The sequence below is a fragment of the Martes martes genome, assembly GCF_963455335.1.
Source record: "Martes martes genome assembly, chromosome: 10".
Taxonomy (NCBI): domain Eukaryota; kingdom Metazoa; phylum Chordata; class Mammalia; order Carnivora; family Mustelidae; genus Martes; species Martes martes.
In genome coordinates this window covers 621,577-744,010 of record NC_137898.1, presented here as the reverse complement: position 1 = coordinate 744,010, position 122,434 = coordinate 621,577, and the positions used below count along the sequence as shown (strand labels likewise).

The window sequence follows — 122,434 nt, the reverse complement described above, 5'->3', positions numbered from 1 at the left end:
GGGGCCCCCAGCAGGGCTGACGAGGTCACCTCAGTCTGAGGGGGTCTCAGACTGGGGGGGGTCTCTCAACCCCGGTGCCACCCTGAGTGGGAGCCACGAAATCCCAGCTCCCTGGCTGGCCAGGCCCGGCGGGGCCACATGGTAACCTTCTCCCAGTGTCTGGCTCAGCCTCACCCGCTGTCCCCCTCTGACCCGCGCTGCAGGCGTCTCATTCTCTGGCTCCAGCAACAACGCTGGGCACCCTCCCCGCACGCCTGAGTGTGTCTGAGAGTGGCCCATGGGTGGACCCGGCTGGGAGGTGCGGGAAGCCCCCATAGCTTCGCTACGGGGCGCACAGCCGGGCCCCCCGCATTTGTCTTCCCGGGAGTCGTTCACATCAGCGCAGTCACTGGGGCCCCTGCAAACCTTCTTCAAACTTCCACACCTCCCACCTGGCGGTCACCCCCCTGCTCGGCAGAGGGCCCCTCCGGCCAGCGTCTGGGCCACTGCCGTGCGTCTGGGGGCCCGGGGTCTGCTGGCGGCTGGCCTCTTCGGTGCACCCCCCGGGAGCCGGCCCTGCTTCCTGGCCTCGGAGCTCCCGCCGACGGGCCTGGCGCGCTGCCCGCTCACGTCCGCAGATCTCCGGGCCTCCCTCAGGCCGAGCCCTCGGGCCCCCACAGCTTCCCTGGGCCTTCCCTGAGAGCTCGGGCTCTCGATCCATGCCCCACCTGGCGCTCGGCCACGCCCAGGCCCCTGCCGTGCTGCCCCGGCCCCCCGACTCGGCAGGCACCCCGCGGCCTTCAGGGCCCGCCAGCCCCCCGCCCCTGCCTGTGTGAGCCTCGGACTCGGGACCCGAACGTGAGCCGTTCGGGGCTTCGGGTTTGCCGTCTCTCCCTCCCCGCCCCACCCCGGAAGGAGAGCCTCCCGCGGCAGGGGCCTTGCGGGGGGCCCACCGCGGCACACAGTAGGCGCTCCGGGCCGCCCGGCGCCGCCCCTCCCCATGCGCCGCGCTCCGGGCCGAGGCCGGTGGGGGCCGCCGGCACAGCTCTTGAGACATCCCGGATGCGGCCCCGGCCCTGTTTGCTCAGCGGGTTTCTCCCTTCACACTTGACGGAGCCGAGGACAGAGATAAAGGGAGGAAGGGAACGGGCTGCCTGGAAGTGGCCGCCTCCTGGAGCTCGGGGAGGCTCCGCCAGGGACCGTGCCAGGAAGCCCGTGCGCCCTGGGTCCGCCCCTGTCCTCGCTCAGCCCACAGACCCGGGCCGTGCAGAGCCCAAGGCGCACTGACCCAGCCCTCAAGGGTTTTGGAGGTGCTGAGCCCACCCCTCCCTGCATCCCTGCATCCTGGCAGCAAGGACAAGGCCGAGGCACCAAGACTCAGGCCCTCACTGGGAGTGGCCGGGCGAGCCGCTTCGCCTCGGGCACCGTGGAGGGTGCGGGAGGACTGGGGCGCAACCCTGGGGGCACAGGCTTGGCTGGCTCGGAGCCCACCCTGGACCGCCCGGGGATGGGGACTTTGACACCTGCTGCCTCCTGTCTTCCCCGGACGGGGGTGTGGCCACAACCGCAGGGACCCTGGCAGCCCTGGTCGACACCCCAGGGGCTTGTGCTCCCCAGAGCTAAGGGCCCAGTGGTGTGACTACTGGACTAGCCTGACCGTCCAGGCTGGTGACCCCAGTGGGGAGGGTGGCCCAGGCAGGGAAGGACCCCAGGTGACGCGTGCGTAACAGGCCCCTCCCTCCTGGGCTTTGGGACGGCGAGGTCTCCTTCCTCCCCCCAGCATGCTCAGGGTGTTTCCAGCAAGACTTGGGGGATCAGCCCGGTCCAAGAGAAACAGGTGGCGAGTGCATCACGGCCCCGGGGGCCCCCAGCTTGTCCTTTGACCCACGTCCCTGAGCACCTCCACCCCGTGCGGGGCACTTGGGCTGTGAAGAGGAGCCCTTGACCTCCCACTGGAGGGGACAGGTCACCCTGGGGTGGGGTGAGGCTGTGGAGGGGGGCTGGACCCTGGAGCCATCCCCACTGTGAGACGGACCTCTCCTCCCCCCCCCCGCCCTCCGGACATGTAGAGCGCCTCCCACAGGACACCCCTGCCCCGGGTGGGGGCCACGAGCCCCCCAACCTCTTCACCCAGGTCCCTTTCCTCCCCCTTGTCCTCTGTCCCTGCTTCCTTCCTTCTAGCAAATTCTGAGCCCCAGGGTGGAACGGCAACTTGGACGAGGAGAACTTAGGTCCTGCCCCAAGGAGCTCAGGACACGCGACCGTTCGCGGCCACAAGGGGAGCTTTGGAGGGACCAAGAGGGTGATGGTTCTGGGCGGCGGGAGGGGGGACCGACACTCCCTGCCATCCGTCCAGATCCCCTTTACTCTTTCCAGAAAGACTCTCCACTAGGAACTCCTCGGGCCCTGGTGCCCGCCCACCCCTCTCTGTGTCCGGATCCGGCGGCCCCGGGGACCAGAGGAGGGGCATCACACAGTGCCTACCTCTTGGGTCTGGTCACCCACTCAGCACCGTGTGCACGAGGCGTGGCAGCAGGGGTCAGAAGACCCCCCTTTCTTGGGCTCAGGAGGACGGCACTGTGCGAGCACACCAGATCCCGTGTCCTGTATCACCTGCTGATGGACGTGCGGCTGCTTCTGGCTGTTGGCTGCTGTGAGCCCAGGAACACGACCGTGCACGGATCCGCCTGGGTCCCTGCTTACAGGGTCGTTGGGGACGGACCCAGGAGTGGCCTCGCTGAATCGTGTCCTAATTCCGTGCTTCACTTTCTAGGGGATGGCCAAAGTAGTCTCCACAACAACACTACTGTTCCCACCAGCAGTGAACAAAGGGCGGGCTGGGGAGAGGACGGCTCTCCCCCGGCTGGAGACTGCTGGCCTGCTGCCAAGCTGACGAGGCCCGGGGGCTCTGCAGGGGCCCCTTCCCGACGCCCCTGCCCCGTCCACACAGACTCCACCTTCATGACCTGGTCACCCCCAGAGCCCCCGCCTGCGACACCATCGCTGCGGGCGAGGACTTCAACATGTGGATTTCGGGAGATCATATTCAGACCACAGGGAGCTTGAACAGTTTCTTCGTGAAGTTTCCAGAGTTTTCCACATGTAGGACCGTGTCGTCTATGCCTCTTTCCGGTCCAGGCCCCAGTACCTTATGTTTCGTTTTGCGGCCGGATAGCTGCGGCCCGTGTTTCCGGCGCTCTGCGGGATGGCGGTGCTGGGCGCGGGCGTCTCGCTCGCGTCTCAGCGGGAACGCTCTCATCTGTCACCGCCGGGAGCGACATCGGGGGTGGGCTCGTCATACTCCCCTTTACGATGACGGTTTCCCTCTCGTTCTGGTTTGTTGAGTGTTTTTTCATGAAAGGGCGAGGAGTTCCGGCAAATTCCATTTCTGCTTCCACTGAGATGGTCAGGTGCCCCCGTCTGTGAACGGGGGGGACGGACCCGTGCGTGCGGGGCCGCTCCTGCGCTCCGGGGGTGCGCCCGCTGGGTCATGGTGAATCGTGTCGCGCTTCTGAATTGGTTTGCTGGCACTTTGTTGAGCACTCGCACACCCGTGTTCATGGCGGGCACGGGTCTGTGTGTGGCTTCGGTGTCGGGGACGCGCTGGCCTCACAGAGCCAGGCGGGAGCGGGTCTGTCCTCCGCGGTGTTCCGGAGGAGTTTGGGAAGAAGCAGTTCAGTCCCGTGAGCAGGTTTTGTTTCTTCCAGTTGTCAAGCCTGGCAGGACGGTCTGCAGGACCCGCCAGGACCCCCCGCACCACGCGCACGGCCGCCCCGCCAGGACCCCCCGCACCACGCGCACTGCCGCCCCGCCAGGACCCCCCCGCACCAGGTTCGCCTGTGCACTGCGCTCGCCGTGCCGTCTCCGGGGAAACCGCTGTGGGCTGTGCCGTTCTCTGCGGCTGCCGGTGTCTGCCGCCTCTTCCCTGCTCGGGCCGTGGCGAGCGCCTTCCTGCCCCAAGCGCGGGGCTCCGTTCCCGCGTCCCTTGCTGCTGCCCTGGGGGCTGCGGCGTGGCTGTCGCTGGAGACCCTCCCTCCTGTCGGTGCTCCCAGCCGTGCCGTGGCCCCTCACCACCCGCCCCGCCGGGCCTCGTAGGGCTGGGTGTGTGGGGCTCCATTGTTTGCACTGACTTTAAGCGTTCCTAAATCTCTCCTTCCCCCGTTGTTGGTTGAGACCGTGCTGTTCCTGGCGCCTGGGGGCTCAGTCGGTGAAGCCACTGCCTTCGGCTCGGGGCATGATCCCAGAGTCCCAGGATCGAGTCCCACATCGGGCTCCCTGCTTCGTGGGGAGTCTGCCTCGCCCTCTGACCTCTCCCCTCTCACGCTCTCTCTCGCTGTCTCTCTCTCAAATAAATAAATAAAATCTTAAAAAAAAAAAAGGGCTGTGTTGTTCCGGGGTGCCTGGGGGGCTTAGCGGGTGAAGCGTCTCCCTTTGGCTCGGGTCGTGCGTGATCCCAGGGTCCTGGGGTTGAGCCCGTGTTAGGGGTCCCTGCGGGGGGGGGGGGTCTGCTTCTCCCTCTCCCTCTGCGCGCTCTCTCTGTAGCTCTCACTCTCCCTCAAACAAAATCTTTTTAAAAAATACTGTATTGTTTAATTTTCACATATCTGTGAATTTCACACTTTTTCTTCTTTTTTAAAAATATATATTTATTTTAGAGAGTGAGAGCGGGAGCAAGGAGAGGCGCGGAGGGAGAACGAGCATCTCAGGGGTTCCCCGCTGAGCCTGGAGCCAGGACCCGGAGATCGTGCCTCGGCCGGGACCGACAGCCGGACGCACAGCCGCTGTGCCCCCCACCCCGGTGTCCCCACACTCTCCCTCCTGCGACTGACCTGCCGCTGCATCATGGTTTTAGTATTTGTGAGTGTATTCAAACCTGTTTTGGGGCCGAACACGTAGTTTCTCGGAGAACGCCGCACGCGCGCTTCAGGAGCTCGGGCGGTTGTTGGGGGCGCTCGTGGGCCCGCAGGCGGGACGGGCGGACCCTCTGTTTCCTCCTGAGCCTTTGGCCGGCTCGTCCCGCCCGTCGCTGGGCACGTGGGACGGCAGCCTGCGCCTCCGCTGTCCTGGGCGCGTCCTGGCTGTGTCCGTGCGGCCGGGGCGTGTGTTTGCAGGTCTGGGAGCTGAGTCTTTGTCGGGACGTAGCCCCCTCCTCTGTCTCTCCTAACCGTCTGGCGTTGGAGGTCCACCTCGTGCGGCAGACGCGGCCGCCTCGCCTCTCCTGGTCACTGTTTGCAGGGGACGCCTTTTCCTAAGCTTTCGACCTGAGCAACCCTAGTTCTAGCGCGAGCGTCTTGCAGACGGCGTAGACTCCGGGGGTGTTTCTTGAATCAGTCCTGACCATCTCTGACTGCTAAGGACAGACCGGCCCTGCCGGGTGACTGTCTGTCTGTCTCCCGCGTCTTCTGGCTCTTGTTCTCCGTTCCCTCTGTCACTGCCGCCCTCCGTGCTTGTTCGTTTCTGTAGTGACGAGTTTTTATTCCCTTCTCATTCCCGTCTGTGTCTGTTGTGCAGGCCTCTCCGTGTGCCGGCCGTGGGGTCACCGAACACCCCAGACTTCCACCGCCTGCTGCGACCCGGGCCGCCGACTCCCGCTGTCCACGCCCCCGCGCGGCCCCGCCCTCCCTGTGTTGGGACACGTCGCACCTGCTGTGGGGGGGAGTGCCCAGCAGCACAGATGTGTGGTTGTTTGGGGCGTCTGTGTTTTAAGTCCCGTACGAAATTGCGAGCAGAGGACAAACCGAAGTCACAGTAAGATTGACTTCTGTATTTGCCCCCGCGCTCAGCCTCACCTCGGGCCTTCCCTTCCGTGTACGGCGTTGGCGGACAGTCTGGTGTCCTTCCTTCCAGCCCGAGGGGCTCCTCTCAGTCCCTTGTAGGGGACGGCTTGTCATAAATCACTCCCCCAGCTTCTGTTTATGGGGAAATGGCTTAATGACCCCCTCGTTTGTGAAGGAGAGCCCTGCCGGGTGGCGAATCCGTGGCCGGCGTGGCTTCTTGCAAGACGTCGAACCCGATGGTCCACGGCCGTCTGTCTTCGGAGATCTCTGCCCCCAAGTCAGCGGACGGTGTCACTGGGGAGAACTTGCAGGGCACCAGACGCCCGTCTTGAGGCACCTTCAGGACCCGGGACCCAGGGCGTCTGCCACAGCCTGACTACGACGTGTCGGTGTCGATGTCTCTGCGTTTGTCGTCCCGGGAGTTTCCTGGGCTTCTTGAAGTTTCTGCTTCGATTTCTCCAAATGCCTCCGCCCCTTTCTCGTCTCTTCTGGGGCCGTGTCATGGGTGTGTCGGCCCCTCCGTGGCGTCCCGCCTGCTCCCTCATTCCTTTCTTCGAGGAAAGTCCCCACTTCGGTTGTGGCACGTTCCAGCTCTAGAACTCCCGTTCGGTTTTCCTCGTGCTCGTTTCCGTCTGTCTGCTGGCATTCCCGTCCTGTGCACGCGTCCATGTCCTCGTTGCCTTCGGTGCCGTCCAGGCTTTGCTCTGGCCCTCAGGACGCTCCCAACTGAGGCGCTGCAACGTCCTCATCGACCGACTCTGACACCTCAACCTCCTCGGAGGTGACGTCTGTCAGCTTATTTCATTCCTTTTAATAAGCGTGTTTCTTGTTTCTTTGTGAGCCTTGCGGTTTTTGTTGAGAACTGGGGATCTGGCCGTTATGCGTGGCAGCTCTGGACGTTAGATTCCCCCTTCTCCGGCATTTGCTGGTTTTTTCTTTTCTTGTCCTCCTTCCTTCTGTTGTTGTCGAAGACTGAAGCGTCCCCTCGTTTCGAGACTTTCCCAGTCGATGCTGACAACGACTCTCCCTTGCCTGGTGCGATCACTAAAGTCTCTGTTCCTTTAGCTCATGTCTGGCTAATGCTGGGCAGAGTGTCCTCGACTCTCCAGGAGCTCCAGGAGCTCCCCAGTCTTGCAGGCTGGCCAGGAGGAGACCGCTGGGACGGTCCTTCAGCACTCGGGTAGGGTTGCTCTGAGCCTGGGGCCCTGCCTGAGCTCGGTCGTGGCTTTCCAAATCCCCAAGTGCATGTACCTGCTTTCAGATGTCATAATTCCTCAGACGGCCCTACCTCAACCCATGTAGGCCATAGGGGGACGACTGTGGGTCCCCACCTGTGACTGCTCGCTCCAGGGGTCTGTGGGTCTGAAGTCCCCCAGCAGCTTGTGTGAGCAGCGCCTGCTGCTTCTGCCACCTGAGTGCCAAGGTAAGACCGAGGGGAGCTCCTTGCGTCAGCCTCTGGGGACCCACCAGGCAGCTTAGAGCAGATGAGCACAGTGGTCTGCAGACCTGACCGTCTCTGCTCCTTCTGGTTTTGCGGGGAGGAAGGCGACCCGGGCTGCCAATCCAAAGACACGGCCACCACTGCCCTGGGCGTGGGGGTGGGAGCAAGGACGAGAGCAGTTGCCGCAGGAGTTCCCGACCATCCGGAAGACGGCCTTTCCTTGTGTGGACAATAGCTTGGTTTCTGTAAACCTCTGACTGGGTTAGAGCTCCCGCGAGTTGGCTCAGACCACTTGTCCTTGTTTTTTTCAGTTTCTGTGGGGAACAAACATGCAGAGCTTCCCACTCCACTAATTTCCTGATTGGTTTATATTTTTAAGAAGATTTGTACTGAAAATAGAAGTTCGTGAGCCTGTTCTGCTATCAAAGAATACGTGAAAAATAAATAAATGGGAAAGAAGCGCGAGCTTCTCCTGCGGAAGACAGCCAACCGGGAAGAGTGGAAGGGGCCCGCAGGGCATGGGTCATGGCGACAGCCTGAGGGCGAGGCCCCTACAGGGTCCCCAGATGGTTCCCACAGTCCCTGCTCGGCTCCGAGCAGAGACGGTTGGTTCCCAGTGGGGAGACCTGGCAGACACACCCAGGGTGACGTGGGCGGACATCCGTCCCAGCAGTGAGTCCAGTCGACATCGGGAGCCTCCGGGTGCGATGCACAGAGAGACACAAGCGTGCCCTGTGGCATTTTTCCAGCCTAAGGTGAGGAGCTGCACACAGACCCAGACTTGGGGTGCTGCACCCCCTGACCAGCCTGCACCCTTTGAAAAGGTCAAGGGACCCAGCGAAAGGCTGAGGACAGATCCCAGACTAAAGGAGAAGAGGGCGCTCATGGGGCCTGGGGCCCTGGAACCCATCCCGGGCTGGGGAATGTGCGGCTCTGGCCGTCACGATCGGGTCAGGACGACTGAGGACCGTGGTTTACAGGGTCGTGGCCAACTCCGCCGAGCGTGACCCCTGCCCTGTTTCTAGGGGACACACACCCACCTACGTTGGGGTGAGGGGCCTCTTCAACCCGCGTGGGTACAGAGGGCGGGCAGGCGCACCCACACACGTGAAAGCGTGCGGCAGGACCAAGGGAGCGAGCAGCCGACACCCGTGTGTCGGGATAGAGGGCAGACAGGAGCTCTTCATACCATCTCTGCGATTTACCCATAAACCTGAAACCACACCAGAATGAAAGGTTCTCTGGAAAGCTCCATTCTGGCTGCCGTCTGAGGAACGGACTTGAGGGAGGCCGGCGCGCATCGAGCAGCAGCGGGGAGGAGGCGAGCCCTGGAGCGGAGGAGGAAATGGGGAGGGGCCAGCCCATCTCTGGGGCAGAGCCAGCCCACGGAGGCAGCCGGGGGGGCACACGGGGGGGGGGGTCCTGGGTGTCTAGGGGCCCGCCCTGCGGCAGGTCCTCCAGCAGGCGCACCAGGGCCACCTCCTCCCCGCTCCCCGCTCCTTCCCCCAAGCCCTGGTGAAGCCCTGGGAGAAGCAGCACCCCCAGGCAGGGTCTTGGGAAGTCTCGGAGCCCGGTCGGTGGGGCAGGCGTGGCCCAGCATGGGCAGGGCCGGTGAGGACAGAGGAGAAGTTCAGAGGCAAACCACCGAGCCGGGTTTGCGGAGGATTACCACGGCAGAGGGCGAGCAAACAGCAGGAGGGCAGCAGCGTCCTGGCGGAAGGCGGGGATGACCCGAGTGTCAGTCGGCAAACAGACCCTCCCTTCCCTCCAGGAACCCCAGTGTTGACTCAGCGCCCACAAGATTGGCCGAGGGGCCCACTTCCCCCACTACGTGCGGAGAGAGACGTCAGTCCCGGTGGCTGGGGCACCGGGACATCCACACCCAGGCCCGCCTGCCGACTGCCCCCTCTGGCCCACTCCACTAGCCCCGGGGCCCCAGTAGTGACCAGTGACCCGGAGAAGGGACTGAAGGACACACCCACGTCCTGCACGCCAGCCTTGTCCTGGCTCAGGCCCCACAGCTGGGGAGGCCACGCGGCACAGCACCGTCCCTCCATGGGGCCCGCTCCTCTCGGCAGACGCAGGGCCCGCCGTGCTCTCCGGCCGCCCCGACTTCGCCCTCTCGTGTTTTCTCGGGGAGGCTGTCCGGGGTCCCCCGTGCCTGGATATCTCCTCACTTGGGCTCTGTCAGGGCCCTGCCACGTCCCAAAGTCAGGGATGTGGCCAACGCACTTGGTAAGTAGGTGTGGTGTGCGTGCAGCTGACACGCCAGGGGTGGGAGTGTCCACACTGCCCCTGGGGGGACACGAGGGGGACACGAGATTACATCCCGGGCTTGGGTCATGAGGCCACAGGCTGGAGCTGGAGCTGCCCCAGGCCAGCGGTCGGTGACCTTAACTCGGAACTGCTAACCCAGCTCAGGGGGTGGTGGTCTGGGTGGTCAGGAAGGGCCCCTGGAGGCCCACAGGGCAAGCCAGACTTGTGTGCATGGGGGCGGTGAGGGTCAGAGCCAGGCCCCTGTGTCCAGCTACGGTGTCTCTGCAGGAGGGGCTCTGCTTCTCCTGGGGCTCTGGTGCCCTCACCTGTTCCCATGTCGCATACCCGGACGGACAGTGACGCCCACACCCACATGCCCACAGATGAGCGGCTCAGCGTCCCCGATGCCCAGAGCTAGAGGTGTGGACACTGCCCAGGGACAGCTGTCTGCAGTGACCATGGGCGGGGAGACAGAGTCCCCGTGGGAGCTCAGTCGGCTTCGTGAGCCAGGCAAGTTCCCCCTACAATGGATGAGGTCCAGGGCGTCCGACCGGGCTCCGGGGCAGGTCCTGACCCACCAGGGGGTGCGTGCCCCCCACCCGGGGCTGCTCTCCACAGGCCTCAGCTTCTTGTTGGTTTCCACAAAGCGCCGACTGGCCCTCTTGTGGACCCGTGGAAGCTTAGGAGCCACCGGCTGAGGACAAAGCAAGGCCGCGCGGGACAGCAGGACACTGCTCTGGGGCTATTTCGGGATGCGCCTCCCCAATCCCTCCACCAAGAAGCCCCAGGCCCCGGCTTCTTGCACAGACCAGGTTAGACAGCCTCCTGGGCCCGGGCCAATGACTGTGGGGGTGGAGCGCCAGAAGGACCCCTCCCCTGGGGACAGGCTGCCCTAGGGTTCCTGGCTCTGTGCTCAGCTAGGGTGCTCCTGGGGCTGCTTCTCCTGGGAGCAGGAAGGGCTGGGACCGAGGCAGGCAGGGAGTTTCTGCGTCCCCCTGCTCCGACGGAGCCCCTCAAGTGGGCTGCATGTGCCGACAGGCTGGTTCCCCCCTCCTCCCCCACTAAGGGAACCCGATCAGCTCTGCCATTGCACGGGGGATGGGCGGCTGTGCTCACAGGAGGACCAAGTGACCCTGAGCTTGGCGGGGACACCTATGGAGTGGGACGTGGGGCACGTGTCCCCGAGCCCTACCGGGGGCCGCCCAAGCTGTTTGCCTTGCAGGAGGGGTGGATCGTCCTCCGGCTGCATCGGCTCCAGCCTGTCCTGGAAACCCTTCCAGGAGCCCCCTGCCAGCCCCGCGAGGCAGCCCCTGCCCCGGCCCTGAGACCCTGGGGCGGGCACTGGGCAGGCCGGCGTCCCAGGCCCAAAACAGGGCTCTTGGGAACCCAAGTCATCAGTGTGTTTTCCCAAGCTGTCGGGCACATCTGGTGTGTACACTCCCGGCCAGGGGGCTCTCCCCACGTCCACGCCTTCCCCTCCGGGGTCCTCAGTCTGGAAGTACGGTCAGGAGGCCCACCCTCTCCTCCCCTCCCCTCCCCGCTATCCCCTGCAGCGTGGTCCCGGCGGCGTGGCCATGTGGAGCTCCTGCCTCCCAGCACCTCCTTCCCACTGTCCATGGGCTGGCCTCTCACCTCTACTCCGACCCTCCTCACTCCCCCATGCCCTGAGCCCCGCCTCCCAGCTGGTCTCCCGCTCCTTCCGTCACCCCCGCGGTCCACCCTCAGCCGGCAGCGGGGTCTGAAGGACGCGGCGGGGCTGGACCAGCTCTGCCCGGACCCCCAGGGCTCCCTCACTTAAGCCCCCCAGGACTACAGCCTGGTCCTCCCTGACCCTCGAGCCCCACTCGGCCACCTGGTCGCCTTTCTCCCGGCCCACCGTGGCCACAACTGGCACCTGCACAGGCGGGGACCCCTGCCCCTGCCCGCAGGCCCCGGTACGGCCCCAGCCTCACGCTCCCGTTCCCGCCTTGCTCCCCTGTGACCTTCTCCCAAACACTCTGTGTGCCCTGCTCGCCACGGCCCAGCCCAGCCAGGCCCGGGAAGAGGATGGTCTCCCTCAGGTGCCCCCCCGCCAGCGGGAGGCTGCCGTGCTCCGGCGTGCACCCCTGGCTGTGACCTCCCTGTGCTTTGTCACGTGCCGGACCTTTGAGGGCCTCTGACTCAATGCGTTTGCCAGCTTCCTCCCCGGACCTCACCGGGGCGGCTCTGCCCAGGGCTCCTCGGGGCAGCTGACTCAGGCACACACTCCCTTCCCTCCTTCTTCTGGTCCTGCTCCGTGTTCCACGTGTCCCCTGTGCAAGGCACGGCCATCCCCCCGCCCCCGGGACGGTCGTTCACGGCGCGGCTCCGACACTGCGGATGTTCCCAGAGGGGCCGAGGGTCCTGGGTCCAGCCGCCAAGCCAGGCTCTTGTCGCTTCTGGGGCTAGTGCCGCCTCCACTGGGGCTTCTCCTGCAGGTGGACGCTCATCTGCCCGTTCCTGCCCGCAGAGAGTGTCACTGGGCTGATGGGTGCCCAGGTCTTGACCAGGGCAGTACCCATATGTCCAACGTCCAGCAGGAACTGCGCCTGCCCACCGCCCTCCTGCTTCACCCCAAGCCCAGATTCTGTCCCCAGAATCATCCTTCTTCGGTCTCTTCCCAAAGCTTCAGTGGCCGCCCAGAGGCCCCTGTGTCCCCCACCTGGGCCCCCTGGTCTCTCTGCGAAGCCAACTCACCATCCAGGACCCAGGTCTGTGGCCAAAGCAGACGGAGTGGCGGCCCCCACACACCCTGGACCAGGCCAGCCTCAGGGCCTTGGGGTGCTGACTTTGGGGCACACATGGTCACAGGCTCCCCAGCATCCTGGGTCCTTCTCTGGGAGCCCCTGGCCTCCCTTGTTCTGGGCAGAAGCTGCCTACCCCATCTGGACCCCCCATGCACGAGGGTGGGAACCCCCCCCAACCCCGTCCCAGGCAGAGCCATGAGCATCTCGTGCGGCCTCGGAGGCTCTCCGGGCCGGACTCCACCAAGGCCGCGGGAGGTGGGGTCTCAAGCTGCCGGGGCAGCCCAGGCCCACAGGGGCCTCTGCTGGTCACTCAGCGCTACCCCGGAAGGGACAATTCATCCCCCACACCCGCCCGGGGTCCAAGAGGGGTGGTAGCCGCAGGCTGTGGCCTGGGGAGCCTCGCCTGTAGGAAGGGCCTCCTGGTGGCCTTGGGGCCACACCCCGCTTGTAGCTCTTTCCAGAAACAGCTTGCATAACCTGGCCAGGGGCTGCTGTGGCTGGACTGGCGGGCAGGGACTGCTATCTGGTTACCTCCTGCCACCAGCCCCAGATCCAGGCCGGGGCGGTGCTCTCCCAGGGAGTGGGGGATTAGTCACCGCACCCTGCGCCCCGAGGAAGAGGCAGTTCCCTCTGACACCCGAGCCGCTCAGGGGGTCAGCGGCGCTGACGGGGGTGCCGCCCACAGCCGCGGGGCCGGCTGGTCCGTGGAACAGCGGCTCCCAGAGCCAGAGGCCTGCGAACGTGCTGTGCCCAAGGAGGGCATCCCGGGGGTCAACAGCCTGCTCCCTGTCCCTGTGGGGCCGTGGCCCTCCACCTCAAACTCAAGCGGTCTCCTGAGCCCAAGGGGTCACGGGGTCCCGGCCGAGGGAGACCCTCCGCCCCCAGCTGGTCACTGACAGGAGGGGTCAAGCTCCAAGGTCGGTCCCCCTTGCCGTGTGCCTGGACCAGGGGCAAGAGCGGCACCATCCAGGCGGGTCCCCTGTGGAAACTGTAAAAGGTGGTCCCCAACCCCCCCCCCCGGGGCTGCTCTGGCCAGGTCTTTGGACCAAGGCGAGCCCCGTCCACACTCCCGGGGCATCTGCGGGGCTGGGTCAGGCCTTTGGTCTGCATGTTGCCAGGGGGGTGGTCTGGAAGCTCCCCTGGGGCCGCCAAGGAAGGGGTCAAGGAACCTGGAGGTTCTCAGGGCAGAGCTGGGGTCACAGGAAGGACATGGGAGGGGCAGGGGCTTGGCTGCCGGTGGCCTTTGTGCACGCACACACATGCACACACACACACACACCAAACCCAGCATCTGTGTGATGAGGGGTGAAAGACGGAGCCCTCTTCTAGAAGGTTCCTTCACCATGCAAAGCCTACTGGTGTCCACTGTGGCCAGCGGGGGGTAGGCAGGGCCACACAGGACTTCCTCCCTCCCTCTACTCCCTGAATGGACGGGTGTCGTCCCCCAGCCGCTGGAGGCAGCAGGCGCCCCTGGATGGACCTCCCCAGTGTGTCCAGGTTGGGGCCGGCCGAGGGTGTGGTGTGAGCCCCTGGCACCCAGCCTGTCCCCGCCCCGTTCCTGGGTTTTACAGATAAGCTTAAAAACCACACGGAGTCCACAAGTTGCAAAATGCTCCAAGTGTATTTACGAACCCAGACGGCCATTTCCTGAGGCCCAGGGCCAAGGGAGGGGCAAGGCTGCGCCTCCTGGTGGCGGACGGCCCGGCCCAACAAGTCCAAGTGACCATCCCTGATAGGACCCCTACGTGATGCACAAGTCCTGGGAACGCAGGCTGGACCCACGTCCAGAGTGGCCTGAGGGCTGGTCGGGGCCACCGCCAGCTGGACCCCAGAGAGGGGCAAGGTGGGCGGGCAGGGCATCATGGCCTCGGGTCCCCTGGGCCAGGGCTCAGGTCCCTGGAGCCAAAGCCGTAGGGGACAGGACGCCCTTATCGGTGTATCCCGGAGGGGGGTGGCCGGGAGCCCCGAGGACGGGCGCTGGTCAGTCCACTAGGGGGGCCTGTGGCCCTGGAGCCCCTCCTCCAGCCCGTGCCCCCCATCTCCTGGCTCTGCTCCTCGTCGCTCTGCACAGGCCCCGAGTCCGCCCCGGGGTCCAGGGCGCCATGGGAGCCGCAGCGCTGCCGCACGCAGCCACACTCCTCCACCTGGGGGTAGCTGAAGGCCCGGTGGGAGCCGTCGGCGCAGTGCAGGGTCACGTTTCGCAGGGCGACGCGCAGCTCCTGGCAGCACTCGCAGCTGTGGCGCAGCGCGTTGGCCTCCAGGGAGTAGCTGTGGGCGGGTGGCCGTGTCAGACCCCAAGCCCCCACCCCATGTCGCCACCACCCACCCTCGAGGCTCTCTGGCCGGCGTGTGACAGCCGTGCACGCTCCCCCGTGCCGTGCCCAGGTGTGAACACTCCGCAGCTAACCAGGCCGCCGGCGCACCACGGCAGACCCTGCCACGCCGCCGGCAGGGCCCTCGAGTCTGTGGTCTCGGAACAGCCTGCTTCCCGCCAGGGCGAGGCCGTGGCCTCCGAACCCCTGGGACCCAGCCCCTCAGCCCAGCCCCGAGCCCGTCGCTGCTCCCAGCTCTCCCTCCCCCGCCCTTCACCGCCATCCCCTGTGCCCCTGTGACCCCCGCGGGCCGGGGGAGGGGCTCACGTACACAGAGACGCTGTCCCCGCAGCTCCCACGGCAGAAGGCGAGGCGCACGGGCCGGGGAGACCTACAGCCCTGCTGGTGGAGGACTCGGCGCTCATGGAACAGGGCGCAGGCCGACCCTGGGGGTGACACAAAAGGCCGGGCAGAGGCTCAGGCCTGGCCAGGGCCCCTGGGCCCCCCGGGCCCCCTAGGCAGGCAGGATGGGCCACCCCCCGTGGACGCGCCCACTCACTGTTCTGGGGCTTGGGTGGAGGACAGGACAGACAGCAGCCGTCCTCGCTCAGCCTGGCCTGGTCCTGTGCCGACAAAAGGGCTTCCTTGAGGGCCAGCTGTCGGCCCAAGAGTGGGGGAATGGACAGGAGGGGACGGTGCCCCACAGAGGTGAGGGGCACCCCTGCGGCCACTGCACAGGGCCAACCGCGGCTCCCCACCCCCACCCCCGGGTGACCCTGGCCGTGGCCTCCCGTGACAGTGGGCCAGGCGGGGCCGCGGGTTCCCGGAGCTCACCGCAGGACAGCTAAGCGGGGGACACGCCTTCTTCCTGGTCACCACCACAAGCCCATCCTGGTGCTTCTCACACTCGTGGGTCACACAGGGGTTCCTGGGGTCTGGCCAGGACTGGCCCGGCTGCAAGGAGGGGCCGGCCGGCAAGGTGAGAGGGCAGGGGAGCTCTGTGTGTCGGCCTCTCCGCCCATGGGCCTCCAGGGTCCTCCCGGTCTCTGCCGGGCACCTGCCTTGCGATGATGGCTCCCCAGGGGCCCCCGTGTGCCAGGGGCGGCTGGTTCTGCACTCCCGCCCCTGGGGCCACTGTGTACCTGGCGGCTCCTCCTCCCGGGCAGGGGTGGAACGTGGCCCCGCCCTCGCTTCCCCAGAGCTCCTGGGCGGGGCAGGGTGGCTTCGACCCCACCCCAGGACTCAGTCCGTGGCCCCGGGCCCCCCCGCTGGGCCCCCCAGCCAGGCCCGGCAGCTGCAACTCACGTAGAGGAGACGGGGGGAGTTGTCAGTGGCGTTGAGGACGCAGGCTTGCTGCACGCACCCGCCGCAGCACCGTCCGCTCTGTTCCCGGTACTCGAAGCCCTGCGGGCACAGGCAGGCGTGTGGCCTGAGCACCCCCAAACCAGCGGTCCAGGCGGCAGTGCGGGGCGGCCACCACAGCCACTCACCTCGGGACAGCGGGTGTTGCAGATCTGAGTCTCACAGCTGACCACCGCCGTGCCTGAATGGGGGCTGCCGGGCGCCTCGCACCGGCACGTCTCACACAGGCTGGAGGAGACCACGGAGCCGGGCTGGGGAGAGTCGGGCGGCCGGGGCCGGTGAGCTTCTGGAACGTACCCCTCTGGGCCTGGCCCCCGCTAGGCAACCCGGGCCCTCCAGGTGCCCCTAAGTGCCACCTCCTGGTGGGGGGCGGGGCCCCCCGGATCCTGCACCTCTGAGACCAGGGTGCCCGGGAAGTCGCAGGCTTGGGAAGGCCCAGCCAGGGGCACTGATGCTGGGGGCCCTCATCACATTCGGGAGGGCAGGGAGGGAGGCTGGCCTTGCCCACCCTGCTGATGCGGAGGAGCGCCCAAGCCAGCGGCCGACCTGGGACCTCAGCTACGCTGGGCTGTGGGCTGCGGTCCCCGGAGGGCTCACGGTGCTGGAGGTGTCCCCGGGCGGGCAGGGGGCCGGGCACGGCCTGCAGGCCCCACCTCGGGGAGAAGCTGGCAGGGCCGGGGACAGGGAGGGCTCCGCTTCCCGAATGCCACGGGGTCCTGACCTCCACATCCCTCTCACCTGGTACAAGGTGCCGTTGACACTGCAGACGCTCCAGCCTGTGCAGGGGGGAGCGCACAGGCTCACAGACCCACCCTCGCCCCTGCCGCCCGGCCTACCACGCCCCAGCCCCCAGAGCAGTGGTGGCCACATGCGTCACCAGAGTGGACTGGCCCCGGGGCCCCGGGCAGTGATGCCCCGGCCACGTCCCCCAGCCACAGAGAACCCCCAGTGAGGTTGCCCCGCCCCCACAGCGCCCGGCCCACCAGGAGGTCGCTGACACTCACTGCAGTTCTGGCGGGGGCAGCAGGCTCCCTCCTCGTAGGTCAGGATGGGATGGGAGCCCTCGGGACAGGCCACGGGCTTGGGGCAGTAGCTGGTGTCACAGGCTGCGGCGGACGGGAAGGCAGCACTCAGGGGCCTGCCTCCTGCTCTGCACGCACCCACCCCCAGCCCGGTGCTGTACCCAGGGGTCTCCAGCGGGGCCCACCTCCCGGCGGGTAGGCTCTCCAAGGGGCACGGGCCACTCTGGGCCAGCCTGGGCAGAGGAGCCCCCGTCCTCCTGGCATAGCCACCCTCCCCAGAGCATGTCTGTTGGGGGGTCACCGGCAGAGGTCTTGGTGGGGGGCGGAAGGGTGTGGTCCCCCTTGGTTGTGCCCCCCCAACCCCGTGCCCCCCGGGCACTCAGCCGAGGGCCTGGGGGCATCAGCTCGGGCTCACCGCAGTTGTACTGGGGACAGCACTGGTCGGCCTGGGGGGCTGCAGGCACAGGTACCAAGCCTGGCGCGGGGCAGGCTGGGGGCAGGGGGCAGGGCTGCGGCTGGCAGCTCAGGGTCCGCGTGCCGTTCTCACAGGTGCACCGCCGGCATCCCACGCTGACGGTGTGGCCGGGCTGCGGGACGAGGCATGCGTAAGCCCAGGGCTGCAGGGCTGGCCCCTGGCCTGTCCGGGCACAGCAGCAGCCAGACCACAGGGGTGCGGGATCCCCCAGCTGAGGGCCAGAGGGGGACCCTGGGGGAACTGGGGGGACCGGGGGAGGGGGTTTCAGGGTCGGGAGATGGGGTGGGCGGGTACCAGGTGGGCGACCACCTCCAGCTCCCTGTGTCTGAGAGGAGCAGGAAGGGACCCCAGTGGAGGTAGGAGCAGGACCACCCCAGGGGCGGGCACTCCCCGTCCAGACACCCCCACATCCAGCTAGAGCCCCCTTTGTGCTCCTCCTCTGAGGCGCTGGCACAAAGAGGATGCCCTGCCCCCACGCCGGCTGGCCACACTCACCTCCACAGGCTCCCCGTGGGGCCCCAGGCACCCTGAAGGAAAAGAGAGAGGTCACAGGTAGGCGGCGGCAGCCCCCAGCCTTTCTGGGACTGGACTCATAGTGCGGGCCCAGGCAGTCCCAGGCCAGGGCCGAAAGCCCCAGCATCTGGCTGGGAAGCCCAGATCCGAGGGGGCAGCTGGTGCTGGTGCACCTGCCGGCCCCAGCCCCACCCGTGGCAACATACCGCGGCAATCAGTGGGCACGCAGACTTCGGAGCTCGTGCTGAAAAGCATCAAGCCCTCTGGACAAAAGCAGCCTTCCGTGATGGGGCCGGCGTCCTGTAAGGCCCTGTGGGGACAGCAGAGGGGCTGGTCTGTCCTGTGCCCTCCAGGCTAGGAGAAGGCCAGCCTGGGGGCCCCAGGATAGGTCCAGGAGGGAGAGACTGGTGCATACATGAGGCTGGCGTTGTCCCTCCCGTAGCAGTAGGAGAGCTTGGACGGGCCACACGGCTGGTACACCTTGTCGTCAGGGCAGGCGAACGCTGTGCGTGGGGAGAGGCCATGGTTGAGGCCAAGGGCACCTGCTCAGAGCAAACTCCCAGGCCCTGCTCTGGCCCTATCCCCAGGCACCTGCTGAGGGCCTGACACTGGCTGGGGGCTCTGCAGCCTGGAAGTTGGCCCCTCGGCCCCACCCACAGCCCCGCACTCCAGGCCCCGGGCGCCCCGGTCGGGGTGCTCCTCCCTTCTCTCCTGGAGCTGAGTACACGCGGCCCTGCGGCCAATCCACCCCTCCGCCTCCCTCCCCCACCTCTCCCCTCCCCTCCCCTCCCTCCCCCTCTAGGAAGCCCTGCAGCTGGTGGTCCGCCCGCCGTGTCTGTGCCCTGGCCGCACGCTCGCCGGGACCGGGTGGGAACTCACGGCACGTGCGGTTGGTGTGGCTTCTCCAGTCGATGCACACGCCGCGAGAGGCGCAGAGGGACGCGTACAGCTCCAGGCCAGAGCACACCACGTCGGAGGTGGTCACGTGGCAGTGGTCGAAGACGCAGCCTTGGTAGAACGTCAGCGGGGGGATCACCGCGTGGCACGGCTCGAAGACCCTACAGCCAGCAGCACAGGGTTGGGGGGCAGCTCGGGCTCTGCCCGTGGCCTGCGTGCCCCGAGCAGGACCACCCCAGCACGTGGGCCCAGACCCACAGCCAGCCAGAAGGAGCCGACCCACTCAGCCACCCCGGCACCCAGGGTCCCAGCAGTGAGCCGCGGCTCTCGGCCACCCTCCTGCTCCGACCTCCTGCTGCCCCGGGAGCCGCCACAGGCCCACGCTTCCTGCCCACCCCGAGGGTGAGGTTGGGGGGCTGCCCTCCCCGGGCCCTCCCCAAATCTCACTTGCTCAGAATCAGCTGGCAGATGGACGACGAGGAGCACGGTGTGGGGGAGGGCGAAGGCCTGGCTGCAGTGGGCGTCGGGGAGGGCCCGTGGCACGACGGCTGGTGCGGTGTCGTCACCTTCCAGTGGCCAGCCATGTCAGAGCAGGAGGCCGCCACCGCCCCCCCAGGCAGGCGACACTCATCCTTCCTGTCATTGGTGCAGGTGCCTAGGGTTGGGGGGGCGGGCATCGGGCCATCAGGGGACAGCCGAGCACAGGCACCCGTGGGCTGGGGGTCGCTGAACTGGGAGTGGGGCCCCGATGCTCAGGGCAGCGTGCAGGGGGTCGGCTGTGGGACCTGCCCCTAGGCGCTTCCCTGCTCCCCCCAAGAAGCCAAACTGTTCCCCCGCAGGGTGCACGGGTGGGAGCCCCAGGTGTGTGGCTGGGCCCCGCTGCTGCGTGCACCGTGTGCTCTCCGTGTAGCTGCAAAGCAGACGCGGCTGCACGCTCGGGGCCACTCAGGCAGCCTCCACCCTGGCCAAGAGGGCGGTCCCCAGGGGTGTCCCCCAGCGCGACCCCTCCTCACACGGACACCCTCAGCCGCATGCGGAGCCCGGTGGGGCCGGGACTCACCGCACTGCCCCTCCGTGTTGTTAGCAAACTTGCTGAAAGGGACCTCCACCGAGAAGATGAGCCCGGAGAACATGACCTGGACGCCAAGTTCAGGGATGGTCACGTACATCTTGATGCCGATTTGCGACACGCTCATGCCATCTTTCTGGAAGCCAGGCCTGACCACTCTGTCGTTGAAGATGATCTAGACAGGGTGGAGGACGTGGCGGAATGAGGCGTGCCCCCAAGCTGGCCCGGTCCGCAGGGCGCGGCCCCGGGGTCCCCTACCTCATTGGTCATCACCCCGAGGACGGGCTTGCGGGTCAGCACGACGCGGTCTTCCCGGTACTCGACGATGATGGACTGCGGGCAGGACACCCCATTCTCCGCCCCACAAAAGTAGTTGTCGACCAGCACGCGGAAGTGGCCGTACACGGGCACAACCTGCCGCACCAGCACGTACGTGCAGCTGTCCAGAAACGTGTAGTAGGTGCCGTCGAAGGTGATGTAGTGGGGGTCGCCCCAGCCGCTGCACACACCTGTGGGCGCACAGCGGCCTTACGTGGGGCTCTGTCCACTGGGGGCTCCGTGAGCCCCGAGCACCGGGGCCAGGTCCCCTTGGCCTCCTCCCACCTGACACGGCCACGGGGCCCTGGGGTTCGGGCAGGATTCCACTCGGTGCCCTGGTGGAGGCCTGGGGCCTTCTGTTCCCTGCCTCGCTGTCAGGAAGTCCTTCCCAGGGTCTCACCCGTGTCCGCCCCACCCACTCCGCTGCAGGCCCGCCCACCCCGCCCGCCGGCTGGCTCCCTGCTCACACTGGCACTGATAGCGTGGGCAGCAGCCGTCCTGGTCTGCCACCTGCACAGGTGGGAAGCCGTTGGCGCAGGTCGGGGGCTGCACCCGTGGGCACGGCCGCCGATGCACGGTGATGACCCCGTGGCCCTCACAGGTGGCCTGAGAGCAGTTGGGCATGGGCCAGGTCTCGCCTTTCTATGGAGGAAGGACAGTGCTCAGCCTTGGACCCAGGGGGGAGCAGGAGTCACAGGAAGTCAGGATGGGACCCGCCATCCCCACCCCTGCCCCCCCCGTTCCTCCCACAGGCCCCCACCCCCTGTGGAGCTCAGACACAACCCCGCACCCCACCACAGGCTGCCAAGCCCCATTTGGAGCCAGCGGCCAGGCGTCCCATCACCGGCTGCTTACACACACTCCTGGCTCCCCGGGCGGCGCCCACTTTGGGCAGCCCTGTAGGACCACCACTGGCTGCTTCCCAATAGCCAGCTGGCTTCAGCCTACCCGCAGCTAACTTTCCACCCACGGCCCATTTGGAAAGGCGCCAGGGGTCCCTGCACTAGCCTCTGAGAAGGGCAGACAGGGAGTTACCATTCTTGGGGGGACTGCATTCGGGCACCCCTGCGTAGTGACGGGCACAGGGGCCGAAGGGGAGGAACCAGGCTGGGAGGTGGTCGGGGCAGGAGGTGGCACGCTGCTGGGACAGGACTGGTCCGTCTGCCTGACCACGTGGCAGTCCAGACTGCACGTGGCGTAATAGCAGTGGCCAGCGAGGTCAGTCTGTTGGTAAATGATGGATCCTGCGAGAGAAAGGGTCAGGCGGGGGTGAGCGGAGCCATCCTGCTGGGAGAGCCACAACCCAGAGACACACTTCCACGCTCAGCGTCCACCCCAGGGGCAGACAAGGTATGAGGCCTTTCTATCCAGAAGTAAACAGAAGAAATACTCAAAGATAGCTAGGTCAAACCTGGAGACGATGGTGGCCAAGTCACAGTGACAAGCAACCCCTCCCCTCTCCCATAACAATGGCATCTTCATAGACCAGACATCAGCGGACAAGGTAGCACACACACACCACACCACAGGCACGAGTCACATACCTGCGGGATACAGCTTGCCAGACACGCTGCAGAAGCACGTCGTGCTGGCTGGAGCCGTGGAGCTCGGCCATGGCACAGTGGACATCACGGATGTATGCTCTGGAGGGGCTGAGCTCGGCATCAGCGAAGTGTGACCGCAGTGCTCTGGGGGCTCACAGCACAACACCCGGACCTCATAGTTGAGGCACATCCCGACATTGCCGCCCTGGTCCCGGTTCCGGCACACCAGGCCCTTGCTGAGGTCGCACTGCACCACCTGGCCCAGCTTCTCGATGCTGACCTCGGGGTGGCTCTCGGCCCGGCACTCCAGCCGCGAGATGTACTCGGGCCGGCGGCAGATTTTCTCTCCCCTTCTCATGATGTTGCTGAAGCTTTCCTCGTCTCCTCCGTGGGGTCCCGGGGACGGGAAGTCCACGTCAAACCACTTGGTCCACGTGCACTGTGGCTGGCAGCTGACAGTCACACGAGGGGAGTGGGTTGCTTCAGGTGTGAGGACGGGGGTGGTGGTGGCTGTAGGAGCAGACGTTGTGCCGGTTGGTGGCACGGAAGTTGGGCTGGTTGCTGGCACCGTGGTTGAGCTGGTTGGTGGCATCGAGGTTGGGCTGGTTGCTGGCACCGTGGTTGAGCTAGTCTCTGGCACCGAGGTTGGGCTGGTTGTTGGTACAGACGTTGAGCTGGTAGGTGGCACAGTGGTTGAGCTGGTCTCTGGCACCGAGGTTGAGCTGGTCTCTGGCACCGAGGTTGGGCTGGTTGTTGGCACAGACGTTGAGCTGGTAGGTGGCACAGACGTTGAGGTGGTCTCTGGCACTGAAGTTGGGCTGGTTGTTGGCACAGACATTGAGCTGGTCTCTGGCACCGAGGTTGGGCTGGTTGTTGGCACAGACGTTGAGCTGGTAGATGGCACTGAGGTTCGACTGGTTGCTGGCACCGTGGTTGAGCTGGTTAGTGGCACCGAGGTTGGGCTGGTTGCTGGCACCGTGGTTGAGCTGGTCTCTGGCACCGAGGTTGGGCTGGTTGTTGGCACAGACGTTGAGGTGGTCTCTGGCACCGAGGTTGGGCTGGTTGTTGGCACAGACGTTGAGCTGGTCTCTGGCACCGAGGTTGGGCTGGTTGTTGGCACAGACGTTGAGCTGGTAGATGGCACTGAGGTTCGACTGGTTGCTGGCACCGTGGTTGAGCTGGTAGGTGGCACAGTGGTTGGGCTGGTCTCTGGCACTGTGGTTGAGCTGGTTTCTGGCACCGAGGTTGGGCTGGTTGTTGGCACAGACGTTGAGCTGATAGGTGGCACAGTGGTTGAGCTGGTCTCTGGCACTGAGGTTGGGCTGGTTGTTGGCACAGACATTGAGCTGGTTTCTGACACAGGTCTTGGGCTGGTTGTTCGCACCGTGGTTGAGCTGGTTGGTGGCACTGAGGTTGAGCTGGCTGGTGGCACCGAGGTCGGCCTGGTTGTTGGCACAGAGATTGAGCTGGTTTCTGGCACCGAGGTTGGACTGGTTGTTCGCACCGTGGTTGAACTCGTTTCTGGCACCGAGGTTGGGCTGGTTGTTGGCACAGTGGTTGAGTGGGAAGTCACCAGGTGGACGGTGGTCTCCGTTAGGCTGGTGGGGCTCATACTTGGGGTGTGAGGGACGGTGACAGTTTTGTGCGTCGTGCAGTGCTCTGGGGGCTCACAGCACAACACCCGGACCTCATAGTTGAGGCACATCCCGACATTGCCGCCCTGGTCCCGGTTCCGGCACACCAGGCCCTTGCTGAGGTCACACTGCACCACCTGGCCCAGCTTCTCGATGCTGACCTCGGGGTGGCTCTCGGCCCGGCACTCCAGCCGCGAGATGTACTCGGGCCGGCGGCAGATTTTCTCTCCCCTTCTCATGATGTTGCTGAAGCTTTCCTCGTCTCCTCCGTGGGGTCCCGGGGACGGGAAGTCCACGTCAAACCACTTGGTCCACGTGCACTGTGGCTGGCAGCTGACAGTCACACGAGGGGAGTGGGTTGCTTCAGGTGTGAGGACGGGGGTGGTGGTGGCTGTAGGAGCAGACGTTGTGCCGGTTGGTGGCACGGAGGTTGAGCTGGTCTCTGGCACCGAGGTTGGGCTGGTTGTTGGCACAGACGTTGAGCTGGTAGGTGGCACAATGGTTGAGCTGGTCTCTGGCACCGAGGTTGAGCTGGTCTCTGGCACCGAGGTTGGGCTGGTTGTTGGCACAGACGTTGAGGTGGTCTCTGGCACTGAAGTTGGGCTGGTTGTTGGCACAGACGTTGAGCTGGTCTCTGGCACCGAGGTTGGGCTGGTTGTTGGCACAGACGTTGAGCTGGTAGGTGGCACAGTGGTTGAGCTGGTCTCTGGCACCGAGGTTGGGCTGGTTGTTGGCACAGACGTTGAGGTGGTCTCTGGCACTGAAGTTGGGCTGGTTGTTGGCACAGACGTTGAGCTGGTCTCTGGCACCGAGGTTGGGCTGGTTGTTGGCACAGATGTTGAGCTGGTTGATGGCACTGAGGTTCGACTGGTTGCTGGCACCGTGGTTGAGCTGGTAGGTGGCACAGTGGTTGGGCTGGTCTCTGGCACTGTGGTTGAGCTGGTCTCTGGCACCATGGTTGAGCTGGTCTCTGGCACCGAGGTTGGGCTGGTTGTTGGCACAGACGTTGAGCTGGTTTCTGACACAGGTCTTGGGCTGGTTGTTTGCACCGTGGTTGAGCTGGTTGGTGGCACTGAGGTCGGCCTGGTTGTTGGCACAGAGGTTGAGCTGGTTTCTGGCACCGAGGTTGGACTGGTTGTTCGCACCGTGGTTGAACTCGTTTCTGGCACCGAGGTTGGGCTGGTTGTTGGCACAGTGGTTGAGTGGGAAGTCACCAGGTGGACGGTGGTCTCCGTTAGGCTGGTGGGGCTCATACTTGGGGTGTGAGGGACGGTGACAGTTTTGTGCGTCGTGCAGTGCTCTGGGGGCTCACAGCACAACACCCGGACCTCATAGTTGAGGCACATCCCGACATTGCCGCCCTGGTCCCGGTTCCGGCACACCAGGCCCTTGCTGAGGTCGCACTGCACCACCTGGCCCAGCTTCTCGATGCTGACCTCGGGGTGGCTCTCGGCCCGGCACTCCAGCCGCGAGATGTACTCGGGCCGGCGGCAGATTTTCTCTCCCCTTCTCATGATGTTGCTGAAGCTTTCCTCATCTCCTCCGTGGGGTCCCGGGGACGGGAAGTCCACGTCAAACCACTTGGTCCACGTGCACTGTGGCTGGCAGCTGACAGTCACACGAGGGGAGCGGGTTGCTTCAGCTGTGAGGACAGGGGTGGTGCTGGCTGTGGGAGCAGACGTTGTGCCGGTTGGTGGCACGGAAGTTGGGCTGGTTGCTGGCACCGTGGTTGAGCTGGTTGGTGACATCGAGGTTTGGCTGGTTGCTGGCACCGTGGTTGAGCTAGTCTCTGGCACCGAGGTTGGGCTGGTTGTTGGCACAGACGTTGAGGTGGTCTCTGGCACCGAGGTTGGGCTGGTTGTTGGCACAGACGTTGAGCTGGTAGATGGCACTGAGGTTCGACTGGTTGCTGGCACCGTGGTTGAGCTGGTAGGTGGCACAGTGGTTGGGCTGGTCTCTGGCACCGTGGTTGAGCTGGTCTCTGGCACCGAGGTTGGGCTGGTTGTTGGCACAGAGGTTGAGCTGGTTTCTGACACAGGTCTTGGGCTGGTTGTTCGCACCATGGTTGAGCTGGTTGGTGGCACTGAGGTCGGCCTGGTTGTTGGCACCGAGGTTGAGCTGGTTTCTGGCACCGAGGTTGGACTGGTTGTTGGCACCGAGGTTGAGCTGGTTTCTGATACTGAGGTTGGGCTGGTTGTTCGCACCGTGGTTGAACTCGTTTCTGGCACCGAGGTTGGGCTGGTTGTTGGCACAGTGGTTGAGTGGGAAGTCACCAGGTGGACGGTGGTCTCCGTTAGGCTGGTGGGGCTCATACTTGGGGTGTGAGGGACGGTGACAGTTTCGTGCGTCGTGCAGTGCTCTGGGGGCTCACAGCACAACACCCGGACCTCATAGTTGAGGCACATCCCGACATTGCCGCCCTGGTCCCGGTTCCGGCACACCAGGCCCTTGCTGAGGTCGCACTGCACCACCTGGCCCAGCTTCTCGATGCTGACCTCGGGGTGGCTCTCGGCCCGGCACTCCAGCCGCGAGATGTACTCGGGCCGGCGGCAGATTTTCTCTCCCCTTCTCATGATGTTGCTGAAGCTTTCCTCGTCTCCTCCGTGGGGTCCCGGGGACGGGAAGTCCACGTCAAACCACTTGGTCCACGTGCACTGTGGCTGGCAGCTGACAGTCACACGAGGGGAGTGGGTTGCTTCAGGTGTGAGGACGGGGGTGGTGGTGGCTGTAGGAGCAGACGTTGTGCCGGTTGGTGGCACGGAGGTTGAGCTGGTCTCTGGCACCGAGGTTGGGCTGGTTGTTGGCACAGACGTTGAGCTGGTAGGTGGCACAATGGTTGAGCTGGTCTCTGGCACCGAGGTTGAGCTGGTCTCTGGCACCGAGGTTGGGCTGGTTGTTGGCACAGACGTTGAGGTGGTCTCTGGCACTGAAGTTGGGCTGGTTGTTGGCACAGACGTTGAGCTGGTCTCTGGCACCGAGGTTGGGCTGGTTGTTGGCACAGACGTTGAGCTGGTTGCTGGCACCGTGGTTGAGCTGGTTTCTGGCACCGAGGTTGGGCTGGTTGTTGGCACAGAGGTTGAGCTGGTTTCTGACACAGGTCTTGGGCTGGTTGTTTGCACCGTGGTTGAGCTGGTTGTTGGCACTGAGGTTGAGCTGGCTGGTGGCACTGAGGTTGGGCTGGTTGTTGGCACCGAGGTTGAGCTGGTTTCTGATACTGAGGTTGGGCTGGTTGTTCGCACCGTGGTTGAACTCGTTTCTGGCACCGAGGTTGGGCTGGTTGTTGGCACAGTGGTTGAGTGGGAAGTCACCAGGTGGACGGTGGTCTCCGTTAGGCTGGTGGGGCTCATACTTGGGGTGTGAGGGACGGTGACAGTTTCGTGCGTCGTGCAGTGCTCTGGGGGCTCACAGCACAACACCCGGACCTCATAGTTGAGGCACATCCCGACATTGCCGCCCTGGTCCCGGTTCCGGCACACCAGGCCCTTGCTGAGGTCGCACTGCACCACCTGGCCCAGCTTCTCGATGCTGACCTCGGGGTGGCTCTCGGCCCGGCACTCCAGCCGCGAGATGTACTCGGGCCGGCGGCAGATTTTCTCTCCCCTTCTCATGATGTTGCTGAAGCTTTCCTCGTCTCCTCCGTGGGGTCCCGGGGACGGGAAGTCCACGTCAAACCACTTGGTCCACGTGCACTGTGGCTGGCAGCTGACAGTCACACGAGGGGAGTGGGTTGCTTCAGGTGTGAGGACGGGGGTGGTGGTGGCTGTAGGAGCAGACGTTGTGCCGGTTGGTGGCACGGAGGTTGAGCTGGTCTCTGGCACCGAGGTTGGGCTGGTTGTTGGCACAGACGTTGAGCTGGTAGGTGGCACAATGGTTGAGCTGGTCTCTGGCACCGAGGTTGAGCTGGTCTCTGGCACCGAGGTTGGGCTGGTTGTTGGCACAGACGTTGAGGTGGTCTCTGGCACTGAAGTTGGGCTGGTTGTTGGCACAGACGTTGAGCTGGTCTCTGGCACCGAGGTTGGGCTGGTTGTTGGCACAGACGTTGAGCTGGTTGCTGGCACCGTGGTTGAGCTGGTTTCTGGCACCGAGGTTGGGCTGGTTGTTGGCACAGAGGTTGAGCTGGTTTCTGACACAGGTCTTGGGCTGGTTGTTTGCACCGTGGTTGAGCTGGTTGTTGGCACTGAGGTTGAGCTGGCTGGTGGCACTGAGGTTGGGCTGGTTGTTGGCACCGAGGTTGAGCTGGTTTCTGATACTGAGGTTGGGCTGGTTGTTCGCACCGTGGTTGAACTCGTTTCTGGCACCGAGGTTGGGCTGGTTGTTGGCACAGTGGTTGAGTGGGAAGTCACCAGGTGGACGGTGGTCTCCGTTAGGCTGGTGGGGCTCATACTTGGGGTGTGAGGGACGGTGACAGTTTCGTGCGTCGTGCAGTGCTCTGGGGGCTCACAGCACAACACCCGGACCTCATAGTTGAGGCACATCCCGACATTGCCGCCCTGGTCCCGGTTCCGGCACACCAGGCCCTTGCTGAGGTCGCACTGCACCACCTGGCCCAGCTTCTCGATGCTGACCTCGGGGTGGCTCTCGGCCCGGCACTCCAGCCGCAAGATGTACTCGGGCTGGCGGCAGATTTTCTCTCCCCTTCTCATGATGTTGCTGAAGCTTTCCTCGTCTCCTCCGTGGGGTCCCGGGGACGGGAAGTCCACGTCAAACCACTTGGTCCACGTGCACTGTGGCTGGCAGCTGACAGTCACACGAGGGGAGTGGGTTGCTTCAGGTGTGAGGACGGGGGTGGTGGTGGCTGTAGGAGCAGACGTTGTGCCGGTTGGTGGCACGGAAGTTGGGCTGGTTGCTGGCACCGTGGTTGAGCTGGTTGGTGGCATCGAGGTTGGGCTGGTTGCTGGCACCGTGGTTGAGCTAGTCTCTGGCACCGAGGTTGGGCTGGTTGTTGGTACAGACGTTGAGCTGGTAGGTGGCACAGTGGTTGAGCTGGTCTCTGGCACCGAGGTTGAGCTGGTCTCTGGCACCGAGGTTGGGCTGGTTGTAGGCACAGACATTGAGCTGGTCTCTGGCACTGAAGTTGGGCTGGTTGTTGGCACAGACGTTGAGCTGGTAGGTGGCACTGATGTTGGGCTGGTTGCTGGCACCGTGGTTGAGCTGGTTTCTGGCACCGAGGTTGGGCTGGTTGTTGGCACAGAGGTTGAGCTGGTAGGTGGCACAGTGGTTGAGCTGGTTTCTGGCACCGAGGTTGGGCTGGTTGTTGGCACAGACGTTGAGCTGGTTTCTGACACAGGTCTTGGGCTGGTTGTTCGCACCGTGGTTGAGCTGGTTGTTGGCACTGAGGTTGAGCTGGCTGGTGGCACTGAGGTTGGGCTGGTTGTTGGCACCGAGGTTGAGCTGGTTTCTGATACTGAGGTTGGGCTGGTTGTTCGCACCGTGGTTGAACTCGTTTCTGGCACCGAGGTTGGGCTGGTTGTTGGCACAGTGGTTGAGTGGGAAGTCACCAGGTGGACGGTGGTCTCCGTTAGGCTGGTGGGGCTCATACTTGGGGTGTGAGGGACGGTGACAGTTTCGTGCGTCGTGCAGTGCTCTGGGGGCTCACAGCACAACACCCGGACCTCATAGTTGAGGCACATCCCGACATTGCCGCCCTGGTCCCGGTTCCGGCACACCAGGCCCTTGCTGAGGTCGCACTGCACCACCTGGCCCAGCTTCTCGATGCTGACCTCGGGGTGGCTCTCGGCCCGGCACTCCAGCCGCAAGATGTACTCGGGCTGGCGGCAGATTTTCTCTCCCCTTCTCATGATGTTGCTGAAGCTTTCCTCGTCTCCTCCGTGGGGTCCCGGGGACGGGAAGTCCACGTCAAACCACTTGGTCCACGTGCACTGTGGCTGGCAGCTGACAGTCACACGAGGGGAGTGGGTTGCTTCAGGTGTGAGGACGGGGGTGGTGGTGGCTGTAGGAGCAGACGTTGTGCCGGTTGGTGGCACGGAAGTTGGGCTGGTTGCTGGCACCGTGGTTGAGCTGGTTGGTGGCATCGAGGTTGGGCTGGTTGCTGGCACCGTGGTTGAGCTAGTCTCTGGCACCGAGGTTGGGCTGGTTGTTGGTACAGACGTTGAGCTGGTAGGTGGCACAGTGGTTGAGCTGGTCTCTGGCACCGAGGTTGAGCTGGTCTCTGGCACCGAGGTTGGGCTGGTTGTAGGCACAGACATTGAGCTGGTCTCTGGCACTGAAGTTGGGCTGGTTGTTGGCACAGACGTTGAGCTGGTAGGTGGCACTGATGTTGGGCTGGTTGCTGGCACCGTGGTTGAGCTGGTTTCTGGCACCGAGGTTGGGCTGGTTGTTGGCACAGAGGTTGAGCTGGTAGGTGGCACAGTGGTTGAGCTGGTTTCTGGCACCGAGGTTGGGCTGGTTGTTGGCACAGACGTTGAGCTGGTTTCTGACACAGGTCTTGGGCTGGTTGTTCGCACCGTGGTTGAGCTGGTTGTTGGCACTGAGGTTGAGCTGGCTGGTGGCACTGAGGTTGGGCTGGTTGTTGGCACCGAGGTTGAGCTGGTTTCTGATACTGAGGTTGGGCTGGTTGTTCGCACCGTGGTTGAACTCGTTTCTGGCACCGAGGTTGGGCTGGTTGTTGGCACAGTGGTTGAGTGGGAAGTCACCAGGTGGACGGTGGTCTCCGTTAGGCTGGTGGGGCTCATACTTGGGGTGTGAGGGACGGTGACAGTTTCGTGCGTCGTGCAGTGCTCTGGGGGCTCACAGCACAACACCCGGACCTCATAGTTGAGGCACATCCCGACATTGCCGCCCTGGTCCCGGTTCCGGCACACCAGGCCCTTGCTGAGGTCGCACTGCACCACCTGGCCCAGCTTCTCGATGCTGACCTCGGGGTGGCTCTCGGCCCGGCACTCCAGCCGCAAGATGTACTCGGGCTGGCGGCAGATTTTCTCTCCCCTTCTCATGATGTTGCTGAAGCTTTCCTCGTCTCCTCCGTGGGGTCCCGGGGACGGGAAGTCCACGTCAAACCACTTGGTCCACGTGCACTGTGGCTGGCAGCTGACAGTCACACGAGGGGAGTGGGTTGCTTCAGGTGTGAGGACGGGGGTGGTGGTGGCTGTAGGAGCAGACGTTGTGCCGGTTGGTGGCACGGAAGTTGGGCTGGTTGCTGGCACCGTGGTTGAGCTGGTTGGTGGCATCGAGGTTGGGCTGGTTGCTGGCACCGTGGTTGAGCTAGTCTCTGGCACCGAGGTTGGGCTGGTTGTTGGTACAGACGTTGAGCTGGTAGGTGGCACAGTGGTTGAGCTGGTCTCTGGCACCGAGGTTGAGCTGGTCTCTGGCACCGAGGTTGGGCTGGTTGTAGGCACAGACATTGAGCTGGTCTCTGGCACTGAAGTTGGGCTGGTTGTTGGCACAGACGTTGAGCTGGTAGGTGGCACTGATGTTGGGCTGGTTGCTGGCACCGTGGTTGAGCTGGTTTCTGGCACCGAGGTTGGGCTGGTTGTTGGCACAGAGGTTGAGCTGGTAGGTGGCACAGTGGTTGAGCTGGTTTCTGGCACCGAGGTTGGGCTGGTTGTTGGCACAGACGTTGAGCTGGTTTCTGACACAGGTCTTGGGCTGGTTGTTCGCACCGTGGTTGAGCTGGTTGTTGGCACTGAGGTTGAGCTGGCTGGTGGCACTGAGGTTGGGCTGGTTGTTGGCACCGAGGTTGAGCTGGTTTCTGATACTGAGGTTGGGCTGGTTGTTCGCACCGTGGTTGAACTCGTTTCTGGCACCGAGGTTGGGCTGGTTGTTGGCACAGTGGTTGAGTGGGAAGTCACCAGGTGGACGGTGGTCTCCGTTAGGCTGGTGGGGCTCATACTTGGGGTGTGAGGGACGGTGACAGTTTTGTGCGTCGTGCAGTGCTCTGGGGGCTCACAGCACAACACCCGGACCTCATAGTTGAGGCACATCCCGACATTGCCGCCCTGGTCCCGGTTCCGGCACACCAGGCCCTTGCTGAGGTCGCACTGCACCACCTGGCCCAGCTTCTCGATGCTGACCTCGGGGTGGCTCTCGGCCCGGCACTCCAGCCGCGAGATGTACTCGGGCCGGCGGCAGATTTTCTCTCCCCTTCTCATGATGTTGCTGAAGCTTTCCTCGTCTCCTCCGTGGGGTCCCGGGGACGGGAAGTCCATGTCAAACCACTTGGTCCACGTGCACTGTGGCTGGCAGCTGACAGTCACAGGTGAGGAGACCCCGTGTGTGTCACGTGTGGTGCTGGGTGCCGGGTGCACAGGCACCGAGCTGGCAGTGCCATGTTGTGTCGGTGACGAGGGAATTCCGGTGCTTTGGGTCAGCTGTGTTTGGGTCTCAGTGTGCCTCGGGGTTGGGTGTGTGATCTCCGATGAGCCAGCGTGTGGGGTGCTTGTGCACACATCTACCTGCTCACAGCACTCGATGCGGATTGCGTAGTTGTAGCAGATTGGGGGCAGCTGGTTCTTGTTCAGGCAAAGCAGTCCCACGTTCTTGTCACAGATCACGTCCTGCCCCAACTCCTCTAGTGGGATGTTCGGGAAGAACTCTGCCCTGCACTCCACGTTGTTGGGCTTTGCACAGAATTTATAGCCTTTGGCTCTCAAATTAGGAAAAGTGTCAAAATCTCCACTGTTTATACCCGGCGCAGGGTAGCTGCTGTCGATCCAGGGGGTCCATGTGCACAACCGTTTTAAACAAGGCTCATGTGTTGTTGAAACTGGCATCGGAGTCCGAGTCAAGAGAGTAGTTTTCTCCAGGGCAGGTGTAGGGGTACCTGGTGGGGTCGTGGCGGTACCCGGGGCAGGTGTAGGGGTACCTGGTGGGGTCGTGGCGGTACCCGGGGCAGGTGTAGGGGTACCTGGTGGGGTCGTGGCGGTACCCGGGGCAGGTGTAGGGGTACCTGGTGGGGTCGTGGTGGTACCCGGGGCAGGTGTAGGGGTACCTGGTGGGGTCGTGGTGGTACCCGGGGCAGGTGTAGGGGTACGTGGGGTGGTTGTAGAGGTCACTCGGACTGGTGCAGTAGTACCCGGGGCAGGTGTTTCACTAGTTGTAGAGAGAATGCTTGTGCCAGTTGCAGTAACCGTGGCTGGGGATATTTTGTGCTCTGTCGGCACAGATGAGACCCCGCTAACCTCTCGTGTGGGCCCCGTTTCTGTGTTCCCGGAAGCTGCAGGGGGGGTGGTCTGGGCCGGACTGCTGGAGGGGGAGCAGGTCCGGGGGAGGCAGCACAGGATCCTGATCTGGTAGTTGTGGCAGAGCCCTGACGTCTGCTCGTGGTTGTAGCAGGTCAGGCCCACCATCGGGCTGCACTCCACGTGCTGCCCCAGGACCGGGAGCGGCACCCCAGGGGCCCCCTCAGCTTGGCACTCCACCTTCTTCGGCGTCGCGCAAACCTGGTACCCATGGGCACGGAGGTTCTCCAGGGTGTCGAAGTCGCCGCTATCGATGCCGCGCCCCGGATGGCTGATGTCCAGCCACGGCGACCACTGGCACTCCTCCCCACAGGCCTGGCGGGGCTGGACGGTGGTGTTGGCGGTCGTGCCACAGCTGCGGCACGTGCTGGGCGGACGTGTTGAGCTCACGACTGAGGACAGAAGAGAAGGCGGAACGGCTAAGTCCCGTGGGGTCCCGGGACCTCCCCTCATCCGCCGTCCCTGCCCCCCGTCCACCAGCTGCTGTGTGGGCTTCGCCACGTCGATCTGTGCGGCCGTCTCCACCCGCGACGGAGCTTGGCGGGGTGGGAGCACCAAGTCCCCGGGACACGCGTGGCACAGGGCGCACGTGGAGCCCACAGCAGTTGAATGAACCGGTGAACGGGTCTCACGTAGGGGAAGCCCGCTCCCCGGGCCCTGAGCAGAACCAGCCCTCCGGCGGGAAGCTCTGATGAGGCTCTAAGATGCCCCAGAGGAGGGAGAGGAGTCGGGGTGCCTGACACTCAGCGCACCTCCTCCCAGAGGCCGGCCTCCGCCCTCTGCGGGGGGCCCTAGTCCTGATTGTGCCCCTGAGGACAGCAGTCCTGCCGGGGAGACGGGCTGGGCTGGCCCTTCCCAGCGTCAGGGTCGGCAGGCTCCTGCCTTCTCGGGAGAGAGACAGCCCTGCACGGTGCCCCCGCGCGTCTGCCTTACCGGGTGCGGACGTGGAGAAGGAGAAGGTGGTTGGTGGGGCGGGGCTGGTGGCGCTGCAGGGAGAGACCCCCCGCTCGATGGTGCCGTTGGCGGAGCAGCGGGCGGAGATGCAGCCCCCTGTGCCGTCTGTCGTGTGGTAGATGACATCCCCCGGTCGGAAGTGCCGTCCGTCGTAGATGCAGACACAGGCTGTGAGGACAAGCCCAGGCACGTCAGGGGCTAGGGGGAGGTGGGCACCCCAAGAATCCAGACCCCAGGAAGGCCCCCCGCTGCTCACCCTCAGAGTCGTAGGCACACTGCACGCCATTCTCGGTGCAAATGCTAGTGGCGGGAGGGAGGAAGTGAGCCACGGGGTGTAGGGCACCCCTGCCGTGCCGGGGCCATCCCGCAGCCCAGGCGGGGCACACGGAGCCCGAGGTCACACCCGCTCCGGGAGCCCCTTCCGATCGCTGAGTGACACAGGCAGGCGTCTGACACCCACACGCCCCGGTGACTTTCTGACGGCCATTTCCTCTCCGGGGCCTCTGCTCCAAGGAGGCCTCACGGTGACATGACTCAGCTCCTGCTCCAATTCACCTTCCCGCCACCGCTCGGGCTGCCCACCCCCGTTCTGCCCCAGGGAGGCTCCCAGCCGGCCTCAGGACCTCAAGGCCGTGACACCACCCCCACCAGTCTGAAGGAGGAGGCCCCGTGGGAATGCGGCCGGTGGGACCCGCAAGTGCTCTGGCTCCTCGCGCCTCTGGCCGTGCGACTCACCAGGAGTGGCAGTTCTCGTCGGAGGGCACCACCGTGCCAGGCCGGTATGACTTGCCCCGGACGCGGCAGGGCAGTGGCGGGGGTGGGGTCGGGCACGTGGCCACACACTGCATCCGGTCCTCGTCGAAAATGGGGGCCGCGGGCGGGCACTTGGGGTAGCAGCCTGCGGTCCAGAGAGGCTGAGTGCCGGCCGCACTGCCTGCCTGACCACCTCCCCACCGTGGCCTGGGCTCAGCCCCCCACCCCAGGTCTCACGCACGGCACAGTGGGCGCATGGGGCTGCACCCACAAAGGCACACCAAGGGGCTGGGAAGCGTCCAGCCCAGCCAGGAGCCCCCCGACAGCACCCCCCCGCCCTCACCTTCCAGGCCCGGCAGGTCGTGCAGACAGCGGCCGCCCGGGTTCCGGCAGGTCCTCATGCAGGGCGCCCCGCACGGCTGGTAGTGCCACTCGCACTGGCCCTCGGGGTTGTAGTAGTCGCAGAACAGGGCTGCGGGCCAGCGGGCAGGCTCAGTGGGCCAGCTCCTGCCCGGAGCGAGCCACCCGGCGGCCCCACGCAGAGTGCTGCCCTCGGGAAGACAGCCTCGGGGACCCACACGGGCCAGGTAAGCTCCCCCTGCACCCCGACCTTCCCCCACGCCTCATGGGCTGTTCTCAAGCCATTCCCTCCGCTGTGCCTCCCGATGGGGCCTCGAATGCCGTGGTCAGAGGCAGCCACAGGCCCCCTGGTTTCTCAGGGGTGCCATCCGTTGGGGTGGGGGCTCTGGCCGGAGCGGCTCCCCAGCGACACCCCAGTCCGGCCAGGTTCCGACAGCGTGGGAGGTGGGGGCTCTGCTAAGCCCTCTCGGTTCCAGAACGTTCTGCCACGTCTCCCCGGACGACACCTTCCACACTCCCCCATGCCACTTTCCTTTCCACGGCCTCCCGCCCAGCCCGTGGCTGACCTGCCTTGATCCCACACTCCTCTGCCCCTCCCCACGGCCCCTCCTCCCAACCACGTGTCGTGGACACTCACGGCAGATGTCCGGGGTGCGCCAGGACACGCACACACCCACGTCGTGGCAGGCCTGCGCATAGGCGCCCACGGCCGTGCAGAAACACTCACAGTCGCCCCCTGAGTCACAGGCGCACGCGTCGCCCACGCAGGCCTCGTAGTACTTGGCGGGCTCCACCTGGGGGAGGGGCGAAGAGGCTTTGGATCCAGGGGCTGGGGCTCCTGGGGGTCAGGCCCGCGGTGTGTCCCAACCTGGGGTGGCTTCCCCCAGAGCTCAGGGACAGCAGCTGACCACGGGCTGGTCTAAAGGGTGGAAGGTGATGGCGGCCCCCAACCGCTGTCCCCGGGGAAGGGCCGCGTACGTGGGCATGGCAGGCGGCGAAGGTCGCGCTGTTGATGATGCTGCACTGCTTCTGGGCCCAGGACTTGCGGTACGGGTTGGCGGTGCAGGGGTCCCTGGGGGCCGGGGCGTCGGGGCAGGACGGGGAGAACTTCCAGCTGTTGCCAAACTCCAGGGCGCTGCCCACCACGGACTGGCTCCGCGTGGTGAAGTCGTTGACGGCGTTGTCGTCGAAGTTCCCGCACAGGCCGCAGACCCGGCCCTGCAGACGGGGGACGGCGGCACGGGGGGGCTCAGGCATGTGCCGGAGGGACCCGAGCCTCCTACCCTGCCTCCTGGGACCCCACTCGCTCCCCTGGGGCCCACATCCACCCCCAGCAGGGGGGGCCCCCAAGTACGTCTTCAGCGTGTAGGGCCCCACTCGGCACACGGGGTCATGGTGGCGCCCCTCCCGGAGGAAAGGGGGAACAGGAGAGGCAGCACTGTGGGCTACGTGGTGTTCCCCAAAGACCAGCACAGGTCCTGACTCGGGACCCAGGAGCGTGGCCTCATGTGGAAATAGGGCCCCTGCAGATGGGGTCCTGCTGAGAGGAGGGTATCTTGGGTGGGGGTGGGCTGGCGACGCAGGGCCTGTGACCCTAAGGACATGTGGCCACACACATGAGTGAGGACAGTTACACGAGGCTGGATGGTCGCCTGGGGCCCCAGGAGCTGGAGGAGGGAGGCGGGGTCCTCCCCCAAAACCCCCGGAGGGAGCAGGCCCCAGAGCAGTTGGATGGGACTTCCAGGGTCCAGAACACGAGAAGGAGCCACGAGTTTGTGACGGTGTCCCGGGAGCCACGAGACACGGCACGGGCAGCGGAGGGCCTCCCGGCTGCCAGCTGACTCCCTCCTCTCTCCGTCTGTCCTCCCGCCCCACACGGTCTGGGGTGAGGGCGGGCCCTACGGGGTGGGGGCAGGGGGAGCCCACCTTGAACTCAGGGCTGAGTTTGAGGAAGATGCTGGTCTTCCTGTCCCACAGCAGCACCAGGCCGGCCTCAGTGTCCACCACCAGGTAGATGCCCATCTGGCGGATGGAGTAGGGGGGCTCCTGCCCCACGCCCCTCTCAAGCACCTCCACGCGGCCGTCACTCAGCCTCAGCTCGTAGCTCTGCGCAGAAGGGGTCGCTCAGGCCTGTACCCGCTCGGCTTCCCAGGCGTCCCTCCGGGGGGACCCCAGCCCTACCCGGCCGCCCGCTCACCCCCAGGAAGAGCTTGATGGCCTTAGAGCAGGTGACGCCCGTGGTCCCGCAGGGGACGTTCTCGGAGACGACGCGGAAGGTCCCAGTGGTGGCATTGTTGCGGCAGTGGTCCTGGGGAGAGGTGGGGGGTTGTCCTGCCGCTGGGGGCTGGGGTGCCCCGAGCCGCACCGCGGGGCCACGGGAGGGCCGGGGAGCCCCCGGGATCACGTACCTGAAGCAACGTGTACCCGCAGTCCCCGCTGAAGCTGTAGCGCCTCCCGTCGAAGGTGACATAGTGGCCGTCCCCGTACACGGCGCAGGTGGCCAGGCAGGGCTCCTCTGTGCAGCGCCACTTCCTGTTCTCACAGGTGCTGGGGGTAGGGGGCACCGGTCAGGCCTGAGCTGGGCATGGGGAATGGGGGTGGGACAGGTCCCTGCGAGACCATGGTCGGTCCTAGAGGCCAGGGTCCCACCACCCACTGCAGGGAGCCCCCCCCCCCCACCGCGTACCAGGTGTTGCAGCCCACCCGGATGGTCTGGCCGGGCAGGTAGCTGGCCTCGTTGTGCACGCAGGGGCAGTCTGTCGGAGCGACACAGCGGCCCTCGCTGTCGGCCACCAGCCCGTCGGGACACACGCAGCCGGGCTCACACTGGGAGCTATACTGTGGGGCGCCGGGGACACAGCTCAGTGGGCTGGGGTTCGACAGCTGAGGCCCCCCCGCCACAGCCTGCACTGAGCCCAGGGAGCCCTCGGGCAGCAGTCTTCCCGGGACCACCCCGAGAGGGCCCATGGGCAGATGCCCACGCAGGGTCGCGGGGGTGTGCGGGGCACTCACACAGTCCAAGTCCAGAGTGAAGCAGCTCTTCTGACAGCCGGCCCCGGAGGCCCCCGGCGTGGCGTTGCGACAGTCGAGGAAGACCATGGGCGGGGTGCAGACTGGGGGGTTAGAGGCCGCTCAGGTTCCCACCACCAACCGCCCGGCTGGCTCTGAGAGTCACGGCTGCACACTGTGTGTCCCAGCAGCCGGGTCTGTGCCGCCCAGCCTGGGGCACGGCCGGGGGGTGCATGTGCGTATGTGCGGGACGCGTGTGCGTGTGTGTCCGTGGCATGTACATGTGTTCATGGTGCGTGTGCATGGCGTGCCTGGGGGCACAGGTCAGGCCAAAGAGGGAAGCCCCCCACACCCAGCAGCCACACTGACTTGGGAGTCTGGCCGTCCACCCAGAAACTTGGAGATCATGAGAGCTCCTCCCTCCCCGCAGACTCACCTGGGGTGGGAACCTGGCCTCCAATGCAGGTCAGCGTGCCTTGCGTGCAGGTGCTGAGACAAGAGAGTGGTCAGAGGGTCCCCCCAGCCTGGCCGCCCTGCCCACCAGGCCCATCCAGCAGGGGCTCTTACCAGATGACTCCACGCTCGTGAAGCGACTCCCCGTTGGGGACCACAGAGCCCTCGTGGTAGCAGGGACAGCTGGTGGCCGGCACGCACTTGCCCGCATCGTCCAGGAATGTGCCGTTGGGGCAGGTGCAGCCATCCACGGGGACAAAGCTGATACCACAGGTGACGTCCTCGTGGCTCCGGGCCCGGCAGGTGGGCTGGCAGGTGCTGATGCCGTATTGGTAGGTCAGCGTCTTTGGGCAGGTGGTCATGGGCTTTGCTGCGGGATGCCAGGCCGGAGGAGGCGGTCAGGGCGGAGCGGCTGCCATCACCCGCCCCCGCCTCCCCCTGCTCCTGCCTCAGGGTCCCAGGCCGGGCACTCCAGCCCTCCAAGCTCCACCCAGGGACAGGGGCCCAGGAGCACGTGTTCTGTTGGGGGGTGGGGACACTCACTGCACACGCCGTCCCTCCAGCCGCTGAGCAGCACCCCCTTGGCCGCGCAGGCGTGCACGTAGGAGGACAGGGCGGCGCACAGACAGTCTTCGCTCTTCTCGCAGTTACACGTGTCGAACATGCAGTTCTGGGGACGGGGCCGTCGTCACCCACACGCCGTGAGCGTCCCCCACACTGCCGCCCCGCCTCCTCTAGGACCCTCCCCGAGCCCACGCCTGGGGCCCCCACATCCTCCGCAGACCATCTTGGCGCCAAGCCCCACTCCAGGCGGTGCTGGAAGGACAACGGCCCCTCCTCTCAGGGACCCGACAGGGGCCAGCCCTTCTGGCCCTCAGACCCCAGAGTATCTCGGCCACCACTGATTTCTCATGTGGACTCCAGGGTCCGGTGGGCCATGAGCCCTCAGGGGTCGTCGACTCTATGCCTGGTTACAGGGCTGGACGCACAGATGAGCTCTGGACCTCAGGCAGGACCCTCGAGAAGCCCCTGTCCCCGCACCGAGGACAGCTGCGTGGCCAGAGCAGAGAGGCTGGTGGGCGTGCATTACCGAGTAGTAGGTGCCCGGGTTCACGGCCGCGTGGCACTGGGCGAAGGGGCCGCGGGGGTCCGTCAGCCGGGAGCACCAGTGCTGAGCGTACTTCTCTGCGGACAGAGCAACAAGGGCGGTCAGCAAGCGGGACAGTCGTCCGCTGCCGTGGCCAGCAGGCTCGCAGGTGCAGGCTTCACCACCCCCACAGCGCCCCGCTCCCTTCTTCCGGAAGCTCCCACGGCCACACTGGGAAATGCGTTGGTGAGTTGGCCCCCGAATGCCTCCTCCAGGCCAGAGTGGATTCTGCGGCCTGGGGTCACTGGCGACCGGGCGGGCCCGTGGCCGCGGGGACCCACACACCGTTCTCCACGCTGAGGGAGCAGGGGTCCTCGAGGCTGTTCTTGACGTTGGGGCAGGCGGCCTGGGTCTTCCAAGTGTTGGCGAAGGCGGCGGCCGTGCCCTCCACCACGCCGCTGAGGGTCCGGAAGTCGTCGGCCTGGTTCTGGTTGAAGTTCCCGCACAGGCCTGCGGCGGGAGGCCGGCATGAGGCGCCGCGGGCCCCGGCCGCCGAGGGCGGGCTGCGGCTCCCGGGACGGGCGGCCCCTCTTACCGCAGGTGAGGCCGCGGAGCTCGGGCCCCAGCCTCACGAACGCCTGCATGACCGGCACCAGCTGGATGCTGAGCTGCAGGCCGAGCTTGGTCTGGGCGATGATGAAGAAGGTGGACGGTCTGAAGAGCGTGGCGTTCCCTGTGGACGCGGGGGGCGGGGCCTCAGCGGGCTGGGAGGGCCGGGACCCTCCGGGGGGCGGGCCCCACGTCCTTACCTGCCGAGACGGGCGTCTGGGTGTAGATCTGATTCACAAACACCTCCCCGCTGGCCTTGACCGTGATGACCTGGGAGCAGCAGGGAGCGGGGTCAGGGCAGCCCCGGGACACGTGCCAGCGGGACCCCTGCCCTGGAGGGCCACGAGCTCCCACGAGGAGGGGCTGGCTGAGGAGCCAAGTTCTGCCCCAGGCTCAGCTAGTCTGTCCACATTTCCCTCAAGGGCCGAGCATTCTCTCCGGTAAAAACCCAAGTGATTGTATGAAATAGGGAAGTTGGAAAAATAAAATAAAAATAAAAACTAAACTGGGACAGAGGGAAGTTGGCTTCAATGAAGCCGAGTTCCGGGCATGCCCTGGTCCCTCCTTCCAGGGCTGGTAGGGGCGGGTGTGGAGGCCCTGGTGCCCCTCCCGGAGTGGTTCTGTCTGGGGACTGTGACGCAGAGGCCGGTGGGCTGGGAGATCCTCAGCCTGCATCCCGCTCACTCGCCGCCCATGCCAGGATCAAGGGCTTGGGCAGAGGTCACTTGCCATGAGGGACATAGACTCCCCCCAACTGGCATCTGCTCTCACCATGTACCCTCCGACCCCCAGGTCTGATCTCACCGTGTGTCCCTGACCCCCGGGTCTGATCTCACCGTGTGCCCCCCGACCCCGGGTCTGATCTCACCGTGTGCCCCCTGACCCCCAGGTCTGATCTCACCATGTGTCCCTGACCCCCGGGTCTGATCTCACCGTGTGCCCCCCGACCCCTGGGTCTGATCTCACCGTGTGTCCCTGACCCCTGGGTCTGCTCTCACCATGTAACCCCTGACCCCCGGGTCTGATCTCACCGTGTGCCCCCCGACCCCGGGTCTGATCTCACCGTGTGCCCCCCGACCCCCGGGTCTGATCTCACCGTGTGTCCCTGACCCCTGGGTCTGCTCTCACCATGTACCCCCTGACCCCCAGGTCTGATCTCACCGTGTATCCCTGACCCCCAGGTCTGATCTCACCGTGTGTCCCTGACCCCCGGGTCTGATCTCACCGTGTGCCCCCCGACCCCGGGTCTGATCTCACCGTGTGCCCCCCGACCCCCGGGTCTGATCTCACCATGTCCCCCCCGACCCCCGGGTCTGATCTCACCACGTACCCCCCGACCCCCGGGTCTGATCTCACCATGTGCCCCCCGACCCCCGGGTCTGATCTCACCGTGTCCCCCCCGACCCCCGGGTCTGATCTCACCGTGTCTCCCCCGACCCCCGGGTCTGATCTCACCGTGTCCCCCCCGACCCCCGGGTCTGATCTCACCGTGTGCCCCCCGACCCCCGGGTCTGATCTCACCGTGTGTCCCTGACCCCTGGGTCTGCTCTCACCATGTACCCCCTGACCCCCAGGTCTGATCTCACCGTGTATCCCTGACCCCCAGGTCTGATCTCACCGTGTGTCCCTGACCCCCGGGTCTGATCTCACCGTGTCCCCCCCCGACCCCCGGGTCTGATCTCACCGTGTCCCCCCCGACCCCCGGGTCTGATCTCACCGTGTCCCCCCCGACCCCCGGGTCTGATCTCACCGTGCTCCCCCCGTCCAGGCTCAGCGTCAGGCTCCTCAGGCACGTCTCACTGTCCGTCAGGCCGCATCGCCGCAGCTCTCCCAGCACAGTGAAGACGCTGCTGTCACAGGGCTGCAGACATGGGTCCTCACACTCTGCCCAAAGGCACCCGCCCCCCGCCTGCCCCCAACCCCTGGAGACCCGTGGGGTGGCGCCGGGAGCTGGGGCACAGATGCAGCAGACCCAGCAGCCCAGGCAGGGGTGGGCCGGCTGCACGGCCGTGGCCAAAAGCCGCGGGGTGGTCGCGAGGCCCGGGTCGCACCTTGGCCAGCACGTAACTGCAGTCCCCGTGCACCGTGTACTGCCTCTCGTCGAACGTGGAGAAGTGGGCGCCCCCCAGCACCGCGCAGGTGCCTGGGCACGGCAGCTCCCAGCAGCTCCACTGGCCTCTGGAGCAGGTGCTGTGGACGGTAGAGACCACGCGTGTGCCGCCCCTGGGAGCATCCCGCCCCAGCCTGTGCACTGGTGGGAGGACACGGGTCTGGCCCAGGCCTGCCCGCATCCCCGCCTAGACCGGGGCCTGGCGGTGTCTGCGTGGAGAGCCCTGGGCACGCCTGGGGTCCACAGGAAGAGAGGACAGCTGGCCCTTGGGCCTCGGCCCCCTGAGTCATCCCAGGCCATGTCCTGAGTTGTAGGCGGGAGGGGTCTGGGGTCCTACCAGTTTGTGCAGTCTGTGGCGTAGCTGGTCCCCGGGGCATAGGTGACCCCATTGTACACACAAGGACACTGGGATGCCGGAATGCAGCCGGTCTGGCCGATGTCATCAAGAACCGTCCCTGCAGAAGCAGGCAGGCCATGGACGGGGCAGGCGCCAGGCAGTGCCCACCCCTGAGCCAGTGGAGGGGACCCGACCTTGGGCCCAGGTCGCCCTGCCCTGCAGGGGCTCCTCGGACCCAGGGGCCCAGCCTGCCTCTGTGGGATTCCCGGGGAGGCCCCTCTCACCCTCGGGGCAGAAGCAGCCGTCCACACAATGGCCCTCGCAGAGCTGGGAGTGCTCCGGGTTGGAGCAGGTGTCGGCGCAGGGCGAGCCGCACTCCCGGTGCTGCATGCTTGGGGGGCAGGTCTGGGCTGTGGAGGGAGGACAGAGCCACGTCATCGCCGGCCCCCAGCTCCCGGCCCAGGAGGGACAGCACGACGGGTCACTCACGGCAGAGGTGGGGGCTCCTCCAGTCCGGGGGCAGCCCCCCTGCGTGGGCGCACTGGCGCGCGTACTCGGCGAGCGTGGGACAGACGCAGCGGGTGCGGTCCGCGTGCTCACAGAGGCAGAGGTCTTGCCGGCAGGCCTGCACGTAGCTGCTGGCGTCCAGCAGAGCTCGGCAGCCCGAGAACAGCCGGCCGGTCAGGATCTCCTCGCAGAGGCCCTGGGGACAGAGCCGGAGCACGCGATGAGTGCGGGCTCGGGACCCTCCCCCGGGCTCCGGGCCGCCCACCCACCTCGCCCCCACAGGAGCAGGGCCCGTCCACGCCAGGGCTTACGGTGCCACGCCCGCAGTCCGTCGGGGGCACGGGGACAGGGTCCTGACACTGCTCCGTGGGGCCGTCCATCTTCTGCAGATTCCCGTACTCGAGGGCCATCAGCTTGACACCTGCAGGAACACAACGCCAGCTCCTGGGGTCCCCACTGCATAGCATCCCCCACCCACCCTGCTGGGTTAAGGGGTGCTCAGGGAGTCTGAAAGTAAATGGGGGACCACCCAAGTCATTCAGGGCTGCAGGCAGAGGGCTGAGGCCTGAGGGTTCTCCAAGCCCAGGGCAGCATGCTGCCCAAAGGCCCGGAGAGTGACCCTGACCTCACCCAGCCCTCGGAGCCCAGCCAAGCCCGCACAGGGACCCCCAGACCACCGGGAAGGCGTGTTCCCCCGTGGCTGCAAGCCCCATATGGGTGAGCTTCCTCTGGGCTTCATGGGCCTGGCGAGGGGGTTCTGGGGGTGGGGGACTCTGGCTGGTGTGGGTCACATGAAATCTCCCTTCCTGGCAGCAGGAGGCCCAAGAAACCGGGAGAAGGTCTGCTTGGAGGTGATGCCGAGGGTGCGGGGAGGTATGTGTGCATGCGTGCTAGGGACGTGTCTGTGCCCGTGTGGGCGTGTGTGCAGCTCCGCGTGTGCGTGTGCATGGGCACGCAAACCGGGGACACCTGACCCAAGGTTCTGGAAGACAGCCTTCCGGGGAGCACTGGGAAAGGAGTCTGGCTACCATGGGGCAGCTGTGGGGAGGGGCTTACCATGGGAGAGGAACTCGTTGAACACGGGCTGACCGTTGAAGTCTCCGCAGAGCCCACAGGTCTGGTTGGCGAACTTGGGGTCCAGCTCCAGCTGGAATGAGGGCCCACATCAGATGCCCGGCCCCACAGGGACATATCCGGCCCCACAGAGGTGCCACAGGCCGTGGACCCCTGCCTCCCACGCTTCAGGGTCTCCGTGACGGGGGAGGTAGGCTCCCTGGCCCCCTCCTCACCAGCCCCATGCGGCGGGGTCTGGCCGTCCCCCAGCACCCGTGCCCAGAGCACTTTCTTCCCTCTCTGGGGAGGCCGTTGGGCTGGCGACACCCCCCACCCCGGCCCCGGGCCCCGGTCTCACCAGGAGGCTGTCGTCTTGGCTCCACATGAAGACCAGGCCCAGCCTGGCATCCACCTTCAGGTAGCCATGGCTGACCTCGATGAGGACCCCCGACTGGCTGAAGGGCAGCTGAGTTCTGCGGAGAGAGGGCCGGGCTGAGGCCCCGAGGCCACGCGGGGCAGGGCTGTGGAGGCCTGATCCCAGCCAGGGGGCCCCTACTCCCATGAATGTGACCAGAATGCTGGGCCACAGACAGCGCCACGGGCGCGAGAGGACAGGGGACCCCGGAGCTCCGTGGTCACGGAGGAACTAGGAAGGGGGCCACTTCCCCGGGTGGGAAAAGAGCCCCAGGCCTCTGGGGGCGCGCTCAGGGGCCTGCCCGGGCATGACCCCATGTGCCCCCCACAGCCACCGGACTCACGGGCGGCCGTTAACCAGGACGGAGCTCTTGGTCAGCTGGATGACCATGCCGTCGAGCTTCATGGTGACCGCGATGACCGTGGTGGCATTGGACTCCCGGCCGCGGCGCAGCTGCACGTTGAAGTCCTCGTACGCGGCGCCGCAGTGCGCGGACAGGACATAGTTGCACAGGCCGGGGAAGCGGAAGACGTCGCCGTCGAAGGTCTTGTAGTGGAAGTCGCCCCAGGTGCTGCAGACGCGCCCGTTGTGCGCGGGGTTCCGGGCTGCGGGCCGAGGAGGGCCTGAGGCTGCCGGCCTGCGCCCCGGGCCGGGGACGCAGCTGCCCCGGGGTTGGGGGCCGGACGGCAGGGGCTGGGCTGCTGGGACCCAGGCTCTCAGGGGACGCGGCCCCTCTCCCAGCACTTACCCCGCCTCCACGCGGGGACCGGGACCCCGTCCGGCCGCCCCCCCAGCCTCACAGCCCCTCGCTCACCTCGCACCACCGGGGCGGTCCTCAGAGGGGGCAGGAAGCTCATCCCGCGGAGTGGGTGGCCTGCGGGGACAGGGGCGCGGGGTCACACCTCCTGCACGCACAGGGTCTCTGCTGCCCCCGCCAAGCCTGCCGGCACCACGCCCAGCTGGGGCTGGAGCTGAGGCCCTACAGGCCGGCGGCCTTCCCTCCGGGCCGTCCTGAGCGGCTGCGAGCGCTCCGGCCTGGAACTCTGCCCAGAGCTCTTGCCTGGGGCCAAGTCAGTGCCCGGCGCCCAGGACGACCCCTTGGGTGCTGAGGCCGGGCACAGACGAGCCTCCCTGAGCCCAGCCTGGGGGAGGGATCCTCTCCCAGGGCCGCGCGCCCAGTGTGCCGGCACAGGTGTACCGGAGAGTCCCCCACCAGCCACCCCCCCGGGCCAAAGGGACACATGTGGCGAAGGGATCAGGACTTCCGGGGAGACAGGAGGACGTCGCTGTGAGCTCGGGCCTCATCTGTCCTCCTGTCTGAAGCTGCCACAGGGAGACGAGGAGCCTTTGGGGGGCCGGCGTGGTGACTGACCAGGGCTGTGTGTCGGGGGTCCTCCGGGCCCCCGAGTTCTGGCCCCGAGGGCCTGGGGCAGGGCCGCACTAACAGGTGGGGGTCAACTCACCACCAAGCTCCTGGGGGACGTGACGTTCTGGGGACTTGTGGCCATGTGTCACAGAGCCGCCCTGGGCCCGGCCTATGGAAAGAAGGAAGACGCTGGGCCTGAGCCAGGGAGACGGGGACAGAGGGAGGGACGGGCCGATGGAAGGGCCCAGGACAGGTGGGGCTTCTCTCTGCACAGGGCTGGGGATGTGGGGAGGGTCTCTGTCCACGATGCCTACGCCAGGCTCACGCGCCGTACGAGCCTTCTCTCAGCTTGCCCCATGAGCACTCGGGGTTCCCCAGGCCCTGGCGTGGCGTCACCCAGAGCCCTCCATTCATTCACTTTCCCTTTGTTCACGCTGGGCATCTCCCTCCTTGGGACGTGGGGCAGGGACGACTGTCTGCACGGCAGCCTGGGGAGGGACCGGACGGTTGAAGCCGTGGGTCACCTGAGCGTGTCAGGAGACAACCAGGGCCCCGGGCGAGGATGTGGGGGTGCGGAGTCGAGTGGGGTGGGGCTGCCTGGCCCTGCCCCTGACCTCGCGGGGGACAGTCCACACTCATCCATGACGCAGGGGCCCCAGCAGCAGCCAGCAGAGACTGGCCCCGCACACGGAGGCAGGGGGCCAGGGACGGTAGGGCGCGGGCATGCACGTCAAGGTCCCCATGGTGCTGAGGGCCTCAGGAATGCTGTCCCCTTGGCCAGGGCAGCTCCTCCAGGAACACGCTGTCACCTGATGGCCGTGCAGGACCCAGCTGCCCCTGAGACGCAGAGGCCGCGAGGTACAGACCTGGGTGGGAGGGGAGCCTCTCCCCAGCACCCTCACAGCGCGGACCTCACGATCACACCCACTCCCCAAGGCTGAGGACCCCTGGAAGCCCCTCTCAAGACCCAGACGGGGAAAACGAGCTGGTGACCCGGGGCATGCAGTGAGGGGTCCCAGGGCCCCGAGGACCGGCTCAGAGAAGGTCTGGCGGGGGCAGAGGCGGCAGGAAAGCAGCACAGACAGACGTACCCGCCAACCGGGGCGGCCGTCGGGGGCCTCAGAGATGCCGGGTTCCTCTCCCCCACCTCAGGGGAGCGGCTCAGCCTCAGAGGCCTCTCCCCGACGTGGGCCCCCGCAGCCCCCGAGGGCTCCCCGAACCCACAAGCCGGCGCCCGCAAGACAGCGAGGGCCAGGGCCCGGGCCCAGCCTGGGGGCCGCTCACAGACACGCCCAGCTTCCCCGGGGCCGGGGCCAGGCTGCGGAGCTGCCTGCCGCCCTCCCAGGCCCAGAGCCGCCCCAGGATGTGGGGGACCCCTGGGCTGCCAGGTCGGGACCAGCCCCGGAAGCTGCTCGGTGGGAGCCTTACCTGCGAGCTGGGCACAGGCCAGGGCGAGGGCCAGGGCCCAGAGCGGGGCCGGCGTCCTGCCGCTGACACCCATCCTGCCGAGGGAGGGGAGAAGGCCCCGGGGGCAGCGTCTAAGGACGGACCCGAGCGGGCAGGGGCCTTTTGTAGCCCCAGGAGCTGGCTCCGGCCCCAGCGGCTTCACGTGGGAGGGCGGGGCAGGGCCTGCTCTTCCCCTCACCCGGGTAAACAGTGGGCACTGGCTTGGGGCTGGCCAGCCGCCGGGGACGGGCAGAGATGGGCATAGCTGCCGGGTGGGGCTCAGCTTCCCACAGGCTCCCCCGTCCTGGCCTGGAGGGACCCTCCTGCCGTGGCTTCGCGGCTTCTGTGGACCCTGACCCCACGGACTCCCTGGGGCTGCCGGGGCCTCGCTCTCTCTGGAGGGGCCTGGGGGCAGCATCCCCAGCGACGGGACCCAGCCCCACAGTACAACCCCCAACCCGGTACCGCCTCAGACCCTGGCCGGCTTCTGGTTCCGGTTCCTGGCTCCAGGCGGCAGTGGGCCCCGGGGCAACTTGAGTCACACATGGCCTCGTGGCCATGAGGGGTGGAAGTGGCCGTGCCCACTGGGCCGGGCCGGGGAGCTGCCCACTGGCTTGCCCCCAAAATCACCCCACCAGGTGGGCTGAGACGGCCCCATAGCACAGCGGACACCTGGCCCCAGACCGCGGCTGTGCAGGCGTCAGGTCCTTCCGGATGGGGCAAACGGTGCTGAACTCTCCGCACGAGATGGCCACACGCCCCACGGACCAGCAGCTCCACTGACGGCAAGTGGGCCCGACCCGGAGGTCCCCACTGGGGACGGAGGCGCAAAGCCTGGGCTGGGCTGAGCATCTTTCCTGCACGGAGGGGCCCGTCCCAACCTGGTTTTCGGTCTCTGAGTCGTCCCCTCCCCGTGCCCTGACTTGGCCCTGGTCCTGTGAGAGAGAGCACTGTGTGCGTCAGGGGGATCGTGGGGGATCGTGAGGGATCACAGAAGATTGTGTGGGATCGTGGGGGATCGTGGGGGAGCAAGAGGCAGCCTGTGGGAGCGGGAGCGGGACCCTGATGGGCGTGAGTGAGTGTGGCCCCCAGCAGAGCCAGCTGCTCTCCCCGCCCAGGCTCTCCTGCTGGGCCTTGGAACTGGACACCGGGTCACCTGCAGCTGATCACAGCAGCGGGGTCCCCGGGGACAGGCAGGGTGGACAGGACCGGCTCCAAAGTGCTATGAGTCTTTGGTGGGCAGGACAGGGCATGGCGGGAGGCAGGGCCTCAAGGATCTGTGGGCCGGGCCGGGACCCGGCTGAGGGGAGTGTGAGGGACAGACACCTCCCCAAAGGCAGGAGGCACAGGTCCAGCGGGGTCCGTGCTGCTGGCACTGGACTCAAGCCAGAGTTCACACGTGACCCCTTGCTCCTCCGAGCCCACAGCCAGGCTGCTGGGGGACACGTCCTGCCCGCACGAGGCCGGGCCACCCGGGAAGCTACAGGCACGGCTCTGCCCCGAGTGGCTGCCCAGGCGCCTCCAGGCCACAGGAGGTCCCTGCCTGGCGTTAACTTCCCTTCCCAGGCTCATCCCCCCACCATGTCCCGTAAGGCGCTGCCCAGGGCCGCTGAAGGCGTCCGTGACCACGGCCAGGGTCCGAGACGGCCCGGCTGACCCAGGCTTCCTCCTGGGACGTGACCTGAACCACAGGACCCGGGCTACCGGGCACTTTCTCGTCCAAGCAGGACACCCTGGGAGGCCCCAGGCCTGGCGTCTGCTCACGTCTCAGCTTTCGGGGTTCTGGAGGGACCCCTGGGGAGGCCGCTGGAGTCAGAGCAGGTGTGGGACTGGCCACCTACCCTCAAACATCGGGGCCCTTCTTCCCTGTGACCTTGTGCCCCTGGGCAGTTCGCGGGCAAGCACCTGTCCTCTGAGCACCTGGTGCTTGGCCAGCCTGCCCCCACCATCGTCCATTGAATGGCCGTGCACAGAGCCAAGGCCAAGTCTATGGAGGGGGCCATGGAAGGGTGAGGGGTTGGGGTTCCCAGGAGCAGCCCGGCAGTGACTCTGTCCCCTGCCCCTTCTCAAAGGGCTTCCTGCTCAAGGAGGGGTGGTATGGGGACAGGGCGAGGCTGTGGCTGGCTGTGGCCTCTCTCAGCCTCCATTCCCACATCTGCAGACAGGGTCCGTGGGAAGCTTGGCGGGCAGTGGGTCACACACCAAGGAACCCCGCGGCACGGGGGCCGTGCACAGGGGCACATGTAGGGAAAGGCCTGGCCCAGGGCAGTGGCCCCAGAAGCCTTTGTTCCCCTGGGGTCCCTGAGGGCCACACGGCCACTGCCAGGACCCCAGCCCCAGGTCTGATAGCGATGGGCTTGCTGGACTCCGGGGAGATGGGATGGGTTCCGGCCCTCACAGGATCCAGCCAGCCTTGCCCTGTAGACGAGAGGAGTGGCGTGCAGGCCTTGGCCATGTCCCCGAGTGGGGCTCTTGCTGCCGCTGCTATCACTGGGCCACTCAGATTTGGGACAGGAAGTGGCCATCAGACGGCCCTCTTTGTCACCAGTGGCTGGACCGAGGCTGACCCCGGTGAGGACGAAGCCCACCAGGCGGGATCTGGCCTGAGCAGGGCCCCACAGGGAGCAAGGGCCCTACAGGTGGGGCGTGAGCCCGTCTGCCCTCTGGGGGTGAGGTTGAAGATGAGGTCCAGGCTCTGGACCCCGCGCTCTGTCATTTCTTGGACTTTCTGTGTATTTAACGAGTGTGGGATCGTGGCTCCCCCGAAGTGCGTTGAGTCTCGCACCGCGGCGGTTAATGGGGCGGTGCCTTCCTCTCCTGGCAGTGCCCAAATTCCTGCCGCCCTGGATGCCCCCGAGGATCGTGGGAGTGGCCCCGGCCAGCCCCCACCCCCCGCGCAGGCACCGAGCTTGCTGGCGTCACAGATGGCGAAACGGGCATTTGCGGGAGGGTTACCGCTTGTCCGGGGTGATAGGGAGTGATTTCTCAACCGGGACAGGCCGAGTCCCTTACAACCCCGAGGAGGAAGTGAGCAGTGGGCTGGGGCTCTGGGAGCCACTGATAGCGGCCGGATTATCTGCGGGCGCTGTTGACACAAAGGGCAGGTGTGGGCCCCGGTGTCTCCAGGCCAGGCGCTTCCTCACAGGGACGAGGACCACTGATCCCTCTCTGCCTGGCCCTGGGGCCCCGGGGAGAGCCGTCCCACGATGCCCGCGGCTGGGCTCAGCCTCCTGGCCCCAGTGGGCTGAGACCCTCGCTGCCCGATGGGCTGGGGGTCAGGGGTGTGCTCTCCTGTGAGAGAGAAGGGGAGCGGAGAGTAAATTTGGTTTTCTGGTGGGGCTGCCCTGATTTGAAACCTTCGTGCGTGTGTTTGTTTATCTGAATCACTGAACAAATAGAATTCCTCTGGAGAGCTGGGCTGGCTGCTGGGCCCTGGCCCCCAAGGTCCACGGTCTAGCCGAAGGACGGGCTCCCCCCGGCCCCCACCTCATGTCCCCAGCACCACCCCATCCACAGAGGGCCCCACCCCTGCCCCCGTAGCTCCAAGGGTCTGTGACAGTGGGGGAGGCCACTGGCCACTGGTAGGGGGGTTCCCTGAAGGTGAGCACATTTGTGTTCCGGGGTCAGGGGAGGCTCACACGCTACCCCTCCCCTGTCCCCCTCCCCTGTCCCCTGTCCCCGGGCGCTGGGGCCTGCCCAAGGCGGGAAGAATGCGCTGTCCTCCTCCCACCCTCCCTGTGGCTCCCACGGCATGTGGACCACGGGGCAGCCTCACGGCAGGGGCGCAGGGGTGCAGGGTCCGTCTAATACTCCCAGCAAACCTGAAAGGTCTTGATCACAGCATGAAGTCCTATTTGCAACAATTACAGCGTCACCTCCGGGTGTGGCCTCAGAGCAGGAAGCAGGGTTAGGGGACACGTGCGTCCCCACATTCGGAGCGGCATTACTCACAACAGTGGAAACGCAGAAGCAGCCCCCACGTCCATCCACAGACGTGCAGATGCACGTGGTCCGTCCACACACCGGACTGTCCCTCGGCCTGAACACGGAGGGGCACGCTGACACCGGCCACAGCTGGATGGACCTGGGGGACGTGACGCGGAGGGAAACAGGCGAGACACAGGGACAAATACTGCAGGATCCCACCCAGATGGGGTCCCTAGAGTCTCCAGATTCGCAGGCACAGGGAGTGGACGGTGGTGCCAGGGGAGGGATGGGCTCAGTATCTCAGGGGCACGGAGAGTGGACAGTGGGCGCCGGGGCCGGGGGAGGGACGGGGGTTGGTGTCTCAGGGGATGGATTCTTGGGAGGATAGAAGCTTCTGGAGACAGACGGCATTTTGTTACATGTATTTTATCACAATTTTTTTTTAATTGGAAAAAATTTTAAGCAAAACCCCGCCTGGAGACAATGACTGTAAATGGTTAGGCAGACCCTTGCAGACCTAGAAGGAGGCATTTGGCAGCAAACTCTTTGGCGCCTACTGGCGGCCCGCGGGTGTCCTCCCGCCCTTAGCCCCGTCCAGCCCTCCTAGCCAGAGGGGCTTCTGCTCCTACCAATTCCCAGGTTCCCATAAAACACCAATAAAGCAGCCATGTCTCCAGGTAGGTCCACAAAGGCCACAGCATGGAGGGAGCTGAGGCAGGGGGCTGGGCCAGCGTCCCCGAGGCTCCCGGGGCTGGCAGGCACCAGCACCACGAGCTCTCGTGCCCAGGGCTCGCACTCAGCAAAGCAGGAGCGTGCGGACACTCAGGCACACCCAGAGTCTCTGAGGAATTCCGTGCGGGCAAACAGCGCAGGTGCTCTGCGCACACGTGCTCGGGGTCACTGCCCCCCAGGCCCCTACCCTGCACTGTGTCTGGATGGTGACACCCCGCCTCCCTCTGCCTGGCTCCTGGAGGGCGGGGACAGCACTGTCTTCCTCTGGCGGGACCAGGGACGCAGGAGCCAGGGGCCCAGGCAGCCAGGCAGTGACCCTGGGGGAGAGACGCTCGCGGCCTGGGGGACCAGGATTTGTAAAGAGGTGACGGCGAGATGCAGAAGGAAATCACCACGGGGACAGTGGGGCTGTGGCTTCCTCCCGAAACACATTCCCCAGCCAGAGAGCTGAAGCACGGCGGTGGCATCCCCGGAGCAGTGCTGGGGGGGGGGGCCCTGACCCCCTCCCTGACAGACCCCAGGAGCTCTCAGGAGCCCTGGGGGCAGCAGAGGCCCCCCCCACTGGCCCGTCCGGCCCCCACTCCCGAGGCCAGACACGCCCTCTGACCCTGGACCCGAGGCCGAGGCCGCACAGAGGCAGGGAGAGCAGGCACCGGGGGGCCCTGATGGGCTGCAGAACTCCCCACCCCACCCGGCTCAGAGGCTCAGGCCGGGCAGGGAAGCCCTGTCCCTGTGGCCCTGGAGCCAAGGTAGCTTGACAGGCAGAGACAATGGGCCACTTAGAGCATCCAGCCCATTCCCCACAAGCCACAGCCCCGGGCGGACAGGTGTCACCCCGTTCCCCTCCGTGAGCGGCCAGCCAGCACCTCACTCTCCACTCTCTGCTCTGTCCATGAGTGGGGACCTGCCCTGGCTTTCCTGGGAGACACAAGTGCCCCAGTCAGGGGTCAGGAGGCTCCCGTGTGTCCAACCCGATGGCGGGTGATCCTGCGCCACTGGCTCTGCCCATACGTCAGGCACAGACAGGGTGGCCCTGTGCACGGCTCTGTGTCCAGGCCTCTCTGCCCGGCCCCGCCCCCTCCCCTGTGTCAGTTTCTGACACGTGGTGTTTTCATTTTCACGCGGCTCAGTGTGTCATTGTGCTCCCCAACTCTCCCTCCCAGCCCGTGGATTACTTAGACTGCGTTTCTGAGCGCTTGGGGGTTCCTGGCTAACTCTCCGTTGCCGGCTCCAAAGTCTGTCGTCAGAGACAAACCCTGCCCAGTTCGGTTTCCATCACGTCCAGCGTGCAGAGCTTTGTTCCGTGACCAGGATGTGGCCCACCTCGGTCCACGCCCTGTGGGCGCCCAGGGGGCGTGTGTGCTCTGCTGCTGTTGGCTAAGCGCTGGTCAGGTCCTGCTGGCCCACGGGATCAAGTTCCTCCACATCCTTGTTAACTTCCTGACCGGCTCTTCTATCCGCTGTGGGAAGGGGTGTGGGGCGTCTCCACAAGGGAATTGTCAATTTGTGTAAGTCTCCCTTCGGTTTCATCCGTGCTCCGTTCACATAGTTCACAGCTTTTAGGGGACCTCTTCTGGGGAGCGGCTCTCTGCTCCTTCCTCGGACGATGTCCTGTCTTCTGTCCACTGATGCGTCCCTGGCTGGGAGGGGCAGGGCTGCATGGGCACTGCTCCCCTGGCCCTGGGGGACGGGCTCATCTTCCCGCCCTGACTCTGCCGGACCTCCAGCCGGAGTGTGGGACGCCCCCGGCAGCCTGGCGGGAGTGGGAGGCTGGCCTCCCTCAGCCTTCACATTTTGCTCCTGCAGTTGGGCAGCGGCTGGGCTGGCATCTGAGCCCCCTGGGGGCTTAGTCGGTGACACATCAGCCTCTGTCTCAGGTCATGATCCCAGGATCCTGGCATGGAGCCCCACATCGAGCTCCCTGCTCAGCGGGGAGCCTGCTTCCCCCTCTCTCTCTGCCTGCCTCTCTGCCTACTTGTGATCTCTGTCTGTCAAATAAATAAATAAAAATCTTTTAAAAAATTAAAAATTAAGAAAATAAAGATCTACTAGTCCTTTAAAGAAAGTAGGAAACATTTTTTTCATTTATATTTACCCACATATTATAGTTTCTGTTAGGTCTATAGTGACGTCTTTGATCTATAAGTGATTTAGAACTCACTATGTCGCTGGTTTTCAAATACTTCCTCGCTGTCTTATTGTTACTGGTTTTCAGTTAATTTCTAGTTCAGTGAGAAGGCGTACTGTCATGATTTCAGTCCTTGGAAGCTCATTGAGCTGTTTTATAGCCTGGTGATGTTCTTGAGATCTTGATGAATGGTCCACATGGACATGTAAAGGACATGTACTGGGGACTCCTGGGTAGATTTAAAACACTATAAGTCATGTCCGTCCATGGTGTCTTTCAGATCTTTGCCAGCCTTACTGAATTTTTGTTTATTTGCTTTACCAATTACTGAGGGGGAGAAGGGGTTAAATTCTCCAAATCTGATGGACATATCTGTTTTTCCCTTAAATTTTGTCTATTTTTACTTGGTGTGTTTTGAACCTTTGTCATCAGGCATATACATAGTTAACATTGTCATGCTTTCCTGTGAACTGGCACTTTAGCATTGTAAAATGACCCTTTTTATCTCTGGTAATAGTCCTTGTCTCGAAGTCTTCTGTGTCTATAGTAATGTAGCCACTTGGGCTTCCTTGTGATTCTCAATCACAGGGCATACATGCTCCCATCCTTTCACTTTTAACCTCTCTGCATACATATGTTTACAATGTGTCTCTTACAGGCAGATTATGGTTGGCCCATGCTTTTTGTATCCAATCTGAAAATAATTGCCTTTTTAATGGGAGAGTTTTGTCTGCTTACATTTATTGTAAATTTTTATATTATTGGATTTATATCTACCACTTTATTATTTGTTTCCTCTGTATGCTATATGTATCTTTTCTCCTGGCCACTTTAAAGATTTTCTTTTACTTTTTTTTTTTTAGCACATTGACTATCATGTGTATAGATATGATTTTTTAAATATTTATTCTTCTTGGGGTTTTCTCCTTGGAACTAAGATCCTTAATTTTTAGTCAAATTAGAAAACATTTGGCCATTTTTTTCCTTCAAATATGTTTTCTATCCCCTTTTTCCTCTCTTCTCTACAATCAACTTAACTTCTGACATTATCTCGGGTCACTGAGACTTTTTAGAACAAGCATTTCCTCTTCATTCCTCAGTGTAGATCATTTCTACTCACCTCCTCCAAGCTTGTTGATTCTTCTCTGTGCACTACCCTATCTTCTGTCAATGACGACTCATTCACAGCCATTGCATGACTATTTTATTTCAGATCTTTTTTCAGTTTTGGGGTTTCCACCTGGTCATTTTCCGGAGTTCCTGCGTCTCCCCTGAACTTCCTCATCTCTTCTCCTTCCATTGTATCCATGTTCCTCGGAAGTTACTTTGCATCCTCATAACGGCTACTTTAAAAAATTTGTGTTCTAATTTCAAAACATGATCTCTGTGGGGTTCTCTTCGTCTCGGCTGTGGGTCACACTCTCATGCCGTGTGCTTCTCACCTCGTGTGTGACACACAACAGAGACGTAGATTCTGTCACCTTCGTTGCAAGGGTGTTCTGTTTGGTGCTAGCAGGAGGCACATTATTGGTGCATTGGTGATCTTGGGGAAGATGCTTTAGGCTCTGTTATCTGGACATCTTTCAGTTTTGTGTCAGGTTTCAGTGACTCCAAGCCACAGCTCCTGTCCTTACCCTAGACGCAGTGCTGATGGAGTTTTAATGGGAAGTGCAAGCCATTCATCAGGTGTCTCAAAGGTGGCCGACTTCAACTCCAGACTCTTGCCTCTGTCAGCCTACCACTCTTTCTTCCCACTGCGCTGCTAGAGTTGCCCCCGACTATGTGCCATGTTTAAGAATTCAACCAATAACCTGTGGCTGCCTTGTTTCCGTACCTTCCTTCCTAACTTCCAGTCTCTCAGCGACCTTGAGCTTGGACCTCCGACTTCTGAGCATTTTCCTTGAGCCCTGCCCAGAGTGCTTGCAACCCGGGAATGTTCTTCTGGGGAAAGCCAGCAAAATGCGGACCATTCCTCTTTGGCGTCTCTTTCTCAAGGGCAGTACCCATCTGGTTGCCATCTGCTCTCGGTTGCTCCCCATACTTAAAACCGTCGTATTTTATCTTTTGTCCCAAGTGTATCATCCTTACTGGCAGGCATGCTAGTCTGATATGACCCGTTCCAAAAACATTGACCACTCACACCAGTTCATCCTTTTCTTCTTTATTCTAAAGAACTTTTGACATCATCCACATTACTTGTTCAATGCCGTGCACCGTCATCCTGCTCCGTACCGGTTTTACCAGAGATACCTGCTATCCCTGCGTCTTTCTATTTCCTTCGTATGCCTGCCTGACGGTCACTCTCTCTCGTCTCAGTCCGTTACCTTTCTCATCCATCTTTCACTTTTTGCTTCGCTGAGTCAATGTTTCTTGAACTAATAATATCTAAAATATACTTCATTTTCCTTTTTATTTTTTTCCTACAAAACTATGCCCCCCACTTCTCAAGGGAAATGTTTGTTGCAATAGTAATGAATCTTTCCACTTCTGGTGGTTTGATTTGTTCGTTGCTTGCTTGCTTTGTGATGGCTTCTCCTGACCTCTGGTATGTCCCTACTCGTAAGGGCCATGGGTTCAACTCATTTCCAGACTCACAAGTCAGTGACAACATCTGACATGACCACATCTTCCCCACAGGCCCAGCCTCTTCACTCAAGCCCTGCAGGTGGGACCCACACTGGAGAAGGTCTGATGCTAGTTAGGGGCAGGGCTCTAGGTAGGCCCTTCCCTCCACTTGTCACATGCAAAGGGTAGGGAAGGGTGGGTCCCATATGGCCCTTAGAAGGGAAGCCACAGGGCAGTCCCTGAGGACTGGCCCCATCCAGGTGGGTCTTCTGGAGCCTCACTGTGGGGGGAGGATGGTGGGGTAGATCCCCAGTCTGAGCCCAGGACCATGGCCCTGGCTATCCCTCCTTTGGCCCCTCAGTAGGCTCCCAGAGGTCTCGAAGACACGGGGAGCTTGCTCTGAGAGCTTCTGCATCTTTGTCCAGGTCCCCTCCCCCACTGCCTGGGGCTGGGACCTGTCTAGACTACAGGCTCCTCAGCCCACCTGGCTTTTGACCCCCTGAGACCCTCAGGCAGAAGCCAAGGCTGCAGACGAAGGGGTGTCTGCTTTCCTCTCCCCAGCTGGTGATGTCACCCTGGCTCTGGGCCAGCCTTGGGGCCCCAGGTCCAGTCTCCCAGCATGACAGAGGCTGGAGTAAGTTCCAGGAGGCATGGGCATTCCTGGGGCTCAGCCTGAGGGCCCAATCTGGGAGCTTGACCTCAGAACCCCATCCCCTATCTGCAGACACAGGAAAGGGGAACAGGAGGATAGACTCCGAGACTTCACGGCCTGCAGGGGGGTGAGGCGGGTATCACGGGGGCGTCCCAGCTTGGCTTGGACACAGAGTATGACTTACAGGTAGACACGGGGCTAGAAGTGGGCAGGCACCCTGGGGGCAAAGATTCAGAACGGGCATGGTCAGGGAATGAAGAAGTGGGAGGAGGAAGGGGCTCCTGGGTGCCCTGGGGAGGTCTCAGCCTAAAGCCCCAGCATCGGAGGGTTCGCCTCCCACGGCCATGGGGTGGGGGTGAGCCGCGCTGCCCGTTGGTGGCCTGGGAACACCCACCCCACCCGGGCCTGCCAGCCCCACCTAAGACAACATCCTGGGCCCGATAAGGCTGATTTCACGCACTGGGGCGCACAGCCCTAATCTGCTTCTCCGCCAGGTCATCCAGGCCCAAGAGCAGCCCACACCGGGCTACGACAGGGGAGGGGCTCACTACCTTCTCAGCGCAGCTGTCCGGCAGGGTCCCCTCCCCCTTCCCGGTGGGGGTCACCTTGGAGCCATGCCTACCTAAAGGACAGCTGGGCCAGGAAGGACCACCATCCATGAAGGTGGCCAGGCCCTAGGCTGGCGGGGACGCCCGTATGCGGCAGGAAAATGTCAGGACCTCTAGCCCCCTTCCTGGAGGGCTGGACACTGTCTACAGACCGGCCTTGCAACCAGGACCAAGTCCCTTGACCCCTTTTCCATCATGCAGCTGTGGGCGGGGCGCAGGGGGGCAGGGGGGCATTTGCTGGGTGACTCTGGGCCTCCATTCTCTGGCTGGACACTGAGAGCACTGGGGCAGGTGCAGCGTGGCCCCGGGCTCCTCCCCGGGACTGAGCACTGGGCACGCAGAGGGAGGAAATGAGACCCCTGCCCACAGAGCTGTCTGCCAGGGTAAAGGGCGTGGGGAGAGTGAGAGCTGCTCCCTGTCCCGTGGAGTACAGCAGGTTGGTGGGTGCAGGAAGTGGTTCCAAGGTGGGAGCTGAAGGGGGGCAGGTCCCGGAGTGAGGCCGACATGCCCGTACCCTGTAAGCTGCTTGAGAGCAGACAAGGGGGCACCGAGAAGTGACCGGCACGGTGGGCACTGTGGGGTGACATTTGGGCCGCTCGGGGACCACAGCCCTATCCCCTCCCTTGGGCCCTGGAAGCACTGGCTCTGAGGCTGGGCCAACCTCCCCGGGAGCAGCCCTCTGCCCCCACAGCTCGCTTCCTGAGGGGCACACGGGCCCAGCCCCTCGTCCCCTCCGACGTCCCCAAGCACCAGGACTCCCAGGCCGGTGCATCTATCCACAGAGACGCCCCTCAGCCCACAGGTGGTGCTCCCCACAGCCCCGCCCACCCCTGCTCGCCCCCCTCGGATGGGATGGTGTCTGTTGCTCCCTCTGTGTCCAGAGAAAGGCCTGCCCGGCTCCCGGCAGCAGGTGACCACTGCCCCTCAGGGATTTACTCCACGAACGCAAAAGTAATTGCAGCCGAACAAGACACATTCTGTTGCCGACCCAGAGCGTGTCAAAGAGCAAACGCTCCACAGAGTCCGCTGGCCAGCGACTTCGCCCCTGGGCATTGTCCCACGTGCTGTGGGGCCGGCGGGAGGTGTGCTGGGGACCCAGCGGGTCAGGGCCCTGGGGGGACACTGTCTACGCCACACTGCTGGTTGTCGCCCTCAAGTGCGGCTGGGTCCTCCCAGGGGAAGGCCTCCTCCGGCGGGTCGACACAGCGCAGGGTCCAGCTCGGTGTGTCCCCAGTGTCCCCACACCTGGGAGAGCCGGTGCGCCCATGGAGCTGTGCCCGCACACAGAGGCTGCCGCTGCTGGTACTCGGCCCAGGTGGGGACAAAGCCTGCTGGCCTTTCTGGCCTGGGGGTGCTGGGGACCTGGCACCTCCCATCCTGCCTGCCCCAGGGGACAGCACCGACCAAGCTGACTTGAGGGGGTGTGGCGGGGCACAGCTTCCCCCAAGCGGACAGGTACAGGAAGGTCACGCCTGCGCTCCACCCACCCCCACCGCCCACCAGCGCAGCCAGCCTCTGGCCACCGCGGGCAGTGCCAGGAGGGGCCTGTGTCACCCCGGCCAGCAGACCCCAAGTTCCCTGGCTGGCTGTGGCCTGAGGAGGCGACGGGCCCCTCATTGGACCGACTGTTCTGCTCTCCTGGCCTCCTGGAGTCCTTCCTTCCTTCCTCTGCGTCTGTCCCACGGCGTCGACGGGTCCTCGCCCTCTGGAGCGCGCTGGAGCTTGGGGGACAGACTACTCACACGCACTGGCAGTGTGAAGGGGCAGATTCGGGTCAGCGCCGGGGGCAGTGGGGACCCTGACCCCGGTGAGTCCTCGGGAGGCTTGAGGCCAAATTCCAGGCTCCAATCGCTGGGCCCGAGCTGGGTGGACGCGGTGTGTTCTGAAGGGCTCCACCCCGCGGGGCCGCAGTCCTGCTGCATGGGCCCGTCCCTGTCCCTGGGGCCACCTCACGGACCACGCACACCTGCTTGGCCCAGAAAGTCAGCCCTTTGCACCCCTCCCGCCTCCCTCCTGGGCGCTACGCAGGGACTTAGTGCTGCTGAGTCTGCACTTCCAAACGGCCAAGCTGGTAAATTTTATGTTAAGTGGTTTTTGCCACAATTAAGAGAGAGAGGGGGAGAAAGGGCAAACCCGGCCGCCTCATCTCCTCTGGCTGGGGCAGAGGGCGCAGGCACGGAAGGCACCCGCTCTGCTCGGTACGCGACTCACACCGGCCGCCGGCCGCACGAGAGGACAGGACCGTGTGGCTGCAGATCGAGAGGCCTGGGGACTTGGGGGCTCCACGGACACGCGTCCAGGCAGCCGTGGGTGGGACCACTCTCCTTCTCTCGTTCAGCAAACACGGGTTGAGCTCGACTGTGCAGCAGGCACCGCTGTGCCCAGGGGAGCGCTCGCTCTGCCCGGAGCCCTTGACCCACAGGGGGGCCTCCTGGGGAGCCGTCTGAGCAGGCGCTCTTGGCAGAGGGGACCTGCCTCCGGGAGGCCGGGCCTCGGGCCTTTGCTGTAGGTTGTGGTGGATTAGCAGGCGTTTGATGACAGCGCAGGATGACAAAGCCGAGGGCTCCGGCTCCGGGGCTAATCCAGGATCTCCACGGGCGCAGGGCACAGCGGTTCCGGGTTCCCTGGGGAAGCCTGAGTCACGGGCTGCGGCCCGGCAGGGTTCACAGGCCTGTGAGCCATGTACTTGGCACCAGGACAGCAAAAGTCACGTCGGAAAATACGGTCTCTGTTCCCCCTCCTCCCTGGAAAAACAAAGGCCTGGTTCAACTGTGCCTTCGGGGACATGCCCCGGGTCGGAGAGGCCAGGTCCTTGCGGGAAGGAGGGGAAACATGACTCAACCGCAACCAAACCCTGAGCCATCAGAGGCTGACCAGTGTCCCAGCAGCCACGAAGGGGCTAGGGCACTGGGGGGCAACAGCGGGTCTCCAGATGCCCCACTCTGAAGGACCCCCCACGATGCCTGGGCTCTCGCCCCTCCTGGCAGGTCGGGCCGGTGGGCAGAAGCCAGCGGCCCAGAGCCATGTTTCCACAATGGCCAGACTGTCTCCACGCACCGTCCCTGGGGCTGGGCTGCCCGGCAGAGCACGTCCCAGCTGAGGCCCAGGAGGACAAGGGACAGGCAGGGGGTAGCCCTGCCCCGGGACCTCACAGCTCAGGGGACAGGATGGCAAACAGTAGTCACACGGGTGGTGCCCAGAACAGTCAGCACAGAGTCTCAGACCGCCGCCGCCCCAGGCAGCCCCCGTGCAGGGCACTGGACCGCGGGATACTGGGCTCAGAGACCTTGTCCTGCCACCCCCAAGGGCTCCCAGCAGCCACCACCGCCAGCCCACTGGGCTAGAGACCATCCCCTTGCTGTTCAACGACCACTGTGTGAGGCGCTCAAAGGAGAACTCCCTTCGGGGCACCGGTGGGGCAGGAGGGAGGCCATCGGTCCACCTGCAGACCTCACACCCGCCCTTTCCAGGGCCCTCATGACCAGGCCCGCAGGAGCGGCCTGGGGAGGGCAGGGCTCGCTGGCCCTCTCCGTCGTGTTGCAGGACAGGGAAGCCTGGGCTCACCAGAACAAGGCTTCGGGTTTACGGAAGCCGTGAGGAGCGTGTGGTCTGCCCAGCCCAGCCTTCGTCCAGCCCTGGCTGTGCCTGGGGCCTGGAAGGAATGGGGGGGTGGGGGGCTGGCCGGTCAAACAGAGGCAAGGGCCCCAGATGTCAGGTCACGGCATTTGGGGCCCGAGCAGCCCTACCTCACCTGCTTAGCTAAGGCCGGGAGGTCCGCCAGAGGGACAGCCCCCTGGCTCGCCTCTGTGCCCAGCTTGCAGCCATCTGGCAATGTGGAGGAGCAGAGCCTGCCGGCCACTGTCCCTCCCCAGCAGGGCCACCGCCCCCAGAACGCACAGGGTTCGCTCTGCCTCGGCCCCCACTGCCTGCGAGGGGTGGCATCGGCGGGGACAGGCCTAGGTCAGGCCGTGGCACACAGGTTCCCAGCTGCCCTCGGTGCCAGGGCAGAGGACAGACGCCCCAAGGCGCGGGCCCAGGACGGTGGAGAATGGGCCACACAGCCCTTCCTACGGAGCCCCCGGCCGCCACCCCCTTCGCGCCCCGGGATCCGGTGGAGATGCCGGGGAGCACAGTTTCCACGGGTCCGACCCTCACCGTGCCCCTGTCATATGACCCACAGGGCTGCCGCGGGTGGGACGAGCTGCCGGCATCCCCAGCAGCCCAGGCAGGAGCCGGACCTGCAGGAGCCCCGGCCCCAACCGAGCCAGACCTAGGACGGAGCTGGCACGGCCCCCCGCCCCAAGCAGGTCACACTGAGCGGCACCCCCAAGCGGCTGCCTCCGGGTCCTGGCGCATGGCCGCTCGCCCTCCTCTTGGCGAGTCACCCCATGGGCCGGGCCTGTGCCGGGCAGCAGGAACGAGGTTGCAGTGGTCCCCGGAGCCCCCTGCCCTGTCTCTGGGACAGCTCGACCCCAGCCAGGCTGGACCACTGTCCCCTTGCACTCGGAAGGGACCCTGGGTGAGGACGTGTTGGCGCAGCTGGGAGGGACGGTACCAGAGCTGGGACTTGCTGGGGGCCGTCCATCCCCATCCCCTGAACCGTGGGGCCGTCCACACGGTACTTCCTGTTTGCACACGGGGCCTGGCCAGGCCGCCCCGTTCGGTTCTGAGATTGATGGGGTTTTAATGAAACCCCACCTGATGACGCACTCGCTGGTTAGCACCAACGTGGGGACTGGTCTAGGGGACAGACGCAGAGAGAGGCAGAAGGGCGGAGAGACAGAGCCCGAAGCTGCTTTGCTGGGGGGCAGCTGAGCGGGGAGGAGCAGCAGGAGGCCGCAGGGACGCAGGCCAGTGAGGACCCGCCGCTTCTCCCAGCCTCGTCCCGGCCAGGCTCCCAGCTGTGGAGGTCGGCGGTCGGCAGGGGTGCCCGTGGGCCGAGGGGAAAGACGTGTATCGGGGTCATAATGGCAGTAACCAGCCAGGGCCATGGGCCAGACCCCCCGGCATTTGCTCCCCCCAACCTCCTGCACGCGCCCGGGCAGCTGGGTCAGAGGCTCCCACAGCTGCCCAGCCCGGCTTCAGCAAGGGCCAAGTCGGGGCGTCTGCTCAAGGGGAAACATCGAGGTGGGCCAGAGAGCCTGGGCTCCTCACTCCTTCCTCCCTAAGACTCTGGGATCCCCCAAACAACTGAAAAGGGGCTTCCGACAAGCCCACGGGGTCCATCCACACGCTGGACTGTCCCTCGGCCTGAACACGGAGGGACACGCTGACACCAGCCACAGCTGGATGGACCTGGGGGACGTGACGCGGAGTGAAACAGGCCAGACATAGGGACAAATACTGCAGGATCCCACCCAGATGGGGTCCGTAGAGTCTCCAGATTCACAGGGACAGAGAGTGGACGGTGGGCACTGGGGGCCGGGGGAGGGCTGGGGGTCAGTGTCTCAGGGGGACGGAGAGTGGACGGTGGGTGCCGGGGCTGGGGGTAGATGGGTGTCGGTATCTCCTGGGGACAGAGTCTCCATTTGGGAGGATAGAAACTTCTGGACACGGATGGCGGGACGGCTGCACAACAGTGTGAATGTGCTTCGTGCCCCTGAGCCGTGGGCTTAGAGACCGTGAAGATGGTACATTTTTTGTATATTTTACCACAATCAAAATTTTTTAATTTCATGAAGAGGAACAACAGTAGAGTAGTTATGGGAATTCCATCCCAACAGTAAAAGACGAAAGGCCTCAGAAGGGAGGGAGCTGCCCCGTGGGGTGTGGCCTCGTTTGGCCGCTGCTTTCACACAGGCGGCCACGGTGAACACCGGTGTCCTGGTATGGGTGGCCTGTGCCGGAAGCCCTGTCTGGCGCCCTTCCCCAGGCGGGTCTTGGCCAGCAGCACCACGTGGGGTCACAGCGGGGCCCACACTCACTGCAAGGGTCACCCCCCAGGTTCTCAGCATGGGTCCAGATCCCCCTGGGGTCCTCAAGCAATGGTGGGGTTGACTCTGCCGGCAGTAGGGGGCAGCTCGGGCAGTGGAGGGGGGCAGGCACCTGGGGCCCAGGCTGCAGAAGGGAAGGGGCGGCATCCAGGCTTCCCGAGGAGGGGTCTGGCCGGAGCTCCGAGACGAGGGGCAGGGAGGGGGCATGGCAGCCCCACAGACCACTGCCCACCTTGCAGAGCGGTGGTGAAGCCCGTCCCTGTCGTGGGCAGGCCAGGAGTGCCTCCCAGCCGTGCAGGACAGTGGACAGTGGCTGGAGAGCTCTCTGAGCCCAGACAGGCAAAGTGCCGTGAAGCCACACAGGCCCGGGGACAGCCCAGTGACGGCTCGGGCCGCCGGGAGGAGCCCGCCGCCTCTCTGGGGCCCCCGCAAATAAGCCGGCTGACAAGTGAGATCAGAAGAGGACGTGCCCAAGCTCCCGCCGACCACGCAGGGGGGCGCCAGGAGGAGCAGGGCGGGGGGGACCACGCTGGCCGCAGGGCGTGATCCAAGGCCACACTCCTGCTTCCGCCAGCTCTGAAGTGAAGGTGAGGGTCGACCCCCCAGCTCGCCACGCAGACCCAGTGGTTCTGGCACAAGGGCGGGCGTGCGCTCCCCCTGCCCCGTCCCCACCTGTCCCCGCGAGGCGCCTCGGACGTGGGGAAGCCGCGTGGCCGGCTCTCGGTTCCCGGCCGGCACCCGCTCCTCCCTCCCGCGTCATCGCGGCGTGGGGCAGCCCGCGAGGGTCCGCCGCGCCGCCGCCTCCTGCGCTCCATCCCGGGAGTGACCGGAACACGCCGCGAGGACCGGCCCGTGACCGTGCAGTGCCTGAGAAGCACCGACAGATCCACCGGCCACGAGGGGGTTCCCGCTCCACCCACGTATCCGTCGGGAGAGAAAGCGCTCCGGGTCCCCACGCTCGAGACCGGCCACTTCCTTCTGTCGGATGCTGCTCGGTCCGCCGCTCCGAGGCCCACGGGTTTCTCCTGAGCCTGCCGGTGCGACGCTGCCCGTTGACGCGAGCCGCCAGCTCCCCCTGCCGCTCCCTCGCGGCACTGCACCTCCCGGCCCTCAGCGGTCCGGGCGGGTGACCCCCGGTCGGAGGACGGCACCCAGGGGGCGATCTGGGAGGCCCTCGGTCCCGGTCCCGGTCCCGGAGCGCGAGGCTGCGCAGCGGGGCACCACCGGCCGCAACAAACGGGAGGCCCGGGCTTCAGTGTCGGCCACGCGCGGAGCCACCCCCGTGGGCACACGCGGCCAGGAGTGTCTTTGGACCCTGGGAAAACCCCACTTGCTTGGGATCGTTGGGACATACGGTGCGGGGGGAGCTTGGTACACAGCAAACCCTCCCCAACCTGAGTGCTTGAACCGTCAGAAGGTAGCGAACAGCCTGGGCCCATCTGGGCAATGGTCAGACCCCTCTCGTCTGGAAGTAGGATTCACTGGCCACAAGCCACCTCGGTGACAGCTGCCTGGTAAATGTCAGCCGTGCCATCCCGTGCCCACCATGGAGCGTGTCCGCGCCACCCCGCGGCCGGTCCCCGCCCCAGGCCCCCGTCCCAGGAAACCACCGCTCCACTCTCTGCCCCCGCGCTGTGTCCGCTCCGGACCCCTCAGCAGGACCCGTGCGGTCGTGGGTCGCCCGGCGCCTGCGAGAGGCACCCGTGGTGCGCGCCGGCACGAGCCCGTGTTCACCACTTGGACGGCCGACGTGGCTCTGACTCCAGACGGACGCTCCCCCTGGAGAGGGAGGTGGGGCGACAGCCGGGAGGGGCAGCCGCCTCCGCCCCCCGCCCGCCTCCTGTTCAAGGAAGCCCTGCTCAGGGAAGGTTCTTTCCACGGAGACCCCATGACTGAGGGCGGGACGGTGGGACCCGGGGTTCCCCTCACCCGTGGTGCCCAGCAGAGCCCAGGAGGAGCACCAGCGTCTGGACTGGACATCGCGTCCAGACAGGGTGACCCCAGAGCCCCTTCGCTCTCTGGGGCCGGGCAGGGGCCCAGGCTCTGCCACCTCCCTCCATGGTGAAGAATGAGTGTAACCCCTGGGAGGCCTGCTGGGCAGCAGGCTGGCCACTGTCTCTTTGTGATTATGGTCACGATCCCACTGGGAGGGGAGGGGCTGGGAGGGCATCCCAGGCCCTCTGCAGACCGAGGCTGGGGCATAGCCAGAGTCTGAGCCGGGCAGACCTCTGGAGGCCGCACCAGGCCCGTGAGGCCCGCCTGCTGAGAGTGTGAATGCCCCCTGCCCCTGCCCCTGCCCCGCCCCTCGGGACACGGTGGCCTCCCCCGGAACCGGGCGCAGCAGCACCGTGAGGCATCGAATCTAGGGGACGCGTGTGGACAGACAACGTAGGCCAGTGTGGCCAAGACAGGCCCTAACCTCTGGACACCACGTCAAGCCCTGGGCGGCCCGGCCCCCTGGCCCCAGAGCACCCTCGGGCAGCAGGAGCAACTGCCCCCTGGCCCTTGGTCCGGGTCCCGCGTCCCCGCCGAGCCCCGGGACAACGCAGCTCGGGGCCGTGGGCCGGAGGAGGAAGACAGTAGAGCCGGACGGGACCGGAGCCCCTCCCTCACTGCCTCTCACCCCCTTCCCCTGCACCCACCCTCCTCCTCTGAAGAGGACGCTCCAGCCTCTGCCCGTCTGGTTCTGGGCAGAGGGACCCCAAACAGAGCGTCCTGGCTGGGCCGGCAGGGCGAGGGTCTGGGGCGCGCTGGGCCCCTGCTCTGCTGAGCCCTCACTGAGAAGCCCCAGCTTGACAGCAGGGCACCAGGCTGGGTCCCCCGCACGCGGGATCGAGCACATCTGAGGCCCGGCCCCTGTGGTCTGCTGCACCCAAAGGCTGCAAGAGGCCGGGCACAGAGCCGCATCTCCAGTGGGACCCAGGCTGTCAGGGCACAGGAGGAGAGCCCACGGTGGGGCGAGGGTGGCCTCCACACTGGGGTCTCCACACGGACCCCTTCCTGGCTGGAAACCAGGCCTGGAGCAGTGCGAGGCCCCCAAAGAGCAGGCTCGGGGACCCTCAGCTGGAGAGCCGAGGCCAGGAAGCAGCGGGGCAGAGGGCTGGGCGGGCACAGCCAAGGCGCTTGCTCCTGGGCAGAGGGCATCCCCAGCAGGGCCCTCACGGACACAGAGGGAGCAGAAGGGGCGTCCTGTAAGACGCGAAGAGCTCCCCCAACCCACGGGCTCGGGCAGGGCCAGACTGCCGCGCAGGGCACACAGCGTCCACGCGTCCCTCGGGTGGATGCGACCCGCCGCTGGTCGCCCAGAGCCCCCACCTCGCAGCTGGAGAGCCAGGAGGTGGATGAGGACGCTGGCCCAAGGCTGACCGTCCTCCCAACCGGATGCAGGCCACGAGCCCCCCCGTTCTTGTCCTGCAGGTGGTCCGGCCAGAGGCGCTCAGCCAGGCAGGGCAGCAGTGACCCACTGCCAGGACAGGCCAGGAGCCCGGCTCCGCGTCCACGGAACGCACCTCGCTCCAGGAGCTGCGGGAGCTCAAGGCCCTCGAGGCCCCGGGGCTGGGGGCCTGGACCTCGGAACAGGCGCGAGCCGCGGGAGAGATACGATGACCGATGACCGCTTTACAGAAAGGCTGGTTCTGATGCTCCCAGAGCCTCCTCGCGGCCGGCCACACAGCAGAGCCTGGGAGCCCCCACCCCGTGCCCTCAGCAGACCTCCTGCTCCAGGAGGTCACTTGGCGGCTGCAAGGCCAGCCCGGGCCACCAACCCCCTGGAAAGTCCACAGGTCTTGGCCAGGGACGATGCGGGCTCCTGCCATCACCAGAGGGAGCTGTGCCGGGACTTCTGGGCCCCACCCCCAGGCCAGGAGGCCCTTGGACTGTCCCACGGGTCCCAGGGTTGTGGGTCCCAGGGTCTCGTGCAGACGAATACTGACTGCCCATCACAGCGCTCCCTGGGTCGGGCGGGGGCAGGTCGGGGAGAGCTCAGCTGGCTCCTAGGGATGCAGTGAGTGCAGAGGAGGGGGGCTCCGGTCTCCCCAGTGCAAGCCCTCACCGGCCCCCAGCATCGCGGAGCCCACCGTGGGCACCAGCCTCCCAGAGAGCCTCCATTCGGTCAAGGTAAACGGCAGCGGACTCGTAGGGGGATCACCCTGGGGGCCTCCCCTCAGGCTCCGGCGGTGCTCGCAGGTGACTTCACCCGACGCCCTCGCCTGCCGGTCAGGCTGGGGGTCTGCCCCCTCAGAACACACAGCAGGCCCCCGCCCGACCTTGCGAGCTCCGGCTCAGGTCCAGCTCTCTCCACGACCACCCAGACAGCCCAGCAGACTGGCACTCTGTTGGAAAAGGACCAGAGGAGCCCCTTCCTTAAAATTCCCCTGTTGGTGGCTCAGCTCCCCCAACCGCTTCCCAAATACCCACAGGCAGGTGGCCAGGCGGTGCCACGCGCACTCAAGGCCAGCCTCCCGCCGGCATCCACAGAGCCGACCTGAACTTCCGCGAGTGGGTCTAGGGGCTGGTGGCCCTGTGGGCACGCCCAGCGGGAGGAGAGACCCGCCAGGCCCGCCTCGGCAGCGGAGCCGGCTTGCTGCCCCGGTCGTGGACCAAGAACATAGCTCTTCGCAGCAGAGAGGCCCAGGGCCTGGCACGGTCCCCTCACACAGATGCAAACGTGTGCATGTTCCCACTCGAGTCACACGTGCACACACGCCCCGAGCCTATAAGACACCGGACAGCCCTTTCATGCAGTCAAGGCTGGAAGTCCTCCCGGAGGTGGCTGCGACGCGCCAAGAGCAGGACAGGACGGGGCTTCCGCAGGTGACCTGGGGAAGGCGGTCACTGGGGTTGTCCCCCCGGGCCTTCTCACCCGCTCACCCCACCGCAGCCACCCAGAGCCCGGCCCCCACTGAAACACACCAGCACAGCGTCTGCCCAAGTTTATTTGGGAAAGTGAAGAATCGAACAAAGACTCAGAAAATAAATATCGGCCGAGAGGAGGCCGCTCGGTGAGGAAGCTCAGAGGCCCGCGGGAGGGCGGCGTGCGGGGGGGCGGGGGGGGCCTGGACGGCGGGACCGCACTCAGTCCCTCCCCGGGTGCAGGCCCCAGGGGCTGGCGCGCCGCTCACGGCCGGGGGCCCTGCGCTGAGCCCGCGGGAGCCCGCACACGGTGTCCTGGCAGGAGCAGCTCTCGATGTGGGTGTAGCTGTGCTTCCGCGAGCTGCCGTCCGGGCAGCTCAGCTCTACCTCCCGCCGGCTGGTGCGCCCCTCCTTGCAGCAGGAGCACTGGTGGTCCAGGGCCTGGGCCTCGGCCGAGTACCTGGGGCGGGGGGGAGGGCCGCGGTGAGGAGCCGCTCCCAGGCGTGGGAATCCCGCCCCCCGCCCCCCCACCGGGCCTGGGCCTCACTTGACGGAGGTCCCGCAGGACCCAGAGCAGGAATTCATCACGACCCTCTTGGTGCAGCCGGAGTGAGAAATCTCCTTGGTCATGGGGACGGTGGAACAGAAGATCCTGGTCTCATTCCGAGGGACGCCTGGCAGGAGCGGGCGGGTGCTCTGGAGGAGCTCGGGGCAGGGGCTCCCCACACCTCCAGGGGCCCACGGCTTCCCCCCTACGGCTGCTTCTCCCTCCCCAATCGCATCAGGCCTCGACTGCCCCCCAGCCCGCAGGCACCCCGGATGATGCCCTCAAATTCAGCGTCCAGTGGGCAGAGGCACAGACGCCGTCCCCTGTGCCTCTCCCCCTCCAGGGTCCCGGCTGGACCGCCCCCGCCCGGCCGCCAGCACTCACATTTCCTGCAGCATCCATTGGGCATGAGCGTGATGGAGCCCTGGAGGGAAGGAAAGTAGGCGTAGGACCCAGGACCACCCCCCAACAGTGAGCAGCCCCCTGAGCAGCACGGGGTGTGGAGGGCCCAGGACCAGACTGCCCCTGGGGACCCCCACTCACTGGGAAGCAGATGCTGGGGTCGAAGTCGGGGCAGGTGATGTTGGACACGGAGGAGATGAGCTGGTTGTGGACGTTCACGCAGCTGAAGAAGGTGCAGTTGTTTGTGGGGTCGTGACGTATGTCCCCGGGCTGCAGGGCAGAGGGCGGTGTGGTGAGGGACAGCAGGACACCCGGCCGGCGGGCCCCAAGCCACCAGGCAGGGGACACCCAGGAGGGGCCCCGGGACAACCGCCAGCCTGCAGTCCACAGACACATCCACACCCTAACCGCTGGCACCTGCCGATGGGCCCTCGTGCAGAGAAACATGTTTCTAGATGTGACAAAGTTAGAGGTCCGGAGAGCAGACCGTCCTGGATGACACAGGCGGCCCTTAATCCCGCCACCAGTGTCCTTGCAGAGAGCAGGGGCCACGGGAAGGGGGGCAGAGAGTGCACGGATGTGGCGACAAAGCCAGGGCGGCCTGGAGCCCCAGAGCCTTTGCAGGGGGCAGGGCCACCCCTTGATCTTGGCATCGGACTCTCCGGGGGGCAAGAGTCAGCCTCTCCCTGTGCTTCCAGCCCTCGTCTGTAGTCCCTGGTCATGGCCGCCCCAGGACCTCATAAAGCCGCACCCAACCCAGCAGAGACCCTGCTGGGGACACAGGAGTGGTCCCAGGCCCCGCCGCTGGCTCTGGGTCGGCCCCGCCCCCGCCCGTGTGGAGAGGCAGGACGTGCCCGCTGCGAGCCGCTGGGGCTCCCCACGCACCTTCAGGATGATGGTCTCCGTGCCGGGTCTCTTGATGATGCAGTGGGTCTGCTGACACTTGCCGCAGCACTGCCCGGGCACATCCACCAGCTCAAAACCCTGCGGGACACGCACACTCAGGTCGGCGCGGGCAGGAGAGGAGCCGGGAGCCGGGTGGGGGGCCATCAGGGGCGGGGGCGGCTTACGGGGCTGCAGGTGTCGTCGCAGTGCACGTGGGTGCAGGAGATGATGTTGAGCTGCGTGCTGCTGTCCGTGCGGTTGGTGCAGACACAGTCCTCGCACTTGGAGGAGTACACTGGAGACCCGGGCTGGGGGCGCAGGGAGGCCGGTGAGGCCGGGGCCCCTCCCACGCTTCCCGCCTGCTGCAGGAGGGTCGTCCGCAGGCCCGACACACAGCGTGGAAGTCCCAGGGTGGGCACCCGCCCCCCGGGCACTCTGCCTGCCCCTCGGCCCAGGCCTCACCTGGTACTCAGCGTTCCCGTGAACGCACACCCCCTTGGGCACTGGAGGAAGAGAATGGGGACATGGGTCAGGAGGGCCTGCCCGGCCCCACAGCCGACACACGGGCCCTCAGGCCTGGGCTGCGCATGTGTACCGTGTGGGGCGACCCCCCCGCGGCTCCCCGACCGCCAGGCCCCGCTGACCGCAAGAGTACGATGGGCAGCACTTCCCGGGTCTGGTCTCGCTGCTCACGTCAAAGCCCAGCGGGCACTTGGGCGGTTTCCCCTTGCACAAGCTGGTGTTGCACTCTGCGGGGGACGGGAGGACGCGGTAGGAAGGGCAGGCCTGCAGGCCGCGGCCCCCTTCCACACGCAGCTCGGGGGGACGCGCCCTGCTGGCCCAGCCCCCGCGGGCCCCCAGGTCAGAGGCGCGCGCGCTTGGTGGGGAGGTGAGGACGGCGCCAGGGCCCTTACTGCAGGACGTGATGTTACAGCAGGTGTCGGCGGGGTTGACCTCGGTGAGCGGGTAGGTGCCGTCCTCCGTGCACGTGACCGGCTCCTGGCGGCACTCCTTGGGCTCGCAGATGATGCCACGGCCACCCTCCAGGCACACACAGTCCTTGCAGTCGAACTCAAAGTGCTCTCCGAACTGGGGGGAGAGAGTAGGTGGGCAGGGGTCACAGCGCCTGCCCCCCTCGCCCCCCTCACCCCCACGCTGGGGCTGCCCGCCAGGCGCCAGCACTCAGCCGGGAGGGAGCACTATGGCGGGCGTGGTGCCGAGGGTCCTGGGGGACACCTGTGCCCTCCCCGCCTCCCCGCACACGGGGCCGCATCCCTGACACCACAGCCATGACCCACTCCTAGCATTTACCCCCACGGGCCTGGCACACGGCAAATCGCCACACGTGTGGGGGGGGTGGTTCATGGGCTAGAACTGAGGAATCCACCACACGTGGGAGACACAGACAACACCGCCATGGCCAAGATGTCATGTTGGGTTTGGACAGAGCATCTGACGATCGAGGGGTGGGTGGACGGTTGGACAGACAAAGGGATAGAGGATGGCTGCGTGAGGGCGTGGATGTGTAGAAGGAGGGAAAGAAAGAGAGGGAAGGAGGAAGGGGGGACGGAGTGGCAGGGTGGGAGATGGGTGGGGGGTGGGGGGCACCCAGGGGACACCCCTGCTGGCTCAGCCCTCCAGGACTTGAACGACATGACACAGGGTTTGAGACGCCCAGGTTCCTGTGTGCGACCCGCCCTAGCCCCCCAGACTCCAGGTGTGTGGTGAGTCCCATCCCAGCACCGGGAGGAAGGGCCGACCTTTCTGGGCACGTCGTCAGGTCCCACGCAGCCTGGGAAGGGAGAGAACACAAGTCCATTAGCGGAGCCCGGAGCCGCAGGACCCGGGGGGGTGTCACCGAGCCACGTGGGTGGGCGCCATACCACACATCTCCACGCAGACATCGAACCCCGGGGCGTAGTTCATGGTGCCCTCAGGACAGAAGCAGCCTTCCACCAGGCGGGCGTTCTTCTGCGCTGTGGGCCTGGGGGAAGGGCATCACGAGACGGGTGTGTGCACAGGCGGGGGCCAGGCACGCGGGACCGCGACGCCCCGACGGCCTCTGCCACCCCGGCGCACGCCCGCGGGGCGAGCCGGCTGTCCCTGCGCACCTTAGAGCAGCTGCACTAGACTCGCAGGAGGGCTCATCTGCGGGGCCACAGGCCCGGTACTCCCTGTGAGGCGGGCACGTCATCGCTGCGGGAGGGAGAGGGAATCAGGAGCCGGAGTCCGGAGGAAGGGGCCCGCGGGCTCCCTGGGAGGGACAGGCCTGCCCAGCCTCTCCTGCACCCGCCGAGGGCAACCAGCCGCCCAGCGCTGCCCGCCTCAGCCCCCTACGCCATCCCTGAGCTGGGACGCAGGTGCCCAGGTGCCTAGCCAGGTTGGCTGGAGCCCCAGGCCCCCGGCACCCCCAGCCCACCCTTCTTCCCGCCCCGAGGCCCAGGCCTGCGTGCGCTCCCTGCCCACCCGGCCCTCCCACCCCTCGCGTGGCTTCAGGCCAGACACGGCACCCAGGGAAGCCCGGAGGCCCGTCGGGCCCACGGGGCCACAGGTGTGGGGGGGGGGGACACGCACAGCAGACCCCGTGGGTGTGGTTCCTCCAGTCGACACAGATGTTGGCCTGGGCACAGAGGGTGGCGTAGGCCTGCAGGCTGGCACACTCCAGGCCCGAACCGGGCACAAAGCAGCTGTCGAACATGCAGGCCTCGTAGTAGTGCTTGGGGGGCACCACGGCATGGCACGGGGCGAACAAGCTGTGGGGGAGGGGCGGGTCATGCTCGGGCCGGCCCTCCCTGCCCGCCCAGCGCCTCCACCCGGAGGCCCTCCCGGAGCCTGGCTCAGCTTGCATCCCCCCAAAACAGGCGCCCGTGGGAGAACAGTGTCCAGGGAGTGACAGCGCGACCTCAGGGAAGGGGGACCAGCCTGGGGGGTGGAGGGGGGCTCCAAGCTCAGTGGCTTCCAGGTGTCGGCACCCCCGCCTGCAACCCCAGCAGACGGTCCCCCAGACCCAACTCGCACAGCTCCGGGGACAAGGCCCTTGCTCGATGGCCGCTTGCTCTGGGCTTTCTCCCAGATCCCATCCCTGAGCGCTTGGCCTGGCCCCCGGCAGCCGCTCTCCCTGCGGCCTGCAGCTCCGCCAGTCCCACCGAGGCAGGAGAGATCGGGAGGTCAGAAAAGGCGCAGGGCTATGTGACAAGACAGCTCAGCCCAGTAGACGTGAGAAGCCCCAGACCTGGGCCCTCCACGACCCAGCACCTGCCCACGGCACCCTGACTGCCCCGGACGTCCCGGCCCCATGCTCAACCCTGGGCCTCAGCTCCTCTTTGTAGACGGGGGCGCAGCACGAGAGGCCACCGCTCCCCGAGACCCTGACCCCGCAGCTCGCAAGGGACCACAGGGGCACCTGTCTCTGATGAGCTCGCAGAGAGGAGAGGCGCAGTCCTTGCGGGAGGTGGTGCCGGCCCCTGGCGGTGTGACGGCCGGACGCTTGGTGGTGACGCTGGTGTGGGGACAGTGTGGCTTGGAGGGGTCGTTCACCACCCACTGGTCAGCCGCCAACTCGCAGTCGGACACGACCTCCCCACTGGGCAGCATGCAGTCGTCCGCGGTGTTGTTGGTGCACGTGCCTGTGTGGGGAGGGAGCCCGTGTCGTACACACCAGCCCCCGGACCCTCCCCCTCTCCAGCCCGGGGCCCCCGGAGACCGTCAGGCCGGGGCCAAGGGCACAGACGGGACAAGACTCCCATCGGCCTCTTCCCACGGGGCCCCGAGCCGGGAGCGGGAGAACCACGGCTGGGCTGGCAGGTGCTCACACCCAGCACCCCCACCTCCGAGCTGCCCTCCTGGCTCACCGCACTGGCCCTTGGTGTTGTTGCCAAACAGGTGGTGGGGCAGCGTGATGGAGAAGGAAAGCCCATTGTACGCGATGAGGGCGCCCAGCTTGGAGATCTCCACCACGTAGTTGATGCCCGACTGGTACACGTGCAGCTCGTTCTTCATGTAGGGTAGGGCCACGACCTGCCTGTTGACCTGCACCTGTGACCGCACGTGGGGTCAGGACGGCCAGCGGGCAGGTGTGGGGGACCCTCAGCTGGCCTCAACCTGGCCACTTGGGAAACAGAGCCTCGTGGGTCTGAGAGGGGTGAGTCGGGGCAAGCCGAGACCTCCTAGGGCACCTGGGATCACCCCACCCCTGCCTGTTTTCAGGCCGGTGCGTCCAGTGGGCGGACCTCAGCCTGCCCCCCGGCCCCCTGGCACCTGCCCTGGTCCCTTTCCCGCTTCATTTCCATCGCTCTCGCCAGACTTGTCCTGGCTGGTCCCCGGGGGAGGTCGCAAGGACATTGCACTCAGAGGCCCCGGAGACGCCGGGGCTGAGGGTGCGGCTCCCGGCTCCAGGACATAAGCAGGCCCACGCGAGTGTGTGTCCAGCACCGTGCTCGGGAAGGGGACTCCTCCCAGAGACCTGGGGCTCGGGCTGGTGGTGGCACATGAACGGGGAGGTCAGGGGACAGCGCGGTCCACCACCGAGCGAGGGCGCCGGCGCACGGTGCAGCCCGCGTGCGTGTCCCCGACCTGGCCGCTCACCTGGACCTTGATGGGCATCATCTGCAGGGTCTTGACGAGAACCTCCTGGGACTGGTAGCGCACCATGAGTGTGCGGGGGCAGGACACCCGGTCGTTGACGTCGCAGTGGTAGTTGTCAATGTAGACGCCGAAGTTGCCGAGCGTGGGGGTGATCTCCTCCACGAGCACGTACGTGCAGTTTCCTTGGTAGCTGTAGTACAGCCCGTCGAACGTGACGTAGTGGGGGTCCCCCCAGCCCGCGCAGTAGCCTGCGGAGGACGCGCCGCTGAGCCACGCCGAGCCCCGGGCCCGGGCGGCGCTGGGGGCAGGAGCCGGCGGGAGCCCCGGCCGGACGGGCACCAGGAGCAGGAACCCCGGTTCCCGGGGTGCGCAGGGCGTCCAAGCCCGTTCTGTGGGACGGAGCCTCGCTTTGGAGCCAGAAGTCCCGGACTCTGAGCCCAGCTCTGCTCCCCCAGCCCCGGGAGCAGCGCCGTTCTGCAGGGGCGGCCGTGCTCCCCCAGGCGAGGCCCTCCCTGCCCCGGACCCTCTGCCGGGGAGGGGCAGCGAGCAGGAAGCCCCCCGCAGGCAGCCACGGCATCCGGCCCGGCCCGGCACCCGAGGGCCTCAGACCCTGCGGCCACCCTCCCCACCGAGGGTCCCGCGCCTCGGGGGACCTACAGTCGCACTCCCAGTGCGGGCAGCACTCGTCGGGGCTGTGGACGAGCGTGGGCGGGAGCCCGTTGGCGCAGGTGGGCTCGGGCGGGACCTCGCACTCCACCTCCACGAGCTCCACGGTGTTGTTGTACTTGCAGATCGCCATGGTGCAGTTACACAACCACCACTTCTCGTTCTCCTGCGGCGGGAGGGCGCGGGTCAGGGGCACCGGCCGGGACCCCCTCCCACCCCCGCCGGAGGCCGAGCCACCGGGCACCCCGTGCGGGACGCAGCTCACTGCCAGCCGGCTCCCTGCGGCGAGGGAGGTTGGGGGAGACGCAGGGGCTCCAGCGGACTCTGCGCCCACAAGGCCAGTGGTGCAGCCACAGAGACGGGGGCGCCTTGGGGTGACCCGCGGAAAGGCAGCACCTGGGCTCCAGACGCCTGGTGGCCCAGTGTGCGTGCTTGGTGCCAATGGGACAAAAACTGGCCCATGGCACACTGACCTGTCTGGGAGGATCAAAGTCCGGGCACGCAGGGGGCTTGGTGGTGACCACTGTGCTCGATGCCGTGGGCGTGGGTGGTTTGGGTGTTGAGGTAGGTGTCGGCTTGGAGGGGGTGGGTGCCGGGGAGGGCGTGGACGGGCATGACCAGTTGAAGATCTCGATGGTGCAGGACACCGAGCAGTTTGCATAGTAGCAGGTATCCCCGTGCGTGCCATTGTACACCATCTCGCCTGCGGGGGGAGAGGCCAGTTCTCCACTGTCCAGACAGCACTGGCCACCGGGCTGTGCAGGCGCGTCCCCACGAGGCCACCCACCCCCACGCCCCTGACACACGGCTGCAGCAAAGGGGGCTGACCACAGGGACAGCCACCCACACCCAGCATCCAGCTTCCCCCACAAGCCCCTGGTTTCAACTCACACCTGACCCCTCACCCCTGGAAAAGCAGAGGCCGAAGCCCCACCAGCCGGTCACCAGAGAGCCCAAGTGAGAAGCTGGGGTACCTGGTGCGAAGTATGTTTCGTTCAAAACGCAGCAGCGGACCTGAGTGGAGGACCTGACCGGGCCCGTGCTCACAATGACGTTGGGGGTGGAGATCGGGGTCAGGGTGGGGGTGGGCACATAGGCGGTCGTGGTGCTGGCGGTCGGGGGCCTGGAAGGCGTGGGCGGCGTGGGGGTTCCTGTGGTGGTCGTGGACACAGTCGTAGGAGTGGGTGTGGAGGGGGTCCCCGGGGTGGGCGAGGGGGGCCCGGTGCTGGTCTCGCTGGTGGGTGTGGTCTTCGAGGAGGTGGGAGCAGAGGTCTGCGGGCCTGTAGGAATGGAGAGTTCAGGGCGGAGCTGACGGCACGGCTCTCTGAGAGGCCAAAGGAGCCTGATGGCAAATCAAGCAAATCAGGCAAAAAAACCCGCTCGAGGCGTGGCACGTGGCGTGGAAAGGCCGTAGTCCACTCTCCTGGCTCTCGGCCTCGAGGGAGGGCAAGGAGCGCAGGGCCCACCGTTCTACAGTGTTAGGTCCACGGCGGGGAGGCGGAAGCCGTCATCACAACATCGGTCCCGCTGAGATCGTGCTGATCTCAGCTGCCCTCCGAAGGCCTACCGGGAGGTGCAGGCACAAGTGGGGGACAGAAGGAGGGTCCCTAGGGCACCTGGCCGGCAGCCTCCTTTCCCCACCGGCCCCACATGCCACAGTGGGGCCCCCTCCCTAGGCTGCTTTGCCCTGGTGCCCATCACACTGCCAAGGACCGAGGAACAAGGACCTCGGGCAGCTGTGCCTGTGGAAAGACACCTTAGGGGGGCAGTGGGGAGCCCTCATCTCTGCCGCTCACACACGGCCTGACGGTCAGCAGCTCAGCGGCCAGCCTGCCATGCAAGCGAGGCATGCCAGACCCTCGCTGGGGCACCCCTCTCCCCGGGCAGCGCGGGGGGGCATCACCTCACATGTGAGAAGCCGTATGGCTCCCTGGCAGGAAAGCTCGCTCGCCTAGACTAAGGGGCCTGAGCACACCACAAGCACACAGTCTCCGTGCCGATTACGTGCCTGGAGTGCTGCTCCCGGGCGAGGGCAGAGGAGAGGCAGAGGTACCCCCCGTGGTGGTGCCCTTCGGTTCGGTTGGCGGAGAGGGCGAGAGTGTGCTCGAAATCTCCACGATGGCTGTCGTGCTGGTCAGAAGCGTAGTTGATTCTGTGGAAGCAGGAAAGGTGAGAGTTTGAAGGAAAGGAGGGCTCAGGGCGGGGTTTGGGGATGGTGGTCTTACCTGCGGGTGTAGAGCCTGTGCTGGTGCTGATGGTGGGGGTCGAAGTCGGGGTCACTGTGGTGGTGGTCGTGGTGGTCGGGGTGAGTGTTGTGGTCTCAGTGCCCGTGGTGGTGCTGACGGTGGGGGTCGAAGTCGGGGTCACTGTGGTGGTGGTCGTTGTCAGGATGGGAGTTGTGGTCTCGGTGCCCGTGGTGGTGCTGATGGTGGGGGTCGAAGTGGGGGGAACTGTGGTGGTGGTGGTGGTCGGGGTGGACGTTGTGGTCTCGGTGCCCATGGTGGTGCTGATGGTGGGGGTCGAAGTGGGGGGAACTGTGGTGGTGGTGGTGGTCGGGGTGGTCGTTGTGGTCTTGGTGCCCGTGGTGGTGCTGATGGTGGGGGTCGAAGTCGGGGGAACTGTGGTGGTGGTGGTGGTGGTCGGGGTGGGTGTTGTGGTCTCGGTGCCCGTGGTGGTGCTGATGGTGGGGGTCGAAGTCGGGGGAACTGTGGTGGTGGTGGTGGTGGTCGGGGTGGGCGTTGTGGTCTCGGTGCCCGTGGTGGTGCTGATGGTGGGGGTCGAAGTCGGGGGAACTGTGGTGGTGGTGGTGGTGGTCGGGGTGGGCGTTGTGGTCTCGGTGCCCGTGGTGGTGCTGATGGTGGGGGTCGAAGTCGGGGGAACTGTGGTGGTGGTGGTGGTGGTCGGGGTGGGTGTTGTGGTCTCGGTGCCCGTGGTGGTGCTGATGGTGGGGGTCGAAGTCGGGGGAACTGTGGTGGTGGTGGTAGTGGTCGGGGTGGGTGTTGTGGTCTCGGTGCCCGTGGTGGTGCTGATGGTGGGGGTCGAAGTCGGGGGAACTGTGGTGGTGGTGGTGGTGGTCGGGGTGGGCGTTGTGGTCTCGGTGCCCGTGGTGGTGCTGATGGTGGGGGTCGAAGTCGGGGGAACTGTGGTGGTGGTCGTGGTGGTCGGGGTGGGCGTTGTGGTCTCGGTGCCTGTGGTGGTGCTGATGGTGGGGGTCGAAGTCGGGGGAACTGTGGTGGTGGTGGTGGTGGTCGGGGTGGGTGTTGTGGTCTTGGTGCCCGTGGTGGTGCTGATGGTGGGGGTCGAAGTCGGGGGAACTGTGGTGCTCGTGGTGGTCGGGGTGGGCGTTGTGGTCTCAGTGCCTGTGGTGGTGCTGATGGTGGGGGTCGAAATGGGAGTAACTGTGGTGGTGGTGGTGGTGGTCGGGGTGGGCGTTGTGGTCTCGGTGCCTGTGGTGGTGCTGATGGTGGGGGTCGAAATGGGAGTAACTGTGGTGGTGGTGGTGGTGGTCGGGGTGGGCGTTGTGGTCTCGGTGCCTGTGGTGGTGCTGATGGTGGGGGTCGAAGTCGGGGGAACTGTGGTGGTGGTCGTGGTGGTCGGGGTGGGCGTTGTGGTCTTGGTGCCCGTGGTGGTGCTGATGGTGGGGGTCGAAGTCGGGGGAACTGTGGTGGTGGTGGTGGTGGTCGGGGTGGGTGTTGTGGTCTCGGTGCCCGTGGTGGTGCTGATGGTGGGGGTCGAAGTCGGGGTCACTGTGGTGGTGGTGGTGGTCAGGATGGGAGTTGTGGTCTCGGTGCCTGTGGTGGTGCTGATGGTAGGAGTCGAAGTCGGGGTCACCGTGCTGGTGGTTGTGGTGGTCGGGGTGGGTGTTGTGGTCTCGGTGCCCGTGGTGGTGCTGATGGTGGGGGTCGAAGTCGGGGGAACTGTGGTGGTGGTCGTGGTGGTTGGGGTGGGCGTTGTGGTCTCGGTGCCTGTGGTGGTGCTGATGGTGGGGGTCGAAGTGGGGGTCACTGTGGTGGTGGTCGTGGTGGTTGTGGTGGGCGTTGTGGTCTCGGTGCCCGTGGTGGTGCTGATGGTGGGGGTCGAAGTCGGGGTCACTGTGGTGGTGGTGGTGGTCGGGATGGGAGTTGTGGTCTCAGTGCCTGTGGTGGTGCTGATGGTAGGAGTCGAAGTCGGGGTCACCGTGCTGGTGGTTGTGGTGGTCGGGGTGGGTGTTGTGGTCTCGGTGCCCGTGGTGGTGCTGATGGTGGGGGTCGAAGTCGGGGGAACTGTGGTGGTGGTCGTGGTGGTTGGGGTGGGCGTTGTGGTCTCGGTGCCTGTGGTGGTGCTGATGGTGGGGGTCGAAGTGGGGGTCACTGTGGTGGTGGTCGTGGTGGTTGGGGTGGGCGTTGTGGTCTCGGTGCCCGTGGTGGTGCTGATGGTGGGGGTCGAAGTCGGGGTCACTGTGGTGGTGGTGGTGGTCGGGATGGGAGTTGTGGTCTCAGTGCCTGTGGTGGTGCTGATGGTAGGAGTCGAAGTCGGGGTCACCGTGCTGGTGGTTGTGGTGGTCGGGGTGGGTGTTGTGGTCTCGGTGCCCGTGGTGGTGCTGATGGTGGGGGTCGAAGTCGGGGGAACTGTGGTGGTGGTCGTGGTGGTTGGGGTGGGCGTTGTGGTCTCGGTGCCTGTGGTGGTGCTGATGGTGGGGGTCGAAGTGGGGGTCACTGTGGTGGTGGTCGTGGTGGTTGGGGTGGGCGTTGTGGTCTCGGTGCCCGTGGTGGTGCTGATGGTGGGGGTCGAAGTCGGGGTCACTGTGGTGGTGGTGGTGGTCGGGATGGGAGTTGTGGTCTCAGTGCCTGTGGTGGTGCTGATGGTAGGAGTCGAAGTCGGGGTCACCGTGCTGGTGGTTGTGGTGGTCGGGGTGGGTGTTGTGGTCTCGGTGCCCGTGGTGGTGCTGATGGTGGGGGTCGAAGTCGGGGGAACTGTGGTGGTGGTGGTGGTGGTCGGGGTGGGTGTTGTGGTCTCGGTGCCCGTGGTGGTGCTGATGGTGGGGGTCGAAGTCGGGGGAACTGTGGTGGTGGTGGTGGTGGTCGGGGTGGGCGTTGTGGTCTCGGTGCCTGTGGTGGTGCTGATGGTGGGGGTCGAAATGGGAGTAACTGTGGTGGTGGTGGTGGTGGTCGGGGTGGGTGTTGTGGTCTCGGTGCCCGTGGTGGTGCTGATGGTGGGGGTCGAAGTCGGGGGAACTGTGGTGGTGGTCGTGGTGGTCGGGGTGGGCGTTGTGGTCTCGGTGCCCGTGGTGGTGCTGATGGTGGGGGTCGAAGTCGGGGGAACTGTGGTGGTGGTCGTGGTGGTCGGGGTGGGCGTTGTGGTCTCGGTGCCCGTGGTGGTGCTGATGGTAGGAGTCGAAGTCGGGGTCACCGTGCTGGTGGTTGTGGTGGTCGGGGTGGGCGTTGTGGTCTTGGGCCCCGTGGTGGTGCTGATGGTGGGGGTCGAAATGGGATTAACTGTGGTGGTGGTGGTGGTGGTCGGGGTGGGTGTTGTGGTCTCGGTGCCCGTGGTGGTGCTGATGGTGGAGGTCGAAGTCGGGGTCACTGTGGTGGTGGTGGTGGTCGGGGTGGGTGTTGTGGTCTCGGTGCCCGTGATGGTGCTGATGGTGGGGGTCGAAGTCGGGGTCACTGTGGTGGTGGTGGTTGGGATGGGAGTTGTGGTCTCTGTGCCCGTGGTGGTGCTGATGGTGGGGGTCGAAGTCGGGGTCACCGTGGTGGTGGTGGTAGTGGTCTGGGTGGGTGTTGTGGTCTCGGTGCCCGTGGTGGTGCTGATGGTGGGGGTCGAAGTGGGGGTCACTGTGGTGGTGGCCGTGGTGGTCGGGGTGGATATTGTGGTCTCGGTGCCCGTGGTGGTGCTGATGGTGGGGGTCCATGTCGGGGTGCCTGTGGTGGTTGTGATAATGGGTGTGGTGGTTGGGGTGCCCGTGGTCGTGGTGGGGGTCGGCTTCGGGGTGCCTGTGGTGGTGGTGGTAGGGTGGGTGGGGGTCAGGGTGCCCGTGGTGGTGGTCATGGTGGGGGTCGTGGTGCCCGTGGTTGTAGTCATAGTCATTGTGGGGTTCAAGGTCGGGGTGCTGGCAGGAGGCGGCGTGGAAGTGCAGTTGTTCGGCCACACACAGCATTCGACATTGATCTCATAGTTGAGGCAGGTGGGCTGTCCGATGCCCCCTGGCTTCTGGTCTTCATTTCTGCACACCAGCCCAACAGAGAGGTTGCACACCACCTTTTGCCCAAGTTCTTCGATGGAAATGTGGGGAAACATCACAGCTCTGCAGGAGATGTTGGCTGCCCAGCCTTCTTTACAGAGGCCCTGAATCGGTTCAATATCTCCACCCGGTCTAGAAGGGTTCGGTTTACCGGAATCCACCCAGCCTGTCCAGTCGCACTGAGGCACACAGGGAGGGACTGTTGGCCCTGTGGTGCTTAATCCTTGGGTAGGCGTAGTGGTGCTGGTGGTCGGGGGCTCTGTGCCTGTGCTGGTGGTGGTCGGTATGATGGTGGGCGTGGGGGTGGGCGTGGTGGTCGGGGTGGGCGTTGTGGTCTCGGTGCCCGTGGTGGTGCTGATGGTGGGGGTCCAAGTCGGGGTCACCGTGGTGGTGGTGGTGGTGGTCGGGGTGGGCGTTGTGGTCTCGGTGCCCGTGGTGGTGCTGATGGTGGGGGTCCAAGTCGGGGTCACCGTGCTGGTGGTGGTGGTGGTCGGGGTGGGCGTTGTGGTCTCGGTGCCCGTGGTGGTGCTGATGGTGGGAGTCGAAGTCGGGGTCACCGTGCTGGTGGTGGTGGTGGTCGGGGTGGGCGTTGTGGTCTCGGTGCCCGTGGTGGTGCTGATGGTGGGAGTCGAAGTCGGGGTCACCGTGCTGGTGGTGGTGGTGGTCGGGGTGGGTGTTGTGGTCTCGGTGCCCGTGGTGGTGCTGATGGTGGGGGTCCAAGTCGGGGTCACCGTGCTGGTGGTCGTGGTGGTCGGGGTGGGCGTGGTGGTCTCAGTGCCCGTGGTGGTGCTGATGGTAGGGGTCGAAGTCGGGGTCACCGTGGTGGTGGTGGTGGTGGTCGGGGTGGGCGTTGTGGTCTCGGTGCCCGTGGTGGTGCTGATGGTGGGGGTCCAAGTCGGGGTCACCGTGCTGGTGGTGGTGGTGGTCGGGGTGGGCGTTGTGGTCTTGGTGCCCGTGGTGGTGCTGATGGTGGGGGTCGAAGTCGGAGTCACCGTGGTGGTGGTGGTGGTGGTGGAGGTGGGCGTGGTGGTCAGCGTGGGGGTGGGCGTGGTTGTGGTGGTAGTGGTGGTGGTAGTCGGGGGTTCTGGTGTAGGTGTGGAGGTAGTGGTGGTGGTGGTGGTGGGAGTGGTCGTGGGGGCTGGGGTTGTGGACGGGGGACACTCATCCAACGGCACGCAGCAATTGACGCGAATCTCGTAGTCGTAACAGACCTCAAATGGCCCGTTTCCGAACTGGTCTTCGTTGTAGCAAATGAACCCGAAGGTGACATTGCACTGTGCCTTCTGGCCTGCCTGCTCCCAGCTGAGGTGTGGCTCCACAGCGAGCCTGCACTCGATGTCCTCAGGGGCCCTGCAGACGCTGTCGAAGGTCTCCCGGTCTCCACCATCGCTGTGCGTGGTGGGGTGGTTCTCGTTGATCCAGTTGGACCAGAAACAGCACGGCCCTGAGGAAGGAAGACCCAAGGTTGGTCCCCACCCTGGACGCTCCCTGGGACTCAGAGAAGTCAGAGTCTTCACGACCGCCCTTCCTATCATGGCCAAAGAGCCAGCTTAGAGAGTATAGGGCCGGACACGGTCCTGCAGCTGAACGCTGAGCCCCAGAGACAGAAGAGCCCCTCGTGCCACACCTGGGTGACAGACCCCGGCCTCGGTGCCCCAAAAAAGTAAATCCAGGAAGAGTCACCCATTGCGGTGAGGAGGCCCATGGGAAGGGGCCTGGTCTGGACTCCTGCCCGACAGTGCTCTCACCCAGTGCCAGTCCGCTCCCGGCACTAAGCCCAGGGACCGCTGAGCGCACCCGCTCTGCACAAGGGAGTGGCACCGGCCACCCGGCCCCACAGCTGGGTCTCCTGGAAGGTTCCCTTTTCCTCTTGGCCCACCTGGCATGGGGGCTGCCTGGGACCTACCTGGAGTTTCTGGGGTGGAGGTCGGCCCTACAGGAGAACGGGGAGGGAAAGAAGCCTGTCAGCGGCTAGTTGTTGAAAAATCTTTTTCATTTCTACAACTTCCTCTTTCCTCCCCTTTCCTCTTTCCTCGCCCCAGTGGCTTGTCCGGCAGTGGCTGCCACCTCAGCGAGACTGAGCGTGTGGGAGTCTGGGACATTTGTCTGCTTTCTCAGAGACAGCCTCGGGGGTATTCCCTGCTGGTCCAGGAAGTGTCCCCAGGAAGTGGCCCCAGGTCCTTCACTGCAGTCTGGGCTCGGGGGTGTGGCTGTGATGCCGGCGGGCATCTTAAGGTGAAAGGCCAGGGGCCCAGGAACACCCCCGAGCTGAGACGCCCATCATTGTCACCTCCAGCCCATAAGCAGAGGTGAGAGCCCACCGCGACCCGTCCCCCCGCCCCCCTCCCGGCCCCTGGAAGGGCCGCTTTTGCTGGGCTCAGGGCAAGGCAGGTGCTCTAGGGGTGAGGGATGCGTGGCCCTGGGGCCTTACCTGTGCTGGGGGTCGGGGTAGGGGTGGGAGTCGGGGTGGTGGTGGTGGTGAGGGGGGTGCTGGAGGTGAGGGGGATCGTGGTGGAAGGCGGCGGGGAGGTGGTGGATACACAGATGTTGAAGTGTCTCTCCACCGTCCCGTTGGGGCCACAGATCTCCCAGTAGCAGAAGAAGCCGTCCTGGGTGTAGTTGAGAATCTTCCCTGGAGAGCAGGACAGAGACCAAGGTCAACACGGCAGGAAAAGGACAGAGACTTTCAAGAACCCCCCAGGCGTCCCTTAGCCCCCACAAATGCCAGACCAACGCCCCCTCGGGACTCCACCGACAGGGCCCCCCATCAGGGCACAGAGGTGGCCTCAGCCGCCGTCACGAGCGTGGGGAGGCTGCTGCGAGTCAGAGCCGGCTCTGAGCCGGGAAAGGCCCCTGGGGGGCCCCGGGCCCAGGGAGGGCGAGATGGAACCCTGCCCCCAGAGTCCAGAGCAGGCAGCCTGGGGGCTCTCCTGGGGGCCGCTGCGCTGGGGTAGACGCGGGGGGCAGCTCACCTTCTTCTGGCTGGCAGACGACTTTCGAGGTGTTGGTACACATGCTGGAAAGCAAGCGTCGAGCTGCAGAGCACGAGGACGTGCCCTTCCCGGCCTCCCGGCCCCCACCTCCCACCCTCGGCGCCCCAGGCCCAGCCCCAGATCCTCTGCCCGCGGACGGGAGCTCGCCTGGCTCCCACAGTGTGCCGCGGGGCTCTGTGTCGGCCCTTGCATGCGTGCGTGCGTGTGGCTGTGTGTGCACGTGTGTGTGCACGCGCGTCTGGCGCACCCACGGACCCCAGCGGGCTGAGCTCGGGTACCAAGACTGGCAGTCCTCCTCGCTGGGAACAGGTGCTCCAGGTGGGTAGTGGGTGTCCCCGACATAGCAGCCGCATTCGTCCGCCGTGACGCATTGCTTCAGGTCCTCGTCGTAGATGGGCCTCTTCTCCGGGCACCGGGGGTAGCAACCTGGCGGGCACAGGACACGGGGCATGGGGCTTGGGCCACGGCAGAGGGTCCCACAGCCACCAGACCCCACCCATTGTCCCCACCACGGTAGGTCCTTCTCTCCAGGATGCTCCTCCGGGAAGGCCAGGGAACAAGAGGACGGGGACCGGACCCCCCCACACTGGGCCCCACACACTGCCCGATGGCCAAAGGGACAGCCAGTACCCCCTCCCAGCCTCCTGACCCTGCGTTCTTCCCATGGGCTAGGATGCTCCCTCCCCAGAGCAGGCTCACTCCCTCCTGCCCCTAGTTAGCTCCAAGGCCCTGCAGAGTCTGCCAGACCTGGAGTCCGAGACACCCCGCCTTGGGCTGAGCTGCAGCTCCCTGGGCGCCCCGTCCACTCCCGGATTCTTTCTGCCTCTCTCAGCTCGTGGGACACACTCTGCAGCACGGTGGGCCTGGCCCACCTGGACCTCAGGTCCCCAGCCGCATGGGGACGGCGTCCCTCCGCGCCAAGGCCCGCTTACCCTCCAGGTAGGACACGGAGATGTTGGAGTGGAGGCCGTTGACGGTCCTGCAGGTCTCGAAGCTGCGGTTCCCACAGGGCTCATAGTGCCACTCACACTCGTCTGGGGGGTTGTAGTAGTCACAGAATACGGCTGCAGGGGCGGGGGCGGGGGTCAGACTCAGGGAGGGCCGAGGCCAGGCCAGCGCGGCCCCTGAGGAGCGACACTCAGCCCCTGGGGCCAGGGAGGCGGCAAGGAGACCCCGATAACCCATCACTTCATGGGTGAGGACTGCGGTCCCCACACAGCGCAGCCCCCCACTCCAGGACAGGCGGACACTCACGGCACAGGTCCGGCGTCCTCCAGAACACGCAGGCCCCCTCCTTAGTACACTCCTGAGCGTAGGAGGCCACGGCCGAGCAGAAGCACTCACAGTCCCCGCCCGTGTCGCAGGAGCAGGAGTCGTGGACGCAGGCCTCGTAGAAGGGCTTGGGGTCCACCTGCCAGAGAAGGCTCTGTGGGCCCCGGCCCCGCCCCCAGGCCCGGCCCGCCCCCAGGCCCGGCCCCGCCCCCAGGCCCGGCCCCCCACCTTGCTGTGACAGACACTGAAGACCGAGCTCTTGATGATGCTGCATTGCTTCTCCGCCCAGGAGAGGCGGTGCGGGTTCCGGGCGCAGGGGTCCGGGGTGACGCTCACGTCCGGACAGGTGGGGGCCTCTTTCCAGCTGTTCCCGAAGTCCAGCTCGCTGTCCACCACCATGTGGTCCCTCGTGGTGAAGTCGTTGCTGGAGCGCCCGTCGAAGTTCCCGCACAGCCCGCACACCGCGCCCTGCAGAGACAGAGAGCGGGGCGCGGGGGGGCTGGGGGGGGCTCCGGGAGCGGGCTGGGGGGGCGGGGGGGCTGAGGGGGGGGCTGAGGGGGACCTGGGGGCAGGCAGGTGAGGGCTGCCGCGCACCTTGTAGGACGGGGCCAGCTTGATGAAGATGGTGGTCTTCTTGTCCCAGATGACGATGACGCCGATGCTGGCCTCCACCACCAGGTACTGGCCCACCTCCCGCGTGGTGTAGGCCACGTGGTGGCCCGTGTCCCGCTGAATCACCAGGCGGTGCTTGTCCTCCAGCTTCAGCTCCGTCCTCTGTGCCCCGGGGAGAGGCCCTGTCACTGGCCGCGTCCAAGGAGCCGTGAGGGCTCACGCGTTCCCCAGGGTCCGGCGGCACTCACCCCCAAGAAGATTTTGATGGCCTTGGAGCAGGTGACACCCGTGGTGCCGCAGGGGACATTCTCAGTGATGATGCTGAAGGAGCCCGAGGAGGAGTTCTGGCCGCAGTAGTCCTGGGGGCCACAGAGGACGTGAGCCAGACCAGCCAGGCCACCGGTGTCCCCCGGCCCCACCCCAGCTGGGCTCCACGCAGACGCAGCCCTCCTCGGTAAGAGCGGTCACCACGAGGCGAGGGCCCTTAACCCCACGCACAAGCCCCTCGCTCCCTATGAGGCACGGGAGGGTCACAGAAAGGGAGGACGGAGGCAGGGCTGGGCCCCAACCGCACCCCCTTCAACGGGGCCCCCTCGCCGGGCTGACGGCGGCTCAGAGTGCGGTGCGGGGCCGCGGGACAAGGGCCAGGGTGCACTGGGCCTCACCTGAGCAGCCACGTAGGAGCAGTGCCCGTCGAAATCATAGTACTTCCCGTCAAAGGTGACATAGTGGCCACTCCCGTAGATGGAGCAGGAGCCGTGGCACAGGGACTCGGTGCACGCCCAGCGCCCTCGCTGGCAGATGCTGAGGAGAGCAGGAAGGGGGTCTGGAGGGGCCGCAGGGGCCCAGGTCCTCCCCGCTGCTCAGAGGGCGGCCTGGCCGCACGGGCGCCACGGGGACGACCCCACCAGCAGCGCACGAGCCCGGCCTCCACGGCCTCATCTGCGCGCACCACGCCCCGCCGCGCCCCCACCACACACTCCCGCCAGGCCAGACCACGTACCAGGTGTTGCAGTCCACCTTGATCTTGTCCCCGGAGGAGTACAGGTCCTTGTTGTGCACACACGGGCACTCATCCTCCTTGACGCAGCCGCCACGGCCATCATCCAGCAGCCCGTCCGGGCAGACACAGCCGCTGACGCACTCCGTCTGATACTGCGGGGGCCCAGACAGCAGGCTTCAGGCCCCGATGGCCAAGCCGGCCTCTCCTGGAGCCGCCCCCTCTTCTCGCACTGCAGACACCCCTTTGTCCCCTGCCCACCCGACCTCTGCCCTCTCTCTCTTGGGCTTACCACTGGCCCGGGAGACAGGCACGGGCTGCCGGCCAGAGGTCCCCACACGGCCCCGAGGCCCCCATGGGCTGGGCGGGGACCCCTGGGACGGGGAGGGCCGAGGAGGCCCGAGCACGTGCAGGACCCGGCAGCCAGACCCCAGGGCCAGTGTGGAAGCCTGCGTCCGCCCTCCCCCAGGGCGGGCCCCCGCACGCACATGGCCGGCAGCCCGCGTCTGGCAGCTGGTGGGCCGCGAGTTCTGGACGGTCAGGGCCGTCAGGTTGCTGCAGTCCACGTAGATCTTTGGGGCCAAGCAGCCTGGGGTACAGAGGGGCCACCTCAGCTCAGTGGCAGTTGGGGTGGGGGCGGGGCCCGCGAGGACAGGGTGCGGGGCGGCGCCTACTTACTCTGGCCGAGCAGCCTCACCCGCCTGCAGTTCAGTCTCCCGTTGCGGCAGACGCTGAGGGGAAGAGGGCGGAGGTGAGCGGGCCTGGTTCCTGGCGGGCAGGGGACGGGGTAGGGGGACACGCCAGTGGCTCGGGGACGTGGGCCCCCCCCCCAGCCCAGGCCACCTACCAGCGCTCCTCCTGCCTCAGCACCACCTCCCCGGCCTCCAGGTAGAGGCCGTGGTGGTAGCAGGAGCACTTGGCCAGGGGCACGCAGCGGCCCTTCTCATCCAGGAAGGTGTCGTCGGGGCAGCCACAGCCATCCACGGGCGCGAAGCCCTGCGGGCAGTGCGCGTCGGCCTCGGAGAGCGAGCGGCAGGTGGGCTGGCGGGTGGTCAGGTTGTACAAGAACACCTGGGAGTTGGGGCAAGAGCCCACGTCCTCGTCTGCAGAGATGGGAGGGGCAGCATGAGGCGCGGAGGGCCACCCCAGCTCCCTTCCCCGCCGGCCGCTCCCGAGCACCCCACTCCCGTCCGGGAGAGGCAGAGGCCTGTCCAGCCAAGGGGCCCACGAGGGTCCCTGGGAGTCCCCACCCCACCCCCAGGGAGCCCCTCACGAAGAGAGCAGTGGGCTGACCCCTCCCACCCCAGGGCACCCGGATGCCTCGCGGGGACAGCACTCACTGCAGACTTGCTCCCGCCAGCCCCACAGCAGGACACCCTTGGCCGCACAGGCGCGGGCATAGGAGGACAGAGCGGCGCACATGCAGCCCTCGCTGTTTTGGCAGTTGCACGCGTCATATTTGCACCTCTGGGGGCGAAGGAGGCAGGCCGCGATGGGGGGAAGCAGGCGGGCACACCCTCGTGTGCGCACACAGACCCCCGCACACAGACACCCACAAATGCACGCACAGGCGTGCACACACAGTGACACCTGTACACATTTACACACAGACTGACATTCCTGTGTGACAGGCAGACACACGCATGCACACACACACGTGTGCTTTCACGAACATGCTCGGCATTCCCCCCGCAGCAGGCTTGCAGGCAGGGGTCAGGCCCAGCCCGGGGCACACAGCACACCGCGCGGGCCTGGATCAGGTGGTGAGCGGTGCGTGTGCGGGGCCCACACACCTTGTAATAGTGTGAGGGGTCCACGGCCGAGTGGCACCTGCCAAAGGGGGTCTCCGTCTTCTTCAGCAGGGAGCACCAGTGCTCGGCGTAGTTGGCTGGAGGGGGGGGTCAGGACCTCAGCAGGGGCGGCCCCCTCCGGTTCGTCCCCTGAGCCCAGCTGCCTGACCACCCAGGCCCCACCATCCAGGGCAAGACCAGCCCCCTCATAAGGCGGGGTCCCCACCACCTCCCCTCCCGCGACCTCCCCCGGCCTGGTGGGTGACACGGCATGGCACCAGCCCCGGGACGAGGGCCACCACCCGGTGACGAACAAGCGGGCCCGGCCCCTTTGCTGTGTCTCCTGGCGGGCAGCCACCGTGGGCCACCATAAACCAGCCACGTGGCCGAAGGCAGCAGGTGCGCGGGCTGGCCGCCGGCCTCCGCCCACCCCCACCCTCCGCCACACGCCCCCGAGGCCGAGCCTCACCGCTCTCGATGTTGAGGGAGCAGGGGTCATCGAGCCAGTCCAGCTTGTCACGGCAGCTCGACTGGGCCTTCCAGGTGTTGGCGAAGCCGGCCCCCGTGGCCTCCGCCAGCCCCCCGGCCGTCCTGAAGTCGTCCCCTTCCAGGCCGTTGAAGTTCCCGCAGAGGCCTGCCGGGCAGCACAGGGTTGGGGAGGGGCGGGCGGCAGGGAGGCGGGCCCCTGAGCGGGGCCTCTGAGGGGGGCCCGCCGAGCGCGGCACTCACCCTGCACGCGCCCCTGCGCGGCCTGCCCCAGCGTCACGAAGAGCTGCATGACCGGCTCGAGCTGCACCTGCAGCCGGAGACCCGCCGCGGTGCTCACCAGCAGGTGGCGGGAGGACGGCCGGAAGACAGAGAGGCTGGCTGCGGGACAGGGCCGTCGCGGCCGGTCAGCGGGCGCTCCGGAGCTGCGGGGCCGCCCTCCCGCCCGCAGCCCCCGACCCGCCAGGCGCTCCCGGGGAGGGACTCACCGGTCACGTGGGGCAGGTTCACCTGCTGCGCGTTCAGCAGCACGCTGCCGTCCGACTGGAAGGCCACGACCTGCAGGAGGGGCGGAGGGGACGGCCGCGCTGAGAGGGGCTGGGGGGCCCCGGGGGGCCGGGCGGGGACGGGGGTGGGGCGGGGGCACCCACGTTCTGCCTGTTGTCCGCCAGCAAAACGACCGTCTTCAGGCAGGTCTGCGTGTCCGTGGAGCCGCAGGGGGCCAGCTCACCCAGGAGGGCATAGGAGTCATTGTGGTCGCTCTGCCGGGCACAGGGGCGGTGGCAGTGACTGGCAGGGAGCCCGATGCGGGGCCGAGCCCCACCTCAGCCCGCCCACCCGCCACCTGGCCAGCTACCTTGATCAGCACGTAGTAGCAGTCCCCGTGGAAGGTGTACCTCTTCCCGTCGAAGGTGGTGATGTGGGAGCCGCCCTCCAGGGCACAGGTGCCCGGGCACGGCAAGTCTTTGCACACCCAGCGGCCGGCAGTGCAGACGCTGTGGGTGGTGGGACACACGGCAGGCTCAGCGGGGCCGCCGGCGCTGCCCCCCAGCCCCTCGGACCGCCGGCCCTGCCCCCCAGCGCCCCGGGCCCCGGACCCACCACTCCTCGCAGTCACTGCTGAGCTGCTGGCCGGGCGAGTACAGGCGCCCGTGGAGTCTGCAGTGACAGCGGCTCACGGGGATGCAGCCGCTGCCTGCGATGTCGTCGTACACGGTGCCTGGACGGTGCAGGACGCGACGTTACACTCGGCCGGCCACGGGAAGCCCAGAATCCCCGCACTGGGGCTCCCGCCGGTGGGGCCAGAGCCCCAGGCTGGTGTGTGAAAGGCGGGGCGACCCCCGAGGTGGGGCCCCAGCCGCGCCTCCCCCTCCTCCTGCAGGTGCCTCTGCCCCCTCGCCATGCTGTGGGAGCCTGGCCTCCAGACCGCCTTCCTGGGGTCCTCCAGGCTCTGCGAGTGGGGCAGGAGGACGTGAGCCCACAGAGCGATGACCAGGAAGGAGCCCCACCCAGACTACCCGAAGCCACCACTGTGTGCGTTTAGGGGGAGGGGGTCCTCCACATTTGCCAGGGCGGGGGGCACTGCGCCTCACTTCTGGCGCTGTTGCCGGCCCCCGACCCTGGTTCCAGGGTGCACCGGCCTCAGGGGGCCGCATCGGGGCCGTGCCCCCACCCGCACCCCCTGTCCTGCGGCCTCCAGGGCACACACCTTCCGGGCAGAAACAGCCGTCCATGCGGTGCTCCTCACACAGGCTGCTGCCCTCCAGGTGGGAGCAGGTGTCCATGCAGGGCGAGCCGCTCTCCAGGTAAACCATGTTCCCGGGGCAGCTCTTGGCTAGAAGGGCAAGGGCAGGCCCCTGAGCGGGGAGTGCGGCGGGCAGCGGAGCACCCCCCTTCGGGCCCCAGGGGCGCCCGCCTCCCCGGCCATGCCGGCCGCCCCGTGGCGCTTACGGCAGAACTCGGCAGTCCTCCAGTCGCCGGGCCGGCCGCCGGCGTGGGAGCACTGGCGGGAGAACTCGGCCAGGGTGCTGCAGGCGCAGGAGGGGCCGGCCGGGCAGCGGCAGCGGTCCTGAACGCAGGCCTGCACAAACGGCTGCCGCGGCACCAGCCCCTCGCAGCCCTCGAAGGCCGCGGCCGCCAGCAGCTCCTCGCACTCGGCACGCTGCAGACACGCAGAGCGGGACTCGGTGACGGCCCCTGCCCGCCCCTTCCCGCGACTCCCGCGGGCCCCCCCAGGCACCCCCCCCCCCGCCCTGCCCCGGCCCTGACTCACGTGCTCGGAGCAGGACTCCGGGGCCGGCCCCTCCTCAGGGTCGTCGCACACCACCTCGGGCTTATGGACCTTCTGCAGGTTCCCGAACTCGACAGCGCTGACGAGCACACCTGGGGGCACGGGCCGTCAGCCGGGGGCGCCCAGAGCCTGCACACCCGCCGCCCCCGCCGCCCCCGCCGGGTCCCCGAGGAGGCCCTCACCGTCGGACAGGAACTCGGAGTAGGTCTGCAGGCCGTTGTAGTCCCCGCAGAGGCCGCACGTGTGGTTCCGGAACTTGCTGTCCAACTCCAGCTGTTGGGGAGGACGGGCGGGTGAGGGGCCGGGCCGGAGGACCACAGGCCACGACGGCCAGGGGGAGCCTCCCACGGCCGGGCTGGCCTCAGCGTCGCCTCCGAGCGGCACTGGGCGCGGCAGCCCGGGCTGTGCTGGCGGCAGAGGTCACCGAGGACCAGGAGGGGCTTGGCCGGGGGGAGGGCAAGCCCAGCTCCCCTCACCCTGAGGTTTCCCACCCTGGGAGGGCTGCACGGAGCCACCTGGGCTCCCCCCCGGCGCGGCCGGCCCACACGGAACCCACCGTGACAAGGGTCGGGCCCCTGGCGCCCGCGCTCCCCTTGGATCCCAGAGGCCTGCGGGAGGTACCCGGCCCCAGGCCCCAGGAGGGGCTGCACCCACCATGAGTGAGTCCTCACGGTTCCACATGAGGGTGAGTCCTGCGCGGGAGTAGACCTTGGTGTAGGCGTCGTTCTTCTCGATGAGCAGCCCGGAGCTGTAGTGCGGCATGCTGACCCTGGGGCAGGGGCACGGGGCGGGACTCACTTGCCAGCCCACCGAGCCGCCCACCACGGCAGGCCCTCCGCCATCCCTCCGCCCCAGGGGACAGGAGGGCCTGAGGCCGCGCGTGGGGGTCCTGAGCTCCCAGCCGGTGTGTGGGGAGCACAAACAGCGTGGCCGCCCTCTGGGCCTGCCTGTCTCCCTGTCCGCACCCCCTCCGCAGGGCCCTGTCCTCAGAGCCGGGCTCTGCCCACCCCCTGACCAGGGCTGGTCCAGGTGCTAGCTCGCCCCAGGTGTGTGCCCAGCGCGGGGACTGGGGGAGACAAAGGACAGAGCCTCGGAGGCCGGGCAGGAATGCAGCTTACAGCCCATTGTTCCAGAGACAATGGGGGACAATGGCCTGGGAGCGGGGGGGCTCCCACCAGCTCCCACTTCTGTAACTGGAGCCTGGGTGCTGCCTGGGGCCCCCAGGGGAGGGGCAGGGAGCCCCTCGCCCCCACTGGGGGGCCGCCGCCCAGCCGCACTCACATGGCCCCGTTCACTACAACCAGCTGGCGGGTGAGGTAGATGGTGTCGTCCTTGACGGTCAGCAGGATGTACTCGAGCCCGGGGCGCCCCCCGTCTTGCCCGGAGACCCGCTTCAGGTGCACCGCGAACTCCTTGTAGGAGTCCCTGCAGTCGGACGCGAAGTTGTAGTCGCACAGGCCGGGGAAGCGGAAGACGTCGCCGTCGAAGGTCTTGTAGTGGAAGTCGCCCCAAGTGCTGCAGACACTGTGGCCGTGGTTCCGGGCCCTGCCCTCTGGGGGAGCGGGGGCGTGCGGGGGTGAGCAGCCTACGCCCCCAGGAGGCCTGTCCCGAGGCCCGCCCGGCAGCCGCCCTCCGAGCACCCTCCGTGAGGCTGTCCTGCTGGAGTGGCCCCTGCTGGACCCTGGTCACCCCCCCGGGGGGGTCTCAGCCGCCCGGAAGGACATCTCCAGCTGCCACACCCTCAAGCCCCCGCCTGGCGTGGGATCTTCCAGGCAGGCAGTGGGGACAGAAGGGCTTTCCGGAAGCCCACGTACCCTGCCCGCCCGGCCCGGGGTCCCCTGCCCTGTCATGGACGGAGTCCATGTCCCTCACCCCGCGGGACCGCGTCCCCCCACCCTCAGGCGGTGCCCACATCGCATCTGAATATTCGAGGCCAGCTCCCCTCCGGGGGCTTTTTCACCCAACCCGCGTCAGATGGAGACGTCCCCCGCCTACGTCACCAGTCTTTTCTGGAACGACCCCTTCATCGTGTGTCCAACACCCCACTCTGCAGAAGGGCCGTCTTGGCCTTGGCCCTCCGACAGTCCCTGGCAGCGGCCCCTCTTGGCTGCCCCTGCCCGCCCCACGCAGGTGTTTCCAGAAGGCACCACATTCCGGACACACGCTCTGGCCAGGAGATCGCCATCAAAGGGACGGCGCGAACCCAAGACCTCCCTCCCTGCTTCCTTCCCTGCACCCAAAGTCTACAGGGCTTGGTGGGCAGGACGCCCGACCCCAGTGGTGCACCCCAAAGGCTGGGCAGGGAGGGTCACGACTCCCAGGTAGAGCCTCTCCTCGGGGCCGCCCTGGCCTCCCTGTCGCCTCTCACCTCTCTGGAGGTCTGCGGCCCCGGGGGAGCTCAGGGCCAGGCCGACCGCCACCAGGAGGGCGAGCGGCAGCCCCATGGTGGCTCAGAAGTGCAGGAGGGAGAGCAACCAGGGCAGGGGTCCGGGCCTTATATGGCCCAGCAGGAGCGGCAGAGGCGGGGAGAGCAGGGGAGGGGTGAGGGGAGGGTGGGGCGTTTGCCAGTTTGTCAAGAAAACAGGTGTGGGGGCTCCGGAGGGGCCACTGGGAGTGTTGACTCAGGCTATCTGCGGGTTATCTTTTTATGGAGCCCTCGGTAAAGCCGCCCTCCTCGGGATGTCTCAGCACCCGGGGAGGCGCGGCCCCTCCCAGCCCCGGCCCACCCTCCGCGGCGTCCCCACAGGGCCAGGCTCGAACGGGGCGCTATTCCGATGGTGGCTCCGGACAGGACCCCTGCTCCTCTGTCCCACTCTGGTCCCCCAGCTTCTCCCACCGGGGGCCCGAGGCCCCCAAGCCGGGGGACGTTGGGCACCTGGGAGGTCCTGGGGCTGCCCCACCTCGGTGTGGACTCGGCTCCTTGGCTCGGGTCAGCAGGCGGCTCCACGTCCGCCCCCTCGGCCCCCCGCCCCCCCCCCAGAACACCCTCTAATCCCCTCGTGTTCCCAGGCCGGGCCAGTCTCTGGAATTACCTGTAACTGGAACTGGGGAAGCCCAGCCGGGGGCCGCTTCACTGAAACACACCCTCTGGGGCCCGGGAGGCCTGGCGGGAGGCTGGGAGCCGACGTCCCCGAGGGGAATGAGGCCCAGACGCAGCCCGAGGCTGGCAGCCTCCCTTGCGGGCCCAGAATGTCATCGTGTGGGAAGTACGGGGAGAACTGAGGGCTCTCGTGCCACAAATTATAACCTAGTGGTCCCCAAGCTTCGGGGCAAGTGCGGAGGGACTCGTGTCAGCAGTCAGCGAGACTCCGAGGAGGGTGGATGCCGCAGGTGGGGGCGTGGGACACCCTGTCTCCCTGACCCAGGCTCCCCTCCGAGGGGCACCCGGCCCCAGTCAGCACCGTGGCCTACGGTCTCGCCTCCCGGCGGCCCTTTCCCCGCAGACAGGACCTCCACGCCACAGTGACAGCATCTAGGGACGAGACGCTGTTCACACCACCTGACGACTCCTGGGGGGTCCCATCGAGGGGCCAGGGTCGGACAGGGTACCCGGGAGCCAAGGGCAGGGAGCGTGCCCCTCCCAGGGGGCCTGCGATGAAGCCCCTGCCAGCTGCAGGCCTGGAAACTGTCCTCATTCAGGAACCCAGGGACCCGGGCACGAGCGTGTGGTCTGAGCCAGGAGCAATAGGGATTAGGAAACCAGAGCCATGGGCCCGCCGGCCCACGATCCAGTTCCCTGTGGGGCCAAACAGGCTGGCACTGAGCCCTGGGGAAACCCAAGGACAGGGGCCGCCTCGCAGCCCCCAGAGGCAGCGATTCTCCATGACAGGCTTCCTCTGCCCTGGTGGGATTCAGAGAAAATCCTGGCCCCGCAATGGCCACCCGGCCCAGCCCCTCCTACCTCGAGCATTAGAGGCAGGAGTCCTCCCCTGGGACAGAGAAGCTGGGGTCCTCTACTGAGATGGGGATGTGGAGTCCTCTACGGGGGCTGAGAAGGGCAGCCCTGCGTGTCCTATGTGTGGGGCAGCTGCGCTGACCTGAGGCCCAGATGTCTGAGCCAAACGCTCCTGGCCAGCGGCGGGGTCTCGGTGGCACCCTGAGCAGCAGTGACATCGGGCCGCCGGGCATGGGACAGAGGCTCAGAGCACGTGGCGGGAAGGAGCCTGCAGAAGCCGGTGGTGAGTGTGTCAGGCCGGGGTGAGCGGCGTCTCCCCACGGCCCCCAGCAGAGTCTGCGTCAGCTTCCCACGCTCAGCGCAACCCTCAGAGCCCTGCTCAGCGGCCGGCCGGGGTTCCTCACGGTGGCCGTGGGGTGGCTTACAGGTGAGTCGGTGGGACGCAGGCTCTGCTGCGTACGGGACGGAGATGCCCGTATCGGGCCGCGGGTGCCTGGTACGCTGAGACACAAACCCCCGTCACCTCTACCACGGGGACAGACGTGCCCCTGGAGGTGTCCCGTCTGCAGCTGGAGCGTGCTCTCCCCGGGGCCCAGCGGGGGACACAGCCCGGCCCGGCGGCACTGGGAGGTTGTCGAGGAGACACCGACTGCCCGTCCACGACAGGTGGGCCCCCAGCACGGGGCCGGGACACCCGGAGCCTCCCCGCCAGGCCCCACGCCCGGCAGTGTTTACCCTGACAAGACACCGTCCCCGAGGGTTACGTGAACTTACCACAGGGAGACCACAAAGACGTCACGAAACAGCGTGAAGTGACTGTCCCACTGCTTTCTGTCCGCAAACCTGACTCATCAGGAAGGGGGGCTGTGGGGGGGCGGAAGGAGAAAGGAAGGCTGCGGAGAGCAGAGGAATCCTCACACCTGTCGGGGAGACCGGAAGATAGCAGGTGTGTCCCCAGCCCCCCACACCCCGTTTTGAGTCACCCGTTGTGAAGGTTAATTCTATGTGTCAACGGGGCTGGGCCGTGGAGTCGCTGGAACGCCAGTCCAGATGCTGCCATGAAGGCCGGTCTTGTGTGTGAACGGATCGCTCTGCTACGTGGGCGGGCCTCGCCCAATCAGTTGAAGGCTGTCGGGGGCAAAGACAGGACGAAAGAGTCCAGCTTCCAGATGGCCCTGGGTCTGGAGCCGCAAGATCAGCTCTTCCCCGACGTCCAGCCCGCAGCCCCCCCACAACCCCTTCAAACCTCTGTCCCTCCCTCTCTCTCTCACATATACGTACGTGTGCCCTTCTCAGACCCTGCGCCGAAGCCCAGCTCCACAGCTCTGGTCGAGCCTGGTCAGGCAGACGGAGAGTGCGCCCGGAGACGCCATGGGTTCTCATCCCACGGGCACCCAGGGGGACCCCAGCCCCAGCCAGCCACGGGGACAGAGCCCCTGGCACGTGAGCGTCTGAGGACCCAAGAGCGGGAAACAGTGTGGCAGCCGCACCCATGTCCGCCCGTGTCCTCCCCAAGACATCAGAAGGGGGAACTCAGACCCCACACGTGCCCACTACCGCACCTTCAAAGATTCTGAGAGATCTGGGGTGCGCAGGCCCAGGCCCCACAGCCGCCTTTGGGCAATCACCCCCACCTCGAGATCTGGCCCAAGCGTCATGCTCTTGCCCTGACCATCGTCCTCACCACACTGGCCAGAACGTGTCCCACTGCTGGCCTTTTTGCTCTAAGTGCCTTGAGGGCGGCTGCCTATGTGGCCTCCTCAGTGGGCCATCTGGATGTGCTCAGTGACTTTGCTTCTGGGGGGCTGAGAGGTGGTAAAGGGAGGAAGGGGGGAAAGGAGGGGATGGGGGGATGGGGGTGGGTGGATGATGGGCGGATGGACGGACGGACGGACAGGTGGACAGGTGGATGACTGATGGTTGGATGGATGGATGGGGGGTGGATGGGGGGTGGGCGGGCAGACGGGTCTGCGGCTAAGTGAGTGGTAAAGAAATGACGTCTGCCGGGCTGATGGGGTACGCCCTCTGTAGCAGCCCCCAGAGCTCACACCTCGCGATGCCTGTCATCTGCGGGCAGTGGCCAGGCGCTGAGCTGCCGCGGCTCGTCGGAGCCCCACGGTTCTGGGAGGCTCGGGCTCCCATTACTCCATCCTGGGGGTGAGGAACCAAGGGTCGGGGAGGGTGAACGAGCACCGTGAGCCCTCGAGCCAGAGAGGGGCAGAGCCGTACAGTGGATCCCGGGACCGTCCCCGCCCTGAGCCCACGGTGTCCGCGGAGCGACAGAGCCGTGGCCGTGCTTCGCAGAGGGCTGACCACGGCTCTTTGGAGAGCTCTGGTATGAGTAACAGGAAATCAGATGTTCCGGGCGGTATCGAGTCCCTTGCGGAGCCCCCAAGGACAATGCCCTGCACCCCCCAGCCCCTAGGGAAGTCACTTCATGTATGTGCAATATGGTTGGGTGGTCTCTCACGCTCCCGCACGCACCCTGGGGTCCCCGACGTCCTCACTCGGTTTTCCTTTCGCATCGAAGCCTCCTGTGTGTGAAGTTCTGTGAGTCGGAGCGAACGCGCCGCGCCCCGACTCCCACTCCCTCCGCCTACTCAGCCCTCCCTCAAGACCCCCGCAATCACTGGCGTCGTTTCACCATCATCACAGTTTTGCCTTGGGTATGTCTTTATGAATACTTTCAAATCTCTAACTGCCAAAATAATTTTAGCATGTCGTGTTCCTCTTATAAATTACAGCTATGGTTTTGTGAGACGCTCCTGATTTCTGCTCTGGAAAATTCAGGACAAAATTTCATCTAATAGCTGCAACTCAAAATATCCTAAAACGGCTTTACTGAGGTGTAGCTCATACGCACACGCCGAGCATGCCTAGGGTCCAGGCCGTGGGTTGGACATAAACACGCACCTGAGGCGGTCGCCGAGGTCAGGCGACCCTGCGTGCGGCCATCACCCGTGAAAGACTCCGCGCGCCCCTTCCCGGCTCAACAGGTACCTCCGGCCTCTTCTCTGGCCCTACAGGTTAGTTTGCCTCTCCTGGGAGAGGAAATCCAGCACACATTTAAGGAAGACCAAAGAGCCTGCCAGGACTTGGGCTGAGACCGCATCGTATCTGCAACCGAGTTCGGGCAGAATCCGTCTTACGGATCCCGCGTCTTTCAACCCACAGACGTGGTCTGGCTCTCCCCAGCCCATGCCTTTCGTTTTTCCAAGCAGCGTGTGGTGCTCAGGTGCAGGGGCCTTTTGCGTCTGCTGTCAGATTTTTTTTCAGTATTTTATCTTTTTCACGCTTTTGAAAATGGGGTTTTTATTTCGGTGTTTGATTGTTGTCAGATTATAAAAATATAATTGATTTTTGTACATTTCTCTTATGCTACCTATAAGCTTGATAAACTCACCCACCAATTATAGCAGCTTTTTTGTAGATTCTAGGTTTCCTACGTAGAGAGTCATGTCACCTGTGAATAAGTCTTACTTCTTCCTTTGCCAGACGCTTTTCATTCCTTAATGCACCAGCCGTGGTTTCCGGCACGCATCTCCCAGACAAGGGATGAGCCTGGGTCCCAGTCACATTTCCGCTTTCAGGGAAAAGCATTCGGTCATTAAGTACGATGTCAGCTGTGGTGTTTCATAAATGCCCTTTCTCAGGAAAGTCTTTTCTACTTTAAGTTTGCTGAGAGTTTGTATAGGAACGGGCGTTGAATTTTGCTAAATGGGTTTTTCCGGCATCTAATGAGAGGGTTATATGGTTTTTGCTGTTTGGTCTGGTAATACGGTGACTTGCGCTGACTTTGAATTCTCAACAGCCTTGCATTGCTGGAACAAAACCCAGTTTGGCATGATTGTCACGTGGTTAGGTTTGATTTGCCGAATTTTAGTTCGGAATTTTTGCAACTGTGTTCGTGAGGGATGTTGGTCTATAGTTTTGTTCTACTGCGCGTCTTTGTGTGGGTTTTGGCATCAGGATAATTAATACGGCCTCGGAGAAAAGGGTGGGAAGGGCTCCTTCCTTTTTGATTTGTCTGGAAGAGCCTGTGCAGCACTGGTATTATTCCTTCCCTAGATGTTTGATGGATTTCACTAGTAAAGACGAACCTGGGCCTAGAACTTTATTTGTGAGAGGTTTTTAGGTTTGTTTTCTCTTTCTTTAATATAAAGAGCTTTTCAAATTACTTCAGCTTGAGTGAGCTTCAGTAAATTATGTCTTTCAAGAAATCTCTCCAGGGGCGTCTGGGGGACTCAGCGGGTTAATCCTCTGCCTTCGGCTCAGGTCATGATCTCAGGGTCCTGGGATCAAGCCCCGCATCGGGCTCTCTGCTCAGCGGGGAACGTGCTTCCCCCTCTCTCTGCCGGCCTCTCTGCCTACTTGTGATCTCTCTGTCAAATAAATAAAATCTTAAAAAAAAAAAAAAAGAAATCTCTCCATTTCATTTCAGTTGCTACATTTACTGGCAGGAAGTTGTTCATAATGTCCCCTTTACCATCATCCCAACATCTGTGGGCTCTGTAGTGATGTCACCTCTTGTTCTTGGTGGTCACACTTGGTGTCTTCTCTGTTTCCTCTCAGTTTATCAATCTCATTGATCCTCTCAAAGAACCAGCTTTCCAATGCGTTGATTCTCCTCTGGTGCTTCCCTTCGTTTTCTGCTCCATCTTATCTGTGATATTCTTTTCTTACTCTGGGCTTACTTAGCTCTCTTTTTCTTTTCTAATTTCTCCAGGTGGAAGTCATGATGTCTTTGATGCAAGACCCTCCTCTCCTCCTCCCTGTTCTGTTTCGTCCTGTGCATCCCCCAAATCCTGCCTTCGTGGCGCCCCACAAGTTGTGAAGCCCCTCCTCCCGGATGCTCAGTGTCTGGGGACCTGCCTGCCCCCTCACCTGCTCTGAGTCTCTCTCCAGCCCTTGCACCCTGGGCTGGACCAAAAATCCACTCTGTATCAATTACTGGCCCAACAGAAAAAGGAAACCACACTGGGTGTTTCAAACAGAGAGACTCGGTTACTCGGGTGCTGGAGGCTGGAAGAGCAAGCAAAAAGGGGTCCTGAGGCACTAACATTAGCAGCAACAGAGAACAGCTTCCACTCCCATGGCTGGGGGGGGTGGGCCGCAGAAAGGGTCTCTGAGGGGTTTGGCATGGCTGGTGGCGGGAGTGCCCAAGAGAGCTGTGGCTGGAGGGGCTCTGGTGAAGCTGGAAACGGGAAGGAAATGCCTTCCTGCTCCCGCCTTTCAATGGGGACTTCCAGAAGCCAGCTGGAAATAGAGTTTGCAAAGTCCCAGCGACATGTATCAGTCAGCTATTGCTGCATAACAAAACACCCAACCCCAGTGGCTTCAAATAATACGCACTGGGTAAATGGTTGATGGATGATGGATGGACGGATGGACGGATGGACGGACGGACAGACATATGGACAGATGGATGGACAGACGGATGGATGGATGGACGGATGGATGGACAGATGGATGGACGGACGGATGGATGGACGGACGGATGGACAGACGAATGGATGGATGGATGGACAGATGGACGGACGGACAGATGGATGGACGGATGGACGGACGGACGGATGGACAGACGGATGGATGGACGGACGGATGGATGGACAGATGGATGGACGGACGGATAGACAGACGGATGGATGGATGGATCAATGGACGGATGGATGGACGGATGGACGGATGGACGGATGGATGGATGGATGTATGAATCGACAGACGGACATATGGACAGAACAGACGGACGGATGGACAGACGGACAGACAGACGGACATATGGACAGATGGATGGACGGACAGATGGATGGATGGATGGACGGACGGATGGATGGACAGATGGATGGATGGACAGATGGACAGACAGATGGATGGATGGATCAATGGACGGATGGATGGACGGATGGACGGATAGACGGATGGATGGATGGACGGATGAATCGACAGATGGATGTATGGACAGATGGACAGACAGACAGATGGATGGATGGATAGATGGATGGATGGACGGATGGATGGACAGATGGACAGATGGATAGATGGATGGACGGACAGACGGATGGATGGATGGACAGATGGACGGACGGATGGAGATACCCAGATAATAGAAATAGGTAAGCAGACGACCATGTGTACGTAGTTAATATACATACATGTATTGTTCTAGTGTGGCCCACTGAGAGGACCTACACCCCTTGAGCAGCTGACCACACCCAGGACCCAGGTCTTGGTTTTTATTATTTTTATTTTTTGTTTTAAGTAGCCTCCACACCCAACGTGGGTCTTGAACTCATGACCCTGAGATCAAGAGTCGCACGCCCCTCCAACTGCGCCGGCCAGACACCCCTGGCTCTTGGTTTTTAAAATACCGTTCTCCAATAGAAGGAACCAGGGCTCCTTGGAGGAGGCATTGAGCTTCTAGACAAGGAAATTATGAGATAAACCTGGAGTGTTCTGTGGCGGCAGAAAATAAGGAAGTGTTCAAAAAATGATGGAGGCGCGTCAGAAGGGCCCAGGAGGCCACCTGGGGCCACACCCAAAGGCCGGAGCTGGAGCAATTTAAGCAAAAAAATTAGTAGCTGTAAAATGAGATTATCACCTGGCGAATAAAACAAATATCAATGAGCCCATTGTGATACAAATGACTGGACAAGTAAATATGTGAGAAGGAACAGCTCACTCTTAGGGAGGAATCCCAGTTCCAGTGCGGGAGAGAGGGAAGGAGACGTCAGCACCACACCCCGTGGGACGGTCGCTGCAGCATCTACGGTCGTCCTGCCATCAGCGGGCCCACGTCCAAAGAGAAACAAGTTATAGATTCAAAGTAACTTCCTACAGATACTCATCTGTTAAAAAGTAGAAAAAAGGTAAATTCGTCAAGAAGTAGAAAAATGGTCAGAAGCAGGGGCACTTGGTGGCTCAGTCAGCTAAGCGGCTGCCTTGGGCTCAGGTCCTGATCTCGGAGCCGGTGGCGGGGTCCAAGTCTGCTTCTCCCTCTCCTTCTGCCGCTCCCCCGGCTTGTGCTCTCTCTCAAATAAATACATAAAACCTTTTGAAAAGAAAAATGGTAAGAAGTAGCAGAAGTGGCAGAGAGACCCGGCAGACACCCCGTCCCCCCGCGGGGGAGGTGAGCCCTGTCAGGAGCCCACCGTCGCCCTGGTCACCCCCACGGGGATGGGGCCCCGAGAAGGGCACCTCGCTTCTGCAAAGCTTCCACTCGGCCCTGAGAAATCATCCGCCAGACTCCAACTGAGGGACGTTTTACAAGACGCCTGGCAGCACTGCTGCGAAGCGTCAAGGTCAGAGGGGACAAGGAACGAACAAGGAGCCGCCGCCCAGCAGAGGAGCCGCGACCGGGAAAGGGCCCAGCGGACGCCGGAGCCGATCTCCGCAGGCCATCGTGCCTGATCAGGCCAGCGCTTACGGGCGTCGTGTGTCTCACTGCCCGGCTGCCCTCACTGCTCCAAGGGGAAAGCACTGGTGGAAAGCTGGAGAGCCGGGGGGTGGCCACACGGCCGTGAAGGAGATACTGCTGGGTCTACGGACGACGGGCCAGCAGCAGCTCTGTGGGCAGGAAAAGCAAATCCACGCCCAGGAAAACTGTGGGGACCGGCTGCTGGACAGGGACCTGGCCACCGGGGAGGGGCCCTGTGGTCAGCAGGGGGGCTGTGTGTTCCGCTGTGCAGAGCCTACAACCTGCCACGAGGGCCACTTTGTTCCTGGGCCACCGAGCGAGCCCCAGGGAGACCCAGGAAAGAGGTGCTGGGCCCCTCGGACCTGGTCATCCCTCTGCCAACCACCGTCACACCCGTGGCAGGCACTCACACGAGACACCAAGGGCTCTGCCCACCTCCAGAGGCCCGTCCAGACCCCCCTCCGCGGACCTCCTGGCCCTGGGCTCACAACACTGTGTTCCAGGGCCAGGGACACTCAGCCAAATCTGCTTTGGCCGCTCTGGGAACCAGCGCAGAACCGGACGTCAGGCCATGCCACAGCCCAGGCGAGCAGCGGGCAAGGCCCAGGCCAGAGCTCTGCCCTCAGGGACCGTCACCCCCAGCGTCAGCAGTAAACCCAGCCGGCACCCACGCAGGCACACCCTGGGGGACGTTCTGACCCATGGGGGAGGGTCACCAGAGAGCAAATCCTCCCCTCCCCCCCACCAATGGACCATGAAGAAATAGTGTTTGCAGCTGCAGGGACCGGCCCCAGGGTGAGTGACCCCCACGCCCCCCACCAACCTGCTCAGGGCTGCGTCGGCACCGCACCCCCCACCCCCGCGGATCCCTGAAAGCTAGGCTCGATTCTGTGCCTCAGACTCTGCTCTCAGGCAGCGAGCTCCCTAGGGTCCCACCCACATGACCCCCGAGAACCAGGCCCCGGGCCTCGGCCAAGGGACCACAGAAGACTGCAGGGGAGTCCACGGCCGGGGACGCAGGCAGGGGCGCCACGGCGGCTACTGCCCTCGCATGGTCTTCCCGGACCTCTAGGAGCCGCTGCCCCACTTTTCCTCCTCCGCCCGTCGGAGCTCCACGGGGCCCCGCAGCCGGCCCGCAGCACGGTGGGCCACGGACCCCGCTCCCGGGGCAGGAGGGCTCTGTCCCAGGACGCCCCACGGGGCCTGGGGGTGAGGCAGGGCCTGTCCTTCCAAAGCAGAGCAGAGGTCACAGCCTGGGCTCCCCCAAACAGCCAGGGCTCCGAGCTGCAACCCCCCAGCTCTGAGTGGCCGGAACGTCCCCGTCGGCCAGAGACTTCCAGCACGTCAGAGAGACCCGAGCCGTGACAGCTGTCTCCGGCAGAGGCGGATTCACACAGGGGACTGTCACTCGGTGCTGGAGGGCGGAGGGGCCGAGAGGGGCTCCAGGGCTCCATAAGTGCGGGCTGTGAGCCCCGAGAACGGGGAGGCGGGGTCACCAGGACGCAGGCGCTCAGACACCTGGGGCTCCTGGGCACTGAGGCTGTTGTGGGCAGGGCTGGAAGGAGCAGGAGCCCCACGGCCCCCGGCGCCGCCAATGCTCCCACGCTTCCCACACCCCTCCCTCCACACTGGCCCTCCCCCCACTGACGCTCCCCTACACTGCCCCCACCACCACCCTGATGCACCCCCCCACATCCTCCAACGCGTCCCCCCAAGCCCCTCAGCCCCTGCCCTGGTCGAGGACCCCTCCTCTAGGAAGCAGCTGGAAGGGGGTCTTGGAGGGGCCCCAAAGAGCGAGGGCAGAGGGGCGGCTGGGGGCTGAGAGGCAGGAAGAAGGCCTGTTTGGGGAAGGGGGACTCATCGCCCCAGGCCCGTGCACCTTCCCGACACCGCTGAGCCACACGACACCCGGCACAGAGCCTGATCCCCGAGTCTCGGCCACGCACCGGGCACGCGGCTCCCGGCTCCAGCCGAGCGGTACCAGCTGAGGCCGCAGGACCGGAGAGCCCGGACCGGAGCACCATCTGTGCGGGACACCCGTCCCCGGGACCTGGAGCGACGCTGCGCCACCACAGGCCCTCCGCTCCGAGGGAAAGGGGACGTGAGCAGGACCGTCCTCCGTCCTCCACGGCCCCCAGGCGGCTCCAACCCCCCATTACCGCCGGCCCGCCGCAGCCGGGCCAGCAGGGGACAGGTGGTGTCCCCTTCCTGCCACCTTGGCTCTTGGCCAGGGTGAAACTGTCACCTTGTGGCTCATTCACTGCGGCGGATCATGCTGAGAGTAACCTGGGTCCAGAAGCGTCTCACTCGTCCCTGGCCTGGTGCCGGACGGAATCGGGGTGCGACTGGGTTAATGCGGGGGACGCGGGATCCTTACGCTCGTCCCAATGCCCTGCAGTGGTTCACGGTGCCCCAAAAGACATGTCCACCTGGGGACCTCGAGGGTGACCTTATTTGGAACAAGGGTCTGAGGGACGGTGAGACGTGACCACCCGGACTTACGGCAGAAATCAAACGATGGCGTCGTCACCAGACCCCGGAAGAGACACCCAGAGACACGAAGATGATGGCCACGTGACCACGGTGGCAGAGGCCGGAGCAACGTGGCCACAAGCCCAGGGACCACCAGAAGCCGGAGGGGCAGGACGGGCTCTCCCCGAGCCCCAGAACCGTGAGACGCACTTTCTGCTCTCAGCTCCGCGGTCCGTGGGCCTGGGGGCCTGAGCAGCTCCGGGCAGCGGCAGGCGCGGGACCGCTGGCCGCGAAAGCGACTTCCACACGCTGCTGTTGGAGTCCTCAAAAAAGAAAGGCAGCAATTTCAAATTTTAAAATAGTGTTTAGAGGAGTCTGAGACCATGAGCGAGGCTCATGCGGTAAAAATAAAATGATCTTTAGAGGCGAGCCCCTCCCTGAGCAGGGAGGGAAGGATGCCGTGAAGGGCGCCAAGGATGTCCCCTCCGAGTCCTGCTGGAAACAAGCCCCTCGCCGCGCTCCCCGCTGCCCCCCGACGCCCGCCCTCTGCAGCGGGCGCCAGGCTGGGACGGCGGAGCGGGAAGCGGGGGGTGGGGGCAGGCCAAATTTAGGGGCGTGAATCCGCGCCCACGAAGCAGGGAGCCCGCGGTCCACGTCGCAGGCCTGTGGCCGGTTGGTGGAACTACAGGCCAGGGAGGCCCAGAGGCAGGAGGGGGTTGACGCCAGTGCCATCTATCGGGGGAGCCTCTCGCCCATCCCGAGGGGGCCCGGACATGCCTGTCGCACCGCGACCGAGGGGGCCCCCCATGCAGGCCCGCGGGGGTCCGAGGTCACTCTCCTCTGCGGGGGACGGCAGCCTCTGACCTGGAATGTAGACGCCGTGAGAGCAGCTGGATCCCGGGCGCAGGGCGCTCAGCCGCCAATGCAAGCTGGACGTGGCCCGTGGGGTAGACGGCGGAGTCCAGGCGGCAGGCGGCCCAGCCCGGCTGGCAGAGACCCACGGGACGGCTGGTGGGTCTCGGCATTCCTAGCAGGGAAGTCGACCGGGGGCCCCGGGATCCGTAGCCCACCTCTACGAGGGTGCAGCGAGCAAACCTCCCCCCGAACCCGGCCCCCCACTCCGCTCAGCTCCAAGGCTCGAGCCAGTTCATGGACCCCGACCCCTTGCTTGGAGGGAGGACCCCGGGGCCCTGCTGGTCACCGTCTCCCCGCCTTCCGCAAAGGCTGGCAGCGTTAACCAGGGGGACTGTGCCCCGGGGGGGGGGGTTGCAGACTTCGGGGACCGCGGGACCCTGTTCTGAACCGACCCCGATTCCCAGAGACCCTGAACGTCCCTGTCCCCACCAGGTGGGCTGGGGCTGGTGCAGGCCGGGCCATCCACTCAGCTCTAGCCCAGGGCCACCTCGCGCGGGGGCCGGGGGTCCTGACCCCACCGCGTGGCGGCCTCTCCGGCTCCAGGTGCACAACGGGACCCCAGTCTGTGCTGCCCTGAGCCTCCCCAGCCTCGAGTGTCGAAGGACCATGACCAAACCCACGAGAAGACGCACCTCCAGAAAACACATAGGGAGTGACACGCAGCTCGGGCTGTCCAGCCTTCCGGCGAGGGCCGTGAGCGCTCTGGCCAGTGACCGAGTCAGGTCACAGACACACACGCGCCCTGTAGCCCCGCAGGCCTCTATGCTGTACAGCAGGACACCCACGTGTTTCCCCAGCACCAGAGCTGCCAGCCCCCGCCGCTACTGTTCTCAGCAAATATTTCATGTTAAATTCATTTAGGAGCGCCCACGTGCCCCAGGGCCAGCGCAGGGGGACCCACAAAGGCTGTCCCAGCCTCATCACACCCCAGCGAGGGCCGCACAACGGCCAGCCCACTGCGGAAGAGACTGCGTCTCCAGGAGGACAGGTGCCCGCCACCCTTCGGGGCAGGGAAACCTCGCCTGCCTTCCCCACTCCGTGTAGCCCAGACAGTGTGCACCTCTGGTTCTGGGGGCCTGCGGGCCTTCAGCAAGGACCCCCCGTGGGTGGGGTGCTCGTGGGTAGCCCGTGGTCACCCCCGTCCCCCCAGCCTCTGGCCCTGCCCCTCATGTCACTTCCCCGCTCAGGGAAGTGGGCGACAGCAGGCGGGCACTGTTACCCCCATGTCCGGGGGCCTGGGACTCGGGGCTCAGAGGGCAGACGCCGGGGAGCCCCGTGTCCCCAAAGGCCCATCAGTGGGGACCAGGATGGGACCTGAGCAGAGGAATTCCTAACGCGTCTGAGCTGGTCGCGTCCTCGGGCACAACATGGGCTTCTGCTCGGAGAAGTTACTGTTACTAATGAAAAGAATCAGGTACACGTCGTCCCTGAGAAGGTCCAGAATAGAAACGCTGGGCGGCACTGCCTAGGGCGCTCTGTCCGCGTGTCCCTGCTGCCCCGATGCCGTCCAGGACCGTGCTGGGCGCCTCTCCAACCTCCTGCCACGTCGGGGGCGTCCGAGCGCCTCGCGGGGCGGCTGAGGGCAGGGCTGACGCAGACGCGCCTCACAAAGCAAACACGGACGCCGGCTCCGGGCGAACCCACAGCCATAAAGCCCTGCTTCCGGCACCTCGGGCATCAGCTCAACGCAATCAAACAGCACGATAAAGAACGACCATAAAGTCACAAATGTCAGCCCCGGGACCCACGTCCGGTGTCCAACTCCCTGGGTTCCGGCCGGACAGGGAGGCCCGGGCCCACATCCCAGCCAGACGTCCAGGCCTCAGCTCTGACCCTCAGGACCCGCCTGAGGGCACTCCAGGGGCAGGAGGCCTCGGGGCACCCCGATCCCTGGGTCAGTGCCCCCAAGACAGGTGCGTGGCTCAGCCCCTCCGCCTCTGACCAGACAGGAGCCAGGGACGGTCTCCCCAGGGAAGGGAAGGGCAGCAAGCCCGGGGCTCGGGAGCCGGGCGGCCTGAAACCCACCTCGGGCTCCGCGCTGTCCTCGCCGAGCCCCCCAGCCTCTGAGAACAGACTAGAAGCCGGAGGACCGTCACCTCACACCCACCGGGCTGCGTGTGGCCAAACGAAACAGAAGAGAAAATGACGAGCGTTAGCAGGGGTGAGGGGAGTCTGAGCCCTCGCGCTCCGCTGCTGGGAAGAGGAGGCAGGCGCTCTGGGACACACTGAGGGGGCCCCCGGGGTGAAACACGGAGTTTCCGTGTGTCCCGCCTCCGAGGCTGCCCCAGAGCACGGGAAGCAGGGACGCGTGTGACGCTCGCACACCCGTGTGCACAGCCGCTGACACACGGGAGCAGCCCCCGCGTCCACCGACGGATGCGCAGATACACGTGGTCCATCCAACACCGGCCTGTCCCTCGGTCCCACGGAGGGACACGCTGACACCTGCCACAGCTGATGGACCTGGGGGACGTGATGCGGAGTGAATACGACACAGAGGGACAAATACTGCAGGATCCCGCCCAGATGGGGTCCCTAGAGTCTCCAGATTCGCAGGGACGGAGAGTGGACGGTGGGCCCCGGGGCCGGGGGAGGGATGGGGGTCGGTGTCTCACAGGGACAGAGTCTCAGTCTGGGAAGATGGAAAGTTCTGGAGACGGCGGGGACGGCCGCACAACAGTGCGGATGTGCTTCGTGCCCCTGAGCCGTGGCCTTAGAGACGGGGAAGACGGTACCTTTTATGTCCTGTGTATTTTACGTCGACTGGAAACGAAGAAGGCTCTGGGAGTGGCCTCGCTGGGCGGCCGGGCTGGGGCCCTGAGGCCGCATCGTTGGCCCGCTCGACAGGGGCGGGAGCCACCCCGTACTGACCGACCCTCGCGGCCACGGCGGGAGGCCCGTGTTTGCAGCCGTGGGTGCCCGTCCACGTGTGGCCGGCCCCTGTCTGCAGCCTGGGGCTGGGCCACGAGAGACTTGCCTGAAAACGCGTCTGGCGTGGGGCTCCACACGCCGGACTCGGACGCTCCGACTCACCATGGCCACACGCCGGCCCCTGTTCTCCTCGAAGCGACGGGGCCCCTCGTTCATCTCGGGGAGAAGGGCCGCCGGGATCCCGGGTCCGAGCAGCCACGGCACGGAGGCCGGGTTCTCCCGAGCGGCCGGGGCGGCCGGCGCGGCGACGGCCACCGTGACGGCCGCCGCAGGAGAGCGCTGCCTGGGGCGGCCTGGCCGTGGGCCTCAGCTCGGGGCCAAGGCCGGGTGGAGTGAGACGAGGTGGTTGTTCCCCGGGACTTCCGCACCCGCCCGGGCGCGCGTGGGGGGAAGGGGTGCGCCAAGCCTGATCCTTGCAAAGGAGCCAAGAGGCCCCCTCCCCGGGGCAGCTTTTGCACCAACGTGAGCCGGTGAAAAAGGCAAGTCACTTCGTCTGTCATGAAGAGAGTCGGGAGCTCACAGGCCCCCACAGGGTCTCAGGGCCCTCAGGGCATCACGGGCCTCACTAGAGAGCGGCCAAGACCGCCCACATGGGGTGACATTATGAGAATCACCTGGTGAATGTGGACGCCCGGACGGGGACGGGGGCTGGGGACAGCTCTGTGGCCCAACCCCTCCAGGGGTCCCTCCAAAACCTGAAATAAATTGCAGTGGTCAATTCTGCCGCAATGGGCCACCGTCTTCCTCAACCGAGACGAGGCCAGGCCACGGAAAGGGTGAGCACGGGTTCCCGCTCCCTGCTCGGGGCCAAGCCAGTCGCCGCTTGCGGGGACTGCACACACACACCGTCTTCTCTGGGACCCCGTTTCCCTCCCTGGTCACTATGCCCCGCTGGTGGGAGGGGTGGGCTCTGGGTCTGCAGCCCCCGGGGCCAGGGTCAGGGAGAGCCTGGCCTCCCACCGGCCCGCCTCCCAGGGACCCAGCGAGGAGCCTGCCGGGGCTCAGACAGGCGAAGCCACCACGCTCCTTCGAAGGACAAACAAGGGTGCCCGTTCCTGGGAAGCGCTGACAGCTGGGGGCCAGGCTGGGGCGAGAGCGGCCCGGGGTCTGCTGTCCGCAGCACGGCCCCGCCCTGTCCCAGTTTATGGCCAGGTCCTGTTGCGGGCGCGGGTCCAGAGCCAACACCCTTCCTCCTCCTGGCCTCGGCCGGAACCAGCCTCAGCTGCAGGAGTGAGGGCAACGGTGTCGGCTTCTCACTCCCCCGACACGGAGGACATGGGCAGCCGTCCCCTTGTCTGGACCCCAGAACCGGGCAGTGTGACAGGGAGTGGACGAGGATGCGGCATCCCCAGCCCCCACTCGGCACACCCCTCCCCCGAGCGCGGGCTGTCCTCTGGGCCGGGGCAGACATGCCATGGGCGTCCCAGACACGGCCAGAGAGGGCCAGGGCTCACAGCCTGCGTGTCTGACACTCACGCTGGGGTCGCAGCCTCAGCGGGGACCCACCTGCCTCCCCTGAGCCCCTGTGTAACCAACCAGCTGTGGCTGGGGGCATGGATGGGACAAGGGTCTGCAAAACTGGGGGTTCAGCCCGGAGGGGTCGGGGGGCTTCCTGGAGAGAGGTTAGGCTGGGCCCAGGGCTGGGTCTGTGGGCACAGGGTTCGGTCTGAGGCTTGGGAGAGATCAGGACAGGGTTAGGCTGGGTGAGGTGTGAGGGAGGGGAGCTCGGGTCAGGCATCGGGAGCCCCATGTCCGCCACCAGACAGGGCAGGACGCGATGCCCTGGGAGGGCCTTGCCCGGTCCTGCATCTGTCCCCAGGCGGGGGGACCCTGGCCACACCCAGCCCACCACTCCCTCCAGTGAGGGCCCAGGGGACCCCGCATGGCCCTGACCGGCCCCGGCGGGGCCCGGAGACTCGTGGCGGGGGAGAGTGGCCAGGCCGCCCTCTGCTGGGACCCACTTCTCCAGACCCAGGTAAGGCCCGTCGGAGTCCTCTTCTCCCAGGTCCAGCACGGGCTAGCGGAGGGGGGCAGTGGCCACATTCGCTCGGCCCCCAACCCCCTGCAGCAGCTCAGCCAGGTGCCCTGGGCGACCCCAGATAGCCGGAAGGGGGGAGGAAGAAGGAAGTGGGGGAGGGGAGGACGAGGAGCTGGGCCCAAGCCCCCGGGGCTAGAGGTGCCTGTTTCTGGGGCGTCTGGAGCCACAGACCCTCACTGGCCTCTTCGGAGCCCACCCACTGTTCGCTCTGGGGCCTTCCCCCCGCTGCAGGCTCAGCATACAGCTGGTGCTCAATAAAAGCTCACGACTGTTGATGGCAGAGGACCGTTCCTGTGCCCGTGTGGGTTGCCACTTCCTATCTCCATCTCTACCCTGAGGTCAGCAAGGGCTCTCGGGGGGCAGGAGGGCCAGGGGACAGCAGGGTCCGGTGAGGCACAGGCCGCCCACAGCTGCGCTGCCGGGGACCAGGCCGTGGGCGAGGGTCTCATCACCCCATGGCGGCTTCCGTGGAGGGTCTGCCCATGACGAAACAGGCAGTGACTTTGGGGCCCCCGAAAGGGACCACCTGGGAAATGGGTATGTGTCTGGCTGGGAATTTGGGGGCCTCGGGCCAGACATAGCCCTCAGCTGCTGCCCCCAACAGCACCCCCAATCACAGTGACCACCAAGATGACTGGGCCTGAGGGGACCAGCCCGGGCCAGGCTCCTGGAGGGCATGACCCAATGTCACCCGCATTCCTGACGTGGTTCATCCCCATCTGGGGTGCGGGAGGAAACAGGCCGTGGTCCCACCAGGGGCAGAGCTGGACCAGGCAGGGTCCGCTGCCAGTGTTCCCAGGAGTGGGGGCGCCAGGGGGTCCCATCCTGAAGAGCCTTGTGGAGAGAGCCCTCCCCCTGGGGCTGGGGTGCCCAGGCCTGGGGTCTGGGGCCCACCACATTGGGCTGACCTGCCCCAAGACCACTGACCTCGCCCTCGGCTCTGACAGCACAGAGACTGACCACCAGGGTGCTTTAGGGGCAGCAGGGGGTACCTCAGATTTTGGAACCTGTGCATCATGACCTGGAGCCCCCACGAAGCCAGGAGGGCCGGCTGGGGGCAGAGGCCAGCTCCGCCCCTCCAAGTCCAGCCCCCTCCGAGCCGCCCGCGTGTCCCCAGGCTTGCGGGTACTCAGTGAACAGGGCAGCGCTTCGGGCCAGGCCCCAGGCCACACCGCACACTGCAGCAACCCGGATCCCCTGGGGCCCGACAGCCCACAAGGCAGCCCCCCAGGCTCTCTCTCCTGGGGGCACAGGACGGTGGGTCTGGGGGCCACCAAGGCTTGTGGACATTTCCCAAGGGGCATGATCAGATCTGGGGGCAGGGAACAAAGCCCCAGGGGCCGGGGAGGGGCACCCATGGGAGGGGAAGGGAAATCAGAACTGGGTTGGGAGGGTGATGGGGGAGGGAAGGGGGTCAAGGAGGCCGGAAAGCGCCCAACGTCGCAGAAAGAGACGGGGAAGACCCCACCCGAGTCGTTGGGGACGGGTCCCCCGGGGGGTGGAGGCCAGGTGACCTTCCCTTGGTCCTCCGGAAACTGCTCCTACCTCCCGGGTCATCAAGCCACCCGGCCCTCGTGGGCAGCAGGGCTGAGAAGCGGCTGTCCGGTGTCTGGGGCCTTGAATATTTGCAGCAGGAGAGAGCTCTGAGTCCCTCAGGTGCAAACACTGGCCTCCGCCCCCCGGAGCCACGCCCAGGCCCTGCCGGCCCGAGATCCCAGGCGCCATGTGCCCACCTGGGCTGTGCTCTGGGCCCAGGGGGCTCCGACAGCCTGATGTGCAGAGACCTGGCCCCCAGGCCCCCCGAGGCGTGTCCAGGCCACCCTGCAGCCCCTCCGCCCACCCCGAACCAAGCTGGGTCCAGCCGGATCCCTGAGCCAGGCCGCTGGAAGGTTCCGCAGGAGGGCGGCCCACGAGGGTGCTGAGGCTCACCAGCAGGTGGCGCCAGCTCCGGCCCTGCGGGGTGGGGGGCGTGTGGTCACGAGATGGGGAGAGCAAGCCGGCGTGTGGGCCCCAGGGGCGTGGGAGCAGCGAGGCCCGAGTGCACGCGTGTGAGTGTGACGGTGCGTGGCCCCGCCGTGGGGACCCCCGCCCTCGGGGGTCAGGCAGGCCAGCAGCCTCACGGCCCTGGAGCCGGGTTGGAGGACATCCCACTGCGACCTGACGCCCTCTGTCCTTGTGCAGCGTGGCCCCAGGCAGGGGGCGTCTTCCACGGCTCTGGCCGCCTGCAGGCCCCACGGCCACGGGGACACGCAGGTCTGCGGCCTGCACGCGGGGTACGCGTTTCCCCTGTCTGTGCCGGGTGTGTCCGTGGGACAGCGGCTCCTTCTCCTTCTGCTGAATGCACAGTGATGGTCCCTCGCAGCGCAGGGACCCATCGCTCTGAGAGTCACACTCGGGGGGGACTCTGCCCTAGGAGGCCAGCGATCCCCTGCTCTGTCACAGCCCTGGGCCCTCCTTGCCTGGTCCCTGTCCCACGGAGGGCCGCTGGGCCACGGTGACCGAGGCTCGAGGGAATTCCTGAGACTTGGCCTGATTAGCGGCACGAAACACCAGTCCTCGGAGGGGGTCCCAGGCCCCACCCGGAGGCCCCGGGGCTCAGCACACCTCCCAGAGGACGGTCAGGGCCCACCCTGGAGAACCCGGGGCCGGGCTGAAGACCAAGGGCCCGTCCTGGCAGTGGGTCCCTGGGGCAGGGACTCATGATTACTGAGTCCGAAGGCCCGTGAGGCTGGGGCATGCCCGGAATGACCACTTGGCTCCGGGGGCGGGGGAGATGGGGTCTGTCCGGACCCGCCACGCGGCGCCCCGCGCCCCAGCGATCAGCCGAGCCGCTCAAGCGCATAGGGCCCGCCCCAGGGAGAGGGAGGCTGTCTTCCCAGGAGGGGCCCGGCCAGCCTCAGCCACGTCCACAGGCTGGGGCGCCGCACTGGGAGAGCTTCCAACAGCCCCATCTCCCTAAAGAAGGGGAGGCCGTGGCCAGGGAGTGCAGCCGGCCAGGGACGGCCACCCCCCAGCAGGGGACAGGGCCCCACGAAGCAGGACCCACAGCTGGACCGGGGGCCAGGGTCCATGGTGGCCCTGCTACAGCAGGGGAGGGGGGGTCTGCCAGTGGCCACGTGCACAGGCCTCCAGGAAGGGGCTGTGGCCTTTGACCTGCAGATTACAGAGGGGGCTGGGTGGGAAAGTCAGCGGAAAGCTCTCAAGGAGCAGCTGGTAGGGGCCGGCCTGCCTGTCGACGCGGCGCGGGGTCAGCACCCAGGGGTGAGGTTCCTGGGGGGGGCCTGCCGGCCCAGCACGGGTCAGCCGTTGGCGATGGAGCTTGTGGGGCTGCCTCTCTACCCAGCATGGGGTCAGGGCTGGGGGTGGAGATCCTGGGGGGCCCAGAGAACACCAGCCTCAGACACGCAGGCAGCAGAGCCCGGCGGAAAGCGCAGGCTGCCCTAGTTAGCGGCCATGGGCACCCTTGTCCTATAGATTTCAAGGGCCCCAGGGAGTGCCATGCGGCCCTGAGGGCTGGGGGCTGACTCTGGCATCAAGGCCCAGGCCCGGGGTCCCACATTTATCTCGGTGATCTCCAGGACGAGGTGGGGGCGAGGGAGAGACTCATGTCCTGGACGGCCCCGGGGGAGGGCGGCCTGTGAGCAGCTCGCCCGGGAGGCCTGAGGGAGAGAGGCCTCGCTCGGGAGTACGCACAGCGCAGACGCCGCTCGGGCAAGGCGGGGGCCTGCGTTTCCCCCAGCGACAGCCCACAGGGCCTCCGGAAATGGGCTTCTCCCTCTGTGACAACAGCCTGCGACCGAGGGCAAGCACCGAGGCCTTGGGAGGATTGGCCCACCCACCCAGTCCCCGGAAGATAAAAAAGCCGCACCACACAGCCGCCGAAGCAGTCTCCAAAGAGCAGAGGGATTCCTGCAGCGCGGCCCCGTGACAGGTCACCGAGCACAAAAGGGTATGTCTGGGGCTTGGTCGTGCCCCCCGCAGTCCCCAGGGGAAGTCCTGACCCCTGGACCTCAGAACGGGACCCGACTTGGGAATAGGGTTCTTGCAGGTGAGGTCACTAGGGCGCGCCCCTCATCTGACATGACTGCGTCCTTACGAGAAGGGGAAACTTGAGCTGGGCTCGTTTGCAGGGAGAGGAAGGGGAGCCAGTGAAAGGAGGCGGAGGTGGCATGCGGCTACAAACCAGCGAGCCCCGGGAAGCCCGGACCCCCAGCAGCCAGGGGAGGGACACCACAGCAGGAGCGAGCCCTGCCCACGCCGGGATGGGGCCCCCAGGGCCCGGAAGGTGGACACTGCTGGTGTCGCGGCTACCCCAGGACAGTTGCACGGCCCACAGACAAGGTTCATGGGTTTGGACAAAGGGCGAGTCTATCTTCTTGTGGCCTTTCTGCATCCTTCCACATTTTACTGAGTGACTTTCAGTAAAAAAGTGACTCTCCACAGTACGATTTTTTTTTTTTAATTTAAATTCCGTCTCATCGAGGACTTCCGTCTCCGGCAAGGAGAGCGGCAGAGCCTGGGTTCTCCTCCGGCCTGAGTCTGGAGGGTGGAACGGTGTGGGGGACAGTCATCCGCTGGGACTCCACAGTGAGAGCCGTAGTCCCAGGAGAGGGGAGACAGCAGGGAGGGGACCGGAGGAGCACGTCTGCCACCCCGGAGAACAGACGCGGGGTCCAGGCAGGAGGCCCTCGGTCCCGCTCGGCAGGGTGTGCAGTGGGGAAAGGGCTGCGTAGGGGGAGGTTGTCGGGGGGCGGGGGGTTGGCTGCGTCCCAAAAAAGCCAGCAGGACACCAGCCACCTGCTCCAGTCGTCGGGAGACGTTCCCGGAGCCAGGGGAGCCCAGGGAGAGCGCCGCCGCGGAGGCGCAGCAGTGCAAGGGGACGAGCTGAACCCCGGCGACGTCCCTCAAGACGCAGAGCCAGGTTCACAGACCAACCCGGCACCACTCGTGTGCCCGTCTCGTGTGCAGCGACCGCAGCGTGTGGCTGTGCTCTGATGCACACGAGGCCCCAGAGGGCACGAGGCCCCGGGCACAGGGGAGCAGCCCTCCGGGGCCGGCTGTCGTGATGGCGGGGACGGTCGCAGGAGATGGGTGCGGGCAGAAGCCCATTCACCGGCACTCTTCCGACCCAAGCAGGTTTGGTGCAGCTGTTACAGCGGCTAGAGCTGCAGGACGTGCTCTCACCCGCCGGGAGGGGAGGCTCCCTCCCAGGCCTGTGGCTCCCACGATTTCTGGAAGCTTCCAGAAATCGCTCTTAAACTGAGGATTGTGGGGTCCCTGGGGTCTGGCTCTGAGCCTGGGAAAGGCAGACAGCGAGGGGAGGGAGGGGCATCCTGCCTCGCCGCGCGGCCGGGATGGGGCCCACACGGATGTCTCGTCCTCCGCCCGCCCTGCGTCCAGCCACCAGCCTCTCTCAGCCCCTCCTGCACCTGGGGTCCGAGGCCCCAGAGGCCACCGCCCGCACACAGCAGGTGTCAATGCCCCAAACCAGGCTCCGAGGGTGAGTCGCACCATCCTTGTCGCCCCCACCAGTGCTCAGGGTGGGGGGACGGTCAGGATCCCCGAGCAGGGGAGCAGCCCGCTCCTCCAACCCCCAGCCACGGGGGCTGCTATAGCAGGAGGGGACCGCACAAGTGGCTGCTTGTCTCAGCCCCTCCCCTGACGCCAGGTGGGTCCGGGGCCTCTGACCCCAGGGGCCTTCCCCGCTGACCGCACATTTCCGGGGCCTTGGCCGTCCAGTCCCATGTGTGGTGGAGCCCACGGCAACTGCCCATTACGGGCAGCCGGCGGTCACGGGTACTTGCTCGGACCCCCCACAGCGGTCAGCAGGACAGCACGGCCCCTGAGCGGCCCTCTGACCCCTGGGGCTTCCCCGGGCCGGCCCCGGAGGTCCACCTGGCCCCACAGAGCGTGTTCCATGATCTCCTCGAGCAGCCACATAGAACGATCGTGGCCAGGGGAGGGCCGACCCACTCCTTGTCCGTCTGGAGGCCTCAGCGGGCCAGTGCGGCCCGCCGTGCCTGAATCGGTGTGTCACCCCTTTGTGCAGAGCCCCTCGGTTTACCCATTTCTCCCAGCTCACTCTTTGGCCAGGACCGTCTCTGGCACTGCCCCTGCCCTCTCACCAGTGTTCCCACACGGTACAGACACTCCCAGGCCTGGCGAGCCTCTCCCTACCCTGGCCCCAGCCCCTGGCCTTGAGGGTCTGGCTGCCCCTCTTTTAGCCCACCTCCTCCAAGAAGCCTTCCTAGGCTCCTCAGGGCCCTCCCAGCTCAGAGTTGCATCCGCCACTGACTCATGCTTCCGGGGGTCCTGCCAGCACCCCCCAAGCTGATTACCTCCCATACTGCCGGTTACGAACCACCTGCGTGCGAGCCCCCAGATTCTTATGTGGAAGCTCTTACCCAAAGGGAATGGAATTGGGGGGGTGTGAAGAGGTCGTGGGGGTGAGGCCCCCATAATGAGACTCAGGCCCCTGCGAGGAGAGACACCGGAACGCTTTCCTCTCCTGCCGTGCGCAGCAAGGAGGCCCCAGCCGCAGCCGGGACGCAGCCAGAACCGGCCCCCCACGGAACCACCACCTGAGGGGCTCACCTCCCATATGCCCCATCACCAGCGCCAGAGTCCATGTGCACCCTGGCCCTGCCCTGATGGCCACCAGCACCCGGCCACCTGCTCCCGGGGTCACACGGACAGCGGCCCTCGGTCTCCCTACCCTACGAAGCCCCCTCACCGGCCGCCCGCGGCGGCAAACACTCGACCTGGAAGGCAGAGGCGGCGGCGCAGAGAACGCCCCAGCCCGGCCGCTCCTCACCCCGCCGGCCACCAGGCCCAAACCCCGAATCCTCCTCCCCAACCTTATCTGTCTGTTTCCACTCGACATCCGCTGGCACGGAGAGGCAGGGGGCACTGAGCCAAGGCCGGGGGGGCCGCTGGGGGCCAACCAGGGGCCGGTGGCCCGCCACTGAGGCCGCTCCCGGCTGGCCCCCAGCTGAGGGACAGCTGTTACAGCCGCAGCTGCCGGAAGTGCTCACGCCCCGGGCGCTCGGGGGAGTGAGCCAGTGACCGACCGGGGAGAGCGGCACAGGGTCCCCCAACAGAGGGCTGGGTACTCCGAGGAACCCTGACCACGGGTGGGAGGCATCGAGGGGTCCGGCGCGGGCGCCCCCGCCCGCTGCCCCGCTGAGCCCAGCCCTGGTGGAAGAGGAGGTCGGCCAGGCCGATCCGGCCTGTGCTCCTGGCGTCCAGCCCCCCGCCTGCTCTCCCAGCGCCCCCGGCTCAAGCTGCCCTGGAGCTCCTCAGCCGGGCCTCAGCCCAGGGTCAGGCACAGCAAAGGGACGGAAAGTCAGGAGCCTGGGAGAGGCCAGAGCACACACCACCCTGTGCCAGAACACGGTTCCGCCAGGCCCACGGCCACCAGCCAAAGGCTCAGGCTATAGCTTCCCCTGCCGGCGGCTCCCTGACCTGCCCCCCAGGCCCAGGGGCCTCCACGACTCCCTCCTGCAGACCCAGACACGACGTCTGTCCATCTGACGGCCACACAGTGGGGCCACGGGCATCGGTGTTAAGGCTGCCCCACCGGAGGCCAGGGCTGGGCGACAGCCACTCCAAACCCAGGCCCAAGGGCAGGAAGAGGCCGAGCGTGCGGACGGAGCAGGATCCGTCGTGGGAGGGCAGCAGGGTGACCCGGGTGTCGAGAAGGACACTCGCGGGGAGAAAGAAGGAGGGGCGCAGCTGGGACCTGCTGGAACCCCGGCTGCCCCCGGATCTTGGGGGGAAGGTGGAGCTGGGGTAGACACGTGACTCTCACTGCAGGCCTGAGGTCCTGGTCCGCGGGTCCCCTCTAGGCCCAGGGTCTCCTGGCCTCCACCATCTGCCCAAGCAGCGGGCACCTAGGGGCTGGGCCTGACCCCCGGGGGAGCCACAGGAGGGGCGCCCTGCCCCCAGCCCCTCGGTCTTGCCCGATGCCAGGGGTCTAAACTGCCCCACTCTGTGCCCGGCGGCGGGGCACCTGGGGCCACACACACCAGCCCGCCGCCGGCCGCCGGCCCGCCCCTCCCACAGGTAGTGGCAGCTCGCCAGACGGGGGCACGGCTGCCACAAAGCCACCCCTGGCTCCCACATGGAAATCTTTCCCTAACACACCCGAAGCCATGGCTTTCAGTCCTTTGATGTGACAGGGATTGGGGGGCCGAGCTTTAGGGGGTGAAGCCGTACCCGCCCATCCCCAAAGAACATCACACTGACAGGGGGGACCCAGAGGGGTTGGCTGACCACTGGGCACTCGGGATCCTCTGGAAACCGGCGTCCAGCAAACCCAGGGTCTTGGGGGCTCCCTGCCTGGGACGAGAGCCAGGCCCCAAGCCCGGGCAGGAGCTCTCCGGAAGCACGTGCCAACGGTGAACGCCGGTGCCCTCAGGCAGGCCCTCAATCCCAGGCCAAGGTCAGGTCAAGGCTGCTGGGACAGCCACTGCCTCGCGGCCAGCACCCACCCTCTCCACCGAGCCCTGAAGCTGGAGACGGTGGGCAGGGCCCCAGTGCCGAGACGCTGGGGCTGGGGGCTGGTGCTAGGCCCGCCCGAGCTCCCGGCACCGTGTCAGCCGGGCCTGGGTCCAAGGGTGCGGCTCGGGGCCCGGCCATGCAGACAGAGGACGAGGGCAGGGGGTCTGTGCCGGGCTGTGAGGCTTGACAATCACCCACTTGTCTGGCCCGCGGGTTCCACTGCCCAAGGCTGGCCAGCAGGAGGGGCCTCTGTCACCCCCACGGCCGGGGAACAATGGCCGCACACACAGCTTATCGCACGCTGTTTGCTCAGCACACGCGAGCCTCCCGGGGCGGCACCGGTGTAGAGAAAGGGACGTGGGGGCCACCACCAAGGAGCCCCCGCCCCACCGGGATGGAGCCGGACCCGGGCGTGGGCAGCGCTGGAGGCCAAGGGCCATCCGCTAACCGTGCACACGCAGCATGACCAGCCCCGCGGTGACGGGCGCTGGAACGCATAGTAACATTTTCCAGGAAACGCAGAGTCTCCCACGTACACACGTGCCCAGGCTTCTCTACTCCAGGCCGCGTGGGCGGCCCTGTCCCAGTCCCCGTGACCCCACCCCTGCTGGGGCCAAGCCTGAGCCCCTTGAGCTGCTGGGGGGCTGACACTGGGGACCCCCGGCCTGCCACAAGCCCTGGCCCCTTCCCCCGGAGTGTGCACGTGACCACAGTTCCCCGGCCTCTGGTTCCATCCGTCCCTGTCCCCTGGCGCGTCCCGTGGCACGGGCACCCTCCAGGCCATGGGACACCTGGACACGTGGAGGACAGGACGGGTGGAGGCGCTGCTGGGAGACGGGACAGCACGCTCTGCGCAGGGTGTTGAGTGGAGAGATGGAAAGGGGCAGGCAGTGGGGAGGCGACGAGTAGCCCGTGCCAACGCCCTGCGGTCGGGTGCCTGCTGGGGGTGCTGGGGGGGACACCACTGGCAGGTAAAGCAGTTGGGGGACCAGCAAGGGTGTGGGCAGAAAACAAGGCCTGGGGCTCCCCCAGCCCTGGCCTCAGGGGACACGAGGGGCACAGCCTCAGCCGCCCACCTTAGGAGGTGGTTTCACCTGTGGGAGAGGACCCCGGCAGCCCAAGGACATCTTCTCAGCGGGTTCTGGGCCTCTCCTCACCCTGCTCGCTCCAAGGCCTGACACGTCTCCTCCCCGCTGCCCCCCAACCTGGGTGCCACCCACCCAGCACCCGGCCAGGACTGAGGTTCCGGGGCCCACCCTGCTCCCACCCACGGTTCAGAGCTTCGGGAGCCCCCCGAGGAGAGAGAGAGCTCTCCGAGGTCAGGGAGAACACGCAGCAGCCCTATGGCCTGTGGACCGAGAGCCCAGGCTGTGTCCCCTGGCCCTCGCCGCCGTGACCCCAGCCAGGGGCCCCAGAGCATCCAAGACAGCGTCTCAGAACTGTGCCCTCCCCACCCACCTCTGCTTCCAGTGAAGTAGGAGACAGGAGCACCGAGCGCGCCCGGGGACCTCCCATCCACTGGCCAGGGCTGGCCACCCGCTACGCGCTGTCTTCGTCCAAACCATGTTCTATCAAAACTAAAGTTCAGGGGCGCCTGGGGGGCTCCGTGGGTCAAGCCTCCACCTTCGGCTCGGGTCACGGTCCCGGGGTCCTGGGATCGAGCCCCGCATCGGGCTCTCTGCTCGGCGGGGACCCTGCTTCTCCCTCTGACTTCTCCCCTCTCAAGCTCTCTCTCTCAAATAAATAAATAATGTTTAAAAAAAAACACTAAAGTTTATTTAAGGTAAACACATGGCATCTACTGTTCTCCGTGGCTGGGGTTCTGGGGGGGAGGGGGTCTGTGAGGCGGGCTGCAGCCTTCCCAGCCCGGGGGGGTCCTCAGGGGCAGGAGCCCGGGGTTCCCGCACCCCAAGTCTCTGTGGGGCCAGAACCTCAGGAAAGGGGGAACCCCTGGACCAGGGCCCCAAACTCCCACACGGCGTCCCACAGAGGCTCCCACTTAGGACCAGCCTGCCCCAGAGTCACCAGGCCCACACCTGCTCCCCACCTGCGAGAGGATCCCACAAGATCTGAGACACTCACACCTGCTGACCTCATCTCACTC

The 122,434-nt window shown here is 65.7% G+C and overlaps 2 protein-coding genes across 2 annotated transcripts; both read right to left on the bottom strand.

Annotated features, from left to right (window-relative positions):
- Positions 1–14,146: 14,146 nt before the first annotated feature.
- On the bottom strand, positions 14,147–47,075 carry MUC5AC (mucin 5AC, oligomeric mucus/gel-forming; the record flags this gene model as incomplete). The annotated part of the gene is made up of 69 exons (XM_080817864.1): positions 14,147–14,486; positions 14,862–14,976; positions 15,090–15,186; positions 15,365–15,484; positions 15,836–15,934; positions 16,021–16,143; positions 16,401–16,532; positions 16,631–16,668; positions 16,897–16,998; positions 17,330–17,501; positions 17,885–17,916; positions 18,109–18,212; positions 18,318–18,405; positions 18,782–18,960; positions 19,247–19,454; positions 19,860–20,043; positions 20,127–20,377; positions 20,654–20,828; positions 21,357–21,430; positions 21,731–22,240; positions 22,371–23,343; positions 23,418–23,684; positions 23,770–24,618; positions 24,693–25,006; positions 25,161–25,677; positions 25,752–26,018; positions 26,104–26,712; positions 26,787–27,053; positions 27,139–27,747; positions 27,822–28,159; positions 28,290–28,902; positions 28,977–29,314; positions 29,445–30,057; positions 30,132–30,469; positions 30,600–31,212; positions 31,287–31,553; positions 31,776–31,968; positions 32,144–32,380; positions 32,599–32,953; positions 33,495–33,683; positions 33,772–33,815; positions 34,251–34,413; positions 34,612–34,740; positions 35,266–35,422; positions 35,607–35,846; positions 36,555–36,734; positions 36,826–36,936; positions 37,037–37,175; positions 37,315–37,466; positions 37,641–37,741; positions 38,074–38,126; positions 38,205–38,460; positions 38,634–38,760; positions 39,181–39,275; positions 39,523–39,687; positions 39,773–39,910; positions 39,987–40,056; positions 41,537–41,647; positions 41,838–41,976; positions 42,234–42,351; positions 42,518–42,643; positions 42,723–42,936; positions 43,052–43,161; positions 43,797–43,887; positions 44,152–44,266; positions 44,552–44,813; positions 45,023–45,082; positions 45,672–45,743; positions 47,003–47,075. The coding sequence occupies 69 exons, from the start codon at positions 47,073–47,075 to the stop codon at positions 14,147–14,149; spliced, it is 15,720 nt and encodes a 5,239-aa protein (XP_080673990.1).
- Positions 47,076–61,783: 14,708 nt separating this feature from the next.
- On the bottom strand, positions 61,784–94,607 carry MUC2 (mucin 2, oligomeric mucus/gel-forming; the record flags this gene model as incomplete). The annotated part of the gene is made up of 54 exons (XM_080817863.1): positions 61,784–62,171; positions 62,331–62,372; positions 64,238–64,770; positions 66,786–66,976; positions 67,075–67,128; positions 68,686–68,876; positions 68,964–69,090; positions 69,231–69,387; positions 69,507–69,635; positions 70,251–70,349; positions 70,436–70,558; positions 70,713–70,753; positions 70,895–70,999; positions 71,165–71,339; positions 72,011–72,042; positions 72,134–72,226; positions 72,378–72,446; positions 72,825–73,003; positions 73,654–73,876; positions 74,102–74,285; positions 74,835–75,082; positions 75,492–75,666; positions 75,974–76,203; positions 76,475–76,780; positions 77,554–77,652; positions 77,726–83,164; positions 84,152–84,352; positions 84,693–84,736; positions 84,992–85,139; positions 85,646–85,777; positions 85,968–86,124; positions 86,214–86,453; positions 86,580–86,759; positions 86,846–86,956; positions 87,263–87,401; positions 87,601–87,752; positions 88,086–88,186; positions 88,276–88,328; positions 88,445–88,700; positions 88,938–89,064; positions 89,391–89,485; positions 89,857–90,021; positions 90,117–90,254; positions 90,362–90,431; positions 90,524–90,634; positions 90,730–90,868; positions 90,975–91,092; positions 91,582–91,707; positions 91,824–92,034; positions 92,146–92,255; positions 92,346–92,436; positions 92,818–92,932; positions 93,445–93,715; positions 94,532–94,607. The coding sequence occupies 54 exons, from the start codon at positions 94,605–94,607 to the stop codon at positions 61,784–61,786; spliced, it is 13,509 nt and encodes a 4,502-aa protein (XP_080673989.1).
- Between the last annotated feature and the right edge of the window lie 27,827 nt (positions 94,608–122,434).